This window comes from Parasteatoda tepidariorum, chromosome 6, assembly GCF_982258835.1.
Source record: "Parasteatoda tepidariorum strain Cologne lab strain chromosome 6, Ptep-v5.0, whole genome shotgun sequence".
Classification (NCBI taxonomy): Eukaryota; Metazoa; Arthropoda; class Arachnida; order Araneae; family Theridiidae; genus Parasteatoda; species Parasteatoda tepidariorum.
This window is the reverse complement of record NC_141760.1, coordinates 67555559-67699737: the sequence shown is the minus strand read 5'-3', so window position 1 is coordinate 67699737 and position 144179 is coordinate 67555559. Positions and strand designations below refer to the sequence as shown.

Sequence of the window (144179 nt, the reverse complement as noted above, 5' to 3'; positions counted from 1 at the left end):
GTAACGTAGGCTAACCAGACTAGATGCTAAGGAAATATTCTAAGCGAAACTTGCAGATGCCTCGCACATTCTTCGTAACTATGATTTTTCTGTCCTTAATGCTGTGTATAGATTTCGAGAAATATTTTGTAACTCTAATTACGCATTGCGAGTTCATTCGTGTGCTTGAAGAATTACGAATTACTTTTTGCGAATCAGATAGCTCCTAATTCATGAAATTCAGTTTCTAAAATAAAAGAAATCCGCCTTTAAAAATAGCAAAGGGTAAAAAAAAACTTCTGATAGCTATGATAGATGCAAGAAACCAATATTTGTATTTTTTTTTTAATAAGGGCAGGCACTGAACTTTCTTTCTTCGCCTTAGAAGATGCCGGAAGTGTTGCTCATTTATCGTTACCCAGTGGGCACCTGTGAACCAAAATCACGGTGGCGAGCAACATTACCCACGTAACACTGCCTTAAATACCCGTTCATAGGGTGGGCCACATTCATACATTCACACATCAGAAGAGACAACACAGAGAGAGAGAAATATCCATGCCCACAGCGTTATTCGAACCCGCAGCCATTGACTTCGCAGTCAGGCACGCTAATCACTCGGCAGGCTGTAAGAAACCAATATGTTGACGTTTTTATGCAAATTTCACATTATATGTATATACTGCAGCAACTAATGATAAGCAACTAATGCAAACTAATGATAGATCTTACACATGGATCTTACACGTTCTTTGCAATGGAATTTGTAATACAATATTACACTATAATGTTATATTGTTACTAAATTAATAACAATATAACAAAACAAATAATCTCCAAAAACCCTTATATTTTGTTTTTTTAACAATACACACCAAAAAAAAATTTACTTTGGAATATCGATTTCTTATGAGGGTCAAATTGTCTTCAAATAGTGGATTCAGGTTAAGTCCAAAATCCGGTTGTTCTAGTGTTAAAGAGCAACCGATGCTCTACCATAATCCACATACACCAAGTGCTTTTACAATAACTTTAATAACTATAACCTACGCCAGCATATTCACTTAAGATATCGAAGTAACTTATGACAATACTAATGTCACATTCATGTAGGAAGCTTCCACCTTTACACCAGTGTAGGCTACTATGAGTTCAATTTAGCTAAAATCAATAACTCCTCATTCGTTTCACTGATTGAAATTTCCTCTAACTCCAAAAGTTATTCGGAGTGTGTCAGCTTAATAATAATCACGAGACCTAGCGTGCGGAAATGAATTGTTTTCAACTCAATGATTCGCATTAACGAAAATTGATTAACTAAGCGTGAAAATATTCCGTCGAGAAGTGAATATTCTCAACAAAAAAAAAAGTATTTTGTGGCAGAAATACAGTATAAAGACCATTAAAGCACTCATTTATGGAATATTAGAATGCCTTTTTTCTAAAAGAAGCCAGACTTTTTCGATCAATTTAAATTAATTTTAAATTTCAGTTAGCTGAAATTTCAGAATCTTAGTCGCTATCAAATCTATTTGCACAAGGAAATTGTCACAATTTTATTTTCGATCTTAGTTTTATGAACTCATGTTCATTGTTAGAATTCATTGGAATATCATCTATGAAACTCAGGTTCCACTTACATGAAATCTTAATTTTAATAAACTATTTATATATTAAAAAATATCAGTTGATTAATACATTAGTTTCTTATTAAAATCTCAGTTTTAATTTTAAAAAAAAAAAAACAGAATTTTTACTAATTGTTAGAGGGATAGAAATGAATTTTTAATTCAATGTTTATAATTTCAAAATAATGATTTGTCAAGATTTGTAGAAATAAAATTCAGCAACAATTTGGTAACTCCGAGTTTATGCAAACATCTTAGATAATTTGGTACCTAATAACTAAATGCAATAATTTCGAAATTGTGTATATTTTGCTGAAAAATGTACTATTAAGAAAGAAATAATGATACAAATTTGCTTAAAGTTCAAAGTTTTGTAATTAAGCAATTTAGTAAAAAAAATCAAATTAAAAATATACATTAAACATTTGAACAGATTGAATTAAACATCAGAAAAAGATTTTAAAGACCGGAAATTTACAAACTCGTTAAAAATAAAAAGGAGATCTCACTTACAAGATAATTGTTAAATATATTCCCACGATACAAAATGTAAAAATATTTTTACTTTGGAGCAGGAGATTTCAAGAGTAGAGAAGAGAGTAGTAGTTGTAGTAGTAGTAATTTACTTACGTTGCTCTAAAGCCCCACACAGTGCACTTAGCGATGGTCTAGAAAGCAATCCCGGGAACATGTCATCACCATATGCCATCACATACCAAGATATGCCATGACATCCACACCGAGATGTGTAACCATTCTGCAAAAGATGCTGCTGCCCTTGAAACCCTCTGTAATCCCGGATATAAATCTTTGCACCCCTTCTCTAATTTTTGCTATTTTCTCTTCTACTTGACCAACCTCTTCTACTTGCATAGAAGCATGCAGCTGTACTGAATGAATACAGAAATCAAGAATCGACTCGCTAAAGCGGGAAAGTAGCCGGTTCGAATCTTTGGATGTATATTTGCGCTGTCTTTTCTTCATCTTTTTTCTTCAAATAAGTGTTCATAAGTCATTCGTTGTATTGCACGCACAAAATTGGATATAGTTCAGGTGTAGTTTACTTGCGCTGCACTAGAGCTGATCAATAGGCCTGAATATAAGTGAAAAATAATGATAGGTAGATGGGTACAAAAGATATCCAACGTGATATCGATTACGTGGCCCTAGAGCAGCACCATGAGCTATTGGCGACGGTCTTGAAAACCTCCCTGAGGATGTTTTGAAAACATGACATCGGAATTTTGATCTTCTACAGAGTGGATTTCTCCACTACTTTGGTAGCCCTACAACCTGCGCACGAAGTCAAGTACTTTACGGTAGATCAGTTAACGACCGATACCGCACACCCTCGCTCCCTACGCAGGCTGATCAAAGTGATCACCCACTCGCTTACTGACCGCAGCCAGTGATGCTTGACTTCAGTGTTCTACTGGGAACCACGCCTTTACGATCAATCCACAACGGGACAGAAAATAATGAATAAATCAAAATTTCGGGTTGGTCTGTAGATAGGTACTTTATTTACATAGCAATTGAGCTGCACAATGGGATATTAGCGACGGTCTGGTAAAAATATCTGAGGATGATCTGAAGACATGCTATCATAATTGTGATCCTCTACAGAGGAGATCTCTTTTGTAAGGCAACCTTCCTCAATTTTGATATAGATCTGAAAGGAAATGTTCTTCAGAGCTCTGTACTCCGGTGGGTACCTCAGCGTATACTCATCACCCACAAAAAAAATTGTTCACTCCAGATAATAGTAATCATAACATTCGCAAACTCATAACCCTCTTATGTATCTGCTCATCGGATTCTGCATCCAGTTACAAGAACTATCTTGTACCCCCTGTACCTCAGAGACCAGCCATATGACTTTAGATTCCACAAAATTTACAAGAAAGTATACCACATATCCTCTGTGCATTTCAGCGAAGTCGACGATCGAATCCTAGCCCCCAGACGGGAGTCCAATTCTGTAACCATTATCAAGAATTCTAAGAATCATATCTTCGTTTGTTGTAATATGCCGAATCTTTCTTATATATTAGCAAGATGATTTTTAGCTCATTAATATTATGACCACCAACATCCATTGAACCATTATTTTTCTATCAAGTAAGCTTTTCTTTATTCTAACTTCTGTAGGTACTGTGCCGCGTCACAGACTATAGATAAAGTGTCATGAGTCTGTATATGAGATGTGCAGCAACTCTTTGGAGTGAACAATTGATTTTTGAGTGTGTCGGTTTGTCTCCAAATCGAGTATCGTCGTGAAAATTTTGAAGGATTCTGTAGTCTTTATTTATTACGTAGTATAGCTACCCAATGGGCTATTGGTGAAAATCTGAAAAGTATCCCTGAGGATAATTCTAAATCATTACATCATAATTATGATCCTCAGCAAATTGTATCGCTTCTCTGATCTAGTGTCTTGACGTCCAACATCCCGTTTTACAGAAATGACCCATTCACACACCAGCCATCAATACGCAGAACGTAATACTGATCTGAACCACAGCTCAATCAATTACCAATCCTGTACCCCAGAGGTATAGATTTGTGAAGTCAACTTGGAGGAGTTTTTGGTACCTGCAGATTTAGCGTGCCACCAGTCACCATTCTGCACACAGGGAGATTTTGTCCGGCGTTGTTCGAACTCACGACACTTTGGACATATGCCCACCATCCAAACAGTCAGGTCATACCAGTAACAGCAAGAAACTATGCGACACTTTTTGTTTGATATTTTGAATTGATAAGTAAATTAGTAAATAAGTGGATAAGTATATTTGATAAGTTTATATACGACGTAATCATCAAATTAATATAACTGCATCAAGGAGGTTTTATTAAATACAAGTGTTTGTGGTGAAAGGCAAAAGACTGTAATTAAATCAACATATTTAGTTTAAAATAGTTATGCAAGAAAGAGGAGGTTATTTGTCCTTTTTAATACAAAACAGAACAAGCTTCTTCTTTTGAGTAGTCACGATTTTTTTTAAAAAAAACTGTAGAGACTTATTTTAACAGTTTGTTAATAAAAAAACATATTTTTTTCATATATTTTTTTCATTATTACACACAAATTACAATTCGTTTGTAAGATCATGTCAATTTATGTAACAAATACCACAAGTTCTGGACACGTAGACTTGGTTCAAACATAGATATAGACGCATAGATATAGACGCATAGACTAGATTCATGGACACTATTCAAACCCGCCACCTAGATGCTAGCGAATAGCGGATCGGTGAGAATACTTGGCCATTTTCATAACCAGAAATAAAATTAGAAGTATCCACTCGTCCAAAAAACGCAATTTAAAAGTATGGAGCCATGGTGACGTAGGGGAAAAAGCTCTCGCCTCCCAATGAGGTGAACCGGATTCGAATCCCAGCGGTGGCTGGTGTGTACAAATTCCGCCTCTGTTCGCATCAACCACAGTGCTGACGTAAATTATCCTCAGTGGTAGCTGGATTAAGTGTTAGAGTTCACTTGTAGTCAGACTAACCGCGGAACGTTTTCCTAACTTTCCTGTTAACGTAACAAATATGAGGGGTAGTTCAATCAAAAAGTCCTTCACAAAGACTAAGCTCTCCGAATACTTGATCCAAGAGTTCTCTTGTATTTTGGATTGGGTTAAAAGTAGCAAGGGTACGGAGTTGAGCATTGGTAGTCTCAAACCCAAAATTGGCTCGGCTGTTCAAAGACAGTTATAAAATAAAATTTTTAAAAAATTACAAGCAACAGCTGTGGTGGCTCAGAGGATAGAATGCCTCCCAAGGATGTGCTCCGGGTTCGAATCTCAACGATTTTCGAGGCGAATTCAGCACTTGACTAGTGCCGACCACAGTGCTGACATAAAATATCCTCAGTGTTTGACTGATCAGGGTTTCGAGTCCCCTAGCCGGCAAACTTACGGTGGGAGGTGTTCGTTGTTTTCCTCTTCGTGTAATGCAAATGCTGGTTAGTTACATCAAAAAAGTCAGACTTGAAGGCGAATTTCTCCTAATACTTGATCCAGGAGTTCCCCTGTTTTCTGGATCCAGTTTAAATTTAGAAAGCTAAGGAGTTGAACACTGGTAGTGGTTAACTCAAAATCGGGTTCGCTGTTCGACGGTTTTGATAAGATATGATAAATGACAAGCATGTGTAACGAAAACTTATCACCCTAAATATCGATTATTCAAATGATCTGATCTTCATGCACTAAATTCCTGTCCAAATGGTTTAACGTGTTGACTTTAAATATACTAATAATTTAGTACTGAATTAAGTTATTAAATCAAGCACAAAAACATACTTTTTTTGCATAATTTACACTTTGTAACATTTTTGATGATCAGATATAGTGGAAGTAAATCTGGTATTAGTTTTAATACATAAGTCCAGAAATAGCTAATAATCTTAAGCCCTTTTAATATCAATTTCCCATTTCGAGTTCAAATTTTGTACTTTGTGATTTGAAATTGCGTAATTCAAAAAGATGTAAAAATTTTATTCGTTACGACTCATAATTTTAACTATTTTTTAATAAAATGATAAAAAAAACATTAAACATTCATTAAAAATATGTTTTATTCAGAATAATTTTTTAATAAATCATTTTATTTAATTGTGCTCAAATTTTCGATATGAGTAATTCCCGTAGACTCGAAATACGCAATAAGTGTAATTGACATTTAGTGGCTTTCGTGACTAAACTACTGGGATTGTTAAATAATAGTTAAAGCAAAACTGGTCACACACACATCTCTTGATAATTAATTTTTAAAAAATAATACTTTTTTCTGAAATATATAATTCCATAACTGAACTGCAATTTAACCCCTTGACTTATAAGATTAGCACTTCGACTTTTAGATTTTACTATTTTAATATTAAAAATTGTCTGACAAACACTGTGTGCAAATGATCTTTTTTAACTGACGTGTTTGCATTTAAAGAGAGTAAAATCTTGATGTCTTATTTAAAATTGCACCAATAACCATAATGCCAGTGGTGCATATTTCACCAAATTTAAGCATTATTGGTGTCGATAAGAAAATTGAAACTTTTTACAGTTTCCGATAGCGAAACAGTACATTTTCTCCGCTAGTTTTGCTTTTTAACGCTTAACATTTTTTTTTTATTTACCATTGATTTCAGATTATTTTGCTCCATGGTAACACGTTTTAAAGGAATATCTAGAAACAAAATAATCACATAGTTTCAGATATCTTTAGGATTGCTAATTTGGTGTCTTCTCCCCCTAGGCTACCACGTTTATATTGATCATTCAGATAAGTTGGCAGAACGAATAAAAAATATTTAAGTATTAAATAAAGCTCAAGAAGTAACTTCATTTATTCTAAAATATATCAAATATCACTGATATTATCATTAAAATATTAGACAAAATTCAATTTATGGTTCAATTAAAAATAAATCTATATAGTAGTTCAATTTAAAACGATAGTGTCTGTTAATCCAATGAGAAAATTACATTTTTTAAAGTCTCTGAATAAAAAATATCCACAAAAGGATCGAAAATCGAGTTTTGTGATTTATTGAGATTTATACTCATTTAGTTTCCTGTTGACTTTCTTGTTTTTAGTTCCTAACGCATTGCCGAAATCGATTTTATAAATGTTTTCATTGAGCTGCTTTATAACATTTGATTCTCAGTCTTTAAATATATTTTAATAACTTTTCAAGCAAGGAATATTTTCCCGTTAATTAAATAAAAGGAAAACATTTTAGATAAAAATGTAAGAAATTTAGATAATCAGTTTTATAATACAATTATGTTTTAATCAAATAATAATTGAAAAACCCTAATCATTCTTTATTGAACAAAATTCTTTAAGATTAATTGGGGTATTTACGTTATAAAGTTATTGCTAAAATAAATATGCTTTGAGCGTGTTAAACTTTTAATTAATATTTATTACTTAACGAACGAAATTAATTTTTAAAAATATCTGAAATCCTTTCAAGATTATATACAGCTTCAATATTTACAAAGCTGTTGTAAGATGAAAGTAAACATTAATACTTTATGTACAGTTTCTTTGAATTTTTAGTAAAGTTGATGAAAATATAAAAATGTTAGTTTAAGCAACAGGATCTCAGAATAAGTTTTAAGCTAACTTCATGAAAAATAATATGCATTTGTAAAATTTAAAATAAGCATCGTTAATTTTATGAGATTAAATTTTATGGAGTTGGTTTAGTTTTAAATGATTCACGTGATTATATTTCATATGATTATAAGCAAAAAGTATAATTCACAGTCTCGTTAATAAAGTAAAGTTTTTAATTGACGAGCTTTGTTTTCGGAACACATTTAATTTCGTAATTGAAGTTATTAGAGTAGTTTAAAATAATTGTGATATTAAAATCTTCTGAAGCAGTGAATTTCGGTTAAAATAAATGATTTAATATTTATTGGAGTACAAGATGGATAAAAATGATTTATGAAATTGGAATTGACTGCTTAAAATGGTAATTTCATAATTATAAATCTAGAAGTAATTAATTATTATTTAGTGTAACTTTACTGTAAAAATATTAACTATTGTTGAATATTAACTACATTAAATAAACAATTTTAATTTTTCTGTATTATGTTAATATCAATTTTTAAGTACAAGGGCTCAATAATTGAACTTTAAATTTCATTTCAGAGCTAAATAATGTTAATAATATTTTTATTTATTAACATTAAATAAATTCAGATAATTCAGATGCAATTATTAAGAATATGCAATTATGAAGATGCAATTATTAAGATTGAAAAGAATAAATACTCTATATAAGATAACAAAAATACTGATATCATTAAAATGATTCTTTTTCCTGCGAAATTGATGTACATAGTTTTCTGTGTATTCAACATAAGAAAAAAATAAACAAAAAACATTTAAATTAACGTAACTAAAATTCAGATATTTTAATGCTAGCGGTAGGGCTTCGCGCTGTCGCGCCACAGGTCCCTGGTTCAATCCGCGGACCGGGCAAGGTTCATTTAGCCTTTCATCCATTCAGTGGGTCGATAAATGAGTACCAAGCATGCTTGGGAACTAAACACTGGGAGTTCCGCGTTTGGCTGACCATCAGACCGGAACCTCTGCTCCTGCACCCCAGAGCCCAAGGTCAAGAAAACTGTGATGGGCACAGTAGGCCTTGGCCCTCTACGGGCTGCCGCGCCACTGAGTTTTGCTAAGTAAATAAATTCTACACTCAGTTAAAGTTACGTACAAATAAGAGACATATTTTTTATCGACAAAAATTTGCAAAATAGTAATCAAAATTCGTTTCCTAATATGAGGCCGATTGGTAGAATAAATTAGAATTGATCAAGCATTTAGGCAAGTTTGTGAAGAATTTTTTTTCTTATTTAAAAAAGCTGTTTTTTTTTTGTTGAAAAATAACACTGTCTCAAGTCTATTAGTGAGAAATATCTCGTGTATTAGTGTTCTCTTTATTTTTTGATTTATGACTTACTATATTAATTTATGAAAATTGTTACCTATATGAGAATGAATTTTTATTTCAATATATTTCAATGAATTCTCATGCAAATATACTACCTTTTTTTTAAAAAAAATGATCTTATACCATGAACACATACATAGAATATGCATTAAGTATGTGACATATTATTTTGGGAAAAAACATACCTTTTTTTAAAGCATGATATGCAACTTGAACTCATATAGCATTCTCCTTTTCAAAATTATGAAAAATATCCTATGTTATGTTATGAAAAATATCCTTTTAAATGCGATATTTTTTATTTAATTTGAGAAACATATAATTTATTTTAATTCAATTATTGATCAAAGTGGAAAATTTGTTTTACTTATTTGAAAATATCATTAATTATCATTAAGTAAATGATCATCTTTTTTGAAAAAAATATAAAAAACTATATTCAACAAAGAATATACTGCATAAACATAGAAACATTAGTGTTAACAAACTAAAATTTAAAAAAAAGCACATTTAATATTTATTTTTTTTCAAAATCGGACTGATTTCCTATAAGAAAAAAAAATCTGATAAGCCTTTTGTTCTTAATTTCTTTGAAAATTTTATAAAGTTAAGAATAATTTTTTTTTTAAAAAAAGTTATTTCAAAAGCCACATTTACCAAAGAATAGACAGAGTAAATATAGCGGCACTTTTGATGTCAATCTTCTGAAAAAATAAAATGAAGAAAAAATGCATTTTTCCTTTTCCCCACTAAATATTTTCTTGTTTTATTCAGTTTGCTTCCCATTAGTAAAAAAAAATAAAAAGCGTATTTTCTTTCTTTTTAAATTTAACATTAACTTCATTTTCTATTCTACGATTCTGTTTGGATTACTTCTTAGCATTACTTTCGAGAGATACTTGAGTATGAACTAGGAAGAACAATACAAGAAACAAATGAAACAAAACAAAATTATGACCACTGAAGCCAACGTCTTCAGGGGGTACCGGCCCCGGTAGCCATTAAAAACAAAACCATTTCTCTTTGAGGGAGAAGCAATAGCTTAAAATATCTCCCTCAGTACCCCGATGGTTTTGTATAGAGGTCCAGGAAAAACATTCAAAAGAATAAACAAATTACGAAAAGAAAATCAATAAAAATCATCAGAAAATTAAAAACTCACAGTCACAGGTCAAGAATCAACTTCAAAAGCAAGTGGAGGAAAAGAAAACACTAAAAACTGAAAAACAACGCCCCCTATAATAATGCGCAGTAGAAGTTTAAAAATGAAATGAAAAGGTCAGGAGAAGGAGATACGTAGATAAATTAATAGAATGCTTAACTGGGGCTGCTCAGTTAAGACTAGAATTGCGCCCTGTTAAAAGAAAAAATATATAAAAACTTAAAAACCATCAATCATTTTTTTAATTAAAAAATTAACATGACAAAAATTAAAAGGAAAATCATTTTTACTCAAATTATTTAAAAAATTATCCACAGCTTCCCGAAAACTTTCAACATTATTACAAATTTTCTTGATCCTAACTAATTGCGAAAAAACAAGGTTTTGGATATTTTACTACACAAATTAGTTTTAAAGTTGCAGAAAAAAATAACATTAAAATTAAAGGCTTTTCTTTTATCAAACACACCAATTTTAATAAAATTGTTAACAATATCAATTTTAAAATCTAAATATTCAATATTAAAGCAATTTTCATTAGTTTTTTTCAGTACCAAATCACCAGGATAAATAGTATAAATAAAATTATAATCGTCACAATTAAACAAAATCAAATCATCAATGTATCGGAAAGCATTAAGTACTTTATGTTCAAGAAATTTAGCCTCGAAAAAGTGCAAAAAAATGTTGGCAAAAGCCCCAGAAAAGGAATTACCTTGTGGAATTCCAATAATTTGTTTATAAAAATCTAAACCATTAAAAAGAGCATTCTCAAAAAGATTAAACTTGCATAAATCTAACCAGTTAAACCTATCAATTTTTTCATCAAATAAATACTTGTCATAAATACCTTCACAAATCTCAATAATTTTTTCATGTGGTATGCTGGTATACAAATTTTCAAAATCAAAAGTGTTAATGCTGGAAATATCATTACTTTTAATAAAATCCAAAACTTCAACATTACTTTCAATAATAATATTTTTCTCTTTTTTAATTTTAAGCAAAATAATTTTTAAAAAACAAAAAAACCTTTTACTAATATCAGAATTATAACTATTAATACCACATGCTATAAACCTAAATTTAATCGGATTTTTATGAAATTTAACTATTGGAAATAAATATGGAAATGTAATCCTATTTAATTTAAATTTTAATTTTTTACTAAATGCAATAAATCTTTTTTCAATCTTTTTTCTTCTTTTCAATCTTTTTTCTTCTTTTAACTTTAAATAAGTATTATTTGCATTATATTCCCCAATAATCAATTTTTTAAAAAAATATTTACACATAATACAGAAATTATTTGAAGCTTTATCTACAACAGTAACAATGAATTTATCCTTAAGATTTTTAATTTTTCTGTATAAATCATAATCAATAAAAGTACCTTTAGGAAATGAATGTATCTTTAGGAAATGAATGTTTCTTTTGAATGTATCTTGTTTTTCCTGGACCTCTATACAAAACCATCGGGTTACTGAGGGAGATATTTTAAGCTATTGCTTCTCCCTCAAATAGAAATGGTTTTGTTTTTAATGGCTACCGGGGCCGGTACCCCCTGAAGACGTCGGCTTCGGTGGTCATATTTTTGTTTTGTTTCATTTGTTTCTTGTATTGATACTTTTTTCTGAAATTTCTGCTGCTTCTTAGCGCATTTTTTTCAAAGAAGTTTTATCCTTTTGATCTTAATTATTTGTGTTTTCTTTCAGTATTGTAATTTTCAAATTTGGTTTATGCTGCATTTGCGCTTTTCTTATTTGAAAAATTATTTTGTTTTTATTTCTTGCTTTAGGTGTTTTCTAATTAATTTAAAGCGTCAAAGGGTTTTGTTGGATGTCTAGGTTTTATATGTCTAATTTAGTATTTCCTTTTAGGTTAATTTTAAAATAATGCAAAGTACAATATATAAATATTTTATGGCGCCTGGCTCGTCGCGCGCCCAAACAAGGAGCACTGAAGTTAGTCTTGACTTAGGGATTACTTCGGACAAAAAGTTACTAAGTCAAATATTTTGTTTAAATAAATTTAAAAATATAAAAAAATTTAAAAAGTTTAAGAAATGTTGTAATAAAAAATGTAAAACTTGTCCTTTGGCTGATAGTTCTCAAATTGACAGTCATTCTAATGTATTTTTTTGTAAAAGTATTAATATTATTTATTTAATTCAGTGCAATTGTTGTAATTTGTGTTATGTTGGTCAGACAGGTCTTGAATTTCATAAGCGGATTAATTCCCACAGATCAGCTATAAAAAATTTTAATAATAGTAATTGTTCCCCGGATTATGAAATTTTACATTTTCAATTTCATGATTTTAATAATGTTACTCTTTTTATTTTGGATTTTATGGAAAATTTAGATAAAAGACTTGATTTAGAAAATATTTACATTGGTAGTCTTAAAACTCTTTTTCCTTATGGATTAAATAGTAAATTTAATGGGGAAGGTACTGTTAATACTGAAGATTTTTGTATTTGTTATAAATTAAAAGTTTTTGATTTTCCTGGTGTTTGTGATTCAAAATTTAGAAGCAAAAGAGGAGGTGGAAGAGGTAAAGGTAAATTTATTGAGTTTGATGAGTTTTCGAATTTTTGTAACTTACCTGTTAATTTGAATAATATTTTCACTATTAGGAAATATATTTTTGGTTTTAAAAATAAAGTTTTAAAAAATTTCCTTATTAAATTTGGTTCTAAAATTAAATTTGAAACTGAACTTGTTAAATTTATAGTTTTGGATTTAATTAAATCAAAAATTGGTGTCAATAAAACTGATTTGCTTTTTAATAATGTTTCTAAAGTCGAAAGGGTTTTTTGTACGATTAATTTTCATGATAAGAATTTTGAAAATGCTAAGTTACCACAGATTACTCATGGTCTTTCTGATTTCTTTTCTTTAGAACAAATTAGGGTTACTGCTGCTTTTAAATATTCTTCTACACTTAGGAAAAAGGTGTGTAATTATAATTTCTTAAGTCGAAATCTTAATTGTATTTCTAAATCTGATTGTTATTGTAATGAGGAGGGTTTTTCAAAATTTATTGATAATGATTATGGACATGTTATTACCGGAAATTTGGAAATTGTGGGTGATCAGGATCTAATTAGCATTTTAGGTAAGGGTTCAAAATTTAGAACCAGAGTTAAAATGAAAAAAGAAGATTTTATTTTATCCATTAAAAAAGATCTAGATTTTTTTATTGCAAAAATTTCCAGAAAATATCATTGGCCTGTTGAAGGTTTTTCTGAGTGGAAAGCTAAAATTATTGAAAGGGTTAAATTTAATTTATTTAATACCAGTTTTAGTTCATTTCCTAAAGGTACTTTTATTGATTATGATTTATACAGAAAAATTAAAAATCTTAAGGATAAATTCATTGTTACTGTTGTAGATAAAGCTTCAAATAATTTCTGTATTATGTGTAAATATTTTTTTAAAAAATTGATTATTGGGGAATATAATGCAAATAATACTTATTTAAAGTTAAAAGAAGATAAAAAAGTTATTGAAAAAAGAATTATTGCATTTAGTAAAAAATTAAAATTTAAATTAAATAGGATTACATTTCCATATTTATTTCCAATAGTTAAATTTCATAAAAATCCGATTAAATTTAGATTTATAGCATGTGGTACTAATAGTTATAATTCTGATATTAGTAAAAGGTTTTTTTGTTTTTTAAAAATTATTTTGCTTAAAATTAAAAAAGAGAAAAATATTATTATTGAAAGTAATGTTGAAGTTTTGGATTTTATTAAAAGTAATGATATTTCCAGCATTAACACTTTTGATTTTGAAAATTTGTATACCAGCATACCACATGAAAAAATTATTGAGATTTGTGAAGGTATTTATGACAAGTATTTATTTGATGAAAAAATTGATAGGTTTAACTGGTTAGATTTATGCAAGTTTAATCTTTTTGAGAATGCTCTTTTTAATGGTTTAGATTTTTATAAACAAATTATTGGAATTCCACAAGGTAATTCCTTTTCTGGGGCTTTTGCCAACATTTTTTTGCACTTTTTCGAGGCTAAATTTCTTGAACATAAAGTACTTAATGCTTTCCGATACATTGATGATTTGATTTTGTTTAATTGTGACGATTATAATTTTATTTATACTATTTATCCTGGTGATTTGGTACTGAAAAAAACTAATGAAAATTGCTTTAATATTGAATATTTAGATTTTAAAATTGATATTGTTAACAATTTTATTAAAATTGGTGTGTTTGATAAAAGAAAAGCCTTTAATTTTAATGTTATTTTTTTCTGCAACTTTAAAACTAATTTGTGTAGTAAAATATTCAAAAATCTTGTTTTTTCGCAATTAGTTAGGATCAAGAAAATTTGTAATAATGTTGAAAGTTTTCGGGAAGCTGTGGATAATTTTTTAAATAATTTGAGTAAAAATGATTTTCCTTTTAATTTTTGTAATGTTAATTTTTTAATTAAAAAAAATGATTGATGGTTTTTAAGTTTTTATATATTTTTTCTTTTAACATGGCGCAATTCTAGTCTAAACTGAGCAGCCCCAGTTAAGCATTCTATTAATTTATCTACGTATCTCCTTCTCCTGACCTTTTCATTTCATTTTTAAACTTCTACTGCGCATTATTATAGGGGGCGTTGTTTTTCAGTTTTTAGTGTTTTCTTTTCCTCCACTTGCTTTTGAAGTTGATTCTTGACCTGTGACTGTGAGTTTTTAATTTTCTGATGATTTTTATTGATTTTCTTTTCGTAATTTGTTTATTCTTTTGAATGTATCTTGTTTTTCCTGGACCTCTATACAAAACCATCGGGGTACTGAGGGAGATATTTTAAGCTATTGCTTCTCCCTCAAATAGAAATGGTTTTGTTTTTAATGGCTACCGGGGCCTGTACCCCCTGAAGACGTCGGCTTCGGTGGTCATAATTTTGTTTTGTTTCATTTGTTTCTTGTATTGATACTTTTTTCTGAAATTTCTGCTGCTTCTTAGCGCGTTTTTTTCAAAGAAGTTTTATCTTTTTGATCTTAATTATTTGTGTTTTCTTTCAGTATACTAGGAAGAACAACACACTTTGTGTTGAGAGCAGATAAAATAAATTGGAGAATATTTTGTATGAAAGAAAAAAGAAGAAGAAAAAAAAATACTTCATTGCGAGACATTTTTATTTAAAAACCCAGGGTTAAAATTCCTGTTCTTGAAAAACTTTTTTTCTAATTTATGGAGGACCTTTAATGAAAAACATCAATTCGCTTTTCTATCATTTCTAATATTACTTAAAATACCTTCCCGGTAGCTGATTAACAAACGCCATTTAATGACTCGCCCTTTTTTGTCGGAGATTTTCCTCTGGGCTGCAGTTGGTCGCAGTTATAATGCAAACTTTTATTTCTTTTAAAATGTGTTACCCGAACAAAAACAAAACTGAAAAATCATCGGTCAATCTCACGCCAGACAGGAAGCCAGTTCGAATCCCAGGATGCAATGTGTCATCATGTTCACAACGAAACCTTTCACAAGTACTATAGTCCCGCTGTGGACTGATCGTTAAGACACGGTTCCCAGCAGATCATCGAAGTCAAGCATCACTGGCTACGGTCAGTGTGCGGGTGGGTGACCACTTGGATCAGTCTGCGTAGTGACCGAGGGCGTGCGGTATTGGTCCTCGTTAAACTGTTCTACCGTAAAGTGCTCGACTTCGCGCGTGCAGGTCGTCGGGCTACCGAAGCGGGGGTGCCATCCGCCCTGCAGAGAATCAAAATTGTGATGGCATGTCTTCGGATCATCCTCAGGGATGCTTCCCAGACCGTTGTCAATAGCCCATTGTGCAGCTCTAGTGCGACGTAAATGAAAACAACAACAAAAACACAAGTACTATACTTCCTAATTCGATAATTAAATTCAGAATAGATTAAGATAAAAAATTTCTATCCAAAACATATTTTCAAAAGAAATTTTTCTTTTTACAAAAGCTGTAGTATTTTCTATCGCTCACGATAGATTTCACCACTAAATACATACATTTTGTATATTGACAGTAAATATTTTGAAGTTGGTACTACTACAAAATTACTGTAGTTTACACACTGTATTATTTTTGAAGCGTTTCGACTTCCAAAATTCTGCAGTGGAATCGGCCAAATCACCACAGTCTTCAAACTGCATTTTTTCTGTAGATTTCCTGCAGTTTATTTTTAGCTGGGACCTTCCCGGCAGCTGATTAACAAACGGCATTTAATGACTCGCCCTTTTCTTCGGAGATTTTCCTCCGGGCTGTAGTTGGTTGCAGTTATAATGCAAACCTTTATTTCGTTTAGAATGTGTTACCCGAACAAAAACAAAACTGAAAAATCATATTTTTCGTTATTTAAAAAAGCTATCAAACAGAAGAGAGGGTCGTTACAGGACGTTGGATTGGAAAATCGCTTCTCGGTTTCTGGTAAAGCTGCTACTTAATGATTTTATAGCAATGTAATTCTTGAAAATTTTCTCTATTTCATATTACCTTACTTAAAAACTTCACTATCACTTTATTTAAAAAATTTCAGAAATAACAAGATGGTATTTTGAATAACTTTCAAGCCGAAAACCTTTAGAAATTAAGATTGAAAATACAATCAATATCAGGAATATAAAAGTTTCTGTTCTTTGTTATTTCTCTAAAACAGTGGAGCAAAAGGGAAGAACCATTTGAAACTTTTGGATGATTTCTTTCTTAGACAATATTTTTTCCAAGACCGTTTGAAAAGAATGTAAAGAAAAAAGTTGAAAAGAAAAGGTGTTTTCAGAACATTAACTTCAAATTGGGCGGCAATTTTAGTTTTCAAACGAGAGTTCAGGAAGTTTTTATTATAAAACTTAGATATAGATAGACTCAACAAATAGTATTACAATCGATTCGATTGCAGTTTTTCAATTCGTTATATGTAAAAATGTTATACAAACAAGCAATCCAAAATAATTGTCTTTTACATTATAGGCATCATTTAATTTTTATATAAATGTTTAATGCATATACGGGTGATTCTCACGAAATATGACAATTCACTGTTCCTTGCTCCAAGATCTAATACTATAATACTAAAAGAACATTTTTTAAGAAAACTTAATAAATTGCATTGCTGTTAGAATTTTAAAATGACTTTGCACTAGCATTGACTGTTTTGTATAGTTAAAAAATTTAATTGAACTTCAAAATATCATTTTCCTGGCATGTCCTAAACAATGTTTCCGATAATAACTAGCTTCAAAACTTCCCTTAAATTTTCCAATTTCTAATTTTTTTATCTCAACCGGTGTGAGCATTTCTAGAATATACGCAGAGGGTATTATTTACTGAAACTTCGTTTAAAATAATTTTTTCTGTCAATAATTTGTTTGTCTCAAGAAAATCTGTCATTTTCCTGGCTACTTTTATTTAGTGGTTTATAACCAAAATAGATAGAGCCAGCAATCAATATCTTACGTTAATAGATTGATTAGATACCCTCCTATATAAACACGTCTTGGTGCATGAATAAAGAACCAATTTTCTGGTTCAAAATCTATTTCAAAAAATTTTTCAAAATTAGTAGGTTTTTGTGTTGTCATTTTCCTGGCTTCTTGAAATCATTAATAACATAAACCACATAGATTTATCTGAGTTATTTAAAAAATCCTGTTGTTTTCAGCAGAATGTAAACGTCTTAGGCCAAAATATTAAATTAAAGTAAAGTTGTTATATGCTATAAAATGGTGAATTTGTCATTATCCTGGCTGTCATTTTCCTGGTTTATGAATTCCAGGACATTGAAGTGCTACCAGAAAAAATTTTATAACTGCTAATACTGTAAGGAGGAGAACCAAATATTAACCTAATACCAACTTTATGTATGATTGCAATATGGTTGGATGTAATCAAAGTTATTTATTTATTTAATGATTAATTATTATACACAATTTTATTCCATGTGCCAATATTAACCTAATACCAAGTTTATGTATGATTGCAATATGGTTGGATGTAATCAAAGTTATTTATTTATTTAATGATTGATTATTATACACAATTTTATTCTGTACATATCAGCAACGAAAAAAAATGTGATTCTTTCTACAGTGGATAAAAGGAATTAATTTAAGCAATTTATGGTCCATCTAACATGAAGGCTTAAATTGAGTTACTTACCTTTGACTTAAAATGACTGTTTTTTAAACTTCTAGGCTAATATATCATTTTCTTGTCATTCAAGATTTGGTAAATTTCTATTTTTTTTTCTTGAACAAATGTCAATTTACTACACTGCTGCCTTACCCATATATATGTTTAAGACGCATGTTCTCGATAAATTTTATGAAAACTTTGACATTTATGTTGCAGAATAATTTTTAGTAAATATTTATCTTCAAGCATGTGTTATGCTACTTTAATTGTAGCAAGAAAGGTGTACTAGTTTTGAGAAATATCGGCCAAATACCATACTGTTTAAATTAGTCTGCTAATCAAATCTGTTTCCCTGAATCATCGTCATTTTAATTTTAAATTGACTTAATTCCCCACACAGCATGGAATTTTAAATCATGGCTATCAAGGGTGCCTCTCCGGCACCATAAATTACCTACCGCTCTGAAAGTTATAATTTTTATAGTAATTGTGCAAAATATTTGTTTTTCCATGCAAACTCATATCGACTGCTTCCATTTTCTTATCTAATTGTCGAAAAAGACTCGAGTACAAAAAGATTTATTCACCAAAGTCACTCTGCCAGAGTTAAAATGGCCATGAAGGGCAAGTTATTCTAATAGCCAACTTAAGCTAATTATTAAGAATAAATTTTTTCCAAGGTAGTATACCCAGCAAGCCATTTTTGGTTTCAATAGATCCGGCATCAAGTCTGTGTTGATTGCAATTCTCACGAAAAATTTTGTTTTAGACAAATCAGAGAGGATAATAAAATAACAATCGGATTCGAGAGACGATGAAATAACTGAGTTTTGGATTCGTGAATAATGTAGATAAATTTTTTATGTTATATATTTTTTTTTTTTTTGATATTTTCAATGTACAAATTATTTGTATGGCTCTTTAAATTTTGTTTTAATTTAATTTTTTTGCATTGCTTTTCTTTGTTTGTTTTGTTAACTCTTCTTGCCTTATTTGTATTGTCTTGTTCGTTGTTTGCATTTCTTTTCTTTTTGAGTTTCGTAACTTTACTTCTTTGATGGATTTTATTTCTAATAATTTTTGATAGAAATCACTGATAAAATCATCTCTATAACAAGGAGCTCTCTAATTTATTTTTTCGGTGTTTGAAAACATATTTTAAGCTAGGTAACTTGCTTGCGTGTATTCCTTCATCTGTTGTTAATATAAAAAAATAAATGGAACTAATTGCTTGTTTAAGGGGATACAAATAATAAGCCACTAAATAATGGGAGAGTGTTTCCTCTGTACTCGTACTCGTAACATTTGGATATTTGTATCTCGAGAAAACGATATTTTTTGAGAGCCCAATATCGATATTACTGCATTGCGCAACTGTAGTCTTAGTATACCTAAAATTTTATTGAATGTGCGAAAAATTTTTTATGAAAAAGGTACCATAGAGAACGAAAAACGTTTCCTAAATCCTTAAAACCGAAAAATAAATTACATTTTTACATTTGTATCAGTTTTAACTGCCACAAAATATCATGAATAAATGACAATATATATTCAGAGAAAATATTATACAATACTTTAATAATCTATTTTTAATTAACTAGAATTAGAAAGGGTAGAATTTAGCATGTTTTCTAGATCGTTATGACTTCTTTGGGTTGCAGTACTGATAAGTACTTTTTTTCTTAAAAATCTCGTAATGCTATATTCTTAGTTCCAGAGAATTATTTTATGGATTTACCATTCTCTTGAATGGAAACCTCGTTTCAGCTCACCAAATCTATCCCTGAATGGTAGTAAATGATTATCTAATGTATTTTGTGTTTTTGTACTATCAGGATACGAAATTCTCCTCCACTCATAGATGTCTGTACCGCAGAGATGCTTAACACAAAATGGTCTCGCATTTTGCATCCCTCACAATTAATGGCACCACAAGATAAACTAATTAGGCAGCATTCAATAGTCCACTCGATAACACATGACTCAACCACAACATGACCTAACGCCCATTAACTAATCAGTTAAATTTCATTTTTACAGTTTTAAAATCATGATTACAAATTATAACAAAACCGTATACTTTTGGTTTCGCGTATTTTTAACCATATCAGTTGTAAACGGCTTCTAACCCGTAAATATATTTAAAAAAATAATAAAGTATCTGGACTGTAAAGTTTACGACTGACTGGATGAACAGGCTGCTGTCGGCTATTTTAACACGATTTTAGAATGAAAATTCAAACAGCGTTGATTGATTCGGCTCATGTGTCAAGGTTGCTGATATAAAAATATATAAATGATTTATATTTATAGAGAAGAGAAATAAAAGAAATAATATCTCAGTGACGAATATATGTTATGCAAATTTTAGCATCACAGGTTTTTTTTAAACTCCCAACAATATAAACGTTTTATGAAAACCATTTGCTTTTTTCTAGTTTAAGTGAAATCAATAATTAATAAAAAATACTATAAATGTAACTGAATACTGAAAATATATCATACCTCTTATCGAAGAAAACATTCTGAATAAATTTTAAAATGCTGTGAATACTATTGTATATGCATACATTTTATATTATGGTTTTAAGTTTTTAATCTTAACTTAACTCCTTATTAAATACTTTATTTTGAATTATCAATGTCTTGACACAATCATGAATGATAGTTACGAGATATATATTGTATTTAAATTACAAAGAAAAACTTACCTTGTATACATATGATAAACATTTTAGCATTTTATTATGCGAAAAACTTCTAACTTTTACATACTTTAAACTTTTTAAAATACATATGATAAATGGTATAATTTTTACGTTTATTGTCTTAACAAAATAATAAAATGATCAATATATTTCAAAAACGTCTAACTGATCTACTTTAAGTACTAGAATTTGCTTTTTAAAAGTTCATTTTATACCAGATTTTAAATTTATTGCATAACAAGTAAATTACAATCATTAAAAATAGCATAAATAGCGTCACTTTATTTATGCACGCAAAATTAGTTAACTATTTTAATCAATCTGCTGTATATGAAAGTTCCTTTAAAAAAAAAAAGAAAAAGTCTTTATATTGATCTAAGGAAACATATGTAAATGCAGCCACTTTAAAAGCATTACTCAATGAGATGACTGAATTTTAAGTTAATAAAATGAATTTTCGAATTTAAATAAACGTTTTTAACATTACTTGATTTTCCAAATTTTTACATTCGTCTGGAAATTAAAAAACTGAGTTCAAAAAGATATTTTCCTCTCTAAGAGGCATTGCGTTTTTAAAATAGCATTTGATTTTCGTGCGAAGAGAAAAATACTTAAAGAAATCATTTACTTTGAATGAATTTAAAATATCTAATGAATATAGATTGAAAATTTTGAATATTTCAAGGAGTCTCATATTCCAAAATATAAAATGCACATATGAAATACTACTACAGTAATTCATTACTGCAAAATCGATATTTCTGTATCTCGTGTTTTCTTACTTCAAAACGAATTTTTTTAAGGATTTTTGAATAAAAAACTTTTATCCGAAAAAACAAAAGTTAGAGAGTATTTTTATTCATGTGCATATAATATTTGTCATTTAATAATTGGATATCATGAAGCAAAGTTTGAAGTCGATTCAAAACACATGCTTGTTATATAATATTCAGTAGAAAAACTTTTCATTTGATATGCAGTAAAAGATTTCTTTTTTTTTCCAATGCCTACCAGGATATTGACCTTCGTCATTCGGGTATCAAAAGGGCAAATTTGTTGATCACTCTCTTAGGGGCAACATATTAGGTGGGCTAACGCTGCTGCCAGGAAAGAACATTCATACCTTATCCAGGATTCAAATCCGAGATCTTTATGACTTGAAATCAGCTCCCTGACCACCACCCATCAATTTTCATAACATATTTCTTACATATATTACAAGGTAATTAAAATTGCATTGCTGTTAACCATAAGTTTTTCGATTTTAAAATAAAAATAGCGATAATATTTTAATGTATACGAATTTTAAAACTGATTTTTAGTGACGTTGTCATGCTATAGTGACGTAATTTTTGAATCGTTATTGTCATATAAACCACACAGATAGAATATCATTTATATTCTGATACCTGTGTTTCTCATGATTTAATGTTTTATATGTCTGTATGCGTCTTACGCTTATGTTTTAGGGTAATTGGGGGTTGTTAACTCTCTCATTCTTCTGCACGTAAGAAGTCGCTTTGATTATTTGTAGTTTTCTGATCATAGCAAAACCATTTTTTTCTACTGTTATTAGATACGAAAATTGAGTATTAGAGAATAATGCTAGCCTAATTTTGCCTATTGTTAGCAGGTAAAAGTTAGATGTCCCAAAATTCACAAAATATTGAATTTTTTGGCATTTATGTGATAAAATTTTTACAACTTAAGTAAAAAAGAAGTAGGGCGATTGATAGTTCAGAGTTATTGAAAAATTTATGCGTTTCAATTGTTAAGCCATATTGAGTAATTCTCTGACTGCACAATTTTCATAATGGCGATCAGAAAGGGCCGGGATAGCCTGGTCGGTAGGGCGCTGGGCCCATATCCAAGAGGTCGTGGGTTCGATCCTCGCCGGCCGAAGACTCCCCGTGTAGTAAATGGTGACTGATGCACGTTAAATCTGTCTAGTCTCAAAGTCCTCCATGTTCCCACAACAAATCAACACCTCTGGGGGTACTGATCCAGGAGTTTCCTTGTCTTCTGGATTGGTTCAAAATTACAAGGCTACGGAGTTGAACGTAAGTAGTCGTAAACCCATGAAATTGGATCGGCTGTTCAACGACGGTTATAAAACAAAATAAAATGACGATCAGAATTTGCACCTCATATCAGATGGTTTAACTTCTTGGGACATTTACTTTTGATTTCTATTGAGTCTATAGTTCATATCAAGGGACTTTAAGCCAACAAATATACCTTGAAAGAGGATATTGAGATCTGTAGTTTTTAGTCATCAAAAATCATACAAATCAATGCAAACCAGCCTTGGAAAATTAGAGAAATGAATAATTGTTTGCTACCAAAATTCGTAAGCTACTTAGTATATTATTCCATACAAAGCTCCATACTGTTTTGGAATGGATCAATCAGAAAATGTTAACTGAAACTTTCTATACTGTTTTAATTAAAAATCTCAGCTTTCCATCAAACTTTCACATTGCTTGAATTTCGAGACACCCTCTACTTATCTGCGTTTATACTTAGTTGTTTGCATCTTCTTTTTTGGCAATAATTTCGAGTTTTCACTTTTAGACTGTAATGTTTTTCATTGAATGTCTAATTTGGAGGTCGTATAACTCATCTTTTTAAATGCGCTTCCATATAAATTCCTTTGAATGAAACATATTAAAGATTGATATATTTCAGGAATATAAAAAGACATTTGCGTCACTAAAAAAAACTTCTTTTTAATATTTTAAATATAAAATAAAGATAACGTACCAAATATTTCAATAATCAGGCTAGTATTTTACAGAGCAGTTGAACCAAAAAAAAATTAAACGAAAAGTTTATTGCATTTTCCTCAAATGCGTGTCAAATACAACTAAAAGTTTATATTTCTAAATATCTTTTTAATGAGAAGATTAGCTTGAAATGTCTTAGGGTATTTCAGGAATTTACTGTTGTACTACTCTTGTATTTTTTTTAACAATATCGACATTTTATTTTAAGGAAAGCAAAATTCCTGAAAATAAAGTTGGCTTGAAATCTATAATATCAGATTAGAGTTTATTTTCAAACTGATTTAGTACTTTTGTTAGTTGAATGTGTAATACTTATTTAGTTTTTATTCCCATTTAGTTTTTAGTGTCTAACTTATATTAAGCTTCGAAAATTCATCTAGAAAACATTAATGAAACTGATGTTGCTACAATGAACTTTGAAATGTAGCTCGATTTTAATTTTACAAAGACAAATGTAATTATAAATTATGCGTGAATTAAGGAAAAAACCCACACATATTAAATATAATTTATTTTTTATATATATATGAGCAAAAATAAAATACAATATATTGTGCATACAAATATTTACCACACATATACACACACACACCACAGATACAGGACCTTTATCAAAAATAGGGTTTATTTTCAAACTACATGATTTTTTATTGTTTCAACTAATTTAAGAAATTAGGTAAACTTAAAATATATATTATGTAAGTTTTACGAATATATTATGAAACGAACGTTTTTATTATTTTTTTATGTATGTCAATCATTGATTTCTAGAATTCGTTGCAAAACGATAGTCACAGCCCAAATGCCTAAGCTTTATTTTATTTTTTTCTTTAAAATTATCAATATTATTATTTTAAAAATCATTCAATAAAATGTTTAACTTAAATTTACCATTTAAGAAATTATGTTTTAGATATTTACATAATTTAGTTGAATTGTATATGAAGAAGTTGAGTTGATTTATTATAAAAATCAATTTTTCTCAAGAATAACATTTTGTTTATTCCGACTGTAATGTTTAAATTATAATAAAAATTGATACTCGTAATTAATATAGTATCGCTAATTTTTATAATAATAATTATATACGATATCACTAAGCTTGGTCCCAAAACCATGAATAAATTTATTGTTTATTTTAGGTTTTCTAATATATATGAGGCTTTAATAACTGGAAAATACAGAATAATGCATACTCAATTTTAATGCAAGAATATTTAATACAATAATATTTAATTGAATTGTTTTTAAATGCAGTAAATTCTTTTTTGATTTCAAATGTAAGGAAGGCAACGAAATATATTTTGATGCTAATTGACATTTAATTGTAGTGGATTTTTAATCTAAATCTTCATAAATTTAAAAAGCGTAGTTGAAAAAAATATTTTCTATCAACTGTTAAATTTTTAAATATAAAAACATTCTTTTCTCTTTCTAATAAAGAAATTTATTTCTAAAGAGCTCCAATTTCATGTAACAGTTGATTAAATATAAACGAGTTGATTAAATATATAACGAATGCTAATAAGTATCTAGAGACGCCCTAGAAATTTAATCATATACAACCAATGTAAAATTTATGTGTAAGAATTCAAACAAGATTATACAAATAATTCTTAAAAGAATTTAAAGTTGAACATAACAAAGTAGCAAAAAATTATTTTAGAAAAGAGATTAAGTTACATACTTTCTTATTTTAGTATTCATTAATTATTATAAGTATATTCAATGATATTGATTAATATTTATTTAATAATTCAGTGGATTTGTTTTAATTTAAAATTTACGAATGAAAATAACAGCAAATATTAGAAATCATTGAGATTAGTTTTTTTTAAACTTTAATTTTAACTAAACTTTAAGTTGGTAGAAGAAATTCTTTCCTAAAAATCATGTAATGTAAAAATATAACATTAAAGTATTTTTACACCATGTTCAGGAAAAATCACAAATAGTCTTACAATAAATTGTAATTTAGTATTGATTTTCGTCAAATCACAACTTTACAACAGACAGCACAGCGTACAAAATATTCATTTCACTTATGGCAATGTCAAATTGTGCCATACCTGAGGGAAAAAAATAAAGATTTCAAATTATTGAAATAATATATTTGTTGTAAGTAGTTACATTTAAATAGTAATATGTCAGTGTAACACTAAATATAAAATATCTATGATAGAAAATATATATACTAGTAAAATATACACACCGAATAAATATGCAAGAAAAATTAGCATTTTTTCAGATTTAAGAAAGGTAAGTGGAAAAATAATCATGTTTTGCATTGTAAGCATTAATAATTAATAGGGTGTAGAACAAAATCGGTTAAACTAGGCCCAACATTTTTTGCTAAATTGCTTCTGCCATAGATCAGAAAACTCATAAAACTCATTGTTGGCAGTCGCCAGGCTGTTCGATGGTAAATGAAAAACAAAGCAGACAATTTTTTTCATTGACGCCAACGTTTTTAACTCTGTTCGATAATCTCTGTTTTTTATTCAGTCAATTTAATTCTTTAATTTTTTTTATCGTGTCCATGAACAATTAAATGGCCTCGTGTGCCTTCAAAACTGCATCCGCAAGCTCCAATACATCATTATTGTAGTGGATTTCACGAAGTTCTGAAGCCAGTGGCACCATACCCAGTTGTAAAACATATGGGGTAAGGACTGGGCACTCGAGAATGTGATCCGGGGTAAGTTGGATATCGGTGCAGTTCTTGCAGGGAATATAAGTTCTTATTTTGTCGGGAAGAATTTTCATCCCTTTAAAGTGGTTTGTTCTTAGTCTTGTAATTGTTGATGTTAAGATTCTGGAACAATCAAAGTCATGTAATGAGGGGTTTCCTGAAGGAATGGGGAAGAATTCTATGTCTTACAACTGCATTTAGTGGTGCAAGGTGGGTCGGCTGGAAAAGGAGGGTTGCCAGAGCCTCGAGAGGTTGGACTTCTACCTGTTGGTCTTCTATTGCTATTTCCCTTCTACCACCCACTGAAGAACCAGTGGAGGCATTCTCTTATCCGCCACCTGGGGACGCGCTCTCTAGGGGCTACAATTCTTTAGTTTCTCAGGCGATTGCTTTTAATTTTAAAAATAACTTTTACATTACGTTTGAAATATGTTGAACTATTTTTTTTTTGCTTTGTTAAATGGCAATGTCTTATAAAACCGGGACTTTCTCAATCGGGCACTATTTGGTAGCCATATTTAAAAATGATTAAATTTCTTGGAAAGTTGAAATCTATGTATCAAGTGTATATGATGGACACATGAAGCATATGGCATTACATAGGAATATTATCAAAGTTTTTTGTGATTATGTTCTTAAATCCCTAAACGCAAGCTCTGTCACCTTGGGAAGGACATGGACCAGTCCCATATTTCCGTCTGTCCTGCGCTCATCTCCACTACTGTGTGTGAACGCTACTGGGAGGCTAGGGCCCGTATGGGCGAAGCATGTCACTATGCATTCTATTCTATTTATCTGTTTTTGCCTTGTTTTTCTTGTTATGTTATCCTTTTCGTTCTTCTAAATTGGCCTGCCAATTGGAAGTAATAAAATTTTCTCAAAACTAAACAAGTAATGAATATTCGACATCTTATTTTTAAAGTATCACTAAAAATAAGACAGTTGTTCCAATTTTACAGCTAATGACAAATTTTATGACGAAAATATCATAATTTTATAAAGCCTAATAAAGACACAAATAATTTTGTCTTTATTTGGATTTAATTAATAACGTCGCAATAGGAATACTCAACAGAGTTGTAAGATCACAAGAGAATGTTGGCAAGTGAGATCACTATATTACTGAAATGTAAATGAGAAAGCAGGTTTAAGTAGTAAACTCCCGATCATTGTAACACACTTCTCAACTACCCAACCATACATTAATTTTTCCGGTTCTGAAAGCATCGGATGGATTGCATTAAAGAACCACTAAAGTATAGTAGATAGAAAACACTAAACAGTGATCAGATATACTGCAATCCAACTAGACTGTATATTTTTAGCTAAAGAATCAAGCAGACTTTTAGCTGACCGGGCAAGACAAGTGATAACTCTACGTACCGTAATTACCGGAGATATTGAAAATAAATTTATTCATATTTGTATGAGAAATCTATAATTTTGAATTGTCCCACTAACGAGGAATAGTTCTAGAAGTACAAGGAAATGTCTAAATGAAAAAAGAAAATGGGTTAAGTTCAAATAAAAAAAAAATATTAAAAATAACCAGTTTTGCACCAGAAATAACTACTATTCTCAATGCCAAGTGATATAGAGTGATAAACAGAAACTTCGCAGAATAGGTTGGGTTTTACCAAGAATTTAAACGGGATATTGTTGTTATGTTTCCTCCCATTGATATAGCTAATTGTTCGTAAAATTTTTGTACCTTCTGACAGCGACAAAACATATAACTATAATTTCATTCTTTTTTAAATTTTTAAACTCTACAATATATATTTTTACGAAAATAAAGAAGGTATAATTATATTTTATCTTATAATAGTATTATATAATTTACTTTCACAAATTACTTTCATAAATCATATAAAAAATATTTTGTAAATCCTATTATAAAAGTAAAATTATGTTTTTAAACTAATAACTTATAAACGGTTTTGTTAAGCGATTGATAAATCAGAGCTTAGAAAAATATATCTTAATTTTAATTCAACCATTATTTAAAAACTGCAAAACGTAAAAAAAATACCTTATGAAAAGATTTAATTGCTTCTTTCAATGCGTGCTGTTTTTTCAATTCATCAATAAAACATCAAGAATTTGTTTAAATGCTTGCAGCAACACTTCAATGTAAAAAAATGTCAAAAAAGTGTGGTTTTCTGAGATACCTGAAAAACATATAAGTCAAAATTATGAGATTCATTATATTTCTAACCAAAGCCTAAACCTAACCTAAATTGTGTGAATTCTTTTAAAATTTATACATCATATTACATTTACCACAATGTACTTTGGAAACGTAATTATTTGAAAATGGTCTTTATACATTACCATTATTTATTTATTTTTATTTAGAAGGATAACATGACTATTGTACTGATTGCAAAATTGTGTCATCAAATTAAATAGATCTTAGGCAGATTTCAACTTAGAAGCTTGAACGAGAAAACACTGATTCTCTTTTTTGGGTATAATTCCATTGTGTTTTAAGTCAAGAAAAGACTGACAACGATGTCTGCTTCGTAGATATTTTGTAATAATTACGCCAAAAGACGCTGCCTGGAAGTTTCGTCGCGCACCTTTGCATTGGTGTGGGAATTAGCATTTAGAGGAGTTCAACCTTAATTACGACTTGACAATGCAATCACTGCCAAACCAAAGTCTTGACCTAATCGACCTCTAATTGATCTAAAGAATCAAGATCCTATTCATTAAACAGCGTTTCAATATCATTGATTATCCAAGCATCAAGCACAGTAGGTCTCCTTTAAATGAACCTTATTGGAACTTTCAGTTAATTTCTAACAACCGAATCAAAAAAATTTTTCGATATAAAATATTTATTATTTTGTATATGGAATATGTATGTTATTTTCTGTTGCACATTTAAATTTCATGTAACTTTAAAATTTAGGGATAAAAAAACGGATAAAAGAATAAAATGTGAAGGATAAGAAAACACATTATGAAAATAATCATTAAAAATTATACATATTTCAATGTTAATAATTTTAAAGTGTACCTACTATGATCTACGTGATGTGCAGCCACGATAAACATTTTCAATGTATAATATTTTCCAGTTATTAATTTTAATATCGATTTTAATTATTTCGATAATATTTTCTTAATTAGTTGAAAAAATCTTCATTGCTAGGGCAGCCTTTCGGAAGATAATTACACCAATATAATTCTTTTGCTGGAGCTCTTGAAAGTCAACATTTTTAAGAATCTTTTCAGAATTCGTCAGACAACGAAGAGTGTCAACAGCAACAACAAATGTCTAGAATATTAAGAGAAATGTTTAAAAAAATCGAATGCTTATTTATCCTGTTTTTTTTTTGTTATTAACTTATTTGTTTCTACTATTTCTGGACAGGCATTTTTGAAACTATTCACCTAAAAGCTTCCCAAACTACACTATAACTTAAATTGAAATTGAAAGATGGAAACATGAAATTAAAATAAAATATTAAAGAATGATTTACAATTGTCTGATGGATTGATTCATCGTCATCCTGTTTTTCTAAAATGAGGACTCCACTTTTATTAGGTTGCTTCATATCTTCCTCGAGCCACGGAGATGGATGCGCTACTGTATCTGGAGAAAGTGTCACTGTTTTATAATCACGATATGTTAGATCATCTAAGCTCACTTCTGTCTCTGCTTTTTCATGTCCTCTTTTCTGCACATAACACAAAATCACACACAGTGTTAACAATAAAATAATGATAATTCAACGTGAATTGATTGAAAAATTAGTTGAAAAAATAAAATTAAGTGAAAAAACAAAATTAATCGAAAAAATCAAATTAATTGAAAAAATAAAATTTATCGAAAAAATAAAATTAATTAAAAAATTAAATTAATCGAAAAAATAAAACTAATTGAAAAAATAAAATCAATCGAGAAAATAAAATTTATTTAAAAAATAAAATTAATGGAAAAAGATTGTGAAATTAAAAATATATGATCAAAAAATTGAAATTAATTTTTCTAGCTTGGCTATCGAATTATAACATTGTAAAAATATATTAAAAGTATTGTGATTAATTAAATTTTCTGATTAACAATTTCTTTTTTTTTTTGTTGCATGATATTTTATAAATGGATTTTAGGCATCGCATCGCTGATTCAAAATCAGCAATCGATATATTTCCTCCCACTGCAGATTTATAAAGAGACAAGACATTCGTATTCACCATAATTTATTAATACTATGAAAATACCTATATATTTTCCTATACCCGATTATAGAAAATTAACAGAATATAAAGAAAATTTTGGAATAAATGATCTACCACTTTTTCATAAAGTGCTATTTGCAACATAAATTAAATCGCATTGTTAAATACATTTTTGCTTGAAAATTTTCAAATGGATTACTAGAGCAACCGATTAGTGAAAATTTCATTTATTAATACGTCTTCTAAAGACATTTCTTATTAAACTTCGTTAAGTAAAGCGTATAATAATACTGATAAAATAGAGTATTAAATAACTAGCAGTTAATATATAAAAATAGTAAACCTATGCAATTATGTTTATTTATTTTGATTTATAAATTCTTATATAATTATTTATCTCCCCTATCTATCCAGTCTGTAAAAGCTAAATGATTTTAGAAACATAAGATAATATCTGCCATCTTTGAACTCAATAGATATTTTAACAGTTCTCTTTCTAGTTAATATTTACGTCTCGTATGGCTGAGAATATTTGAAAAAACTTACTATAATTTCACGTTTTTTCTATTATTTTTAAGTAATTAGGAAAAATATTTTATTTCTAATGTTATTCTTTGTGTTATTTTTTATCTATAATGTAATTTAAAATTCTTGGATTGACAAAAAAAGAAATGTATATTGTGATACTTATTACAAACCATTCTATGAATTTAATTAAAGCTTAGTTGAAATGATGAATAATGTGTTTATCACTCACCTTGAGGCTCCACGATCTTTTCAAAGCAACTACACAATTTCTGTAATTTTTGCTACATTTGGCACTTTCAGGAGACTGGCCTTCTCTCAAGTTGGCACTTTCAAAGCTCTCATTTTCGCACACTAAAAATATTTTTTTAAGTATTATTTTGAAAGTGATAAGAAAAACATCAGAGAGTTGCACAATTGAAAAAAATAAGCGAATCTCAAGTATAGTAAATATTTGCTACTGATGAAAACATCAAAAAAAGTATGAATTCTGTAATTATGATAACTCAATTTTCTGAGTATCGGCAGTTTTCAATTAAAGGGAGTAGATAGGGCATAGATCAATGATGCTTAAACGGACCTTTTTCTAACTGAAATATTACTAAGAAACGTCTCTAAGAAATTAATGATATCTCTTTGACATTTTTTGGGAATATTTGAGATTATGTCAGTTATATATTGTATTAATGATTTAGTGTTAACAGGAATAGTTTCAGAGTTTCTGAGATCAGAAGTGATGAAACTTCTCAAAAACGATCTCAGTGATGAAACTTCAGGCATCAAAAGTTCTCAGTTCATAATTCTTAAAAACAAATTCTGCTAAAGATATGTATTAACAGTTATCACAGTGTAAACATGTATAAGTAAAGATTTCGTCGAAAAAAATTTAAGTGAGATAGGATTAAAACATGTATAAGTTCTTACAGAGAAAAGGTGCATCGAAAAAGATCAGTTTTAGCAATATTGTTACATGCTCTACCGACTTCCCTTAAAAGATCGTCAAAATTAATGCATATAATGGACACATCATGATAATGTGACATTTCATAAAACGGAATCAAACATGTTTACCATCCAGGTAGACTTATAATTATCGTTTAACTTATTGTATAAGCATATAATACTTATTGTATAAGCGTAACCTTCATTGTATAAGCATATAGCAGTCTCCAATTTTAATTAAGTGAATTTCTAAGCACAAGGAAATAGTTTTTAACTAACCTGATCAGTTTTTAGATATTATTTAATAAGCGTTACCCGTATCGATGAAATATGCTCTCAAGTGCTGTGTTTAAAGAAATACTGGGTCCTCAATGATAGCATACTGTTGTACCAAGGAATATATATTTTAATACTCTTTCGCAACACATCTGCTATACTGAGCATATATTTGGATTACATAAAAAAGTAGGGTGTCGGATACTTTTACCTTAAAATCTATTTTACCGGAAAATTTTATGGAACAAGAAATGTGATTCACTAAATGTTTCGCAATACTAATCACTATAAAATCACTCTAATTAAATAAATATTTCTGTAAAAATTTAAGTATAATATTTTACAGTAAAAATTAATTTTACGTTACTTTATATCTTAATTTGATCCAGAATGTTCTGCAATGTACTTTTGAATTAAATTATTTTTGAGTTGTAACTAGTTGATCTTGAGTTCCTTACTATACTGTGACGCCCGAAATATATAATGAATACTGATTTTCTAAGTATGTGGGTCAGGCCAGAAAGCGATTTTTGACACAAGCAAAATAATTTAATAGAGATATTATTCATAAAAAATATTGGGTCACTCAGGAAAGTAAAATTACTCGTCTTGGGAAGTAAAATGAAGGAAAAATCCAGAAAAAATATTACAATAAATTGAAAATATGTATGAAACTTGAACTATAACAAAAGTTATTAACAGAAATTTCAAAAAAATATTTTTCCTCTGGGCATGTCATACACCATTTGCTTGGTCAAATTAATTTTCAGTTCCGTATTTCTTTACTAAATATAGGTAATGAAAACTATATTTTTGAAAACCATAATTCCCAGTAAATCGTTAATAATTGAATGAAAAATTAAAAAAATAAAGGTTTAATATTTTTATTTTTTTGATATCTATCAGAAATTTTATTACCAAACAGTACGGTAATTACCAAAATAAATTTTCCTCATCGCATGGTTAAGTTCTAAGTTTTATCATTTTAGGTCAATTAGAGGTCTAAAGGTACAGTTAGGTTTATTATTACTCCAGACTTCATTTATAATGTGTGTGTCACTGTCACTGTGTGCGTATGATATACAAGAAATATATAAGTCTTCGAAGCTCACCATTAATAGGGGGAACAACGTCTGGACACGCCGCAGAGTTTTCTGTAAAATCTTCAGGTAATTTCTTTGAGGACATATTCAATCTAAAAAAGAGTCCATTTGAATACTTATTGAAGTAGATAATGGTTTTTAAGCAAATTAAATTGCAATTTTTCTAGTTTACTAATGTCTATGAAATTAAAGTATATAACCTTATAAATCAGCTGTTTATTTTTCAGATTCATTTAAAACGATTAAAGTATAAGTCTTGAAAATGTTTAGCAAATATTTAATTTCGGTTTGTTCGATTGAGAGAAAAAAAGCGCCAAAATAGTTCGGAATCAAATAATAGTCAAATTTGAAAACCCCATGTATTTAAAATTGAGAAAAATGCTTCCAGAGGGCTGAATGTGTACACAAAATGTTCGTTGCCTGACGACAGCATACGAACCAAGTACATATCCAGTTCGTAGTAGGATGCTCTAACCACCTTAGTTGTACTCACCGTTCCAAGGACTGTTAGGAAACTTTATATAGTAGCTGCAGCACTGAAACTTCATGACACTTGTTTCTTATTGCATAAAGAGGTACAATTTGAAAAAATATGGTTTCAATAGCTTAGTTTAGAGATCAGTAATTTTAATCTCTCTCTTCTCTCTCTCTCTCTCTCTCTCTCTCTCTCTCTCATATATATACCAAAATGATTATGAAAGCAATATATATATATATATATATTTCAAGTTGTTTTCTTATTTTAAATTTGAATCGGGATTCTATGTTCAAAGAAAATGATAACGTTTTAGAAAATCAACTGCAACGCCAATTTAGATTTTCTGACTAATGTTAATAAAGCTGTAGGTACTTTAAATTAGAGTTCAAAGGTTTTAGAATTTCTGAAATCCTCTGAAAGTACTGAATTAAAACTTTTAATATTAAGTCAATGAATGATACCTACATTTCTATTACATATTTCAAGCTAGTTTTTGACGAACATATTAATGTCATGCATCTCATACCAGAAAAAACTGTGCATTCACATTATAGCAAGTGTGATATTTTTTTCTATTTTCAAGGAAGTAAGTAGCATGAATCAACTAATTGCATATCAAAAGTTTTTGATGGCATAATTACAACTATAAAATCTTACGAATACATTTGAGGACAAAAAATATCGATGCATCAATTAATAACTTACTTTATTGTATCGTCTTCCTCTATTGATGTGTCTAAAAGAATTAAAAGAAAGTTTTAAAAAGCAATTTAAAAAATTCCAAAGTTTATTGTGCATAGTATGCATTAACACCAAACTATTTTTTAAATCAAATATTCAGCGTATAACAATGCAGTCCTAAATCTTAGTACACAATTACAATATACACACAATTTTCTTTAATTTAAACTTTACTCATAATTAAAAAAAAAGCATTATAATTTTCATTGTATCATTTCTAATGCTTGGCGGCACACAAAAGTGCCGTGGCACAGTGGTTGAGAATCACTGTCCTAGAAGATTAAAAAAAAAGGACTAACATAAGTAATAACAAAAAAGTAAATTACAGAGCTGAAAAATAAGTCCTAAAGCTTTTATTATAAAAAGCAAATCAAGAAGACAAATAATGTATAAGTCTCAAAACCGGAAGTAATGTGGTTAATACTCAAAAAATAATAACATCTTTTCCCTAAATTTATATAAACATTATTTTGTCAGGCTACTTTTGAAAAATAGGAACCCAACATAAGCCGTGACATTTAAGATAAATTTATATCTATTTGAATTTACTAACTGACAATTAGTGTACCAGAAATATATTTGAGGAATTAGATAGTATGTAGCATTAAAAATCACTTCATAAAAAATTTAATCGGGTCAGAAGCGTTTTTTTTTTCTCATCTAAAATTGATATCTGAAATTCGCAGTGGATAGTGAATTTCATTTTAAGGATGAATTGAGTTATTAATATTTAATAATGCCTATTGAATAATGAAATTATTTAATGCTATTCGCGCGTGCCAGAATCGCATATCCTATGTGGAGAGAAATGAGTGATAGGTACCTTTTTGCCTTCTTTTCTTCCGTATTTGAAAGAGTGCCAATGCGACTACGCCTATTACCAGGAGAGTACCTACTGCTGCCAGCATTACCGCTACTATTGAACTGGTGCTTATCATTGAAGAGGCTTCTGAAATATATACGTCATTTGAATTATCTTTAAAAACACTTCCTGATCTTATCATTAAAGGCTAATACTATGGAAATAAATTTCAATTGTGGTCATTCACGTATTAGTATACAATAAATGTTTAATGCAGAAGTTATCAGTTTTGTTTCTAACAATGACTCTGAATCAAATCACGAGACTCAAGTACCCATTTTGAAACCGAACACTTTATCAGATATTCATTAGTGAGTAAATGTTAATTAATTATATGGTTTTGAAGAGAGAAATGGATAAAAAAATCAATAACTGAAGGAGTTATATAGTAATAAATTTCAATTGGGGTCATAATATAAATAAATTTCAATGCAGTTAGTTTACCCATTATTATATTTTAAAAAAAATATTTAATGCAGAGTTTCTCTATTTTTTATATTAGTGACATAAAATTATCAAATACGAGACTCAAGTACCTATTTTTCAAACTATATCCTTTCATCTATAGTCATTAATGGAAAAACTGCAAATTGGCAAAAATGGCAAATTATAGGCTTTTTGGCTACATAATTGGATAAACAATTAGATAACGATTTTAAAAGAAACTGGTTTTACAAACTTATTTGAGATCCATTTAGACGAATTTATATGTCCAAATTAGAGCAGAACCCATGAGAAAAGATCCTATTTTCGATGCATATAATAATGTAAAAAACGTAGCTAAATAAATGTATCTGTTAATTTGTTTTTATTTCAATAATGTTAGTTTATGAATTCTTCTTAGCTGGTGTCTCAAAGGAGTGAGCATTTTTAAATCAAATAAAGAAGAATGGATCAATGCAAAATATACTGTTTTATAGGAGTTGCTTAGTAAATAACCAATTCATTCTCATGAAATTTCAAATTTAGGTATAAACTCATTGAATAAATAGCGCTTCTTGTCTGCCTTAAATTAGTAATACCGTTGGTGATTTATAAAATGTTCTGAAAATTTAAAAGTTACTATAATTTCTCATGACTTTTACAATGACAAAAAATTCAAATTTGAAAATCATGAGTTGGATAAAATCCTTAAAATAATAAATTCGATAATAATTTGTAACAATTCAATGACACCGTATGGATTATTTAACTTTATTTGATGAAAAATGAACTAAGGTTTCAATACGTTTGGATTTTTAGTTTAATACTACAGTAATTTGCTATATTGTAAATTTTTATCCGCACTAATTGGTTCAGGGATAATATTTTTATTCTATTTTTAAATTTACATTTTTTCTGAAAAAATAAAGCTTCAGGCCAATTCTGGAAGACATAAGTTAATAAGCGCAGGGATATTTTTTTTATCGTCTGGAAAGTTTGAGTTTTGAAAGAAAAATGGCTTCTTGTGATATGCCCTAGTGCATTGATATTAAAAATAAATTTATTTTTTCATGATTTATAGTGTTTTTTAAATTTTTATGATATGACTTGCGTTCGTGATAGATAAAAAAATATGATTCTTGTTATAAAAAATATTTTTTTCGTGCTTCTAACAATGACTCATTTTCAAAAGAATTTTTTCAAGCATAACTTAATAATTTCTCTTTTGCTTTTCAAAATTGCGCTAATTAACTCCCTGACCATAAATGTTTTTCGTTCGAGGAGTTTTCTCATTTTATCTCAGTCTAACAAATCAAAATGCGCAGTTAATTAAAACATAATTATTAACCCCAGATAAGTCATGAACGCTTAAATAGTAATTAATTACAAAGCATCATCTGTAAACATGAACTTTATTCCATTTTCGTTGTTCTCGAAGGAATTTAAAACCAATAGGAAGATTTTCAAAATATATAATTATATGCCTGACATACATGGAAAGATCAAAGCTAAGATATCTGGAATGTATTTTATAATTAATTATAATAAATTTTTGCTTTATCATTTTTATATGATAGAATTTTATACAATATTTTAAAAGAAATATTCTTTTGACATTAGAAAATGCAATTTTAGCTTACAAAAAACGCATTTTAATTTTTTGTACTCTTAAGATTCTTCATTGATTTTACAGGATTGGAAAATACGGAAACGAAACATTGATAAATAACTGAAACAAAATAAAGACACGTTCATAACAATTATGCGTATATATATATATATATATATATATATATATATATATATATATATATATATATATATATATATATATATATATATATATATATATATATATATATATATATATATATATATATATATATATATATATATATATATATATATATATATATATATATATATATATATATATATATATATATCTGTAAAAGATAAAAAAATTGAAGAAATTTTGGAATTTAGTTACAAAAGTTGTAAATAGAGGACATTGAGGAGACATTGACAGAGTTATCTGTTCTAGAGAAAAGGAGGTTGCTCTTGTACCCTATTAGGAGGTTTACACCATGTATTCAAATGAACTACGAGTATTTTTGGTGTTGGAATATCATAGGACAGATTTCAGTTTATCAGCATTATTACCTTTAAAAAATTTTGTTCGGTGAATAGCGCCATCTGCTGGCAACTATTGAGACTAAATTCCAAAATTCTGTACAAAAAGAAATTCAGATTTAACAATAAAAAAGTCGTTTTTTTCACTCATACATGATCCCTCCTATCCGAGATTTTTAATTTTGCAATCAGTCAATTTTCCACTCGATACCCTGTTCGTTATCTGTGTTAGTATACAGAGCGTAGTTATAAGACACTTCACCAAAAATAAGTAAGAAGTACATGGTTAGACTAGAAAAACAAGAATAACTGTCATGGTTCTGACTGACATTTAAAATAAAATTTAAAATTAAAAATATGTTGGTATATAGGGAATTTAATAACTGATATTTTGAAACCGGAATATCAGGGAAAGTATTTAATCTTTGACAAAGATAATAATCATTTTTAGATAGACAATCACTTTACAGAAAATCAAAGATTTCCAATGAGATGCAAATTCTGAGAAAAGTTTCCATGCATTCATTTGCTGTAAAAAAGAATTATTATTGTTGAAGAAATAGAAAGAAATATTTATCAAGAAATAAAAACTGAATTTGTCTTAAACGTTTAATGTTATATGTAAACGTTATAAATATATTTTCATCTCGCCTTCAACAATGATAAAAATTCTTGAATTATAATATGATATGCATGCGTACCTGCTTCACTATCTTTAAACGAAAGTGTGTTTGCTAAAAGTGCGACTGTATTGCTCCTTCCTTTTTCATTGGATGCAGATATTATGAGCACAAAAGGTGTCCCAGGAGGTAGTTTAGTTACTAAAAATAAAGGCAAATCCGATGTTGTGATATTTGTTTCAAGAGCATCTTCTTCAGAGTTATAAACATCCAAATGAAACTTCTGAGGTAAACCGCCATTATAGCCTGCCTCACAATCAATTAAGAGCCAAGTTCGTGATCTGTTAGCAACCACACAATTTCTAACTGGATCAGGTGGACCTATAAAAATGCAAAAAAAAATTTTTTTTTGCATATTTATTTGTGAACATTTGTTTGGAATTGCTAAGATTACAATACTATTCATCGCCTTTCTTTTTTATACGCCGATAAAAAATACATTTTCGCAGTAGAAAATTATTTATTACATACACATCTGCTCATCATCAAGCAATTCAATTATGAACGAAAAATAATATTGATACGTGCCTAGATTTGAACTTTCAAATTTCGGTCTTTAAAAATCCAATTATTATTTCAAACAATTTTACAATTTACCATTCACACTTAAATAACATAAGAATATGGTTAGCCTATCAAAATATACAAAATATGGAATCTAAGCTGATTCTACATTTTATTTTATATTTTTCTCAGATAATCACTTTTGTAATAGGTTAAAATATAGAAAGTTTTGTTTCACATGCAATAAGTCAGTGTTGACGATACCAAAATGCAGACCTAGTATCAGAAATATTATTAAAATGTTAAACTACAATAACGGTAAGTACACAAGTGGGCGACCTTTGTGCTAAAATACAAAACTAAGGCAAACAACGTTAAAGAGCACAAAAAGTGCTCGTTAACGTTGTTTGCCTTAGTTTTGTACAATAACTGTACTTAGAACCATAATACGGTTTCAAATTTGCATGATAAGAGGCAGAATTGTAATTATCTTCCGTTTAAATTGAATCCATAAATACGTGCAACCACATCCTAGAAGCCCAATAATATGGTTTAATTTAACACCATACGAAACACCATCAACTTAACACCAAAATTGAACGAAATTACTATTTATCACATTCCAAATTACCTAATAGTGTAATTTTGTTTAATACTTAAATAACTGGAGTGGTTATTGTGACCATAAATCAACTTTGAGAAGCGATAAGTCTCGAAATATTTATACCAGCTTGCTTGACTTTAAAGTCACTTTTTAAGTCCTTTGGGGGCCTTTAAAAGAATGAAAGTTTACATTTATTAGAATATATAATGAGTGTATATAATGACGATTTATCAAGAATGACCATTGCGGTCATAATGACTGTCATAGAGATTTGAGTGTATTACTTGGATATGGCATGCTGTTTCTGCTACATTGCTTACCTTTATTTTATTTGAACACGCTCCTGACTAGATCATTACTGTGCAAGTTATTTTTTACACTTTTTTTCACGTTGTTACTCTCCGATGCCCTCAGAAATGTTAACGCAATAGCCAACTGTTTATATTCAGATCGCTTCGAGATATGAGTTTGCAGTTGGACTCGAAATGACTTACTTGATCTACCATTCAAAAAGGTATAAATTCTTGTTAAAAAATTCTCTATTCGTATTTTAAAGAAGGAAAAAATAATACAATTCTATGCATAAAATTGTTTGGTTCAAAAATACGTATACATACTCAAAAATTTATTCAGCACATGTAGGAAAAAACTACGAACTTTGGATTAATTTCTGGTAGGCTTTAAAACTTAATGCTAAATATGTTTTGAACAGTTTGATGTAACTAGTAAAAGCCTAAGACAGAAGTAGCTTGGTGAACATGCTGTTATGCAACTGTTGAACAGGTTTCTTTGTGGGAAAGAAATGTCCCAACGGACATCTTTTTACTTCCTAAATACTTGTTTACTTTTTACAAGAGAAAAAAATAATGGTGGCCGCAAAATGTTTAATTTATGGATGAATCCCACCAATTAGCAAAGCTACTGCTCCCTTACACTTTTTTCAATAAAAATATTCTAATTTAGGGTCACTATAGATCAATGTAAACTAAGAAAGAAAGAAAAAAAATATCGACATTTTGAGAAAAATACATATTTATTGAAGGGTTTACATAGTTTATAATACTCTAAATTTCCCTAAAAAAGTAAGTATATTTAATATCTACATATGTTTCGTTCCCAATAAAGTTCTTTGTAAGTTTTTTCTATACCTATGTCTTGTACCCGTTTTCACTCACAGCCTAACTTTTCTAAAACTACATGCAATAAACACCATCAATGTTCTTTCCTGCAAACACTTAACAAAAATGTACGTCTATCCTAAAACCTATTTCTTGAAAATGCTAACAAACTTTCGCCAGTAACTTTTATTTCAAATGGGCAAATATCTGCAATGGTATGTAGCTGTTGTATAATGTTATTATTTTTCCGAAAATAAGGGCAATTTGTTTTAAAAAAATAGCATTAAAATACTGCAGAATGTTAACATTTTTAAAACTGACTTTTTCTAATTTTTTCTAATTTTGACATTTGAATTAAAAATCGAATGCTTATGATCATTTTCAAATTGCTACCAAAATGACAGCAATGGTCGTTCTAGCTATGTAGAAATATCGGTAGTTTTAATATTAATTTACTATATAATTATAACCTATGTCATGTCATGTCATGTCATGTCATGTTATGTTACGTTATGTTATTATTTTCTAAGAATAATAAGTTTTATTTTAAAATACGAACCATGTTCAAGTGAAACATATTAAGCGAGCATTATTACATTAGTTCATCAAATACATACATTTCTGTGTAGCAACTAATATGAATCTGCTTTACTCTATGACAAGAAATAAAATGAAGAGGTATTATCTCAACATTTTTAATCAGAACCTAAACAAATGATAAATACCGCAGAATTTTTATGAAATATATTAATATGAACTTCATATTTAAGCTTCGTTTAGTTTTGTTTCGTTTGTAACACGCGATACTAATTTATTCGACAACTTCCTATAAATAAAAACAATTTGATAGGCTAGACACAAAATAAGTCAAATCAATTTTTATGTGCTATATTTTAATGGTATACTATTCTTAAAATTTTGTAATCCTTATTTTGTAATCTAAGCTCTTAAAAAAATTCTTTTGACTCTATTTCATATTTCTTTAAGCCCTCATAAGTTTATCCAGTAGAACAATTAAGGATTTTAATTTAAAACTTTTAATTAAACATGTTGCGTCATAGTATTTTTAATTTTTTTAAAATGGAACATCTTGCGAAATTACATGTTTCTATAAATAGTTACTTCCTTTGTTTTTAGCTCATAAAAATGCTAGAGATTTATTTCAAATTTAGTCTTGAATCTGTAGAATTAGATTTTTCTTTATTTACTAGTGTTTTGATCAAGTAAACTCATACATTTTAATTAAATTTAACAGCCTGGAATTAAATGAATGGGACAGTAAGTAATTTCGGTTAATGGGACAGTTCGGTAATTTTGGTTCGAATTATAAAGATTGTTATTGTGTTTCTTAAAATTTTGAAATTATTTTATTTTTTAAAAAAAAAAGTTGTCGTAAGAAAAATAAAAAAAATAATAAACATAACAAAGACATAGCTGGAAAATTAAAATTATTTATAATTAATGATTGCTATGTTTTACAAATAGATTTTTTTAATAATTCATAAATTAATTGTGTTTAATTATTTTTTATTGAAACAATCAGTAGCAGTACCATTTTTTACATGAAATTATTTTTTAATAATCCCTTAAGGTTAAATAATAGGTTCGACATAATATGTTGTATACTAAGTAGATGTAATATGTTGTATAATATGTTGTACATATGTTGTATAATATGTTGTATAATATGTTGTACATATGTTGTATAATATGTTGTATATATGTTGATATAATATGTTGTCTTTTTCCTTTTTTGCGTTGTTTGTAAAAGTAGAATATGTAGAAATGTACGTGTAGAATATATTTACAAGAAAATTAAAATAATAATAACGCACAACAAAGCAACTATAACCACTTTGCTATAACCACTTTAATTTTAACTGAAATATTGCATGCTTCTTGCTTTGTTGCACTGTTGTTCTTCACAATTTATAGCCTAATCTTTTTTTCTCGTCACTGCGTAAGAAGGAAACCAAAAACTGGCTCACTAATATGTTGAGCCACCCTAATGCAGATTTATACTCATTTATTCATTTCATATTCTTACGTTCATCAAAGTAGTAAACTGGCTTGAAAACACATTGCTTATTTGTTGATATTTATGGTTAGCAAGTTGTTTCAATGATTTTACTCTAAAACAAACACACCTTATAGTGTTTGTAGCATGCTTTGAGTCAGTGAAATAAGGAAAATAGCTAACACGTGTGTTGCCACATAGTCTTCCTTAATCTTCCAGAATGTGATAAAAATAATTTTTATTAAACGTACCGTGTAAGTTATGATGCAGCATTCGATGGAGCAAAATGACTTGGCATGCCTGTAGCAAAAGTTTTCGATGATAAAAATTGCTTATGTTGGACCATGACTGTTTACCGAATTGCAATACGGCTACCAGTGACATTAATAATTTTTTTGATAGTCTTTAAGAGTTCTGTAAATGGCAATGGAAAGCCATCAGAACCATGGCTGACAAAAATATGAACTCAAACTATCACCTAAATATTTGTTTAGTAGAAAGCAGCTTGAAGCAAAGAATCTTAAAGCAAAGAATCTTAAAGCAAAAACATATCAAAAACATTTACTATGATGGCTTTAACTCCTAGAAATCTCAATAGAAGTAATGTATCAACTCAAGAAGATTCTGTTTCAAAACCTTTTATTTATATATTTATTCATTTACTCATAAAATTATTTTTCAGATGAACAGGATCAATTTATTTAATGTGAAGAAACTATGTTAAAAAAATTCAATAAAACTAAAATAAATTTTGTTGGAATTCATAAAAATTTTGCGGCTTGAAGCAAAGAATCTTAAAGCTAAAACATATCGAAAACATTTACTCGCATGGCTTTAATTCCTAGAAATCTCAATAGAAACAATGTATCAACTTAAAAAGATTCTGTTTTAAAACCTTTTATTTATATATTTATTCATTTACTCATAAAATTATTTTTCTGATGAACAGGATCAATTTATTTAATGTGAAGAAAACCGGATGAAAAATATTCAATGAAACTAAAATAGATTTTGTTGGAATTCATATAAATTTTACTACCTGCGGGAATGATGCGAGATACACATGGTTCCTTCTGTTCTCCAACCGAGTTTTTTCCCCAACAGAGAATAGCACCAAATTCGAGCATTGCTTTAGGAGTATAAGTTAACACACTTCTAGTTTTTTTCGAAGTGAAATTGTACAGTTCGACATTCTCTACGGAGTTGTTGAGTGCCCAGTTAAATGTTACATCATCGGGGTCGGAGTCCACTTCGCATGTAATATTTACAGTTTCTCCCCTTGTAACACCATATAAAGCTTTCAGGCTAGTGGAACAGCTGGGGGCATCTATAATGAGAAAAAATATTAATTTGCTAATTTTAATTATCATTTTTAATACTTCTTCAGCAATAAAAGAATTTTATTTACGTTCACCTTTAATTTTGATAGTACCAAAATAAATAAATCATTATCGTTATAATAACTTCCTAATAAAGCAAAACACGTTTTGTTATCTGACGTTATGTCATCAGATGCTATGCCATCAGCTTAAGCAATACATGTTTTAAGAAGTTAATCCTTTCAAAATAAAGATTAGTTATATTCACTATCAATTTCCATTATGATATTGCTCTAGGTCCTGTATATGTCCCCTTATATGTGAAACCTGTTTCAATTGAGGTATTTTGGTACCAATATTAATATAATTAGTACCTATTAAAAATATAAAATAACATAACAGCAATAATATGAATTGCCAAAATTAATTAAGCATCATTGGTACTCTTTACGAACCGTTCATGATACATACATGAATATGTACATTCTCTCAACAAATTTACTATTCTAATATATTTTTTTTTATTTCTATTCGTACTAATTGTACTTCTCGAAAATAATTAGTAGTGACACAAATATTTTAATAGTCATTTTTAGCGAATGTACTAATATCTGTTCTGATTTCAAAGGTCATAAGAATCACAGAACTATTTGTGAAGCCCGAAATGCTTAATTAAATGTGGTATTAAATACTTCTAGTCTACTTATATTGTTGTGAAGAGTACTGTAGTAATGAGAGCATTATAAAGGTACTGCGATAATGTTTTTTTTACCCCCAACCGAAACGAAAAGTACGCTAATATGACCATCGTCCACATCTATGACATATTTTATTTTATTTTATTTTATTTTATTTTATTTTATTTTATTTTATTTTATTTTATTTTATTTTATTTTATTTTATTTTATTTTATTTTATTTTATTTTATTTTATTTTATTTTATTTTATTTTATTTTATTTTATTTTATTTTATTTTATGTTTAGATTTCCAGCGGCACCAAATTTTTAGATTTAACATAATCTGAGATAGAAGTTTTGCTCACTGAAAGAAATTTAGCTCATTTAGAAGTTAGAAGAAAGAATTTAGAAGTTTAGCTCACTGACATATAGTATCATTTAAAATGTGGTATTTAAAATTTTCCAGAATTTTCCCACAGCTTAACAAATAACTTCAATTTTATTTCATTAGTTCCTGTTGAGTTTTTCCACGAATTAAATTTAAAGAAACATGCTTCAAAAATGTAAGTATAAATATATGCGACACATGGTTTCCTATACAGTTTGAAATGGCGACGCCATTTACATACGTTGCGAAATTATTAATGAGGATTTTACTTTTGTCAACCTAACATAACCTAAGAAGTTTCAGAAAGACTTAGATAAAATTAATTAAAAAAAACGTGTGAGAGAAATAATTTTTTATTGATTAGAGCTGCAAGCTAGAAAATCACTCATATTGCAAAATATTTATCAAATACAATGGAAAAATCTTTCTTTGGTATAGAGTGTGCAAACTGCATGTTGGAGAAAGTTTCAAATTAGACAGATCTGCCGTGTCTTTGAACGTATTTGCATTTAATTTGGTGCGAATCAGTTCTGTATTACGGATTTGTATAAGATACAGACATTTAAACATCCTGCTTTACTTATACGTCTTTCAGTTTATTAAGAATGTTAAATATATTTATCCAATCAATAATGATAGTTTGACGTTACAAAATATTTTTCCGTTTAGTTTTCCACAAAAAGCATTGATTACACTAAATGTTTGGATTTTCCATAGCTTACAAAACACACTATTTAAGATTTAGTTATGCTTAAGCAACATTAATGAATGTTAGTTTTTAAAGTTAAGACTTTTTCTTTGAGTCACTACAGTCTATTTTAACGGACTAAAACTATGTTTTTCAAGTGCTTATATTGTTTTCATGACGATAAACTCACGTACAAGAAAGATGAAGGATGCAGCAACCAATTTCGCAATAATTTTTTAACCAAAAAAACTCTAATATTTTATTTTTTAGTTTTTAGAATTGTTTTATATTATTTCTTATATTTTTCACGTTTCCAAAGATTCCCCTTAAACCCGAGAAATAATAAAAAAATACTGTCTAGAATAGTGCTCTCTAATGCAGTTATCTTTCTGCTTATTGCCCTTATCTGTAAGGAGTCCTTATCTATTATGGGCACCATAGCCCCCGCTCATCATTTTACATAAGCCCACCACCGTATGATGTAAATTTATTTCTGTTTTCAATAAAAACACTTTATAAAAATTTATAATTCAACTATAAACTCCTTTTAAATGAATGGTGCTCACAGTTCTACCAGTATTTTAAAATACATTCGTTGGTACAAAAGGTGACCTTTCGAACTCATTTATAGCATTATATAAAAAAGACTCTTTTTATCGTTAAATCCGAAATCTCATTAAATGTAGGATCGTTAAAAGTGAGTTCTAGCGTGTAACAAAACTCTTTTCAGTTATTACAAAGAATTTATACTTCTCGGCAGAAACAAAAATACAACTTAATAGTGTGATCTCAAATGATGCTCTTTGAGAATATTATTTTTTCTTATTGTTTAACTTGTCATATCCAAGTTCCGTTTTCGCCTCGAGTGGTTTACCATAAAAACACAAAAGGAACTTACAGCGCACTTCTAATAATAGCTCTAAGCTCCGTCCTTGGCCTTCAGTATTAGAAGCAGTACACTTGTAGCGCCCTCTATGCTCTTTTCGAACTTTTTGCAACACTAAGGATTGATTCGAAATGATTACTCCCGCCGACGTGTTGCCATAAAAAGGTACTCCTTCGAAGAACCAAATTAGTTCTGAAATGGGTGGATTGGCTTTGATCACACATTCCAAATACACATCATTCCCTTCTTTGATTGTTGAATATTTTATGTTTGCACCAAGTTGCAAAGAAACTTCTGGAGGAACTACAGAAACAAAGAGAATCTATAATGAGTTCTCTGGAGAATATATAATGACAATATTTAAAATTTACATAAAAGAGCCATGGAGATATTTTAAAAATGCGATTTGAAAAATCAGAATTAGATATCTTTAATTTAAATTAACGTTTGACTTTGTCATTTAATCGATAGGCTGCTAAGAGCTTGATGTTTTTGCATTAATTCGAGTAGAGTTAAGCAAAATGTTGTTTACTTCTGGGAATAGTAAATTGTATTAGTTGATTCAGCAAATTTTGAATTTATTTTTTAAAAAAACGATATGTTGGTCGTGTTATCGCATTGGAGACTACTTTGTTCTAAGAATGTCTGTCAGAAGTGTCACAATAGTCTGTGTCAGAATAAGTAGAAGGACAGTTTTATTGTATAACGTTTGCTTTCAGAAAATAATTGTGGATGAAATCTGGCAAGCTGGAATGTAAGAAAGAAATACACAATTAATTTATTTTCAGATACTTAAAGTACACTTTTTATTTAATGTATATAAACATAAATGTCAATGTTTCTTAAAAAATATATGCCATTATCTTTATCCTATAAATACTCTACTATGGGGATCGAAAAATATATCTCTAAATATATGTGTTAATGTAGAAAGAAAGTTTCTAAAATAGTGCAACAATTTCTTTCTCTAAATAAAGGAAAAAGTACTATTTCTTTCTTTCCGTATTTATTTTTGTCTCTCCCCAAGTTCAATACCAATTGGTTTCCAATAACAGCTCATAAAATTTAGCAAGATCATTTAGAAAGACGAGATCATTTAGAAAGAAAGAAGATTTTACATTACGACATTTAGAGTATAGCAAAACACTGAGAAAAAATTTTTAAAAATTTGAAAGTTCCCTAATATAATGTTTTGAACATTTTCTTGAACATAACTTAAGATAGTTGAAGTTTAAAATAGATAAAATTTTAAACCAAATAAAAAGTTTAAAAAGAATTTGAAATATATATATATATATATATATATATATATATAAAACAAAATTAAAAATTACTGATATGAAGTATAAATTTTAGACTGAAAAGACTTTATTTATCATTTTTATTTAATTTCGACATGATTGATTTTTGACAGCATTTTATCTACTGATAAAATTTAAGAAAATAATAGTGCAGAACACTACTAAACTTCACCGCCAAAAATTTTTGATTTAAATGACACTTATCAAATCCTGGTTAATACACATTTATGTACGTTATCAGAAAATTATTCGTTTTGATTTTACAAATATCTGAGAAATCTTTATAAAAAAAAAGTTAAAAATTGAAAGGGTTAGAAATATTTCGCATATTATTTTAAAACTATCCGTACGTCATTGAAAATTAATTTTTCTTCTCCTGGTAATACTTACAATGCTAATTTCTGGGAAATACTTACAATGTACACCAAAATCAAATTTATAAATGATTTAATTTCGTTAAATTTTCATTTATATTCAAATTAAAAAATGACCGTTGATTGCTTTAATAATAAGAAAAGCCGTATAATATTTGCTTATATCACAAATTTAATTTCTTCCGAAATTGATTAAAAATTAAATTATTTTAAGCATAAACTAAATGCGAACTGTAAAAAAATATTCCATGAATTAATGCTAGTGATGCAATCAGTTTTTATACTTTTAAATAATGATGTACATAACTCGTATTAATTAATTAGTTCAGTAATCAGAAGAATTTGTTATCTAATTCAATAAAGCGATACGTACAATGCATATTAAGAGTCCAGGTATCCTGCATTTCAGTGTGATTTAATGAGGGATTTTCTGCTCTGCAAGTCACTGTTTTTCCGTTATCTTCGTTCTTTGGACTAAGATTGATGCTGCCATATGTAATATTTCTATTGGTAAAAAAGGATTGCTTGCTGTTTTGAATAAGTTTGTTCTCCACCAACCAAAGAAGTTTCGCAGCTGGCCGGGAACCCGATGTCTCACAGTCAAGTCTTAAGTCATCTCCAGCTTTTAAAGGTTTTGGAGGAGTTGTTATTCGAACATATAAAGGTTTCACTGAAATAAAAATAATTATATTGAATGATAAAATGATCTATTAATCAAAAACATTATTTTGTCATGTAAACCTGAATGTTAAATAAATTGCAATTTCTTTTTAAGCTGAAAAGAGTTTAATTACATCACTGAAATCAATTAAACTTTCCATATCTCTCAGCAATAAAACTGATTCTTTTAAACATTATGCAACAAATAAATATATATTATTTTCTATATACATTAAAAAATTGCTAGAAACACCAACACTGTTTTGGGTGTTCAATTCATAAAATTAAATAATCGACAGATTGATTTTAAAATTTATATCGACATAAACACAATGGTAAATTTATAGAAATAGAATGCTGTTGTAGTAAATATATCAATATATTGCAACAGAATTGACAAAAAATATGCTACTGTTGTAGTATATTGATATATTTAAAAACTTAAAATCTGTTTTTCAATTCTAGAGAGATAAAAATAAATTACGAGAGATAAAAGCCTATGATAAAAATCCTGTCAACGAAAAAAATTACTTCGTATTAATTCCGCGTATTCTGTATTCCAAGGTTTAATTTTTTCTCTACTACAGTTTAATAACCATTCATCTATGTATGATTATAAACAAATTGTTGTCACATAAATTATAACAATAATTATGTATTTCTGAACAAAATTTTCGTTGTTTTTGTCAAAAATAGCTACTTTATGAAATATGATGAACGCGAACAATAAAAAATTTTGTGACCATAATAATACTATCTTAATATTCAAAGAAAATAGAAAATTACTTAATTTTAAAAATCAAAAATCTGTGGCATAAATTTATATTTGTTGAGAAAAAGTATAATCCAAATTTATTATTTGAAAAACCTGTTTTCCTCCATCCGAATATAATAATTTTATGCTTGATAACTTCATTATGTCAGTAGATTATTAATTTAATTTATTAAAAAAAATATAAACAAATTTTTTATTAAATCTGTTTTTTATTAAGGCTTTTTTAAATAAAACAGTGTGTTAAACTAGTTTTTAAATTGCATACAAAGAATTTTTTAATCTTGTTATTTATTATTAAATAGAAAAATCCTAAAATTCAGGGTTCAATATTCGTATGATCTTCGCAATTAATCCACACGAAAATTTTAGTTTGCTCCTAATATCCGGAGAAAAAAAACATCCAATATCATGAGAAAAGTATATTTATTCAGGCAAGATGTTTTGTTTATGATTACCTAATCTAATTAGTTGCTACCCCGTTTCTAAATATAAATTAAGTTCACTTTCCTAAACCTAAATATTACATCTACATTTGAGATACATCGTACAATAGTTGAAAAGGTATTTAGGTATTTTCTTAATTTTACCCAATACATAAAAATGACGTAATTACATTTGGATTATGAATTAATTAATCCATAAGTCTTTAATACAAATATTACTTGTCTTACAAGCATTTTCCAAATATATATTTTTATTCGTGACTTTTTAAAGGCAACATAATAATACAGTATTTTAATATATGAAAAAAATTTTTAGGGAAAATAATTCTAAAAACTATGTACATATGTATGAAAGCTATTTTTTACTAAGCAATCTGTTAAATCTGATCATAAATTGCGTGTAGAGAATTTCTATTCTTGTTATTTATTAAGTAAGAAACACCCAATACTCAGTGCTTCAATATTACTCTTATCTCCGTGATTTATCTATCCATTCTAGAGGGAAAAAAGAATCCAAAATCATCATAAAACATATTTATTCAGGAAAGATATTTTGTTTATGATATCTTACTTAATTAGTTGTTACCCTTGTTTCCAAATATACATTAAGTGCGCTTCCCTAAACATAAATATTAAATCTTACTGTAAGATACATCGTACAGTAGTTGAAAAGGTATTCAGATTTTCATAATTTTACTCAATACATAGAAATGACGTAATTATGTTTGGATTATGAATTAATTAATCTATAAGTCGTACCAACAAATCTTACGTGATTAACAAATGATTTCGAAATATTTTTACCCTTCAGGGATTTTTTTCAGAGGTAATAACAAAATTAATTCTTAACGCTAATCTTTTTGAATCTTTTTTTCTTTATTGATACTCGACGTTAATTTAATATTCTCGCTACTAATAAAATTAAATATTACGAAACAAAAACAAAGTTTACTCGCATTATCTCCGTCCGTGGATATTAGTGAAATAAATCTGTTATTTTGTCCTCCAAATATACTCATGCAACAAAGTTTTAATTAAATTTTGTTTAGCGTAATCTTTATCATTTCATTTTCGGAACATTAACAGAATTACTATTTATAATCTCCTCTTTGAGGAAAAAAATAATTTACTTCCACAGATTTAAATATGAGGAAGTAGGAGATTAAAAGGATAAGGGTAACTCTTACTTTCCCGAAATTAGAAAAGGCAAGAATACATTTATCACTAAATATAAAAAAAAAAAATTAAACTTTTCTGATACATTTATCTCCTTATCTTAGAGTTATTTAAATAGGAAGAAATTGCATCCCATTCTTAAAAAGGCCTGAATAAATATTATATGTCATTATTAGGGAATATGATAAGAAGTTATGTTACATTGAAATTAAGATTGCTGCATTTATTTAATTATTGTAAACAAACAACTGCAATTTGTTAATAAGTTTAGAAAAAAAATATTTTTCCAGATATTTACCGGTGAGTTTACTTACAGTCATTAATTCTATTTCAATTAAAGTAAGTGTTTGAAATCAGGATGGAAGATGGCTTTCAAATTTCTCAAATAACACCAAATGATAACCCGACCGGCTTGTGTAAGGGACAGAGAAGTGGCCTTGCATCAGAAAGGTTCTGGGTTCGAATCCAGGACAAGGCATGGATGTTCTTTCATGCTCTGTACTATCTGTTCCTACTGTGAGAGCAACATTAGCCCACCTAATATGGTGCCCCTTAAAGAGTGGCTAACAAATCTGCCTCTTAGATACCTGTATGACGAAATGTCATTCCCTATGTGGGCATTAAAAAAGCACACCAGATGACAAAAATATTGCTGATTAAAGAGCTCGTATGAGTTATTCATTGCTCCTTAGATCAATTGAAAAAATATACAGAGGATAGTTAAAAGAACTTAGTAATTTAGTAAAAACTGCTCAGTATTCTTGTCGATTGGTATAATTAGTTTAAGAAAGGAAACTCACAAACTCTTTTGAAAAATATTTCCTTCTTTAAGTAAGGAAAATTGGTCCGAGATACAACATGGAGTTACACAACGCATAGCATATTGCATAGCATAGATAGCAAAATGATTTATGCTATCTGTTGTAGCATAGATCATTTTGAATGCCATTTATTTTGAATTCGTGTCCTCTAGTTGCCTAATATTAAATACTCCTATAATTGAATGCATTTAATAAAGTTTCTTTATAGAATGCATTAGCTGAAGTAAAGTTAATGATTCAGAAACACATAAGCAAATCATATTTTATTTAAATTTATTATGATAAAATGAGAGTTTTTCTGGGTACGTGTTCCCTTTATAATTTTAGAACCATTCAAGTCGGGACTATAGACTTCTTTTGTCTGATCTAATAACGTAAAGCCACCAGGAAGGACAGCAAATAATAATGAATAAAAAAATGCATTTTCAGCTTTATCTATAGTATCAGTATATGCCCTCCACTCTTCTGCCTAATTTCACAATGTAGATAAATACCGGTTTAGTGATTACTCAATTTTTTAAACTCCTTGCGAAGAACAGGCTTTCAGTTAATAATGCATGAATGAAATTTACCGTACTGTACGGCGATTGCATTATAGGTAAAAGGAAAAAAAACATAATTTTGGTAATGAAACCAAAAGCATACGGTATTTAAACTTTTCATTTGGTAGTGTTTTTCATATGACAACGGTTTACCAAAAAATCAGGATTTCAAAATTGTTCAAAGTTGTTAGATTTCAAGGTTTTTATTCCCACACATTTAGTAAAAAATACAAAAGGGAAAAGATAATTTAACTGAAAATATGTTTTTCACACACACATTTTATTTTATTTATTATTATTATTATTATTATTATTATTATTATTATTATTATTATTATTTCTTATTATTTATTGTAATTATATAAAAAATCTTAAAATACTGAGATACGTAATAATAGCTATACTATATAATATTACTATAATATTCTTATAGTCTTTTGACGTAATTAATAATTTCTTATAATTTTTATAAGATAATGAAAACAAAAAAAATTTCTACTATTATTATTGTTTAAATAGAAAACATAAAACTTAGACATGGTCGAACATTGATCAATAACGAATATGACATTTGCTCACAGACATAGATTTTGAATACGCGAAAAACGTATTCAAAAAGAAGAAAAAATGCTTTTTCAAAGTAAAACTCAACATGCAATTCAAAATTTCCAATTCTAAAAACTTCCATTTCCATTTACCTTAGCTTGAAAATAATAATGCATGCTCTTTAGTAATAATAACTTTTATAAATAAAAAGAACATCTCTTCCCAGTTGTAAATTAGTGTTTCTTTATCTGCACTTACTGTTAAGATCGATCCGGATCGAAGCACTCAGGGGATCTGTTAGATTGGTGTTTGACGCTTGACAAGAAAGTTCAACCATGAAATCGGATCGTCTAAAGGCTTCTAACTCCAACTCATTCCTCACGAAACCTTTTGACGTTCGAAAATATGTATCATCAATCATATTTCCATTTTTCCACCATGTAACTAATGGCGCTGGATTTCCTAAAATGAAGGTTTTTTTTAAAAATTAAAATATTCAAATTATTTACCTAACGTTGCACTTTAAATCCTATTTAAGGATGCTTATTGCGTGTAATACACTACTAAATTTGAATTTTCTTTTTAAAACTGTATTTGCGCACGGAGAAACATATTCTGGCAAAATTATCATACTGTATGCTAATGACATTTCCGGGGGAAAACGGTGAAAATTCTAGTAAAAAACACAAAAATATGCGGTATTTAAACCACCTACATGGAAACTTGTTCTTTCATATGATAACGGCTTAACGGATAGTATATGCGCTATGATTGTTTTAAAAGTTGCAACGATATTTATACCTTTCTTAACAAAAAGACTCATAATAGGAAACGTGTGTTATTGTATGCTCAAAGATATAAAGCTTTTGCTGAACACACAATAAACAATAGAATGGAATGAATAATAGAAGGCCTATTAGAACGTAATATAGAAACTTGTTCCACCACATGGAAACTTGTTTTTTCATACGATAACGGGTTTACGGATAGTATATGCGCTATGATTGTTTTAAAAGTTGCAACGATATTTATACCTTTCTTAACAGAAACTCATAATAGGAAACTTGTGTTAGTGTAGGGGAGGGTGGCCTAAAGTGGGAAGGTTAACAATAAACTCTCAAAAGTTGTAGTTTTTGGGCTTTTATAGCAGCGTTTTTGACTTTATTTCTTAAGAGAGATCTTGAACTTTAAAATAAAAAAATTATTATTGCGTTATTTTAAATTTTATGATTATTTATTATCAAAAATGAAAAACACTGAAAAAACCCGCTTTGCCCTACAAGAGGCCTAAAGCGGGTAAGCCGTTCGGGCATAGCGGGTAAGCATCACGGATTTTGCAAATACAAGCGCATATTAATTTTCTTAAAGATTAATAATGAGACCTTAATCACACGTATAATAAACGTTAAAAATAACATTTAAATAACAATTTTAGACTTATTTTATCAGTCTCAAATTATGATTTGTTATTATTGACATAGTTCGCAAAAATAAGACCCTCTTCCTGAATAAGTTGCGCAAGCTTCATGAGCCCAGTCTTTACAATCTCCACATTCAATCCAATCTTCCAGCGGTGGATCCTCATAAGGCCCCCCACAAACAAGACAAAAATACTCTTTTAAAATTTTTTTCTGAAGCTCTTTGTTTTTTTTAGTTTTACCTGGTTAACTTGTCGAAGGAAGATTTTTTTTAATTTTTTTGAACAACAGCATTGCCTCTTTTCTTCCTTTTCTATTTGCATATTTTTAAATGGTGATCTTGTTAAGACTTCAGCTTCTGAGTTTTACGTTTACGACTAGTTTTGTTCGGAGTAGGTTTTGGTAGCGGTCTAATATCCAAAGGCTTCACATGAGGTGTCAATGGCTCTTCTACTGGTTGAAATGAATTGTCACTAGTTGTCGTAGAGCATGAAGGATCATCCTCAACAGCTGGATCATACGAAGTTTTCCGTTTGTTCGTCGTAGCGAAATCCTTGAAGCTTGAGAGTAATTGTGATCCACGTTTTCAAATACAGATGTGGAAGTAGAGCAATCAGAATTGTTAGAAAGACGACTAGCATCAGTAGATTGGATCTGCGATGGGCTATCGTTGGTGTTTTCAATAACTTCAGCCCTGTCTGTCAGATTAGCTGGCAAAAAGTCATCATCACTAAATATGTGTCGGTTCGTGGGCCATATTCCTGAGGATTTAAATCCTTGAACAGCAGTTTGTGCACTAGCTGCTTTTGAATATGCTTTTCCAACAAGTGAAGCTACGTCGTACTGAGTAATTATTCTACCTACATGGCTTCGTTGAAAAGTAGAAACTTCTTGTTCAAAGTAAGTTTTGAACGGTCCATAAACGCAACGGTCCAGAGGTTGCATGGGATGAGTTGTATGAGGAGGCAGCAATACAAAAATTACATTATTTTTTCTAGCATAATCAAGGGCCTCAATATATTTTTGAGATTCATATATATTTGTGAGATTCAATATATTTGTGAGATTCATATACCCGCTTTGCGGATAGGGCAAAGCGGGTATCTACCCGTTTTGCCCGACCCGCTTTGCCCAAAAGCATATCTTTTACTAAAAAAATTATAACCTTAAATAAAAAAAAAATTTAAAGTTGAACATCGCAGTTTATAGGGGAATAGTGCTCGAATAATATAATAATATTGACAATAGAAAAAATAAGCCGGTATTCGACTAGCCACAAGTTACATACCTTGAGTTTTTATAATAAACTTACTAATTTTTTTATTTTGTGCTTGGTTATACCATGTCGCTTTACTTCTGCTCCGCTGGGACTGATTGAAACTCGTGAGTATTCGGGTAATCACGGCATACTTAGATATCGGCGCATGCACGCCATGGGCCGGGATACGAATACCTACCCGCTTTAGGCGACCTACCCGCTTTAGGCTACCCTCCCCTATGCGCAAAGATATAAAGCTTTTGCGGAATACAGAATAAACAATAGAATGGAATGAATAATAGAAGGCCTATTAGAACGTAATATGTTCGAAGTTTCTTTTGAATTTGTATGAAGTCTAGTTCTCGTATTTTCAAGTTGCATTATTTTGGTTTGCTCTAGGTTGATTAAGACAAAAATAATATGCTATGTGCTTTTCTTATGACCAAAAATATCATGCACGCAGTTAATTTAATACAAAATTATTTCCGTCATTTTTAGCAAATTTAATTAGTTTTTACCTTATCTGATTGCAGAATTTACAACGTGTTTTAGTTTCATTTGACTCTGGGATGTTTTTGTTGCATAAAAATAAAGCTAAGAATGCTTACTTATATTCACAAGTGAAAGATTTGATATGATAAATCAAGGAATTGAAAGTTACGTATAAAGCGTATGTAACTTTGAAAATAATCCTCGTTGCATATTTATGAATCCGTTAACTTGTTAAAAAAATGAAATAGCCCGCGTCCTTTAACTAATCAAATACAAATTTGGTTCGTTTTCAATCACGTATACATGTTTAAATTAATTAAACATGATTAAAAAATTAAACTGAAATGAAATAAAAATAAAAATCATTTGAAAATAATGCATACAAACATATTTGTTCGAACTACGAAAGTATTGCATTTCCATGATTACAAAGAGTTTTAATTGGAGTTAAATAAAATTTCTTAAATCACACTGTGAAAGATCCCGTATCAAATTATGGTACATTCTGGGTCAATTTACAAATTTTACAGTAAAAAATACCGGAACTCAGAGTTTCGGTACTTTTACCGTATTTTGGGTGCATTATCTGTAAAATCCATTTTACCCTCAAATCTATTTTTACCGGAACATATTACGAAACAAAATCTGATTTACCGTAATTTTTTCAGCAATAATTAATGGAAAGTTCCTCTTTTTAAATAAATCCCTCTATTTAGATAAATATAACTGTAGAAATTTCGGTATAATATTTTACGATAAAGTGGATTTTACAGATGAAATACCCAAAATGCCGGACTTAATGCCGGAATTTTTAATAATGCATTAGTGAAATGTTTTCGGTAGAAAGAGGTCTTAAGAATGCATATAAAACAAAAAACATTCTTTCTCCGTGCACAATAAGTAGTAGAAAAAAAAATCAAATTTAATCATAAAAACTCTTATTTCTCCCAATAACAACAGGGATGCGCGATATCATCTAATAATATTTGTTTTCAAAAAATAAGCACACAGCGTGAATAAAGAAAAAGAAAAGGAGTAAAATACATAGATCACAATGGCACATAGCCAATACGGTAGATTACCTCCTTCGGCCTCACAGAGCAAAGATAGACGTGAACCTTCATCGTATGGTCCAGCTAATCTTTTTAGTTTCTGACCTTTGTCATCCATTATCACCACAGCTTGAGGAGGAACTATTTGATGGAATAAATGCTTAGATAAATTCAGTCGTTTTAGATTGCATTGTATGAAATATCATAATAATTACAATTTCGCTAAACACATACTAGATTTAGGCAAGTGTTCTAACAATGACTATTCAAAATCATAACAAATTCAATTCAATTATAAAGAAAAACATTATATAAAGGAAAACAATATTAAAATTTCCGAAATAAAATTTATTACAATATTTTCCGAAGTAAGTATTACATATTGCACTTAAATATAAAACTAAAATAATAGTTCTTTTTCATTTTATTTTTAATTTTAACAAGGAAACACAGATGAAACTAGTTTAGTTACAATGGTGTGCAATGAGAAAAATAAGAAAGGCATTGCAAAACAAAGACAATTAAACATATTTTGTCAAAAATAGTAAAAGTTATAATAAAAATATCACGGTTATGAACGTTGAAATAAAACTGGATCAAGTAATAGAAAAAAGTACAGGCATACAGGGTGCTAGTACTTTTTACCGTGAAATCCATTTTTCCAGTAAGGTTTTACGGAGTAAACATTTAGATATAACATAATTTTTCAAGTAATATTTACTGTGTAATCACTAAATCGTCATTAAATATTACTGTCAAAACTACTGCATAAAATTTTGAATTTTACTGTTCAATAGATTTTACGGATACAGTAGTCCGATGCTGAATATTACATGCAAAGACGATATCTTTATATTGTTTAAGCAATTAGTTGTCCCGTTAAGCTACTTGAACTATAAGAAAATATATATATGAAAACGGTTATTTACAGAATCGTCGTCATATAATACAAAATATATAAATAGTACTGTAAAAAACTTAATTACATTATTTTAATTTTAAATCTCCTTCGAAAAGAAAATTTACCTACAACAGATTTTTTTTTAAAAAGTGAAAAAATATTTATGTGGAATAATTAAAAAAAATATTATAATAAAAGGATTTTTCCTAAATTACGAAAAACAATCAAAATACTTTTTATTTTTTTCGTTATATTTTAGAAATTAAGTATACCAAAATAAACGCAAAACTCCAAAATGATATTTAAATTTTTTTTAATGCATTAATAATATTTGGGCCATCCAGTTTCACTGTAAAGAATTTCTTATTGATCCATCAGTCGCCTCATCACCATTTTACCATAAAATCTGATTTGGCCGTAAACTTGTATATTTTACCTTTCATAGAAATATTTATAATTGCTGTATATCATATAAAGTATTTCACGGCAGAATTGGATTTAACGATAAAAAACCACCGGCATCCTGAATGTCACTGCTTTGTAATTTAAATAGTCATTTCTTACAGCTTACTATGCGCAACAACCATATTTGGCTATTATCCTTCAATAAATTAAAACTTTCTATATTTAAAATAAAATCCATACTTCAAATAAAACCCGTTCTTCAAATAAAATTGCAAACATTTTTTTCCTTTTTAGGTCGTTTTCAAATATTTAAAATTTATTTTTTAATAAACTCTATTAAATTTAATTGCCTATTATTTTAGATTTTAAAAGAAAAAAACAAAATTGTTGGAGAAAAAAAAATTAGTGAGCAAAAATGCGAAGTTAAACATAACTTGAAGTATTATTTATTGTAAATATGTATTATTAGTGAATTTTACGCATGGTTGAGCAATTAGCTATACTCAAAAACCAATCATCAGTAGAAAAAAAATAGTTAACTCATTCATGGTAATATTTTAAACGAAAATCATATACATTTTATTAAAATACGCATATCCAAGGAATTCGAAGCAAGACCAAACTTAGATATACTTAAAAACCAAGTATCAACAGTAAAAATAGTTAACATATTTATTTCATCGGAAATCAAATATTGGAATGTATTCAAAGTATTTAATTTCAAACATATTTATTTGGATCAATGTCAAAAGAATCAACCTAAAAAAAAAAATCTATAAATATATAACATTAGTTGCCACATTTTGTTGCAAGGGGGCAAAAATATATAACATCCGTCAGGGAGAAGAAAGCAGCCCTTTTCCGGTGAGATTTGTATCCCCGCTACGAATACTGACATCAAAGATGGATAACATTCTTATAAGATTTGTGAGGGTGGTTTTTTGAAAGAAAAAAAGATTTATAGTGAAAGGGGTTTTGTGCATGATTTTTCAAAGATTTTCTAGAACATGTATGTGAAAAAAATTATAACTGAAGTTTATTTTTCGATAGTTCAAAGAGGGATTTTTCTTTTTTCGATGACTGGTCAATAGTAAAGAAAAAATATTGTCCATTGTAAAGGCAAAATAAACTTTGAGTATAAAGATATGCTATTCACAATTTTACTGTATTTTTTTTATGAAAAATGTGCTTACCTAATTGCCAAATTTGTTAGTTGTGGTGTTTTGAAAATTCAAAGTTTTTTTATATCGGCTTATATATTTTTCGTGAAAAATGGGGAGTTAAAAACAACAAAAGATTTGATTATTCACTTACAAAAAAATTTAGGGGATTTAACTGATCTGTTAAATAAATGATATGTACTTAAGTTTTTGGGGTTTGAGTGCAATAAGTATAAATCGGGTGTCATCAATCAAAATAAATACTAATAGCTTAATACATAACGCTTTAAAACGTAAATAATACGAAACAAAAAACCCTTTTCTCTTCCGTTTGAGCTCTTTTTTTATAACTTTTTGATTGCATAAAAATGTAAGCAAATATAAAATGAAAAAAATAAAAAAGTCATCTAATAACATGCCAGCACCTTCGAAATATACGTGTATGAGTTATAATCAAATAGTGTGATGTACTTCATCACTTTTAGTTTATTTTCTATTTTTTTGCTATTAACCATGCGTTTTCTTTTATAAATACTGTTTTAAGTCTATTTAGTGTGCTTATATGTTTCTTCTTTAAATATATTTTAATTCTGAATTGTTTGCCTCAATCACCTATATTGAATTGTGTGAACAGACGCATGCTTCCAAGCGCACAAATCATGCTGATTTTTAATACATTAATACGTTTAGAAACTAATTAAGTTTTTTCACCATCATTGAAAATAGTATGTTTTATATAAGATTTTGCAACTGCGATTCCCTGGAGTCCTCCCAAGTTCCTTTTAAGTAGTATAACGATTGAATTGAAAACTTATGAATTAGTCCCGATGTCATAGCTATCAATAGTCTTATTTGAATTTACATTAACAATACTTTTTCCATCATCTTTTAATAGTTTTCTTTCAATGCACTTTCTTAAAATTATACATAATCTAATGAGAGATTACTAATGAAAACTGTAAACAAAACAAACAATAGCAAATTGACGAACAATCAAAATAAAAAAAAATAAAAAGAAATGTATTCAGTCCATAGTATTATCCATGTAAATCTAATTTGTGACTAGCTTCCCAATATTTCTCCCAAAAAGATCCAGCCTCGAGCACATGAATCCAACTCAAAAGAAGGGCATCCATTTCCTCATCTATTCTAAACAATTTGCAAATAGGACTCAGTACCATGTTTATTAGAGACAGACATGGCAAGTAGGAAGAAAAAAAGACAGCAACTGATTTCTTTCTAGTAAGGATGTTTAAAACCCCATAAATCCCACATTTTGCAATTATTCCTTTCAATGGTATCGCCTCAAAAAGCTTTTCTAACAGAATTTTATTTCCAGTATTTCCGTAATGTTAATTGGTATACACACTTATTTGAAGTTTATTGGCTCATTTCTTTGCTAAAAAATCTGCACTACTTTTCCGATGAAGGCCAGCAGTGTAATGGTAAGCCGTGTGAGAATTACATGTCCAATATACTTTGAATACGGTTGTTTTAACCAATGTTACAAATTCTTCATGCCCTTATAGATTTGCAACTACAGTTTTTTTTTTCCTTTCGAAAATTTTAAAAAGGACAATTCGTTAAGTACATTTTGAGTTTTTTTGCTTTGCGAAATTTTATTCCCGCAAGGAAATTCTTGGAATTTTTACAACTACTTCTATTTTCACAAGTTTCACTAGTATTAAGAGGAAAGAAAACTCTAGTTTTTCAACTCCGTAAATCTAAAAATAGCTATAATTTCAATTCTTTGGATAACCCTTGGAAGTTGTGAGGAAGTTTTTATTTTTATAGAACTTATAGCATTTTTTTCGATTTGGAGCTTACTTTTATTATGAACACGTCAACTTGATTCATGCAATTTTGGACCATTTTTCTTAAAAAAATATAGTTAATGTCAATAGTTAACTCTATACTTTTCATTCACTTGAAAACTAAAGTATATTAAGAAATGGTTTTAATCTCCTTGGATTTAATTATTTGTTTTTTTTTTCATCATGGCACTTGGAAATATATTATCATCTCTGTCTAAATAATTAATATCTGTATGCGAATATTTTTGCAGGGAAACAGAGGCAGTTGCTCAATTCGCATTAATAAAATAAATTTCGACAATTTCGGTTTATATGCTGAAAAATTTTTGTATGATACATTTTACTGATGATTTATGAATATGTTTACTATGTAACTTTAAATGATCGTAACAGGCATGGGGAGAAGTGTCTGCTGTTAACAGTTAGAGTTTCAAACCCACTCTTGAGGATAATTTATTTGTTGGATAATAAAAACTCTCCAAATGTGACATATTAAAGTTTTTTAATCTGCTGAGTTAAAGAATCGAAGAGTTTTTTAATTTGCATCCTCGACTCATAAATTTTTATTCTATTCTTATCAGAAAAAAAACAGTCACTATTTCTGAAGTTTTACTTTTAAGGAACTGATTATTTTAAAATTTTTGATTTTGAGCTGAAAATATACATGAATTTTGGAATTCAACATACTGATTTAGTAATTAAACCAGAATGATTTATAATTTTAACGCGCAACAAAAAACACTTTAAGTGGTCTTAGAATATTTTTAACTTTTTTTTCTATTTCTTATATGTATTGGATTTATATTTTTCTTATATATCATATAACTGTATATAGTGAATTGTGAATTTTTCTATATATGTTGAAATTAAATACCATTATTTAAATATTATTTGAAAAGCGTATTAACCATACTAGAATTTAATTCTGGTTAAATTGTTCTAACTAAATAAGCTGCAAGAAAATAATCCATTAAACAAAATTAGAATTATAAGTATAGTAATAATTTTAAAGAAATATACGGTGTAATCTTTTATTAAAGTAAATCCATATACCCTTTTACATTTTAATTAAAAATTAGCTAAACACTACTTAAATAAGTACTTCTAATTTGTTCCAATGAATGATTCAAAAGTTTTCGTTTCTTCTGGAGTTCAGAATTCTGTCCGATATTATAAAATCAGAATTCGGTCGGATATTTAATTCTGGATACAAAATACATAATAAATTTACTTTTGTAATAAAACTTGTGATGTGTAAAATTCTATTTTTAATGCTTCATGAAATTAAAAAAAAAATACTTTTAAAACTCAAATCTGAAGAAAAACTCACAAAAACAAGTAAAATAACATTTAAAATCAAATATAACACTATAAGTATATAATTTCAAAATGAGTATGAGTTTTCTTTGTTTTGGGTTTTGAACACAGCTTTAGTGAAAACCATTTTTAGAAAAAATATGGAGCAAATTAAATCTCGAAGCTTACCTATAACGATGAGCTTTAAAAATCTTGTTACAATTCTAGATCTTTTATATTCTAGTCGGCACTTGTACACCCCTTCGTCTTCCACGTGAGTAGGTTTTATTTTGAGGGTGGGAGGGTATTCTGCAGTATCAAAGTGAGCTCTACCGGTCAGCGTTTTTCCAGGAAAATGTTTTGGGTCATCAGGGAGACCTTTCCGAAAATCCAAAGTATAAATTGGAGACTTGGACGTCTCCCGATACCACAATATGAGGGATATTATTTCTGGTTCCTTTGGGATTGCAATGTTGCAAGGAAGGCGTGCTTCTTCCCCTGCGACTGCTTGAAATTCTCGCATCGGTACTGGAAAATAAAAAAAAAGACAAACTTTATTTTCCCGTTTTTCTTCATTTAGTTTGAAGAAAATGATGATGGAACTGAAATTTATTTTCGAATCAATTTAGTGTTGGTTTTTCTTTATGACTAAGAAACTTTAATGTCTTATAAATCATAAATCGTACATTAAATTACAATAAAAAAATTTGTTTTCATAGCAGTTTTTTTTTTTCTGTTAAATTTCAGCTTTTAAACAAGCTTTAGTACTTATGGAATGAAATGTATGCTAAATTTTACTGCACCCCGCGTACCCATACCTAACTAGAAAATGCATGTGTATTTTTAAGAGTTTAAAAACTGAGCTAATATAATCACAACAGTGAGTAATAATCTTAAAGGCAGAGAGTATCTAAGGCAGAGAGTAATAATCTTAAATTTAGCGATACCAAAACGAAATGCATAACTTTTCCAAAAAATAGAAAAAGAATTGGCAGACAACCAATTATTAAAATGAGTCCAAATCATAAATATTCAGTTAAAAAAGTACAAGAACTTAAATATCTCGGTGTTGTACTCGACCCAGGTTTGACCTGGATCTCACATCTAAACCAGGTCAAAGAGAGAGTCAGCAACTTTAATAACTTAATTAAAAGGGTGGCCAGGGCAACTTGGGGCCTAAAACCCTCTATCCTTAAGTTGATCTACCTGCGGGCTACGGAGCGAATCATTTTATACGCCGCCAGTGTCTGGTACCACATTACTGTTAAAATCAACGAAAAACTTAAATCCATACAGAGAATCTCACTCATTAACATCACTAAGGCCTATTCTACAACCAGCACGGAGGCCTTCCAGATACTGGCGGGGGGGAAACCTATCCATCTTAAGATTTTGGAGGACACTTGCATTAAAAGACTTAAGTGGAATTGGAGACTTAACGATTTTGACTTAGAGATGCAGCAGATTCTCCTCACAGCACATATGGATGATCCACCAACTAGGATTCACTCATCAAAACTTATTTCCGTTCCCTACGGTGGATCACTCCCAACAAACAGCGGCCTTGAAATTTTTACTGATGGATCAAGGATGGAGGTTGCCGACTCCGCTACTGATACCACAGAATATAGAACTGGCTTCGGCATTGTTACTAAAATGCACGGTACTTTAATCGAGGCAACCTCCACCAGGATCTCAAACAATAGTAGTGTTTACATGGCAGAATTGGTGGCAATTAATAATGCTTTTCTCTGGCTCTCTAAAAAAGAATATCCAGACGCCACTATCTATACTGATTCGCTTTCCTCGTTGCAAGCCTTACAAAACCCAGTATCAAGCTCAAAAATTGTTGAAAACACTAAGCAATTATGGAGATCCAATATACTCTGCAATTGGGTTAAAGCTCATATAGGTACTCAAGGCAACGAGGAGGCGGATCGAGCAGCTAAGAAAGCCACCGATCTCTGCCGGGTTGCCCTTGAGGTCCCAAGCTCCATCGCCCAAATTAAAACTCAGATTAAATTATATAGCATGAAGCGCTGGGGGCTGGAATGGCGGAGTTCCGAGAAAGGGAGACAGACATTCAAATTCTTTAAAGACCCGAAATTAAATAGACTACAAGCAAACTTCTATCTCAATCAATTTTTAACAGGCCACGGAGTGTTTGGAGAACACCAATATAAATTATTCCACAAAACTCCAGAATGCAATTACTGTGGTGAATATCAATCTATTGATCACTTGTTAATAAATTGTTCTCAATTCCAGACAATCCGGGGCAATAACTTTAATAATATTGGCCAACATCAATGCTATGCTAACCTGACTTGTAGAAATATCATAAAAAAGATTATTAAGCAAACTTTAGAGGATGTATTGGGGGACGGTCTTCAATGTCTCGGAACTTGTTCCTTCCAGCTTGGGTGTCTCATTTTTTTACTATGTCTTTTATAAACTATTCTTCTTTTACTTACTCCAATTTTATTGTTATTTACTTTTGTACTATTTAATTGGTTTTAATAGTAATGCTTTTAATTGTTTTACAATATTGTTCTCTTGTAATTTTTGCACGTTAATCTTTTAAATTGCTCTTTTAAATTATTCTTTTAATTGACACTTTTAATATGTTGCTGTTTTAATGTTTAGCACCTTACATGATTTTAGCTGTTCTACGCCCGCCATGTTCATGGGCTGTTGCCATGTCTGATGTGTATTTTATGTAATTTATGTTTCTACTGTTCTCTGGATATTTTTTTTTTTGATTTTAATAAACATTTACCCGTATGCCCTAAATAAGGGCGGGTCGGGGTAAATTCTTCCATTAAATCACAACAGTACTATAAAAGTGCAAATATTGAAATAAAAGGATAGAAGAATAGCAAGGAAATGTTTCAAGAACATAATGAAATGAAATTAGAAAGTCTTAGCGATATTTCTTCTTTTTTGCGGTTATCTGAATTTCCCATTCATTTCACACTCAATTAAAAAAAGAACATATTTTTCTTGCGACACACTTTTTCTTTGTTTTTATCATTAAAACTGACATGTTTACTCATACCCTTCAGATATGATAATAAATTTCCTTTCGTGACCTTTCAGATTAAAGTGTTACCAAGAAGTATTACAGATAGAAGCGTTCTTAACATATAAATTTGTTCTTAACGTTTTGTACGGATAAAAAATTCTGGTGAAATTATCGTATTCTATGTTAATGATATTACTTGTAAAAAAAACAATAAATAAAAAAACAACATAAATGTGGTAATTAAAAACAATATATACGGTATTCATATAATTAGTTTGGTAATTATTTCATTCCTATGGTTACGGTTTACCGGAAATTCTGGTTTTTAAAATAACAGTTCTTATTTCTGCACGTTATTAAAACTTATAAAACTGAAAAGTAAATCCAATAGAATAAATGGTTTTTATGACCTGCTTTTGATTGTTAATTTTACCAATATCCTTACCAAGGCGCTTCGGTAAAAATTGGTGAGGTTTTTGGTATTCCCATAGAGCTAGGTACATGATAAAATTTGCCATATCTAATAGTTCTGACCATACTTTTCTCAGAGCTCACTCAATGGAAAAAAAGCAAATTTTTATTTTGTCACAATATATAATTTTTTTCATAATCAAAACTAAAATATTTATTTATACTCTTTACAATCATTAATAGCTTTAATTCATGACCATCTAGATGAAAATGTTACCAGCTAACCCTGCAGATAGAACAGAGCATTTAAAAGTGTTCCAAAAGTTTATAATAGCGAATATCTTAGGGATCCAAAAATTCATCATTGTAAGACAATAATGATCCTAAATATATATATTGCTTAATTTACAGAATATAAAAAGCAAAGACGGTATATCTCATCTTGATCTGAAGAATTTTAAGCGACACTATCTGATTGAAAGTGCGAAGAGAAATATTAAAAAAAATAATAATAATAAAGGGGGATAAATTAGTTAATTTAAAAAAAAAATTTTAGAGTTATCTAATGATTTTGATTTGAATATTACGTTCTTCTTATTTGATGTACAAAAATACAGTATTAATATACTTAAAATTATATACAAAATACTTATATCTATATACTAAAACTATATAAAAAATTACGCTATATTTAAAAAAATATGTTTAATAAACATAAAATAATTTTTTCCATGCTATTTAATTCTGCTTACAGATCCTGCAATTTTAAATGCATATATTCTTTTATTTTTTCATTTTAACTATTATTTTCAGATTTTTAAATTTTACAGGATACATTTTAAATTAAATAGATTTTATCAAATCTTTAATGATTAGTTGATTTACATTTTATGTACATCTAATAAAGGAGAGGATAATATTATTTTAACATAATCTAATGCCACTTGATTGTTTTTTAATTGTAATATCTAAAACATATCATGCATTGTTTTGAATCCTATATTATTTATAAAAGAAATATCATCAACACTTTTAGAAAATCAATTTTGTTATATAAAAGTATTGCTGACAGTGAATCCGAATGTATTCCATTTATTCAGTTGAATTACATAATTTCATCAATTTAAACATCATAAAAAAGGAAATTTTCCAATTTATTTAAGCAAGAGTATCATTGGTGAAAACGATATCTGAATTTTTTGTGGCACAATTAAAATTGTTCAATGACAAAACATAAATTATTATGGTTTTTATTGAAATTATAGAGTAATAAATGAATTGTAATTTATTTGTAACATGCAAGAAATAAAATTTTTAAAGAGTTACATGATATAAACTACTTAAATTACAAATAAAATTGCAATAAATTGAAATAGAATTTTTTCTTGTTTCTAAAATGTAATTGTTTCCATTATACGGTTAGTAAGGTATAAATTATATACTATAAATATATAATAAATAAAATAAACGGGAATAAATTCATTTTACTATAATTTTATATTGATCGTAAGAAGTTAAATCAGGTGTGTATACTGTAATACGCTTAATCACGTGTAATTTTCATAACAAGAAAAAATTGCTTAAGGATTAAAAACTAAAAAAAAATACAATTCAACAAAATTGGTAAATGAAATTATTAAATAAAATTGAGTTATAACAAGTAGTTTCCCCAACAACAACTTTGAATAAATTTTGTATGACTGCAGACATATTAATGATAATTATGTCCAGACATTTTTGTATATTTTAATTGGCAGTAGAATTTATAAATATCTCATAAGAAGTTGATGCTTTTATTGATGTTCAGTTTATCAATTTTAGTTTGCAGTTCTTCTTTCCCTTTCAAAATGACTTTCCTGAACATTTTATTCCATCGAGATTTTTTAGTATGTTTTTACCAAGGAAACGTTTTGGTAATAACGAAAAACACATAATATAACTATTTGCTAGAGACTATTTTATATTATGAAAACGTAGCATAAATTCACTAATAATCATGATTTAGTTATTTAAAATATAAATTAAGTATCATTAAAAATGAACTTAAAGAGCTTTTGATAATTATTATCTGTTTTTTGTTCTAAAACATAGGTCTTTGTATCAAATTCTAAACTTTAAAAAAAAGGAAGAAAACCTGAAGAATTCTATGTCGAATAAAACCACGTTTTGCTCATAGAAAACATTTTTCACACAATCAAAAATGCATGCATTTTAATCAATCAATTCTTTCAATGTTTGGTAAGAAAGAATAGAGTTTAACTGCAAAAACATATAGTAAATAATGTAACTCATTTTTTTAAATTTGATTGTAGTTATTTTAAAATGTTTACTACCAAGCAGTTAATGATTTATGCGTGTATAAGTGCGATTTCTTTTTATGGCATTTTTTATTTCAAATATATTTTTGAAGTAAAATTGGCTTGATTCGTATTATTTAAAAATTACATTTATGAATACTTATGAATGAACATTAAAATGTCATAAATTAAAAATGCCTATTCTCTAACATCTGTAAAAAATATTAATGTATGCAATTTAGAATATTTAAGAAATTTTCTAAAGAAATGAATGTTTGGAACATTTTTAATTATTCTTATGTTGCACATATTTTGTTTATTGTAAATTAAAAATGAAACTCATTATGATTTCATGAAATAATACTTTAATCAAAGTATTCACAACCGGAAAAAATTAAAAGTATGAAAATTATAATTTTTTTAAGGTAAATTACAAAATTTTACTTTCATTTTAGGATTTAAGTTAGACAGTTTTAACAACTAGATATCGTTCCTTTTATTTACAAATGTATTTTGGTTAATAGTAACAAGTAAATGCAATTCGTTTATGTAATATAAACCAATCCACCACTTTCTTAATTTTTCCCGGATGCGACCACCCTGTAAATGTAACACATTTATTTCCAATTTTATCGAATGAAAAACGAAAGATATACCATATGCTTTAAATAAAAGCCTTTTCTAATCAATAGCATACCGTAACGTAGTTTTTCGTCCAAAAATAAAACAGATTGCTTACGTATGACCAATTATTCATTGAGAATGTTTACAAGAAAAAGCAAACCATTCTACTGCGCAAAGTAATTTATAGTAATGGGGAAATATTTTCACTGCAGCAATTACCTGCAATTGAATTATGTTTCTTTCATTACTGCGTAAGCAAGCATATGCTTTTTTTCTGAAAACTTGGATTTCCTTAGTAATAAACCTCGTTAATACATTATTTTGAAAAGATAATTACGTATGGTAAAAGATAATTCCATTTTTCTTACTACCCAATCTCATCCGAACGCAAGGATTTTCTATATTGCTCTTTGCAATAAGGTACCTATCGCAATTACAAGAGGAATAAAAATGAATAATTGTTTTACGTCTCAGATGAAGGAGTGACTGAATGAGGCATTCACTGTCATAAATCGCTCATAATTATATAAATGATAGTTTAACGTTTATGTGGTGTTTAAAATAACTTGCTTTTAGTCGGGAGGCATTGTGTCGTAAAATCCTAAATTATTCACCACTTAACTTAAATTTAGAAATCGTATGCGTTAAATGCAATTGTAAATCGTAGAAGTTTCCATGGTTTTGCATTTAATGTTTGCGGATGTGGTGATATATTACTCTGTGGGGATAATAAATTTATTTTACTGAATATCAATAAATTACTCAATCAGGAAAATTTTATTTCCAAAAATGTGCAAATAGGAGTGGAATTGATTATGAATAGTGGGGTATTAATGTAGAAGAAGAACAACAAAGTAAATATTTTTGAAAGATAGTTGTAAAACAAATCATAAATGATTACATCTTTCTCTAGAGAAATATATAAAATAAAAATTCCATTTAAAAGGCTAGTGGGTTCCACCCCTGTTAGTTGATGCTCCCCATGCTGATGCCATGTTCGCTGTCCCTCCAATTCTACGTAATTTTATATATCTAGTTTTCTTTCAAATTTACTTGCTCCGCTCATTTCTAAATGAACCACATTTGAAAAGTATTCTAGCTTAAAGTCTTATATATTTAAATCAATTATTAAAATTTTTAAAACTACTTTTTCTTTAAAAAGTAAAATTTTTCAGTCTTTAATAAATAATTAGTTTAAATTAAAGTATATGATCTGCAATTGAAAATGCGCTAGAACAAACAATAATTATGCTATTAAAATACAACATGTATGACGCTAAGTCTAATATTCATTCATTAAATGTTACTTCTTTCATAAATGCCAACAACGCTTTCGCTTTCTTAAGAAACTTAACAACTCTACCAATAATCCTTTTTCAAAGAATTATAATGAATAAAATTAGTATTATTGAACCTGGACAATTATTATTAAAGGATATATATATATATATATATATATATATATCAGTTAAAAATATTGGGAAAGTATTAAGAAGTTGTAAGGAATTTTTAAAAAGAAAGTAAAAATTAAAAAAGAAAACATTCGAAAAATTTTAAGAAAATAAGAAAAATACATAATCTCGTCATCAGCTCGCACGATTACATGCGAAAAAAAGTGCTTTCTAATATTGTATTTATATAGCCAAAACAAAATTAGGAATTCAATATAAGAAAGCACTTTTTCGGATATAATTGTGTGAGCTGATTGCGAGATTATATCTTTTCCTTATTTTGCTTCCGTGATTGTTTGTTGTTTTTTTAACTTTTTGAATACTTTTTTAAAAAATATTTTTTTCCTCACTTTGAACATTTTTCTTACGTATTTTTCCTTTTTTTTCAACATTTTAAACTCATTTTATGAGTTTTACATACTTTAAGTTTATGCGCAATAAATACCGCGAAGTTTTTTTAATTGTCTTTGTTAATAATTTCACTTTTATCCTTTTTATCTTAACTGTGTAGATCACTATTGAAATCAAAACTAACGTTTTTAAAGATTTAATGTATTTCACAGACAAAATAGTTACTTTGATATTATTTGTTAACATAATTATTCGTGAATATAAATAGATTAGCAAAACTAAGTAGTTAAAATCTTCTTTCTTAAGAAAATCTAATCAACTAGCTGTGACTTTAAGCATTGTCATTTTTATGCAAAAAAATGACCAAATTCACTAAAAATACTACGTGAACATTGCAGCAAAAATCACATCAAAGCTAACAGGAAAACCTTTTTGGACCTAAATTGGTAAATGACTACGAACTCTCAAAATGCTACCTAACTGTCTTAGAGGGTCTATAACGATTGAGTATCCACAAACGAAAGAATAAACGGTTTAGATGTTGGTTCTGATGCATCAAAAAAGAAGATGGCTTTTAAGGTGTTTAAGAAAATAGTCGATTTATAACTATGTTTACAAACACTACTAAAATGAGCTGATTCTTCAATATTAAAAATTCTACTTTTTTCTAAGAAATATTTGGTTTTATATGTTAGAAAATACAGAACATCACCTTGAAATATCTACTTCATCCTCAGTATTAATTTTAAGCAATTTAAAAAGAGAAACACATTGCTCAAAATACATGTATTCATAATTTGTGAACTTTTTTTTAATTGATGAACCATAAAGAAAATGCATTTTCATAACTAAAAGTACATTTCTGAAGGAAGCATTTTAAAAGCAACATTTTAAAAAATTATAAGCATAAATTTATCATTTCTTGGCTTATTTTATTTAGCAAAAATTAAATATGCTAATTTTATGCAATACCTAAACATAATATATTATCTAAATGAAAACTTTATCAGATTTGGTTTTTTTTATCTATACATATTTTAAAAAGTAACAAAAAACAGGAATTCCTAAGTATTAAAAATAATTATGATTCTTAGCAATACATGATTAATCATTGTTACTCCAGTAAAAAATTCCGAAACAAATAATGAATTATTATTCTTTGTTAACATCAATTTGATATATTGCACGCAAAATATATTTTGGAATACTTGAAACTAAGAATAATCGAGTTATTCTCTGAAGTTTCTGACAAATGACCAAACGTTAGAAATTTCCATTAATCGTCAACATTAATTCGCCTAAGTGAGCATTCATAATGTATGTATGCGTAAAACTGTTTGCTTTCAATCTTTACTCATTCATGTGTTAAAAAGTAAGGTTGATTTTAATATTCTTGACAGTTTCCGGAATATGGGCAGAATGCTAATGAACAATTACTACGCTTACAATGTTAATGTTGATGCATATTGTATTTAACTGCGATATCGACTTTTTTTAAAAAATCATCGATTCAAATTTCAAATAGAAATATCTAAAATCTCAACTTACGTTTTAAGTTAAAATTATTATTTGTTTTTTAATAAAAAAGCAAGTTTATAAATAAATTTCGATCATAAGAATATTCTGATTTTGACTGAAGACTGTTTAAACATAATGATACAATATTATTATAATATGATAAACGTTATTATTAAACAATTATGTATTCATCATCATAGTTGGCCAGACAGCCCAGTGTGAGCCAATGCCTTCCTCTGAAGATTTCTCCATGACGACTTCCGATTTATCTTTGATCTCCAATTTTTTTTCATTAATTGGGAGAAAATATGACTCCACTGAGTCAGCCCATCTCAACCGTGGCCTTAACCGCTTTCTTTTTCCAGTTGGTCTAAAAAGCAGTATATTTTTTATTGTTTTGTCGTTACTCATTCGAATCACGTGGGTGATCCAATTCATTCTATTTATTTTTATGTATTTAATAATATCAGGTTTTTTATAAATCTTGTACAGTTCAAAGTTAAATCTCCTTCTCCAGTTATTGTTTTCATTTACACCACCAAGTATACCCCGCAAAATCTTTCTCTCAAATATTGCGATACAATTTTCCTCCAATTTTGTCATTGTCCAAGCTTCAGAAGCGCATGTCAAGACTGGCCGGACAAGAGTTTTGTAGATTAAGAACTTTGTTTTTCTGGAAAGAAATCTAGATTTAATAAATCTTCTCAGTCCATAAACAGCCCTATTCGTCAAATAGAGTTGTGTTATATTAAATAACGATATTCTTAGTTTGAATAGAAAAGCAAATATATAAGTACTATAATTTTCTATCATTAGAATATTGTGATTGTGACCAAAGACTGTCTAACTATAATGATAAAATATTATTATATTATGATTAACATTATTATTAAACAATTGTGTTATATGATATAATGATATTAATGAAATAATATGATAGTATGATAGCAGATGGATATTGCAATTAATTTATTAAATTACTTGACATAAAATGGGAAGAAAATTAAATTAATTTTGATGAAACATTTAAGTGTTATGCAATAATTTTTGGTCTGAATTTAAAAATGGATATAGTTCGTTTTGCATTGTATTTTATACAGTTTATGCACAATATTATACATGCAATATTATTCATTACAGTTCAAACTTAACAAAGTTTAATTCTTGAAAAAGTAAACAGATAGCTAATTTAATAATAAGAATTAAAGGGACTTTAAATTGTCTAATTTTATCAATTTCTTTAAGATTTACCGGTATAAGAATGACAGTTGTTGAATAAATAAAGGCATTACTATGAAGTCAACTGTAAGATTACTTCCTAAAATTAGTTATTGGATATCTATAAGTGACGTCATAGTAGGAAAATCGTCATTTACGGTAAAAACATTAAGCGCCGATAATTTTACATGATTTCTTTTTTTACTATGTACAGTGCGCAAAAAAAAGAAACACTCTAAGTAACTTTTTATCTATGATCGAACATTCTAGTTCGAAAGGGTGACCTCAAATTTGCTAATAAGTAGAGTAGAGGATATTTTAAGCTACGAAATAAGACAGAAAACCGCAATTTCTCTGATTACCACTTTTTGAGAGATTAGGATTTCTGACCTCCAAATATTGAGAATATCCGTAATCTGGGAAATATTTTTCTAATAGTTTTGTCTGGAGAGTTTTGTCTAAAGTTTTGAACGCATAATGTTAACTTTACTTTTTACATGTTTTAAAATGCGAGAACATTTTACGTGGTCAGAAAAATTCTTGCTCACAATTATAAAATTCGTTCATACAAAGGTAATTTCAAGGTAGAAATAATTTATAATATTTTTTAGTATTTTTTCTTACTTTATTTAATATTAATCGAAAATACTTTGAACTATTAGGTTTACAATTTCTTATATCATTTTAAGGAATGAAAAAATTAAATCTTAATAATTGCATTTTATATATATTATAACCGTCATTGAACAGCCGATCCGAATTATGATTAAACGACTATCAATATTTAACGCCATGGCCTTGTAATTTTGAACCTAATCGAGAAGACAAGAGATTTCTTGGATCAAGTATAAGGATAAATTTGCCTTTTTGTTGAACTTTTTGATGGGACTATTGTAGCTATTTCGTTACATGGAGAAGAAAACCACGCAAACCGACCATAGTAAATCTAACTAAAAGGGGGTCTCTTCCTACAATTCGTCTAGCTCTGAGGATATCTTATGTCGGTACTGTGATGTGCGCGAGATATATGAAATTTGAATAATTCAGTATAATATTATTTCCTTACGCACATCCAGATTCGGGCCAATCTAAGGTAACTCAGAAATCAAACTCGTTTCTGTACTTTAGCAAGAACGCACCATCAAATCATTCCATCATCCTCTATTTACGCTTATATTTTTAAATTTTGTAATCTAAATAATTTATAATTATTATAAATATAAATTTGTTATGGAAATAGTTTAACCCTTTGCAATCGTATGTCTACTCTCAGCCACAAACGCTTTTTTACCGTTCCAGTCGTATGCCCGCTTTTAGACACCACAGCAAAGATGTTAGACACAGCTTAATGACTAACTACGTATATTGCGGCACTGATGTAAAGAGTAAAGATTGTTCTGTATGTTCAAACTGAATAAGTAAGGGCGAAAAACGTCAAACTAACTATTTTTTGCGACACATGTTCTCGAAAACCAGAGCTTCATATTGGAGACTGCTTTGAGAGATACTCCACAATAGAGAGCAATAAAATATAATTTTTACATAAAATTAAAACACTGTATTACCTATATCTGAAATTTGAAAAAGAATTAATAAATTTTATTCTTCCTACAAAATCTTGCATATTGTATGAAAATTAATTCCGACCAACGTGACACCAGTGTGTAAACTTAATACAACAGCAAAGGTTTAAATTATTTCTGAAAGCTGCTTTCAAGTGAGAGTACATTTGAATTCGTTACTCGTTTTATATCTTGCATTTTGAGTTTCGTGGTGTATTTTTTAAAATTTTTATTTTCTATTTTTGCTCCGTATATTCCGGCGTATAACGCGCACTTTTAATACAAAAAATAACATTGGAATCTACGGGTGAGCGGTATACGCCGAATATAAAAAATTATGGATTAAAAAATTTAAATATAAAAAAATACTTTTATTTTAAAGAAATAACATACCTTTACCTATATACTTCATTGATTTTCGTTATTACATAAATAGTTCATTATATTCGTCTTCCACTATCAATTACAATTATTAAAATTTTTTTGTATTATAATTAAAAAAATTTTTTGTATTATCTGTAAGGTGGGACCTAAACATGTCCCACTCTAAAAGGCTTTGTGGTTTTCTAACGCAACCAGGACGGATTTGCCAGATGTTTTTTACCCACAATTTAACACCATTTTTGTCCATCCAGAATCACATTATTGCTCCTTCAATTCAACCCTCACATACATGTCAAATTCAGTTCTTTTATTTTTGCAAAAGATAGGGAAAAATACTTTTTATTTACGATCTTGAAAGACGAGATATTGCACATGTACAATCCAAATTTTCGTGAGCGTTATACGAAGAGTATATTTTAAAATTTAAAAAAAGTAATTCGAAATTACGAGTGCGCGTTATACGCCGGGGCGCGTTATGCGCCGGAATATACGGTAATTGTTTTATTTTTTATATTTTCGTTTCATTTAGCATTTTTTGCTTTGTTCTATTTTCTTTTCAATTTTTCTGGTGTCTTCAATGTTTTTGGTGTATTCTAACAGTCTTATCTTGATAGATTTTGCTTCTGCTATATTAACACAATACTAGAAAGCACTTTTTTCGGATATAATCGTGTGAGCTTATTACGAGATTATATCATTCCCTTATTTAGTTTTCCTGCTTTTTATTTTTTTTTAAAAAATTTAATTATTGAAATATTGTTTTGGAAAAAATTCTTTAATACATATATCTATATATATATTTTAAACAAAAAATATTTCAATTCAAAAATTAAATTGTTACTAATTTGGGTTATAGTGTAGTTAGTTCTTCAACATTTTTATATCAATTTTATTGCATTTTTATAACATTTCATCTTTTAACATTATACAGCGTAACAAAACCATATACAACAATAAACTCTTACTGTATTTTAGAATACAGAAGATTCAATTTTCTTCGTGACATTCCATATATCAAACAACCGATTTCTCTCCATTTTTGTGCAATTTTTTCTCCTTTTTTCTCGAATTTATTGCTAGACTCTAAGTCATTTCCTTAGAATCATCCGTCACCTACATATCCAAGCAGTCTATCACTATCGAAATCCAAAAAGTCTGACATGAATCTGCGAAAGTGAGAGTGACAGATTTTTTTTCAATCTATCAAAGTTTGAGTGCAATTTAGATTCCTTTTTTTTAATATAAAAACTACAAATTATTATTAGTTATTTTATTGAAGCGAGTTCTTTGAAAACAATTTAATGAAAATATATTTCGTTTTGACACTTCTTCTGACCTAAAGTAAAATTTTATAAGTAAACCACTAAAAATTGGCTAGTTTTCCATTAAAAATATTCCACAAAATATCAAAACAAAATCTAAATGATTTTGACTTAGTTATATGCCTTTTAAATATTTAGCTATCGACAGATTTTAATTTGAAGAAAATTTAGACTAAAATCGAAATGTAAAATATCGTCTGTCCAAATATATTGGAGTAAAACATATATCCTATCCAATAATTAAGATTGAATCTTAGGACGTAAGAATCGGTTCATTATATCAAAAGTTGCCATATTTTGCAATTATTAATTAATCGATGTTATTCAAAAATTATTTTTCAATGCAGTTTATTATTTAAAGTTTTCCTAATAAACTTACAGTACCGAAAATGTACTATCACTGAAAATATTAATTTTAAAATTCTGAACGAAAAAAAAAATGTATATATATATATGTATCTTGATACATTTGTTTCAATTTGATACCAAAACTATAAATATTTGGGATTTTAATTTGTTTGACATAAAAGTCACATGTCACGGTTACGATGAATATAAGATCTCGGTGTCTACTGACGATGACGACATTGACCGATTTATCTATATTAGTTAAGCCGCGATAATATAAAGTCGAAAATAAATGCTAAGATGAGTGGTCATTGTTGTGGACTGACATCATTGTCCTGAACATCTCTTCAAGTTCCTTGTTTCCTAAAGAGTCTCTTCAGCTTTTTGATGAGGAGTCTTTCTGTCGAAAATACCCTTACTGGAACTTGTTCTGTTTTGATGTTGGGTTTTATTCTCGGATGTGGAGGGCACAGTTGAAACATTTGGGTTACTTATCACTAGGCTTCTGACAGTCATCTGCAGAGCGGCCACCGGCACACTTGACACTTCAAAGCTTTGACAGTGGTAGAACTGAATTTGCAGTTTCCTTAAATGAGACCTTTCAAATCTGATATTGTAATCGTTAAGTGAGTCACTCGGAAGATCTCCTTATTTTATTTTATAACCCACATTGAACAGTCGACAGAATTTTTAGTGTGCGACAACCAATGTTCAACTTCGTATCCTTGTAATATTGATCCCAATCTAGAAGACAAGGGAAGTTCTGCATCAAGTATAGGGAGAAAAATCTGTCTTTGTGGATGGCTTTTTGATGAACCACAGTTAGTGTGGCTGCAAGGAGACTCTAACCCATAATACTTCTAATAATGACGATATTTTGCGTCACCACTGTGGTCGGTGCGAGCTGGTGCGCCGAGATTCCTATCCGGCTCACTTCATTGGGAGGTGAGCACTCCATTTTCTGAGACTACCACAGCTCAGATTTCTTTATTGGCATCTGTGTCTTATTGAAAAACAAGGAAAATTGGGAGGGACACAGTTTGATCCACGTACATTTCCCTAAACGCTTATATTGAGCTATGCACATTTTGTTAATTATGCATTTTGAGCTTTATTCAATTTTTTAAGCACACACTTTTAGATGTGTCAATTACTTGAAACACACATTTTGAGCAGCGTTCATTTTCCTAAATCTGCTTTCTTAGATAAGTCTTAAAAAACCTCCCCAATAGTACGCGAAGATTAGATCATGAATTAGAAAATTATGAGTGGTACATTTTTTTCAGCGCCAGCTAAATATAAAGTATGTATTTTCATTATAGCTATCAAATGATTACATATTGTTCTGTAAATAAATGTGTAATTTTATCAAGAAATTAAATATAATTTTATTACTAATGATATGAGAATTAACATAAAGAAATGAAAATATTAATTTTTGACCTAGTTTAGCATAAAATGTGAAAAAATATTTAATTAGCTACATACTTCCTAACTCTTAAAAAATAAGAAGTCAGAAAAATGGAATGTTTTTATTTTAGATATAGAGTTTAAGATTAAAATTATTATTATAAGAAATAACTTTTGTTTCCTGTTCTTGTATTCCAGAATGTATGACCAAAAACATGTTCATATCCGTGTTAGAGTGAATTTTTTTAAAATTATTTTTACATATTTTCAGTTTACTAGCAAAACAAATAAAAAGGAAAAGTTTCCAGTCAACTCGACAACCTAAGTTAAAGCAAGCGAAATAATTTTATTCGTGTTTATTCAAAAACGTCTTGGAGTCTTCTCATCTATTTGAGCCGCTGTTGCAAGGATTTGTAAAGTAGGGAAAAAAAGTGAGTGAGAAAATTACTGTTTTTTTTTTTTTCTTTATCAAAGAAAACGCGAACATCATTTTAATGCTTTCAAAACATTTCGAGGAGAATGTTAGTTTTTAAAAAAGGAGAACTAAGCACAAGAAGAGAAGTTTTAAGAATGGTGCATAAATAGGAGTTTATTTCTTATTCAAACTTTAAACAACATATTAGGTGTCACATTTCCTTTAATAACTTTTTTGTGACAGCATTTTAATATTTTTATTTAATTAATTTATTTATTTAATTTATTTACTTTGTTTACTTACTGCAATGTATTTGCTGCAACATTATATGTTTTGTGCTGCAACATTTGTCAATAAATAAATTCGTAAAGATTTAAATTGAGTAGCAATATTTGCAAACAATCAAACAGTATTTTAAAGATATTGTGTTGAAGTATCCCTATAAGTTTTTAAGTTACTTCAAAAAATTTTTACTTAGGAACTTCAAAAGAAATGGTCAACTCGACATAAAATGGTACTCAAAAACTCGACAAAAATGGCCTACTCGATAAATAATTGTCAACTCGACAAAAAATTATACTCTACAAAATATTGTCAACTGGACAAAAAAATGGTACTTATGAACTCGACAAAAAATTGTTCTTAGAAATTCGAGACAAATGGATTCTCAGGAACTCGACAAAACTTATCAACTCGACAAAAAATGTACTCAGGAACTTGGCAAAAGTTGGTCAACTATACAAAATACGCTCAACTCGACCAAAAAATGGTACTTAAGAACTCGAAAAAAATGCTACTTAGGAACTAGTAAAAAAAAAATCAACTCGACAAAAATGCGTGGTTATTAACTAGACAAAAAAGGGTTAACTCGACAAAAAATGGTGCTTAGGAACTAGTACTCAAGTGCATCAAACCAATTTTAAACTGTACGAATTGTATTTAAATCTTTAATAACTTTGCACACGGAAAATAAATAAAAACTCTGGTTAAATTACCTTGTTGTAAGGTAATGACATTTTTGTTTGAAAAAAAACACAATTATGGTTAATAAAACCAAAATATACGGTAATTAAGCCATTCTTTTACATTTTTTCCATTCATATAGTAACGGGTACTTTCAAAAGCAGACGATCTATTGTTTCGATTTTCACATCTTTTTAGAACTTACAATGTAATAAAATTAAATGAAGGACAGAAAAGTATCACATTTGATGTTTTTCAATTCTCCATTTTTTTGGAGTTTTAAACCCTTATCACAAAAAAGCTCATACAAAACAAATTGTTTGCTTTATCTTTAGTACTGCAAATTAAACTCATATAAGCTGTATTAGATTTATTCGGAAGGGATTCAATAATCCTATTATATCTTATCTTACATAAATGTTACAATTGTTGCATGGGAAAGAACATAAAGAGCAACATTTAATTCGATTACTTTCATTGAGAAAAGTTTTATAAGTTCCAAATCAGATTATTTATTTCATATTTAGGCTGTATCAACGAAAATAGTTTCCACTCAAAAGTTATTAATTTTCTATGAAGGGGAGTAAGGAAATATCCATTCAAATATCTCATCGATCTGAAAATTCCGGTAGCTTAATTAGCCTTGTGTTATTCACTATGTTGAAGACAGATGATTGCATTACGGAGGGATGAAACTCAAATAATTTACCGAAAGTTATCAACTCCAAAACCTATACTTAAAGCTGTATTAGAAAATCTAGGTATATCTAATTAGAGATTTAATGGCTGTATGACGCTTTAGCAAATGCCCAATTACGAAAATTGCTGTTACTTTTTATACTTTAGAAATATCTATTTACTGACTCAGGGGAAGTTAATTAGTTCATAAAATGCTCATTAAAGATGTGTTTACCATTTTTAACTCTAATTCAGTGCTTGGAGAAACATTTATTTGAAGACTCAAAAATTTTAAGTTCTAAATTTCGATTGCATACATAATTAAAAAAGCAAAGGGAAATGGACATTGATAAACTTAAATACTTTATAAATTGGTGCCAGCAATTAATTGTTTATCTAATGAAAGATAATGGTTATAATACCTCCTTGCGTATTATATAATTTATTATGATGTAATACAAAACATACTGCATCATGAAATTACGTTATTCAATGAAATTACGTATCAGATGTTTAATCCCGACAAACAGAGATGGAAAGATGTACTTAATAATGTGAGCACTTCATTTGATTTATAAAACATAAAGATGGAAAAGTCGGTGTGTTTCGAGCATTCAAAAATTGTCGCAGAGCATCACATCGCATAGATAAGTAGAGTATAATATTGCCTGGATGGAATTTTTTTCCAAAGCAAAAGCAAAACTAGAAAAACACGGTTTTTATAATTTTTTATTCTCATTCATTTACGTCTATTTCATTTACGTCTATTTCATTTACGTCTACTGAGTTCACGTTTTCCGCTTTCGTTATTTTTGAAGTGCCTATTTTATCAAGTATATATTGACTTATGTATATGATGTAACATTTCTACATCTTGTAATGGAATACAATTTTCCATAATTGTTTTAAGCATAAAGCAGAATACAATTATTAGAAATCATTGTGTGAAAGATATTTACAATTTTTTTAATTCAAGCAGTAATTTGGAAATATTTTTATATAAGTAAGGAGGCTCTTCCATATATGTAACCATCGTCACGAAAGGCTGCGGATTTCCTAAAAATGATTTCTTTCATAAGTAAAACATAATAAAATGTGAGATTTAATAACATTTTTAAAAATACCTCGAATAACAATAGAATCAAAACAAATAATTTTTCAAATGTAAATTAGTTAATAAATTTCAAATAAGTTTTGGCAGACAAGTTAAATTATATAAAAAAATAATTATATTCAATAGTATAATGAGTGTAATTTTAGCTATTTTTCTATTGAGTATTACTAATTCATATCCATTGAAAAACATGTATATTTATGGAAAGTATACATTTCCTTCAGATCTAACTTAGCAATTATATTAACAGTTAGTTAGATTCCTTATGGATCATTTCATTTCCTAAATTAATGAGGATAAATTTATAAATCTCAATTTCAAATGTCGATTTAAATAGAAATCTATACACTGAGAAAAGTGTGGTCTAGATTACCCGAATATCGTAAAATTTTCTGAGTTTCTGGTTCTATGAGAACACGAAAAAGCTCGGTAAATTTTACCGAGGCGCTTTGGTAAAGATTTTAATGAAATCAACAATACAATATTGTATTATATCTGAGGATAAAATTCGGTACTTTATCTTGAAACATTTCATTAAAACCTTTTATTTAATTTGATACGTTCAAATTTAATTTTTAGTTCTAGATTTGTTACTGTTAAATGCATGGTAATAAGAGCTATATATATATTTTTTTCATTTCCAATAGCACATTAAAACACAATTGAAAAAAAGATAACAATAAATCTATAAATGAGAGCGAGAAATCCAGTAGAGTTCCCAGATAGATTTCCGAGCGAGAGCAGGGCACCTAGACAGGTGAGGCAAGTCCATGACCTCGTGGAGGTCACACAATCTACAAAAGGGATCATGAACCACGTTGGTGCGACAAAGATGTTTTTTCAGGCAATCGTGGCCAGTTAGAAGTATAATTTTAAAAATTAGATTTCTGTTAAACCCTTACTAAATGAACTGACAAATTATCAACTGAATGGTTCAAATACCGCATATTTCGGTTTTAGTACGTAAATTATTCATTTTTTTATCACATAGACATTCACATTTTTTTATGATATCGAGATATATTTTTATAGTTGATTTGGTGCAGATATGGCTATATCATTCATTTTTCTATGAGCAAACAATATTATTCTAATGCTTATGTCAAAACACAATACTTTAATAATAAGTCAAACATTTTAGAAATATAAAAAAGCAGCTTATTTTGCATTGGTATTTGTTAGCGACATGTAAAGGTTATCAAATACCTACATTTAATGATAAGTCTAAGATAATGCCCATACTATGAATACATAGCGCAAACTAAATCTAACCTTCCTATCGAAATGATATTTGCTTTCACAAACCAATGGGCCGTTTTATTTATCCGGTAAGATTGAATGTTTAACCAAATAATCGTTGAAAATCCGCATCATTCTAGAACGTAAAGGAGAGAAAATGGTCTGAGATGTCCGTATCGATTACTCAAACTCAGCAGAGGATCGGGGGAAATCGCAGAGCAAATGATTCAGAAGCATCCAATCCCTATAACCAAAAGTAAAAGTAAAGCACCTTCGTGCGGTTTCCAGTCACGTAATCCTTTCTTAGTGGCAGAGTTTCCAAAAAGTTTGTTTTAGTTGCATTTGTTTTGATGCAAGGTTAAGGAGGTTCTTCCATATTTGTAACCATCGTCACGAGAGAGGCCACGGACTGTCTAAAAATGATTTCTTTCATAAGTCACAGACGGGCGATGAAAGATGAATATAAATTAATAACACCGCTTTTGGCTGCTGTCCTACGATATAGAACTTTAGTATTTTCTGGAACATGAATGTTGTTTTAAGATGTAAATTTCATATTTTTGGCAAAATACCTAATTATTGCGTGCTGTAACTTAAAACTGTCTTAATTGGTTAAGTTAGAGCAAGATATTATTTTTGAGACAGGAAAAATAAACTGACAAATTGACAGAAATTATCTGACAAATATCTGAAAATAAATTGATTTCCATTTATATTTCGAATGTTTCAGTTTATTGAATTTTTATTTCGGAAATTCAATTAAAATAAATGTATTTTAAATAGCGAATGCTTGGAAAGAAAGGAGACCAGAAATGAGCGTTAAGAGATTAATATAATTTAATAACAGCATTTATGACTTATGTCTTACGAATTTCAACTATTGTATTTTCTAGAAGATATTGTTTCTATTTTAGCTAAATCCCTTATTATTATGGTCGAATTAGTTGTAACACAACGTAATGCATTTATTAGTTAGAATAATGTCCAAATATATTTTAAGAAAATTGGAATTTATCTGAACAAGCAGTAGCAAATAGATAATTTTTTATAAGAATTATTAAAACATTTTTTTTCAAAAATTCAAAGCAAAGAAATAGCTTTTAAAATGTACATATTTTAAATTTTCATAAAATTTTTTTATGAATTTTGAGTTTTTTTTCTTTACATAACATTAGAGAATTAAATCATCAGATAAATTATAATCAGGTGAAACTTGGCATGTAGGAAATAATATAAATGATAACATCGTTTATGAAAGCTTGCATAACATACTACAAATTGTAGTTTTGTGAGATTCATCGATTAAACTTGAAAAAGAAGATTGATTTAAACACTAAGATTAAAAGGTTATTTTCAAATTTTACAATTAGATATGAATGCTTTCTTGTAAAGTTTAGTAATTATTAAATGTGTTGTTGATAGATTCTAAAAAATTGTGTCTTGTATTTCAAAATAAAACATAGCACATAGCAAAAATGAAGAATGAAAATAAACATTTTTTAAACAGTATTTAGTAAGTAGTTATGTTTACTGGATGAAAATCATTACAACGGAATAGTATTATGGATAACCAGTATTTAAAAAAAAAAAGATTTTTTTTCTTATTTTCTTTTCCCATTTTTGTCAGATTTACATTTGCTGCTACTATTGCCTAGTAATTCAAACTAAACCTAGGAAACATCGGAATATCGTTTGAACAAGCTTCTCTTTGCTAGGGATTGTTTGAGTAAAAATGAAGCTTTGATTGCTTTACATTAGAAGGAACACCCAAGACATATTTGCTCGTTTGCCTTAGGTCAAAGGACAAGGAATAAATTATAAGAAATAAAATGCTCCTCAAAGCATGAGACTGTTCAGGAAGTGGATAAGCTATAATACGTGCTACGTACGAAATCGAACACATCTGTAACCGAAGTAAATCATAAAATTCTGCAAACTCTTTCAAATCGACTTTTCTTAATTTCATTATTTTACCTCATTATAAGAAAAGCAGTCTCCAAATTTGCCAAGTTTAAATAAATTTGATTTAAAAGTCATTTTCTCTTTTTAAAGTAAACAAAATCTCACTAACTGTGCAGACCCTATTGCTGATCATAGTGACTGACGAGTTTATGAACTTTTTTGCTAGTTCGGTCTAGTTATGTAGTCAAGTTTAAGTTTGATAATATGCTTCAATTAAATACCATATAAATTTAAGGCTATTGTTTGCTACTGAAGCTTACATGAACAATTATCGCAACCATTTATGGTTTCTGTAGAATAGAAAAATGTCATGAAGAAACCGCAATCGAAATTTCGACCAAAGCAGTATAATACTCATTTTTGTCAGTTTTATCTTGCTGTAAAAAAACCTAAGTGTATTTTAACACCAAAAGTTGTGAAATCCATTTTGCTCCAAAGTAATGTAGTGAAACACTACAGTAACACTTTGTTCCAGGTGTGTCCCTGCACTAAGAAGCAAGGTTAGTTCCAGAAATTGTGAAAATTAAAGAATGTTGTTGTTTTTTACTCAACTTGGTGCAAAGTAGATCCCCGCAGTTGTTGTTTAGCAGCAAAAATCTAATCACAGTAAGATAAAATAAAATAAGAGTCAATAAAGTTAATTTTGCGACACAATATGAAGTAAGAATCATTACTTTAATTCGCATGAGTACACTACTTAGAATAAAATTAGTTTGTTAATCAAGCATTGACACAGCGCTGGGCATTAACACAATTCAGCACGTACGCAGTTTACTCGAGCAAGTCTTATAAAAAGAGAATCGAATGGAAATTTATAATTACATTACTTGAAACAATTGATGCGTACACATAAATTAAAATATAACCATCCCTCTTACACAATTATTGATAAGCATTCTTGGAAATTTCTCAGAAAAAGGGTTAAATAAAAGTTTATTTAGTTTTCGTATACCATATTAAAGCAGAGCAGTCAAATATCCACAAATGAGATCTTATTCAAACTGTGAGAGAAACCATTTATTAACTGCTTTCACCTAATATGGTTAAGCAACCAGAATTTTATTGCACCAACTAGGCCCACCAAATAGAGACACTTAGTTTCTTTCAGCTGGGTACATATCATAATCGAGAGGTCTAATCTGTCACTCTCTTAACTGACAGAATGATGGTTTGAATCCCATATAAAACTGGGATTCTAGGAAATGGAGGAGAATAAATGAATGGGGAAAATATCGAGTTGTTTAAGTAACATTGTGTTGTTAAAAGTACACAATATTTCCTCCATTCTATTTAACACATGAAAAGTTTCTAGTAATCTGCACTCCCCGATTTGTGACCCTAGACAATTAGAATACGATACTCTCCTTCACGCGTAGCTGCCAGCACCAGAAATTTTCTGACACAAAAAAAAATTTCTATTATTTTCATGTTAGTTGTAAATGCCTAAAAAACCATATTATTATGTATTCATTATTTTTAAATATAACAGTTGAACACGGTTTTACAAACGTAAAGGTAAAAAAAAAAAATATTTTACCGTAAACTTTATGGTTAATTCGATGAACAGATTGATCCGGGTTATTTAACCACAATTTTAGAATGAAAATTTCAGCAGCTCACGTACATTTTGTGATGGCGGACATCTGCTCTGTAGATGTATCGCAATGTGCAAACCATCGACAAACCTACGCCTCAACGTACTCAACTTTCAACAACTTATTGACGTTGCCCAAAGTATGTCGAAATCAGTGTTTTCGGAAGTGCAAATAATTCGAATGGTGTGCAAGTGCGAGAATTTGGGAAAAGTTATTTAACTTAGTTGTGTTTAGCTTGAATTTCACTCTTTAAAATGTATACGAGAATGAACGCTCATTTTAATGTTAACTTGAGGAAGTAATTTTTTCGAGTTTTTCAACACATATTACACCAAGCTATTACACCGCAGTTTTTACAATGTTCAAATCATTACTAAACATAAATTTCGTGCCATCACATAATAATTTATATGTTTGAACGTAATAAATAAAATTTTTAAAAAAATGGCTCATTTTTTAAATAATTCCCTATAAAAACATTGTTTTATTTGGTTTTCTTAAAAAAAGCAATTTTAAGTACTTAAAGAAACACATATGATTCAATTTATTTACCCAATCAATAAAGTTAAAGCTTAAAGATAAAAACAAAAACGAAATGTTACATTTTAACAATTGTGGGTGAAATACAATGTTATTCCAAAATACGTTCTAGTATTATTATATTTTAATGAGCACTCTAACATCAATTCATGCGTGAGAATAAAATTCATTATTAGCATATTTGTCACAAAAATTATTTTACAATAACTCAGTTTAAAAAGTAGTTGCATTTTTAAATAAATCCTTCGCAAAATTCATTGTTCAATAACAACTGATGTGGAAAAGGCGTGAGTTCTTCAAATTCAAGTGATAGTAGATCCGTAATACTCTCGTTATTTTTAAACTTCTTATATTTTCCTAGCTATCTCGTTATTTTAAATTACTGGTAGCAAACTATTATTTTTCTTTTCTCCGACCTATTCTACTTAGACTGGTAAAGAAAAAACTAAAAAAAGAAAAGAATGACTATGTCATTTCGGTGCTCATCTTCCTTGTTTTGCTATTTTTTTGTTCTTTTGTGGTTGGCTATATTCCAGCACATTCCGTGCAACGGTACCAAAACTTTTGTAAGTGGGTCGGGATTTTTAATTTCCCCTAGCACGCATGTTTTTCTTACGATTATGTTTTTTTATAAAGTCTTGACATATTCTTTATTTTATTACGTGTTTTAGGAATCGCAAAAAATATCTCTATGCACAAGATGAATAAACCATTGAAAGAATGTTTAAAATATTACAGAGTTTATTTTCTAGTATAACTAAAGTTTAGAAAAGTGGCTTCCCCACTAAAAAGAATCTTAAGAATTTCTTAAAAAAAATTCTTAAGAATATCTTAAGTTATTTGGCCCATTCATTCTTAAGAATTTCTTAAGAATATTTTCTGAAGAAAATCTTAAGAAAATAATCTGAAGAAAATCTTCAAAATATAATCTTAAGATTTTCTTAAGATTTAGGTTTACGTGGGCCAAATAACTTAAGATATTCTTAAGAATATTTTCTGAAGAAAATCTTAAGAAAATAATCTGAAGAAAATCCTCAAAATATAATCTTAAGATTTTCTTAAGATTTAGGTTTACGTGGGCCAAATAACTTAAGATATTCTTAAGAATAGAATCTGAAGGAAATCTTCAGAATAGAATCTGAAGAAAATCTTCAAAATAGAATCTGAAGAAAATTTTCAAAGTATAATCTGAAGATATCTTTAAAATATAGGTTTATGTGAACTAAATAACTTAAGATATTTAACATACGTTTTATTTTAGATTTTCTAGAGAATAAATCATAATCATATTTTAAATATTAAATTGTTTTAAAAAAAATGTTTTTTTCAAAATATGAGCAAAATTGCTTAAGAAATTCTAAAAAGATTTTACAGACATTTTTCTGAGTTTTAACTTATAAGTCTGATAAATTCAAAAATAATGGTCAAATTTATTATATTCTTTAAGAGCTATTTTTATTTAATGAGCCTTCATTTAATCAATATCTATTGCCCAAAATAATTTTTAAATCAACAAATAGGTCTAATATTATTCCAGATAAACATGCATTAACAATGAATAAAATACTTTAACTGATTTATTTAAATAAGTCTTAGTACAAAGGCATGTTATTCAAATTAACTCATGTACTCTTCATTGTAATTTAGTATCTATTATTTAAAAAATAAAAAAGAATTTACTTACCTTCTTCGGTACTAATAAAAATATTGTTCTATATTACATTTTGTAAAAGCAAGATTTATTTGAATCAGTCTGTGGATGATCAATAAAGTGGATGATCAGTTTGTAGAAAATTTAAATTTACTATCCAGCAGGTAAAATATACTTCTAATAATAAATATTAAAACTAAGAAAATTGTTTATCAAAATACAAATTGCAGAATAAGCATGTATATTGTATGTATTTAAAACAGAAACTCAAAAACCACAAATTTTAAGCTTCTATTGTCTGAACCCAATTTTAAGACTATTGTTTATTAAATGACCAAATCTTTCTTTCCCTTTTCACATAAAATATTTTCAAAACAATTACTTATCTTCTTTGATCAGTATAATCTTACCTGCTAATGAATTTAATATTAGATATCTAATTATAATAAGAGGAATTATTTGCATTTTAAGTCATCATGCTAAGAAAGCTAGTTAAATAAACAATTTCTCTGATTAAAAAAGAAATAAATACAAAAGCCATCTAAAAATAAAATAAATAATCATGTATTACTTACTGTAAGCAATAAATACATCAATCAATGAAGAAAATTGAAGGTTACTAATGCATTTTTGATAAACTGACTTATTACGACCCTTCAACTTGCAAAGTTCGAAAAAGGAAGAAAATTTAATTTTTTTCTTTTTCTCTTTAAATCTTATGTTACTTTGGTGTGCCCCACAGGGGTGTTATTTATGCCACCTAGTGTCTGAACGAAAGCATAGTTATATCGATAAGAACTGTTTATTTGACGGCTTAGCATGCTTATTGTCATACATAACCAACTTATTGTAATATAAAATCACTCCGAAACTTATTGTCATTTCAATGGGGGGATCCATTGCGTTTGGTATAGAATTCTGGCAACAAAAAGTTTCAATATCAAAGAAAGAAAAAAAAATGTCAGAATAATCTTAAAGTATTTAAATTATTATACACACAAATGATATACTGATTTATACGATTTTTTTTATCGATACCTAACATGTGCTAAGCATTTGTTGTCTAACCATATACGATCAAACTGTAACTTTGGCAAAAAATTGTTATTTGGGGGAAAGTATTGGGTAAAGCTGTTTTTAAATGAAAAGCAAGATGCAGATTATTTTGGCAGAAAATATATTTTTTCATGGCAATAACATATGCACTAACTTAATAACACAGAATACAGTGTCGATTCAGGTTTATCTTTATATTACTGCACTAATCTAATACATTGCCAAAAATAAACCTCAACCTATGTCTATTTCCTCGCGAACACGATAAAACATCTATATTTTACAATCTCTCCCCCATTTATTGCACATTTACTCCTCCCCAACAGCAAAATGACTCGAAATTTGTATTTTCATAAAATAATTCATAATAAATTTGTATTATGCTTAAAAGTTTCCTATGGAAAAAATTAATCATAAAAAATTTCTAAAATTTTCTTTTGGCTATGAATTTTAAAATCTGGCAAATAATTTGAAATCCTTAGCATTGGCTATATATATATAGTAATATCACAATTAAAGGTCAGTAAAGAAAAAGTGCAGGTAAACAAAGAAAACACAACACTGGAAGCAAAATTATAATGGTAATCATACTTAATACAACATCGAGTAATTAACCAGTAAGAATAGCCTAAACCAAATTTACAAAAATTATAGTTTAAAATAAAACCAAATTAAATAAAGTTAGCACTATAGTGAGAAAATTAAATAAAACATCGTAGTAAAAGGTATATATGCAGGAAAATTTGCTATACAGAGTGAAACGACTTTAAGTCCATTTTTTTTTTGACGAGATGGTTTAATGAAGGCACTTGTTAAAAAAAGTCCACGCTTCACACAGAACTTTTATTAAAACACTATCCTAATTTTGAATAAAACCAAATGACACTTTTTTCTTCTCTTCTTTTTTTTAGTTTTCACACACAATCACAATATTTCGGAGCAATAGCAACGGACATCTAAAGTTGGTATTTGGAAGAAGAAATGCTTTAGTTAAAAAACTTTCCGGGGGAGGTACATGGGCAAAGCATTTGCATAAGAGGCCTGACCAAATCCTTCCTGCAGCATCCACATTCTTTATATAGTCTTTCGCTCAAACAATGGTGGAGAAGATTTCTCTATAGGGGAGAGTAAAAGCGAGTCTAGGAAGTAAACAGCAAAATCCTAAATGATCTGCTTTGTTTCCAGGAGTGTCACAATGGCACAGGGAATAGAGGATTTGCCTTTCAATTGATGAAGTTAGTTCAAATGCATTTCCATTCCATTCACACTGACCACAGTGCTGAAGTAACATAGCCTCAGTGATCATGAGTTTGAGTCCCCGAGACACCAGACTAACTGCAGCTGGTTTGAGTGGTTTTCCTCTCCTGGTAAATCAAATGCGAGTCTACTGATACATTCAGCTCGGCTAGAAAATTTAAAACAGAACTTATCAATGCAAGAGTATTTTATTTGAATAAGTTGTTAAAAGTTTTCATTCCAATGTACACAAATACATTCATGAAGATTTTATTACATTAAAAATAGGTTTAGCAAAGTAAATATTAAATTTAATATTATTGATAATTTAATATTAATGAGCTAATTTAACACGTTGAATGCCATAGCAATCATCGATCAATGACTGGCGCAGAGTTTGTATCGCCACAGGGGTCACTGATGAATGGCGAAGTCTAGATAATTAGAAACAGATAATTCGAACAAAATTTTAATGCTCTTATTTTTTTTATATTATTATCATTAAAATGGTTTGAAGAAATTAATGCAATACATACTGAAAAAATTATTTTGGCTAGTAAAATTAGCCATCTAAAATTAGTGTGGCATTCAACGTGTTAAAGAAACAAAAAAAAAGTGTAAATCCAGTTAAGCTTAAATACATAAGAAAGTGTAAGGATTGTTTTTAACACACAACAAAGTTCTAGTAAACAAAGAAAATTCAAATGTAAATAGAAAAGTAATTATTTATAAAAATAACTACTTATAAAAATAATTATTATTTATAAAAATATTTAGTAATTGAAAAAATATGTTTACGTTTATTTGAACACAGCCAAGACAAAGTAACAAAAAAAAAAAAAAACTATAAATCATTTAGTTATACTAATAATATAAATTTAGATTACACAAACATTAAATTGCCTTTCAAAGAGAAAAAAAAAAGTCACTGTATAAAGTTTATACACACATCTTTACCATACAATCAATATATTTTCTTTCAAAATATTGTTATCAAAATTGCTTTGCTTCATATTTATTGGCTACAGTTCAGGAAAAGCATTAGTTATAGATTAATAAAAGTTTTTTGATAATGTTATGCTACGTAACACAGGTAAGGTAGCAATAACAATAAAATAAATAGAGGATTCTCAAAAATTATTATCACTGACGCTGAATACAAAAATTTCAGAAAAAATTTCAACACTACAAAAGAAATATAGCCCGTTTTAAAAACATTCTTCTTAATATTGTAATGATTAAAACATGAATGATACAACTACAACAGAAATTTAAGTACATCATAAGTAGGCTTAGCTTCCTCACTTAAAGCATTTTTAATACGATTAGTAGCAGTAATAATTCCTTAATAAATGGAAATATATTAATAAGAAAGACGCTATCGTCAATTATAAATGAATAGAAAAATAAGATAAAAGCATAAGTTTTAAACTTACCAAATTCAAGCATTTCATCAAAGCATTTAAGCGAATTCTTCACACACGCTGCATTATCATGTTATCGAAAGTAAACAACCTCCTCAGTCGGTGGCGGGGGGATGAGGGGAGAGAGAACGGAAGCGTGGCTGAGTCAGCGAACAAAAAAGTATTATTCAGATGGCTTTTTCTTCGATTAAAGACTTGTAGATTTTCAGTAAATGAATTAAACTGTACGCTTAAAACATTTGTGAATGAAAACGTTTCATACAGCTTTAATGAGTAAAGATATAGCACATGTAATTTAAAACGAAATTAATGAACACAAATTTTAAAAATTCGCAAAATTAAACTTGTTTTGTTAATGTGAATGCTAACACAACTTAGGCATCAATTAATGAAAAAATAAAACTAATAATGTAATTATGCGATCTTTTTCTTAATCAGGTATATCAAATTAATATAAACTTAAAATTCGAATCTGGGAGAGTGAAATGGTTATATACATTCAACTCGGCAAAATTTCCAATTATTCAAATTTTAATAACGTGAGAGTTTTTGATTAATAAAAATTGTTCTGATTGGTGTATTGAATTCCCTAGATAGAAGTTGATGTTTCATAAAAGCAGTAAAATAAAACATTTTCTTTTCTATCTCAAATTAATATTTTGTATGTTTCATGAAAAAACGAAAAAAAAAAAAAAAGCTGAAAACCTTTTAAATATATACTTTAATTATAGAATTATTGAACTTCTCACAGATTTAAACGGAAACTAAGATCTGATCATTTTCGAAAATATCACAAGACAAATTTTGTGTGTACTGAAAAAATTTTTAAGAAATCTTTGTTCAAACTTAATTCACCTTAAAGATATTCAAAATGTCTTAAAAAATTCTTAAGATATTCTAAAAATCTTAAGATGTTTTAAGGTAACATTAACTCAGGAAACTTTCTCAAGATTTTCTTAAGACAAACTTAATTCACCCTAAAGTTATTCAAAATGTCTATAAAATGTCTGAAAAAATTCTTAAGATATTTTAAAGAAACTTAAGATGCTTTAAGGTAATTTTTAACTCAGGAATCTGTCTTAAGATTTTCTTAAGAATTTTTGAAGACAAACTTAATCCACCTTAAAGATATTCAAAATGTCTGTAAAATGTCTGCAAAAATTCTTAAGATATTTTGGAGATAGAGTTAAATCTTAAGAAATTCTTCAGATTTCTGAAGAATTTCTTAAGAAAATGACATTTTCTTAAGAAAATCTTAAGATTATTTTTAGTGGGGTTAATTTATATAACGTGGTGCTTCTGTCTTCTCTTAAGGGAAATGTAAAACAATATAAAAATAATTTTAAACTTCAAATATAAATTGCCAAAACAGTTCTTTATAACAGTATAGTCTTTAGCATATTTATTTTATTTTGTATAACCAATGATTTTATTTTATGTAACCAACAGTCAAGTCAATCAGAGTTTACGACTACGAAAGTTCATATCCGCAGTCTGGTAATTTTGAACCTAACCCAGAAGACAAGGGATCTCCTGGCTTAACCAATGGACAAACTAGCCTCCGTTGAGAGCTATTTGATGCTAATCCGCCTTTACGTTAGTTGGAAAGGAAAATCACAAAAACTTCCCATGGTTAGCCCGATGGCAAGGGGATTATAACCAGTAATTTGTTGATGCATCTCATTGGGAGGCAAAGTCTTTATCTTCTGAGCCACAGAGGCTTAAGGTATATAAAAATATTTAAAAGTTTAAAAGAATCAATATGGCAAATTCTCAGTCTCGGCAATTGCAAAGCATTGCACATACAAACCTCGTTATTTGAAAATGTTGCATATCCATGGTATATGAATAGAAAGTCACATTCATGACAATTATGCTTAGTTCCAGAATTTATTTCCCAACAATTGTTTTAGAAAAACAGTTGTGAGCGATGGTCAGAGGCTCGGTTGCTTGCGTTCGCATATTTTTTTCTTTTTGCTCGTCATGACATATTTCGCCTTAATAGATTTCATGACAACGTTAGTATTTTGATTTTACAGTTTATAAACAAGTACAACAGTAACAGAATTAAACTTAGGTTCACAATTTTTAATTCGTTCACTTTATTTATTTATATTTTTACATTTTACACGTTTCTTTTATAATATAAGCATTCATATGTTAAAAATATCAAGTTTTAACCCTCATATATAACTAACATTTATTTAGGTTAGTTTTTGTTTTCTTAAAGTTTTCTTAGTTCAGAAAATATTTATTGAGAAAAGTTTACCTAGGACATTTGAGACCCAGCTCTCAAACTCTCATTCAACAAAATGGAGCGCAAACTCTCACGGGATAATATTTATGTTATATATACAGAAGGACTTCTTAACTACATATATATGTCAAGCTATTCAAACAATTAATCATGGATTTATTTATATGATAAAGTTATCAAATTTTACTACTTCTTACATATTTTAATACATATTGTAAAACAATATTTTATCAAAATAACTATCAAAGATCTTATATAAAAAATACCGGCTGCTTTGGTGTTCCCATAGAGCCAAAATCGTGTTAACATTTACCATATTCTAGTAGTTTTGACCATACATTTCTTGTCAGTGTACCTACTAGATACTTTTTTAGAAATTTTTGCGTTATATTTCTCTGCCTGTCTCTATTTTGTCATTTAAAATAACATAATTTTTTTTTCTGAGAGTTAACATACTAAGAAAAACAAAAAAAAAATTGGTCAAGTTCACTGATTTAAAAAAAAACAATGATGGCACCAAATGTTTTTATGCAGGCTAACTTTTAAAACTTATCAACAATTTTTCTCAAGTATCGAATGACCAGATACCTCTGAATTATTACTTTAATATAGGAGTTTCTAAAATAACATCAGAAACACAGTATCAAATTACAGATTTTGCAATGCGTTACGGTATGTAGGATACATAGCTTGCCGGTTATTCTATCGCCGTATTGTTGAGATATAGAAAAGAAAGTTAATGCTTTGGTTATGACAAATCATATGTAAAATATTCTTATTAACTGTATAACCTTTCGGGGTAATAGACTAAGCTAAATGAAATGCACCTGTGAGTGAGCAAAACTGATTAATCAGTTTATGTGAGAACATTTTAAGTAAATGTAAAGTAGTGTCAATATGCGTGCTTATAAAACAGAACAACGCATTGAGTTGCAAGTTGCAGCAAAGTTGAACATGGTGAGAGCATTTATCGTCGAATATTTACTTTTTTGTGTCGAGAATTTCATAGGGAAAAATGACAGTGAACAATCGGTGTCAATGTTAATTGAATTAGCAAACCAGGTCAAGCAAATGATATATCCATGATGAATATATTTCTAAAATGCGTCTAATAGCCTGAAGTTTAAATTTCATAATTATTGATATTGTCTTCCAACCTTAATCATTAACTGATACATGCCCTTTAATTGGCAATTAATATTAATTTTATACAAATCAATCTGTCTCATATGAAGAACTATAACTTATAAAAATATAGTTGAATAAATCATGAAAAGAAGTACCGAAAAGTCTAAAAACCTGTTCAATAAGTGTTCAGTATCATTTTCACAATTCTTTTTTCTAAATTATTTTGTGATTTGTCAAACATTCAAGATAAAGTAATATATTATGAAATGGAGACTTTATATTAAAACCTTCAAATAAGTAGACAGAAACGATTTTTCTTCTTCTAACTATTTGTTGAAGACATATTTTCTTCCTTTCATCTACCTTAAAGTTTTCTTTTTGGAGATCGATACTATAACTATAAATTCTAGGTTGATGTACATTGTAGTTGGCTTTTATCCACACGCTTCGAAAATTATTTGGCATTATATGTAATAAGAACAAATATTGCAAGAAAATTTAATTTAGTGAAGCTATAATTTTTCATTGCAATTCACAAATACGACTTATTATTTTCTTTAAATATATTATATGTTGCAGTTTTATAGTTATACTACACGTTTCTCTTTTAAAATAAATGAAAACGCATTTGTATCAAACTATAAATTGTGAAAGTTGTAATTAAATTAAATTTAACAATGTTATGTCATTGTTTGGAAAAAAGAGATTGCGTATCCAAATTCGTAATATAGATCAAACATTTTTCATGTGAAAAATATTTTTATTATTTGGTATCTAATAATATCATAAACTTATTTTATAGTATAAATAAACTTAATTTTATATACTATATTTAATTATATTATAATTTAATTCTAAAGTGTTCACATAATTTTATATGTTATAATTTGTAAAAACATTAACATTATAATCTTCTAGTATATGTAGAAACAGAGATATATTGTACGAAAATGTATACAGTTTAGAGAAGCTATAACTTTTCACCGCAATAAACAGTTAGGAATTATTCCTGTCTTTAAATATAATGCATGTTGGAGTTTTGTAGCAGTATTACGCTTCTTTTTTCCAAATAAGTATTAACACAGTTGTATCAGATAATAAATTACTGTAGAAGCATTTTGAATAATACCAAAATATTTTATACCAGAGTTTGGAAAAAAAGCAATTGTGTATCAAGTTCAATACTGTTAAAAAAACGATAAAATTAATTGTAGTATTAGTTAACTAACGGTATTTTAATCCTTAAGCATCATCGCTACGTTTCAACACAATACAATCAGCACAGATGCTGTCAGTCACAGATTTCCCAGAAGCATAATAATGCATCATCTATAATGGATTCTCTGTGGTTAACAATGGCACTTTGATGAAGACAGGAAAGGAAATGACATGTCTCCATACATTATGTAATTGCATCTGACACTGATACACTTTCTAGATCTAACATAAAACTACGTTTCTAAGATGAAACTACTTATAACTATGAGAGTTGCAGTGTTGTTGGCTAAGAGAACACTGCAAAAATTTCCTTCTCAAATTACGATGAAAAGAAACAGCTCGCTTGCTGCATCGTCCATGAAATAAATTTTACAGTAAAATTTAATATGCTGTATTTTACTGTAATAATTATTAAATTGTGGACAGGGATTCTGTGCTTTACAATTAATATTATTTTGATACACTTTATAAATCTAATATATGACTGCATTTCTAAGACGAAACAACTTATAACTTAAAAAATTGCCATGTTATTTGCCAAGAGAACGCTGTAAAAATTTCTGGATGAAATTACGATGAAAAGTAACAGCACCCTTGCTGCATCATTCAAAAAATTAGTTCTACAGTAAAATTTTAATACCCTATGTTTTGTAGTAATATTTATTTTATTGCGGGCAGTGATTCAGTGATTTAAAAATTAACAAAATCATAAAAAAATACGGTATATACGATATTTTGCTCCGTAAAATTTTAAGGTAAATATGGACTTACCGCAATTTCATATTATACATTAATATTTTTCAAATTAAAATTAATGAAAAAATACCAATGAAAGAAAAATATTTAATGAGAATTAGAAATGTTTTTGAACCAGTTGAACAATTAATAATTCAGTATACAGTAATATGCTTGTCTATAACTCTCATAATGAGTGTTAAATATATTCGTTTTCAATTTGTTCAGGTCAAAACAATTTTTATAATCATTCTCAGTGACTTTATAGAACAGCCAACTTCACTGCAAAAATACCGGTTAAAATTGAGGTAAAATCCATATTTTCCGTAAACTTTTACGGAGCAAAATATCTTATATACAGCAATTTGTTTTAATTTTATAAATTTTAATATCACTGAATCAGTGTTTGCAATTAAATAATTATTACTGTAAAATATAGGGTATTAAATTTTATGGTAGAATTAATTTTATGAATGATGCACCAGGGGTGCCGTTACTGTTCATCGTAATTTCATCTGGAAATTTTTACAGCGTTTTCTTGGCAAATAACATGACAACTTTTAAAGTTATAAGTTGTTCCGTCTTAGAAATGTAGTCATATGCTTGATTTAGAAATTGTATCACAATAATATTAATTATAAAACATAGAATACCTGTCCACATTTTAGTAATTATTACTGCAAAATATAAGGTATTAAGTTTTACGGTGAAATTAATTTTATGAATGATGCACCAAGGGTACTGTTACTTTTCATCGTAATTTGATCCGGACATTTTTACAGTCAATAACAATGAAACTCTAATAGTTCTAAGACAAAAATAAAGTTCAAGAAACGTGTAGTACATTTCAAGATTAAGAAATGGTCAAAAGACGCATAAGAAGTATACGTAACACGAAAGTTTTATGGAATTTTCCACTTCTAATTCATATCAAATCCTTTTTTAATTGGTATTTTTTCTTTATTGTTATTTCGAAAAGTAATAGCGTATAATATAATATACAATAACAATAGACACACAAATCACAATATGAATTGTCTATAGATATAAATTTCTGATTATATACAATTTTATAGTATCTAGTAGATTTCATTGTTAAGAACAATTAATTAAATCATTTAAATATTTAATAAAAAGTTATTATTTTTATTTTATTATCATTGTCACGTGTTTATGTAAAAAATTAAATGAATCTACGCATACATGTTGTTTCCAAAATTAAGGTTTACTTTTCAAAACTATTAGAATTTTTATGAAATAAATGTGTGTCACTCTGCTTAATTAAATAACTATTCATTTAATTGTTTTTATAAAGCTAAAATGTCATAGATTTATCCAAAAATAGAAATTCTTGAGAAGTTTCTCTTTAATGAATGCAATTAAATATTAATTGTAATTAATTTTCCGCTAACAATCTAATGTTAAACAAAAGCAAATAATTATTATGGTGAAATTAAACATAAATTATTACTATAATTTGATCATTATGTATTAACAATTATTTCAAATGTAATTCACTAAATATAATGGTTACACAAATAAAACAAATTAAGATTAGCAACAATTATTAATGTAATATTTATAAAATATTTTCAATTTAAATGTTCTAGTCTTTAAACGAAAGATTTGAAACTTTTTTGAAATGTTTCCGTTTAGTTGCAAGACTTTTTATTCATTAAAGTTAAATTATTACATATTTTTCAAAATATGTAATAATCATGATATCATGAAAACTAGCTTCTTCTGTGTACTTTTTTTCATTTATTTATGCGACTGATAAAATATGTCTAAAACAAATTATAAAAAGGGCCCTAGCATCATATTAAGATCATACTATTGTCAACTTCTGGTAGTATTGTCATTAAATCATCTATAAAAAATGACTTTTAAGATCAAGCACTTAATTTCATTTTTGAATGATCAATCATTTTGACTGCATATTAAATCATATGCAGCATGATTCAAATTATTGCAGTTGATAGTTGTCTTGCTGTTGTGGTGTCAAAGTTAAGAGACACTGATGTCAGCTAAAATGTCTAACAAGGCCTAAGGTCAACATGAAGCAGCAATCCTAGACTACTTAACGAATTAAGTAGTCCTGCATCAAGTGGTAGTCAATTAGACAAGTAGATATCTCTGCATCAATTTGTGTAACACTTAATGAGAAATTTAAATGTGTAGATATGTAACCTATGGAAAAAAATTATGTGGTTAATTAATTAGAATCTTGTCATATAAAAAAAAATCTAATATTAGTTGGCAATAGATTACCGATCAAAATGTAAGGAGTATTTCTTAACGAGAACAAATGCAATTTTGGCGGGAAGAAGTTGAACTTGTTTATCAATTCGGCTGAAGTTGTTTTCCTTGGCGAAAAAGTTGAAGTAAAACCTTATTAATTATTTAATTTAGTGCTCAAACAATTTTTATTTGTTTTGTAAATCATTTTTTCGATACATTGTTTTTTTCAAACATTAACAAACCGAAAGCAATGGTAATGAAACATAACTTTGCCTATTATTATTAACTATCAGTATTTACTATTTCCCATCGACCAAAAAACCAACGAAGAAAATTTCAAGGTATTTTTAGAGCAAAGTAAGTAGATTGGATTAGACATCCATCAAATTTTAATCAATAATTGAAATAAAAAACCAGTATAAGTACAGGGATGTAAAATTCTAGCTTAATTACAGTACTGAACGGTAAAAACATTTCTGGTAAAAGAAACAACTCGCTAACAAGTCTTAAATATATTGTATTGAAAGCATTAATTTGGTAGTTTTTTCGTTTATAAGTGAGTATTTTACCAAACATTCTAGTTCTTAAAATTATATTTCTTATTACCATGCATTTCGTAAAAAAATACAAAACTGAAAACTAAATTTTATCGAATTAATGGTTTTTATGTCATGCTGTAAGGTTTTATGATAAAACTACCAAATTTTAACACATTTACAACACTTTATTAATTATTATAAAACCTCATTTTACTGTTAGTTTTACAGAAATCTTTACCAAATCACTTGGATAAAAATTAAAGAGCTTTTCTGTATTTCCATAGTTTAGACATAGTTGCTTCAGTGTGCATTTTAATACTGCGTATTCGTACCTGAAACATGATAAAAATTTATTTGCAAGATTCATTTACAATTTTTCTATTTATTGTAAAATTTATTTACAAAAATATGAAGGTATTGCACGGTGTTCATTTATAACAGCATCTATATAAAAATCCATAACAATAATTTTAGTATCTTTCTCATTATATTCACGCTGTAATGTTTTTTAATACCATATCCCTTACTTTTTATTGTCATAGAAACGAAGTTCTTCCTTTAATTAAAAATCTAAACTATTTTTTTTAAATCGCTGTATTTTAAATATGAAAAAAATTGAAGCCAATAAAATGATTGAAAATGATGGAGAAGCTTAGTTACAAAGTATAAAACAATTTTCTCTCATTAAAGTAAAAGCTAAAAATTAAAAATAAAACAAGAAAAAAAGTTTGCAAAATATTGAATGTAAAGTATTATGATTGATTATTCTCGGGAAAGAAAAATATGATTAAGAGCTTCAATGCATTAAATTGATGTTGAACGTGCAAGAAATCCATTAAATTCTTGAAACTTTCACTTGATGGATCATTTTCACTTTCGAATTAAATACATTACCTTACGAAGAAATTAGTCTGTTCTTGATCAATTAAAACGTTATGAATTTATTGTTTGGTGAAAATAATAGTTCAAAATCCATGAATGACTACATATAATTTATGATAAATTTAAATTTAAGAATTAATTTTATGAGAAATTTGTGTCAGGTTATAAACTTTTATTAAATAGAATTAAAATGAAACGAGCGTTATTTTAAAATATTTTAAAACAAACTTGAAATTATTTTCTATTGTAATTTTGATTCTAAAATATTCACTTCAGAATTAAATTTCAATGTTTGTATTTATAAATTTGATTTCAGCGAAATTCAAATGAAAATTTTTAGCCTCTAGAGAAATTGCTAGCTTTTTCATCGAATAAAATGATTAAAAAGTATCGTTATATATATTATAGATTTTAGAAATTATATTTACATAAAATTGATTGTTATCTCAGATTAATACAAAATTCAGAAGCTTGTTTCGTTTAAAAAAGGAATGTTGTGTAGATTGTGTTAAAATGATAACACTTGATCAATAGATTTAAACAAATGAATTACACTAAAATGCATAAATTTAATACTAAGTGGCAGTGTTTTCAAAAGCGGTATTTTTACATCAAACTATGTGATAATTTTTTTTCCAAAACGTATAAAACCTTTGAGATCTTCAACTAAATCCCAACGTCAGACGCATCTAAAGGTGTATTCCTGATCGACTTGCAAAATGTAACTCATTTTTAAGTTGCTCCAACACTTTCATGCATACCGTCATTTGTCTGATTTATATCTAATTTTTATTATCAATTTCATTGCTAGGCATGATCACGGCTTTTTGAATTCAATAGTAATTCATTTCAAATTATAGTAGAAATGTACCCAAGTTAGACACTCATTTTTAAAATAGTTTCATAAATGGTATATTTCATATAGGAAAAACTACATCAGGATGGAAAATTTGCTCTTAAAGCCAAAAAAAATTATTTTTTAAGAAAAACATAATTCACCATTATAATTTTCATTGTAAACTTATGGCTAAATAACTCACAGCAGTCAGTCCATCCAATTAACAATAATATTTACGGTAAAGATTTTTTTCACATTTATGTTTATTAACCACATACAACTAGCATAATTTTGGAACCGGAGAAAAGAAATTTAACTGAACACTGGAGATAATTTAGTAACTTCATGGTGTCTTCATCTAATGGCAAACGGTACAAATTGGGAAGTGTGGAACACTGGAAACTCTTGTTGAAAGGAATGGAAGACTATGTTGTGTCAACACTGGGTCTCGAACCCCCTATATATCGTTAATGAAATTTGAATAGCTTACTCGAGAATAATATGTAAACCAATCTGCAAAAAACTGACCGCTTCATTGCAGAGCAAAAAAACTCTAGTTGCTTAGTCGGGTTAGAAGAAGGCGATTAACGGTTTTTCGAAAGCAGCAAATGGCTTTTCTCCGAGTTAACAGTTTATATACCATCTTATTTAAGAATATTTGACTGTTTTGTTTGAATATTGTAAAACCAGAGTTAAATAAATTCTTATTTAATTATTTTTTTCCAAAAAAAATATCTAACATTGTATTAAAGATGTCGTAAGGCTGTAATAAGAATTATTAAGAATTCACTTAAGCGCAGATATCTAGATGATATTCCAACTAGATGAACAATGTTAATATTGACTTAAAATTTAAAAGCTAACAATTCTGATAAATTTTTGCCCGAAAAAAAGCATTACGATTCGAATAACTTAATTTATTAGCTTGAAATACAAAATTATTTAATTTTGCAGCCTGCATAGTAAAATATATATATATATATATATATATATATATATATAAATTAATAAGTTTTATTAACTGCGCATAAGCTGCAAGTATGTAGAACTCATAAAAAATTGAGAAAATATGGAAAAAAATAAAAAATAATGACAAGAGAAGAAAATTATTAAAAATAATTTTTCAAAAGTATTTAAAAAATATAATTTTTGATATCTAAAGAAAAAATAGATATTAAAAATCCGGAAAACAAAACAAAGAAAAGATATAATCTCCTCATCAGCCCACACGATTATATCTGCAGAACGGAGTGCTTTCTAATATTGTATTAATATAGCCAAAGGAAAATATATCAATACAATAGTGTGAGGAGCACTCTGGAACACATTAAGTAAAAAATATATATGAAAAAACAAACAAATATATTAAGCAAAAAACAGAAAATAAAATGTAAAGAGATTAGAGAACAGTACACGAGAACGGTTTTCTTAGAATTTTTTTAAATACTTTTGAAAAATTATTTTTGAAAATTTTCTACTCTTGTCATTATTTTTTATTTTTTCCTTATTTTCTCAATATTTTAGCATATATATATAGATATAGTAAATAATGAAAATAACGCTACTAAAAATGTAAAAACCAATATAAATAGAAAATTATAAAATAATTACTAAAGATTAGGTAAGGTTAAGAAATATTTTTCAAGTTTAAAGAAATATCTTTAAATATAAATCACCCAGAATGAAGCAAAAAAATTACATTCACTTCACAATATGCGTCATTCAGCATACAATTCAATCTTATGAAATCGAATACAGTCTTTCATATACAATTGTATCTTAATTATTAAGTTATTATAATTTAAGATAACAACTTAATAATTTATAATTATTAAGTTATTATCTTAAATATAATTTAAGATAATAACTTAAGATAGTAATTTAAGCCAATTAGTATAAGAAAAAAATTTAAACATTCTTGTGCTAAATAAACAAAAAATTAATACTTTAAATACAAAGTAAAATATATTCTTTATAAAGGAATATGAAGCTGCTAGAAAGTTTCTTAACCGTTTATAAGTAAAGAAAAAAAACTAGAAAGTTTTACTGGTAGTTTCCTTAAAATTACTCTTCATTTTTTTTCTTTGTTATTTTAGTATACAAAGCTTGGTGATTCTAAAATGATCTGACCCTCTCTATAGCTTGATAAATGCTCCTAGAAAAGGTTGCGACCACTTTTTGAAGAGAAAAAAGTTACTTTTAAATTATACATATATCTAAATATATATTTTATCAATAATAATTTTCTGTAAAAGAGTAATCGATGAACATAAATTATAAAATATGAAAAAAAACGTCGTAAATTCATCCAAAGTTTCCTCTCAAGAGCAAATATCTGGACGTTGTCCTTTCTCCTTTAAGTAAACAATGTTAATATTAACTGAAACTAATGTAAAATGGAAATGAATGTACGTAATTCATATTAAGAATTTTTTTTAAATAGTTTTATCAATAATATAATACAAAAAGTAATAGACAAAAAGAGTAAGGGAAAAAATATTAAAGTTTTGCAATAGCTTATTTTCCTTAGCTTCCCAAGAGAAAGTCATTATTTCTTAGCTCAATATGATGAAAAAAAAGTCGTAAATCCATCTGAGGAATTCTTTTAAGTGCAGTTTGAAGAAATCAGTCGTCTCTGCCTTCTTCCTTGGTGCTAAAGTCGAATTTTTCATCCTTGAAAATTTTGCTTAAGAAAAGTATGAGTTCATGAAGATAAGTTTTACAATATCAAGACTTTGATTTTAATGAAAAAAAATAACTATATTTTATCGAAATATAACAAAGAAACATCGTAAATCCACCCAAAGATTTCTCCTAAGGAAACATAGTTCTGTTTTCACTAATCTAGATGATATTTCATAAAAACAATGCCAATATTAACTCAAACTAAAGTAAAATTATAACAAATGCTAGTTTTTGATGTTTTAAGATAATTATTTTTTAAATGGTTTTATCAACTATGTGATTAAAATGTAGTAGATGTAGAGAAAAAGTAAAAATGAAATGTTAAAGTTTTACAATATTTTGTATTCCTTATCTTTTCATAAGAAACTTATTATTATTTCTTAGCGTAATATAATAAAAAAGAGATTCGTAAATCTATCTGAGGAATTCTCCTAAGTGCAGTTTGAAGAAATCAGTCTTAGGCAATCAGTCTCTGTCTTCCTCCTTGGCGCTAAAGTCGAATTTTTCATTCTTGAAAGTTTCTAAAAGTCTCTTCCTTAAGACACTTGAGACTCACTTAATAATTCAGTCCGTATCGTAGACTTGGCGTAAGTAGTCCCGAGTGATTTTGACAGTGTTTTGATTGTTGAATAATCGATTTCTTGTTCAGACTTGAAAATGTCTCAACTCTCTTCATTTTCAGAAACAATTTAAAATTTTGATTTCATTCACCAGATTGCTTAGGGAAGAAACAGTTCTTGATGAAATTGGCTTAAATACTTGATTTAACGTAATTTGCATAATTGTTCCTTAGTTTATATTAATTTTCTATTTTCAGGATATTACTATTTCAATCAAATATTTATGGAATAAAGTTACTTATAAAAATGCAGCAGCAGATAAAAAAAAACGCAAAAATTAATTAATAATTGAAATTAAGTTATACATATTATACACTATATCCTTATCCCAAATTTTTACTAACTATTATTTGTTTTGAAATAGTATGATATTGAATTATTTATATATAAAATTAAATTTAACAGAGAATAAAATTAAAATTAGCAGCTAATTTTTATACTAAAAGTTTCAGAGAAAAAAAAGTTATATTTTTATATTATATATTATTTGCTCTTTTCATGTAATATAATACAATAATAATTAAAGTTTAATGTCAGTAATCATTTTTCGAAAAGAAATAGAAAAACTTAGTAAAATATTTAAAAATAAAGATACGATAAATTGTTAGCTGTTTCCTCTTTTAGTTTACGTACAGTTTGTATGTTACATCCGTTTTTTTTATTACATATGATTTATGCCATACATGCGATATTTTAAAAACTTAAATATATTTGTTTTATAGCTGAAAATTAATGCTTTGAATTGTGCATAGAGATTTCATAAAAGTTTTATTATGATATAATTATGTATGCTGACAGCCAAAGCGCAGAGATTCTCATAACTATCAGTCAAGGATGATTAACTCAATATTACGTTTTACTTGAAAAGTGAGAAGCTTTCCGGCACTTCTCTTAAGAACTAAGAAAATATACGTTTTGATTTTGATACAGGTTGACGTCTGGTTATAATATGATGTCATTTCTTTCTTTGGGTTATTTAAATAAATGTCGTTTTGCTAACTATGATCTCCCATCTTCATTACAAATTACACTGCATTACATAGTTTGGTCCTGAAACCCGAATTCTTGAGTATTAAAGCTATTATTTGATTTTGATTCTTGAAGTATTTAATCAATTTTCTAAAATTCATTCTGATGAGCTGAAAGCGAAAGCATTGAAATGCTGAACTAATGCTTGTGTTTTGAAACGAAAAGGAAAAACTTTAAGGTCATCAGTAACACCATTTATTACGCATATAATAGTGAATGGTGGAGGATTAAATGAAATAGAGGCAAATAACGGAGGATTAAATGAAAATCAAGAGTTATTAGTTTGTCAACTATCTGTGACTTCAAAATATATAAAATTATTAGATGATAAAATTTATCTTTCGCTATCAAATTCAGAACATAAAACTGATCTACGAAGAACATACGGATAATACTAGAGCTGTTGTATTCAATTTTCAAAAGCTCCTTGAAAGTAGCCGGTAAGCTTTGTAAAAAAAGGCTATTCCTCCCACACAAAATATGCCTTTTTTACGCCAACACCTCTGGTAGTGACCTTAAATATGTCGACGGCGAAACTAGCATCTTTTCTAGTTGACATCAATGCAAGGCAATGTTTCTGGTGACACTGTAAATCTTCCATTGACAACAATTCACATTTATCGGAAACAGATAAACATGCATTTTTGAAAAATTATAAGGAAGATGAGCCAAAATGATTGATAGATGGAATTCGTTGTATTGCTAGAACGTAAAATAATGAAAGAAAAAATCTAATTGAAAAATATGGAAATAAAGGTAGGATAATTCAAACACATTTAGACTACCCTGATAATTTGACACTCGCAAATAATCTTTCTCCTTTTTCTTTGTATGGTTTATTCATAGAATTTAATAGACGGTTACAGACATTGCCTGCATTAAGAGAGGATGTTGATTCTTACGGACGGGTCGCTAATTTACAATCCAGCGGCTTTTAACGACTTGCTCTCTCTCTTATTTGGAACTCTTTCTCTTATTTGTAGTTGATCGCAATTATAATGCAAGCATTTATTTGTTTTAAAACTTGATAGCTGAACTAAAAAATGTCAAAACTCAAGTTTATTTCTTATTTAAGAAAATTCAGATAAGAGAGGGTCGTTAAACACCCCAGGATAGGAAAACCAAGTACGGGTCATAGTTTCGAAGATTTCAAGAGACTCTCCGAACAAAACTTGACGCCTTGGGTTCTTTGCTATAATCTGGAAAACATATCTTAAGGTAATATTACGAAATTTATTAAATTCTTGACAGGTGAAGTGGTAGGTGATTATAATAAATTTAAACCTTATACTGCTGAATTTAAGTTCATTTCAGTTAATTGTCAACATAACAAATATAACTTATCTAGCCATTTTGTCCTCTCAGTGAAAGAACTGGTCATTGACACCAGAACTGTAAATTTATATAAAAATTCGATTATATAAATGATACTGATGAAACTGATATAAAGATTCGTTGACATAAATGATAATGATGAAACTGATATAAAGATTCGCACTTTAAAAAAAAAGACAAATGGGTGTTTCATTTGCACAAATCGTGGTCACAACTCCTGAAATTGTCCTCGTGAAGAGAAAGCTTTTCATAAATAGTGTAGAGTAAAAGAAAACGTACCTATATGCAAAAATCCGAAGCTGCAATAGATAAATCCATCAGTTTAAACAGTCATCTTAATGAATATCATGTTGTGTTCTCTACAAACTATGCTCTCTCATTTTCGCTATACATCACACAACATACTGATATATGAGAATATATTTTTGACATAAAATTTATAACAATTTTCAATGACTCTATTTGCATTAAAGATACATTCCTGCAATCATACGTTTTTTGTTACAATGTCCATACCAAAAACATTTATTATTAATACATCTTTAAGAAACTTGAAATACAAAGATAAAAATTGCTAGCGTAAAAATTATTGTGCTTATTATTTTTTCAGATACTGTGTTAGAAATGGTTATAACTTTAACTATTTTTCATAATATTTTATAACTATTATTCGTAATATTTTTCATAATATTCTATCATATGTTTCATAATATGTTTTTCATAATCTATAACTATTTTTCAATTTGCAGCTATATTCAAGAGAAACACGAGAAAAAGAATTATTATATATAAAACTAAAAAAGCTTGTTATAAAATAATTTTTCGATTGTTATTATATAAATATGTTGAATCAAAAAGAAAATTTAAGTCATCATTTAAGAAACTTGAAATACAAAGATAAAAATTGCTAGTGGAAAAATTATTGTGCTTATTATTTTTTCAGATACTGTGTTAGAAATGGTTATAACTTTAACTATTTTTCATAATATTTTATAACTATTATTCATAATACTTTTCATAATATCCTATCATATGTTTCATAATATGTTTTTCATAATCTATAACTATTTTTCAATTTGAAGCTATATTCAAGAGAAACACGAGAAAAAGAATTATTGTACATAAAACTAAAAAAGCTTGTTATAAAATAATTTTTCGATTGTTAGATAAATATGTTGAATCAAAAAGAAAATTTAAGTCATCATATCAAGTATAGAACTTGTATGGAAAATCTTTCGTAATAGTGCACGAATGCAAGAATTGTTCAAACGACATATTACTTAAATGTTTGTTTTAAAATATCAAAACACGTTTTCCACAAGCATTGGCTAATAAGAAAAATGTTTATGCACTTTAAACTTTGAAGTAATGAAAACATAGTTCAAACTAAGATTTTTTGACATTTACTATCATAATCCCTTCAAATGCTCTTTGATGTGTAATACCTTTTAAACAGAAAAAATCCTATCAAAGCTTAACGGAAATTTTCAGTGGTTATATGTACATCAAAGAGACATTCCTGTAAAATTATGAGATAACTTTTACAGTATTTTTATTATTTAAGTATTTTTATAATATATCCTTTAGTTATTTCCGAGTATTGTTGTTTGATAAATAGTTCTCAGAAAATTTTAATGCCTCAAAAATTTCCTAAATTTCAAACTTTATAAACATTTTCAGTTTTTTTTTTTATTTTGCAAGCTCCAAGTTAATAGTTTAAGGTAAAATGAGATTTTTGGTGTGAATTTATTTCCAGGCAAAAATCTATGGTTTTTACCGCCTTCCTTAAAACCCTCTCTTGAATTGCTTAAGGATTGAAACTAAATTTTATGAATTCATGTCTAATATCTAGATTTTATACTTCATAACTAGATTACGAAAGATTATTTGAAAAAGAATAACTATAAATTACGTTATCAAATTGTGTAAACTTTTATTAAACGTTGTATGTTACGATATTTATGAATGTTAAGAGCAAGGTGCGATTTTCAGCACGTGGTAAAATTTTCAACATAGCGTAAGCGAAAAGTTGCCAACTGTTTCGGTTTTTTTTTTAAAAAAAAACACACATAAGAGTGAAATAAAATAAGAAATTTTTTTTTTCAAAAACTGCAAACCGAACATTACAAATTATTCTTCTATGCGAAAATTTTATTTCGAGAAATAGCTGTTTTACATATTTTCAAAAATAGGGGATTTGGAAGATGCAATATATTTTGAGCATATTGGGAATCTTAGTGTATGCGATAGTTCATAGTTTTCTGTTGTAAATCCAAAGAGTCCTGTCAAACTCATTTGGAGACGTTTCAAATCACAGTTATATTTTCAATATTTATAAGAATTACGGCTTCAATTATTAATTAGTTAAAATTAAAACTAGATTTTTAAAACAATATTTAAAATTACAATAACTTTTTAAATATGAAGCCACACAACAGTTTAAAGTACCTGAAAATTGCACTTTTTTAACAATAGAATAAAAAAAAAATTCAAAAAGAAACTGAAAAAACAGAATTTTGCAATTACCAAACATTATAAATATTACTAATCACTTAGCCTGTTGCGATGTTATTTAAATTCTTCCTTCCGGTTTAAATTTAATTAATGTTTTAATGATATTCTAAGAATTTTTAGGGTGTAAACAATTTTTTTGGTGAATATTTAACGTAAAATAATATTAATTAACTTCGTTATTTGTTATTTAAACGTTCGTTATTTAAACAATTTTATGGTTTGAATTATGCAAGAATATTCTCTGTATTATAAAGGAATCACCATATGTCTAGTTATTCTATATTAAATTACTCATCATATTTAATATAAACTCACATTTTAATTTTTAAAAAATTATTCATTTATTTGCAGATTATATGTTTTTACTAGTTTAATTTGCACCAGAAAAATAATTGTGAAACTGTAAATAAGTGTAGACCCTGATTCAAATAATTTCATCTTAAAATGTAGTGTGATAAGGAAGTATAAAATAATTACGTCATAATAATTCTTTTAATTTTAAACTCTTAATTTAAAAAACAATTTAGATCAAAAACAAAATAATAGCATAGTAGAATAGAAAAAACAAATATTATGTGTAAATACCATTAAATTAGGGATTTAGAAATATTTTGTTGGAAAATAATATCTTTAAAATAGTGCCATGTGATTTTCCGTCCAATATAAATGCGTCGACAATAGAAAACTTTACAAGACCATTGTGGTTTTATGACAAATAGAAATATATAAAAAAAAATTTGTTGCAAATTATATTTTCCATTGTTTAAAATTAGATATGGTCCATAATTTTTTTAAATAAAATATTTCTTCTCTTATTATCACGTGTACCTTGCAAAGTGTAACTAAATCTCTATATAATTAATAACTCGACCGAAAGTCTCTTAAAAATTTAAAGTGTTTTGACGTTTATTTGAAGTTGTTTTTAGGTGTTAAGGTTGGTTTGAGGTTTATTTCAAAAACCATCTTACAAAATTAACCACCTCAGGTGTATAATTAAGATGTTTGAAGTTGTTTTACTCATATTTGAGGTTGTTTGGAGGCTGGCACCTACTGCAGAGCAACTAGCAGAGAGAGGTTGTTTTTCAGGTGTAAATGGAATTTTTTTCAAGCAAGTAAGTATGTTTGAGGTGTGAATAATTTCACTCAATCTGAACTAAAAGTATCGCTGAGCTATATATGAGGCTGATTTTATGAGGTGTAAATGAGGTTGAAATTGGGGTTTAGTAATGAGATTTTTTGGGTGCGAAACATAACCTCCTTTTCTACCTCAGGTGTATTTCTTACATTTTTCAACCTCAAAAACACTTTATTTTTAAGTAAGGGGCAGACTGCTCTATATGGTGATCGATAATTTCGTGCAAATTTACGTATAATTTATAACCTTTGCATTAATTAACACTTTTAAATCAATAAACCACCTGTCTTTTCCCACGACAAGAAATAATTTTTATCATTGTTTAGAGTTGACATTTTTAATATTTTCTCTCACTAAATCATATCTACTGAATTGCTGTTGATACACTTGGGATGTAAGTAAGATATTTTTCTAGACCTAATATTCTTTACTGCTTCACATAATTTGTTCTGTTAGGAAAACTATTAATTTTGATTAAAATTCTTTCCGAGCAATTCGTTCCGAAAATAAAACCTTGGTATGGGGAAGTGAAATGTTCAATACATCTGGGATCGCAATCATTGATTTTCAATATTACTAGGATGTACATTTTTTTTCTAAACGTTTGTTTCTTTGATATCATCTTTTATAGGAAAATATTTTTTATCCTATTCTTTTCAATATTTGTTTTTCATTTTCCTTATATCTTCATTAGGAAAATTTTTTTTCTAGTTTTCTGTACCTTTTGTTCATGCATTTGGCATGTCTGTAATTTCACTTTCATTATTTTAAAGAAATTTATAATAAATGTGGGAAGTGTGTTAATTCGCTAACACCAAATACAATTTTAAACATTTCTTTCTTTTCTTATAAGTATTTATATTTAGATCAAAGATCTAAATTAGAATTTAATCAGAATTTGTAATTATATAACTACTTGTATGCGGTAGAAATCTGAAATAATATGAAATAGTATTAACTTATATGGATCATAAATCATAATAATTTGATAAATCATACAGTGTACTAATTTGAAATAATCATGCTACATTTAAATTGAAATATTTGACAAATCCTAGAAATATAAACCAATCATTAATTACTTTAAGCTGAATAAATCATAAGTCATAGTAATCTAAATAAATCATAAATCTTAGTAATCTGAATTAATCAAAAATTGTAGCACTATAAATGACCATAAATTTAAAAATTATACATATCATAAATCACGAATCATACATTACGTATAATACATGAATAACAAATCTCAGTGAAATAAATTAATTATAAATAGTAATTTCCGTTATAAATCGTAATCATAATAGTTATCTAAATTAATTGAAAACTGTATTAATCTAAAATAATCATATTCTTTTTTATCTGAACTAATAAATATTTATATACATGAAGTGTAATACTCCATTCGTTTTATGTACAAATTTAATTTTACTTCTGCATTTTTTATGTAACCTAAATCAAAAGAAACGATGCATCGAATAATTTTACAAAACTGTTTATATAGATCAATAAGATATAATGTTTCTAAAATAAACTAAATATTTATTGAACAGGAAATGTTATTTTAAATTTAATCATTGAAAAATATAGAAACAGTTAAAAAATAGATTTATGTTTTAAAAAAATAATGAGTTAAAATTAAATAAATATAAAAATTTATCTAATCTAACATTACTGAGTAAAATTTCAAGAGCAAACAGTTGCAAATTCATAATTGTATAACATTGCAATAATTTAAAAGCATAATAATAATTGAAATTGCATTTCCCAACATTATAAATCATTTAAACAGCATATAGCAAGTAAAACTTTTAAAAGTTGAACACGGAAAAGGAAATTAATAGTAATTCATTAATAATAAAATACCTATGTATGGGTGAAGAATTGAAATTGATAAAGGATGAAAGAATTAAAGAATTTGGAATAATCAAATAATTTACGAAGATTCCACTTATTCTTTGAGTAGCGAATTATAATTTTTAGTTTAAACGCAAATATGACTGGAAGCAGAAAACATTAATCATCCCCTTTTTTAATTTTTATTTTTTCTTTCATTTACAATAAACTTACCAACTAAAAAATTACAGAGTTTTATACGTCATTAAAAAAAAATTTCTACATAAATAATGCCTTTGACGTTCGAAACTAAGATATGACGTTTTTGATACTGAAATTCCATATTTTTTAATAAAAATGAACTACAATGACAATATTCAAGCGAGGGGTAAATTTTATTTGAGGAAATATTTGAAAAAATATATTTAATCGGGACTATTAAATAACTGACATGCCAACTGCAAAAAATCATATTGCCTGAGACTTCTTGAGAAAATGCATAACGTAATCAATTCCCACGTTCGTTAAATTAAATTAAGTAACTTTCTTGCCTCTAAAAATTGCAAAATAATAAATTAATTATTTTTTTAAAAACTTTAGTAAATCAGATAAACAATGACGGAAATTCTTTCTGGTTTTCCTTCCCGGTCAACCAATTCAACAATGTTTGTTTTGATAAAGAGCAGAACTCAATCATGATTTTTGTTATGCGGCTAAATATTCTCTCACGGGTCAAGAATAGTAATTACAACCAGTTTTAAAATAGCTAGCATACTGTAGACATTATTTTCTATATTACTACTTTGCACTTTTTTAATATCGATTCCATCAACCCCCCCCCCGCCATTCCATCTCCTCCTGAAATGTCTTTTCGTTACATTGCACAAAACCGAATTTCTAAAATATCAGCAATTGAGTTTTTCCATCGTTTTCCAAAATTTCTAAAAGCACAGAAGAGCTATCAACAAGTCTTGAAAAAGTAACAAGTGAAATACTACCCAAATTATTTTAGTATGAATTAAGATATTATGATGATGTTTTTTAATGCAGTGCTTTGTATATAGTTTGGAGAGAAAAAATTTAATACGTTTCATTTATTTAACTAGCATTTCCAACTATTAAACAAAAAATGTTCCTAAAACTAATTAAGGATAAACTGAAAGCAATTTAACAATCTTTTCAGCAACACCTCCTAGAAGAGATAAAGCCTCAGCACTGATCAATTTAGTAGTCAGACGAAGCAAACATAAACTGAGCAGTGATGGAAAAAAAATGTCGTTACGTTCAGGCTACTAAGGTGCACAGTATGTGAAAACAAAAGATGTCATTACTTTTGGATACAAAAGGATGACATTTCTTGTTCATGATCTTCTCTTTTCCAGGAGGTATTGCTTTTAGGCTTTTTGCAAACTTTGCATATATCCTCTAAGGGTCAGACACTATTTCCCCAAAGAGTCAAACCCTCTTTGAGAAAGAAACTTTGGATAACTTAAGGAGTTAGGACACAAAAGTTTGAGAAATAGCAATTCTGCAACACACAGTTTTTCTTGTTGGGTAGTTTGATAGTTTTTCCTTGATATAGATTTATCTAGTTAAGTAATAAAGAAAAAAACTGTTTTTTGGCAGTAAAATCAGCAAGTGAAAATAATTCTTTAGGTCAATAACTCATTTCATTAAAATTATTTAAGCAAAATATTTTTAAACTAATGAAAATATACAATATCAAAAGCAGAAAATTCATGCATTGCTTATTATTTTTTATTATTAAATGTAAAAATTTGTTTTTACTTTCAAACAAAGTTTATATTAAATACTATTTAAAACAGTTTCCTAATAAATTATGCAAAAACAATAGTAAAAAGGAAATAAACATTTGATGAACAATGGGAGAGCACGGTTTATGTCCATGAAATTTGATTCTTATAAAAAAAAAAAGATGGAAGCGGGAAGACAAGAGCCATTTTGAACAAGCATGACCCATTTTCACTATGTAATAACTCTCAGAAGAAAGCGATTTCAACATTAATGATTTTTCAAAACTTGGAAATCCTCATAATGCTACAGCTCTAGATCCAATGGTCATTTTTGTGAAAGTGAACTTAAATGGTTGTTACTACTAGGTTTTCATTAGCTATTAAATTGGAAAATGGTGAAAAAATCAATTAATAAATAACAATAATAAATGTTTGTTCAAAAGTGTTTCTTTTATTCGTTAAAATAAAATATCACTCAACGAAAAACGGATAAATTAAGAACTATTGTCCGTAAATTTTGACTCTAATAAATTCTTATGTATATTACATGTGTGAAAAATATGCTTGGGTCAAGGGACGTTTTCTAACTCTTAATGATTCGGAATCAACACTAATGTAATGTCACCTATGGTCACCTATGGAGGTTCGAAAGTGTGGTGCTGTTGTATGGAGCTTATTACCATAGTCAATCATGCAATATGAATTGTGGATCGCATTCACCTTTTATCGCTTTCAAATCTCCATTAATGATATATCTCACACTATCACCTGTAGTCCATAAGTGTAGCTCTAATATAACCAAACAACCAAACCAAAACAATCCTCAAAAGCTAACAATATCCAATATCTCAGCTTCGTTGGCAAGTAAATCTGTGTCTTAAGTTAAGATAGCTATTTTCTGATATATAAAAAAATTCATATCATATTACGATTTCATGAATATTTACAAAACAATTGCAGCTCTTTAATTCCTTATAAATATTTTCTTAATCTAAATCTTGCATTTGTTGCAACCTATTTCTTTTTATAAAGCTATCATTATCCAATATTTCAGCTTGGTTGGCAAGTAAATCTGCGTCTTAAGTTTAGATAGCTATTTTCTAAGATATAAAAAAATACATATCATATTACGATTTCATGAATATTTACAAAACAAATTCAGCTCTTTAATTCTTTATAAATGCTTTTTTAAGCTCAATCTTGCATTTGTTACGACCCATTTCTTTTTATTCATGATTATTTTGTTACACCCTATATACAAAAAAAGAAAGGTTAAATTTAAAGCAGCTAATTAAATTTAAAAGAAAGAGCACTTTTTATCCTATTACGCCCTGAAAAATACTCTTTTCTTTCACTCTCTCACACTACTCTTCACTTGATTAGAATGTCAATTTATCACGTAAATTGATTCTAGACGTTTGGAAATTGCCGTTGGAAGAAATCCAATTATATCGATTCTGAAGGGTGGAGCACTACCATTTAGGTTGCAATTCAAGAAGAAATAAAAGAGAAATTGGAAAAGCAAGAGCAATATCTTCTTGAATATATATAACATAATGAGTCCAAAATCTGAAATTTATTGATTTACCTAGTGTGGCTATGAATATCTTACAGATTCTGGAACAGATGGAATTCAGTAAAAGGTAATATTTAGAAACTATGAGTTATTGAATTTGACTAATTGATGTAGGGAAATAGATCGACGAAGAATTCATAAATTTATAATTGAATTGAGTGTGTTCGTGTTCTTGTTCTGAGTCCTACTCTCACGCGAATCAGATGGTAAAGGTGACAAAGAAAAGAGCAAATGGATGCTGATAGCTGGATTTGATTTCAATATCTGCTTTTCAAATATTTTGTTACAATAGTAACGTAACATATGTCTAAGAGTTTTAAAATAACACATGTACATATTTTTTTGAAAATATTAATTTATATAAACAATCTGCTTTTTATGTGGAAGAAATAAATACTTGGAGAAAAAGAAACATGAAAAAAAATCAATTTTTCTTGCGTAATATTAATTTTAATTATTTACATTTTATTCTTTGATGGGCATGAAAATATACATAGATTTTAATTTTTATAATAATAGCAATTAAATGCCCTCAACTACTTTTCTTACAAAAGTTAGTATTTCAATACAATTAATAACAGGAACGTTAGCAGAATTTTATGAGTCAATCATCAGTAATGTTTAGAAACAGCGAGTTATTGAATTTTACTGATTGATATTGAGAAATAGATCAAAGATAGTTTAAAACTTTATTATTAAAGTGATGGTGTTGGTGTTCTTGTTCTGATTTCAACTCTCACGCGAATCAAATGTGAATATAGAGGTGACAAAGAAAGGAGCAAATGAATGCTGATAGCTGGATTTGATTTCAATATCTGTTTTTTAAATATTTTGTTACAATAGTAACGTAACATATGTCTAAGAGTTTTAAAATAGCACATATACATATTTTTTTAAAAATATTAATTTACATAAGCAATCTGGTCTTTATGTGGAAGAAATAAATATTTGGAGAAAAATAAACATAAAAAAAAATATTTTTCCTGTGTAATATTAATTTTAACTATTTACATTATTTTATTCTTTGATGGGTATGAAAAAATGCATAGATTTTAATTTTTATGATAATCGTAATTAAATGCCCCCAGCTACTTTTCCTACAATAATTAGTATTTCAATACAAGCAATAACAGGAGCGTTAGCAGAATTTTATGAGTCAATCATTAGTAATATTTAGTAACAGTGAGTTATTGAACTTTACTGATTTGATGTTGAGAAATAGATCAAAGATAGTTTAAAACTTTATTATTAAAGTGAAGGTGCTGGTGTTCTTGTTCTGATTTCAACTCTCGCGCGAATCAAATGTGAATGTAGAGGTGACAAATAAAAGAGCAAATTAATGCTGGTAGCTGCATTTGGTTTCAATATCTGTTTTTAAAATGTTTTGCAACAATTGTAACGTAATATGAACGAGTTTTAAAAATACACCATTTATAATTTTTTTTTAAATTTATAAAAACAAACTGTTCTTAATATAGGAGAAATGCATATTGGGAAAAATTAAAGAAAACATAACTTAAATTTTACTGTGGAATATTAATTTTAATTATTTACATTAATTCAAGCACAAAAATTTTTTAACATTTGTACATAGGTGTGTTTTTAAATTAACGCAATTCACAGCCTTTAGCCAAACTTTTTACAACAATAATACTACATTACTACTTTTAACAGCATTGTTGTGAATTTACTAAGTCAATCAGAAGCAATATTTTCTAGAATTCAAATTTTTCTGCGTCATTTACAAAGTCAGTCTGAGATTATTGTTTTAAAATAGGCTTTACGATTGATGTAAAAAACAAAATTGCCTTACATAAAAATAATAATAATTAAATATTTCATCAACAAAATTATATTTTCATGAAGAAAAGGAAAAAGAAGATAAATGAGATAACAAGTAAAACCACACACCTCTTTTAAATAAAAAGATTACGATTTTATAACGCTAAAATAATTAAATATTCTTATAAAAATTTATAAAAAGATTAAAATAAAAAATTATGATACATTTTCGTTTTTAAGAGTTCCTAGGTAATGACAATATTTTGTTATAATAAGTAATTAAATTTTAATTTAGGAGAAAACGTGCTAATCGGTGTTGACATTTACTTTAATTTTTGCACTATTTTTTTTCTGTTGTACAGTGGAAGTCTGTTCCAATTAAAATGGTTCTGCAATTTTAGAAAGAAAAGATTTTATGCCGTTATATATTTATTAAAATGTCGTAACTACTTCTTTTGTCACCAACTATCTCCTTTTAAGTCTGAAATATTAGTGTTCTCTAATTTCTCATTATATAATAAGTGCTAATTTAAAAATAGAAACTCGTTGAAATATTATTAGTGTAGGTGGTCTCTAATTCCTCATTATATAATAAGTGCTAATTTAAAAGTAAATAAAAACTAGTTGAAATATTCTAAGATAGAACTCAAAATTTGGTAATCGGTGTTCCAAATATAGAATAAATAAATATTTGTGTGAGTCAATAAGGATACAAGTACGCAAATTATGAAAGTCTTTTAGATTTACCCCAAATTTAATATATTTTGCGGCCATTTTTTAAATTTTACTTATCTTGTTAGGCAGGTTCCATCTCCTGGAAATTATATTACTGTTCTTTACTATTTGGTGAATTTATAAGCGCTATTCAAAGTCTATTTTAGTTTATAGTCTGTTATAGTTTACAATATGTGAATAGCATGATTGTTTAATTTTATTCAAGAAATGAGTACAGATAATGCGTGGATAAATTCAAAAGAATTCTATTGCTCTAAAAAAACAACATTTAAAAAAAAAATAACAATATCTTCATTTGAAATTATTATCTCCCATATCACAATCAGAATAATGAGTTTTATGTTACCCTTATACTGAATTTAGTATTATATTGAATTATAACGAGTAATTTTCATGAATACTACCCATAAAATGTAAATAAAAAATCAAAATCATATTTGACTTATTTCGAATTTCAAATCAGAATTACATTAATTATGAAAAATAAATAAGAATATATTTTAGTCATTAAACATTTAAGTTACAAACGGAATTGAAATAACTTGAAAAAAAATACCTGATTATTTGCAATGCAATTAAATTCATTATTAAAGGCAATTTTACTTGCCTTTCTTAATATCGATAAATTTCGTCCCAACGAGAAAAATTGCAAATATACATATAATTGAACCGAATTAATAGAATAACAAAGTATTACTCGAAAGGAAAATACTCATTTGCGCAAACACATTATTGCCGCTGTATGTAAATTACCATAAGAAAACAATTATTTAAATTTACTTTCTCTTGTAGAATTGCAAATTATAGTAAATGAAACTAATTAGGGACTATTAACAGTTTCGCCGTTTGATTACGCGATACATTGAATGAAATTTAATGATCTTTTTAGAATAATCATCAGCTACGGGTAATTGCTGTTAAGCAAATAGTTTTAGGCAAAGTAATACTTTTAAGAGAAATTAAATTTTTTTTTTCAAAATTAAGTTAAACTCAAATTAAAATGTTTTAATGCATGGATTTTAATTTTGAATTGCCTTTTTGCGAATTTTTTCCTATAATACTTTTGCCTTACGTTACATTTTGCCTCACTGCACGAAATATTTGAGACTTAGAAATTAAAAATTAGAAAGATATGCAGAAGGAGGTACTAAGAGTTTGATAGAATAAGAAATAGGATTCGGGAATTTAAAAAAAAGAATCAGATTCAAATTGTTAAAATTGTAGCAAAAGAAGAAAATCGGTGATCTACTTGTTCACTGAAAAACAACTACAGAGTTGTAACCTAACGGCTTGATGGACCCATTTTGAATTTTTTCTTTATTTCTTTTTTTTTTTTTTTTTTTTTTGTCGTCGTATGCCTGTTTAGACAGGACAATGGGGGTGCGGCTGTCCCTGTTTTTCAGTGGCGCCATCTATGCCCAGGTATTCGACTTCTGCCACGCCATTCACACAACCACAACCCATTTATAGGACAGGTCATATTCACACACAAAGGAGAAAGGACATAGAGTTCAGAGAGACAGAAAAAAACATCCACGCCTTGCCCGGAATTCGAACCCAGGACTTTTCTGAGTCCTGCCCCCTACACAGGCCGGTCGGCACCATTTTGAATTAAAACTTTCAAGTGAAATTTTTCGAAATTCATAGATGTTCAAAAGAAATTGTAATTTTAAGTGGGTTTTTTTTTGCAATATCATTCTTCAAATAACTATTATTTATTCATCGTCACATGGTACTTACTGTACCATGTAACCTTTACATAGTATTACGGCATGATGTTAGTACTTTGTTTACGTCAAACTAGAAAAGAGATGCATCCTCAGCTTCAGTAGCCCGATGACTGCGCGCAAAGTCGTGCACTTTATGGTAGAACAGTTTAACGAGGACCAATATCACGCACCCTATTGAAATTTTAATAAAAATGTATTAAAAATGAATAAATGGATAAAAACTTGAATGGATAAAAGCTACAAAACTTAGTAAGCAAACTGAACAGTTTCTGGAGTCTTTTAAGAAATAATGCTTTCCAAAAAAATGAAAAAATATTGTTTTTTTCGCCATATTTTCTTGTTAAAGAACTATGGATAATTTTACACCTGAAGTCACTTGATTAATTTAAAACTGCGTTTTTTTTTCTACATCGTTGCAGTGCCATGGTGAAATATTAAAAATGGCATGGCTATCGGCCTCTCTCTCTCTCTCTATATATATATATATATTTATATATATATATATATATATATATATATATATATATATATTTATATATATATATATATATATATATATATATATATATATACATATACAGAAAGAGAGAGAGGCAGTGGCAGTGGAAAGTGGCAGTGTATATATATATATAAATGCAAATGAAAACCTAATTTTCAGAATATTACGAAAAATAGTTCCAGTATGCAAAGAAATTAACTTATATTAAAATTTTTAAAGATAATGTATTAAAATTAAATTTGAATTGTAATAAAACTTTATCTATTTTGTTATAATCTAAGCAAATACTACTCCATTTAATTTTGGAAGTGAATCTTTAGAATAATTTTAAATTAGCATATTATTTATTTGCTTATTTGTGTTTTAGCTTACAGATTCAGTTGATATTAACTGACATTAGATGATATGTTTTAGAATTGCTAAGGATTCATTAAAATTCTGCTCGAATTTTCAACATTACTGTTTTTTACAACTTTTGGCAGCTGACCAGGAAACCACCCAGGATGAATCTAATCATTGTTTCACGTGACATCATTTGGGTAATTTCCGTTTTCTTCTAAGCTGGCGAGATAGTGGTCACTACCTGCTACACGAAACCTAGATGATTTTCTCTCTGATTAGATAAAAAAATAAAAAATAAAAACATTTAACTAGATCTGATTGAGAAGGAAAAATGAAACAACTATTCTCTAGAGTGATATTCATGTTACACAGGCAAGAGAAATTATTTCGTAGAAATACTGTAAAAACAGTACTTCCTTCCGCAAATGTTAGCTTTTATCCATGTCAGTGTCATGATATTATATCCTTTCTGAATTAGAATTAATTAATAGCAAGAAGAAAATTATTAGAGAGAAATAAAACATCTAAATTTTAATTCTCGTTCACGAAAAATAAAACTGTTTATGATTAATTCCACATCAAGTAAACAATAAAAATATATAAATTTGAGTAGGTTATTTTATTAATATTTTTAAAATTATTTTTATTTAGTCCTATTAGGTACATAGATAATTTAGGTGTTTTTAAAAAAATGTTTTTTGGCAAAGATAATGCGTCATGGTGGAGAAAAAACGTGGAATTACCACTATGACGAATACGTTTTCCCACTCTCCATTTTTCTTAGTATTATTATTACTATTATTATTGTAATTATTATTATTATCATTATTATTATTATAGAAAAGTTAAAAAAAAATATTTTTGCAAATTAAAAAAAAAGTTAGCTACTGATACTATTCTTTTAGTTTATATTTAAGAAAGATATTTATTAATATGATTCTTTTGGCTCTGTATAAATATTGTATTAAACGAAATAGTTATTTTTAAATAAACACACTAAAATTTCGAAGCTTTTTTATTCACAGGATAATATTAAGTTGCTAAGATTTTAAAAAAAAAGTAATTATATATTTCTAATGATAATGAACATTTACCGAAATAATCATATGGAGACAGTTTTATTTGTTTGAAAATACTAATTTGACTCCCTTTCAACTGAAAGCACACAAGTGTACAAGAAATATGCACACATTAATGTCATTTTAGAAAGGTAATTATTTTTATTTCAATTTTATAGAGCGAAATTCAGCATGTTTCAGTGCTTATTACTATAAAAATACGTAGTACTAAATCTGCATATTAAAAATAAATGTTTTAAAATCAAATAAGACTTACTTAATTATGAAAAATGTAGTTTAATTTAAAAAATAAAGCTTCCTGGCCATATGAAAATAAGATCAATTTTCAAGAAATCGCTTTGTTTTATTAAATACTGTAAAAGATATATCATATGTAAAAGATATATCATATGTAAAAGATATATCATATGTAAAAGATATATCATATGTAAAAGATATATCACAAAACACCAATGGAAGGAGTGAAATGCCGAGCACAAAAAAAAGCATTCTAAGTCAAATTTAACAAACATATAAGAAAGCCATACAAGAATAAAAATGTACGTTACGTTGGTGAAACATCAATCAAGTAGATAGAAAATATTCAAGCGTCATGCTGATCCATCTAGAGTTTAACGCGATCTTGCTGAGTTTTTGGTCATAATTAGAGTTTATACCTCATTATTTTTAATTATAGTATGCCAGGAAAACATTGTATAATTTTGAGTTTTTTTAATTTTTATTAATTAAATCTTTCAAAAAACTAGTTGGTATAAGTTTTTTTTTTCATTTCCAATGAGCTGCACAATCAGTCTTCCCGATGAGTAGACTTAGTGTGTTCTCCAGAAGTGGTATCCACTCTTTCAGGACCACCACAATGGGTAAGATACCGTTAGCCATGTTAATTTGGACGTCTAGTTTCTGCCACACTAGATGGCAGCACCGAGACTCTATTTGGATGCTAAAGTGCACTAGGAATTTTAATTTTTTATGTTGGTATAAGGTGGAAACGTTGAAATGCATCTTCTTTCTTAATCAAACTTAATCGTTAAAGGCGTGCAGGAGGAGAATAAAAATTTTGCTACCACAAATATAATTTGTTTTTACGCATAATTATCACGAATCAATGCCTCGGCAAATAAATGGATTAGTTTATCCGAGTCGTGGTGGCTCAGAGGATAGAGCATGCGCCTTCCAATGAGGTGAACCGGGTTCAAACAGAAGCGATGGCAGGTCGATTCGCACCCGGATCGCTCCGACCACTATGCTGACGTAAAAATATCCAGGGTTGTAGACAGATCAAGGTTTACAGTCATTTTGCCGCCAGGCTAATCGTGGGAGGTGTTCGTGGTTTTCCTCTTCATATAACGCAGATGCGGGTTAGTTCCACCAAAAAGTAAATTTCTTCCTACACTTGATCCAGAAGCTCCCTTGTCTTCTGGAATGGGTCCACTATTACAAGGCTATGGAGTCGAACATTGATAGTCGCAAACTCTGAATCGGGCCAGTATTCGGAGCCGGTTATAAAATATAAAATAATGTGAGAACCTTTGTGGCTCAGGGAATAGAGCACTCGCTTCCCATTGAGCTGACTCGAGTTTCTGGTCGTTGCGATTCTATGATGTTGATTATTAGTAGTCATAAACCAAAAATTGGATCAGCTGCTCAATGATGGTTATAACATAAAACATAAAACCAATTATATGCAAACCCCTAAATAAGCAAATCAGTAAGACTGCTGTAAAGAATAATCAGAGTGGTGAGGAAATCAGTGTACAAAAATATTTAAATGTGAGAATACGTGAATAACTGAATTTATGAATTTGTTAATTAAAGAGAAAATAGATCAGTAAATAGATAATAATCGACTCAATAAAAAGCAAATGAGTAGGAAAATAAAGAAATGAATTTGTGAATCAATAAATAAGAGCACCCTTTTCTGAATGAACCAGAACCATAGTGTAAGAGAATCAGAAATCAAACAAAATGGGAATCAATGAATCTTGGTAGCAGTGGTTCAGTGAATTAATAAATCAGCATAAGGAAACGAAAGAACCACTGCCAATAAGCAAATCAAAAAACCACTGATCCATTGATTTGCTATTTCAGTGTCTTACTTATTCAATTCATTCTTGAATTCAGACTTTATTCATATAAATTATTCATTTGTTTATTTTATCTTTATAACTTATGGTTTTTATCATTCTATGACTTACTGCCAACCATTTTAGTTTTACTCTTTTATTAACTGTTGCACGTTGTCTAAAAACAGGGTTTATGTATTTTTGGTTTCATGTATTTTGATAAGACGGTTAAGCATCTAGATAAACTTTAATAACTAATTTATATTGATTCGAGAGTTTACTATGCGAAAGGATATCACTTAAAATAGTCTTTTCTGTAACACCTAGATATTATGAGCTTGCGTGAGGCAGACTAGTTAATATACAAATATTTAAATTGTGTTAAATTAAGTTTTGAACCACATCTCATTATATATTTAACTCTTTATTTCTTTCCTGTTTAAAGATACAATGTTAGTGACAGCAATAACTTATTACTATATTGAAATGTTCTAAATTCACAGGAAATATCACAACAATGAAATAATTCTAACCGAAATAATTACTTCGCACATTCAAAGAATCATAGTTATTTTTCAATTTCCTATTCTCTTATTAAACAATAAACCTCGCTTTTTATCATATTGTAAGTGGTTCATACAAACATAAGCTTTTAAAAAAATTAAAATTTTATGCGTAATTTTTTCAATTATAAAAAGTTTTAAAAATGGTAGAAAACCATTTTGCTTCCACAATCTTTTCCAAAGAAATAATTCATAAATAAAATCACTCGCATTGAATAACCACAAACAAAAAATTATTCAGATGATGTGTATTATGTACTTAAATTACTTGAGAAAAAAAATACTGGAATTTTAACTTACTGGAAGCTGGAATTTTTACTACATAAAAAACTTGCGTTACCTTATATAAAATACTGCATGCCATTAGTCTAAAACAGATAGATAATATGTTTTAAATAAAAAAATGTCATATGTTTCCCCCATGTAGTGTGTTAAAAAATGAACACAGTCATGCATTGAACTTAAAACCTGTACAATAATATGGTAATAAAGAGAAAAATCCTGTATACGGAGTACTGTTTTAGCTAATTCACATGAAGCTTGCTTATAATCAATAGGGGACAACGGTAAAGTAGAAATTGTAGAACACACACACACACACACACACATATATATATATATATATATATATATATATATATATATATATATATATATATATATATATATATATATATATATATATATATATATATATTGTATATAATATCAAAAATAATAATGCAGCCCAGCATTAACACTTTTAATTTTTCCTACCACAGTGCATTGCTTACATCTGTTTTATTTTTCCAAATGAATATTTTTTTCTAAAAACATAAATTCTAGTACTATCGCAATTTATCAGAATATAAAACTCACTCAATAATCATAGTACAAATAATACATACTAGAATTATTATAATACAGACTATAATTTATGGCCGTAATACTTTTCTTTAAACCCTTGCACGAAAAAAATATGTGGTAAAATTTTCGTAGTGTAAAGTAATGCCTTTTTTTTTTTTTAATTATAACTCGACATTTGAACCATTAATTTAGTAATTTTTTCTGTTCATATGATAACGGTTAACCGGAAATTCTTGTTATATGTGGATATTATATTTCTTATTTTCTCATATTTAGTAAGAAATGCACAACTGAAACGTAAATGTAACAGAATATATGGTTTGTATGCCCTGCTCTACTGTATCTAGATAAAATTACCACATTTAAAAATGTTATCTCATATTATAAAGTTTTATATTATTGTTAATTTCACAAAAGTCATTATCAAAGAGCTTCAGTAAAAATTGCCTATCTTCTCAGCGCTCCCATAGAGTTAGAAACACGTTAACTTTGAGAATATTCTGGTAATTTGCAATCCCGTTCATAAATATTGTGAAAAGTCCAATTTTTCATGTTAAAACAACTTTTTATTAATTTCAGAATAAAATATACTATTATCTATGCATTAAGATTCATGATGCTATATACTCTTATTTAACGTGATGTTATTTTTTTCTATAAACCATCATGGCACATTTTAAAATGTTAATTTAGTAAGTATAATTGAAGTTTTTTTTTTCATGTTTATTGTTTCTTTTTTGTCTTATCTTTACAAGTACCATTGCAAATAAAGTATTTAAGCAAATATTTATTTCAGCATGTGCGTTATACACCCATATTTATTTAATTCCATGAAAAGATTTTTTAAATGAGAATTTAATATACACAAAGAAATTTAATAACCCTTTACTTCATAATAATTAAGTTCTTTATCAAATTATTTAAATTTTCGTTCCATTGATGAGTATTTTCATTTAGTTTCAAAATACAGATTATCATGCAAAATGCTCATTCGATCTATGATCCCAAACTCTCTTCAATAAATATGTACATTTTTTTTAAATTAGTGAAATAATACACAATTGGTAGATATAACAAAACATCTGTATTTCCATCAAAATTTTCGATTGATGAAGTAACATACTATGAGTTTCTACTTACCCTTTCCAGAAGAAAAGTCAAAACAAAATACTGTCACAACTACTAAATAAATTAGTCCTTCTCTCATATCTGCAAGTTTTAGTCCATTAAACTTGAGATCAATTTCCTCAACAGCAATATACAATATCCATTTTAAAAATAAGCAAAAATAATCTGTAATCGTATTTGCAATTTTCCTGATACACTGCCAAACTACTCATCGCATAGACAAATCAATAAAAAATTAATTCAAAATGAATTTTTGAAACAAAAAAATTAATATTTATTATTCAAGATTACTCCGTCAAAAATATTAAAAGATTCCATAAAAGTAAAAACCACTTTTCTCACAAAGTCTCAGAAAAAAACTAGGTTTTAAAAAAAGAAAGCGATTAAAAGTTTTTGCGGGGTTCAGTTTTCTGAATAGTTCATAATTCATTGCATTGATTTCTTTCCAAGTAGTGGCAACCGTTCTTTTCTTCGAAAAGTAACTGAATAGATCCTGCTAAAGCAAAGAGATGCTAATGCCACGAGTTAGGTTGAAAGACTGAATTCAGAGGATAAAAGGATTTTAGCGTATGCAGCGCCTCCATCGGTGGACAGGTGCTGTATACTTGTATAAAATGGACGTGAAAATCATTGTTCTTCTGCTTAAGAGTTATTTTCTCTCAAACATGAGAATGAGAGCAATTCATTTAGATTATGGTGAAGTCGCATTTCTATTTACTTTGTGAGAGTTTTATGTTCTTATAAATTATGATTGAAAACATAAATAAATTGGTTTTAGTTTATGGTGTGTGTATATAATAATTTATTACATTTCTTAAAAATTCCTTACACCCCTAAAATGTAATAAATAATTAGTTTTAGGGGATGGAACATTTTAGTTAAATAGTTTATCAACGCCCAGATTTGTTTGGAATATTTACAATCTATTATAAACACATAGGAAGCAAACAATAATAAATATATAATTTTTAAATAAGTAAATAATCAGTATAATTACAGAATAATAAATAATTATTACATTTGGTATAGTAAAATTAAGTTAAATTAGCACAATTTGTATGATAACAAGTATATAATTAGTATAATAAATAATTATTAGAGTTAGTGTTGTAAAATTTAATGAAATAGTAAGCAATACTTGTATAATAATAGGAATATAAATATAAAAATAAATAATTAATACATATAGCATATAAAATTTATTTAAATAGTGGGTATAATTTGTATATAATTAGAAAATTATATACCTTTAGTATTGTAAAAAGTCAAATAATTAGTAAAATTTGAATAAAAATAAGTATAGAATAATCTATGGTTAGTACAGTTAGCCTTATAAAATTAAATTGAACACTTAGTATGTATAGAATTAAATAAGAGTGTACCAATCAAATTGTTTAACAAATAATACTTGTTTAACTGAAATAGATATTTTTATATTAGATTTCAAACTTGTTTTTAAACTGTTTAAATTTGGTTTTAGATAATATGTATTTAATTAAAATCAAGACGTTAAGGTATATTTTTTTTCTTAATTTGTGATATGTATGGTTTATTTATGAAACATCATGTACGAAAACAATATATACGATTAAAAAAACGATGTAATCACATAAGATTTACAAGACATAACTCAATATTTGCACACTTACTATGCTACATAAAGCAGTTACTAAACATTACTAAATAAAGTTAATTATTAAGAACTTAGGGTTCAAAATTTAAAAATTTAGAGTTGCTAGTTGTCGGTAGAATTATATTCTGGACAATACTCAAATTTGAAGAAAAATTTCGTAAAAAAAATTGACTTTTTTTCTCTATTGGATCCAAATAAATTCGTAAAATTATGTCTCCCATTTACATAAATCATTTTTAAAATATTTTTTTATTAGATTTCATTCGTTTTTTAATTAGCTTTTCTTAACTGTTAAATTAGCTAAAAGCGGAAAGGGAACAATAAAGAATACAACAAAAGATATGAAAATATTTCGCTGATTTATGCAATGTGCTTTTTTTTTCTTTTTACAAATGCTTATTTATAAAGAATATTGGTAGAAAAAATTGACAAATTACTATTTCAATGTGCAATCATGTACTATTTCAATGTTTGGGAATCAATAAATTGAATATATATTCATAAATACAAACAGAACTATAAGAATATAGTGAAAAAGAAGAGGGCCTTAACAGCAATGTATCAGATTTAGACGAAACTTGGAGTTGCAGCAGTTACCTTGATGCTTCATAAAATAGTATCTGTTTTAAAAAGAAGTGCAAAAATATTTTCCAGCATAACGGACTAGATACAATCAACAGAAATGTTTTTAGCGCATTCGAAATCAAAATCAAACAATGATTAAGGACTTTTACTTTTAAATTAATATTATACTTTACAAAGCAAATAAAAATGTCTTTCGCATTGTATACACTTTAATGAAGGATTTAATCTAGTAATAAGAAATATATATAATTATATCCTTTATTGTCCTTTGTAAATTTCATATTGTTTAATTTCTTAAATGTTATAAAACTGCAATCATCTTCTTTTATGAAACTCTGTAAAAGCTTTCGTAAGGCTGTACATTACATAAAACAAATATTTTTTGACACCAATTAATTTAGTTTTAGGAACAATTTAAGTATTACACTCGAAAAACTTTACATAAGAGTCCGAGACATCAACTAAAAAAATTAATATCTCCTCAAAAATACTGAGCCTTAAGGACAAGTTGATGATTGTATAGCTTACTTATGTTTAAAGCATTTCCTTAAAAATAGAGAATTTCCTGATAGTACAATGTAACTCACGATTGATTTCCAATTTCCAAGTACTTCAACAGTTTTCTCAAACTAATTACTATCGCAACTTCAGTTTTACTTTACAGAAAATCATGGTACTTACATGAATACTAAGTTTAAGCCTTCACGCCGGTCCAAAATTTAAAGGAAAATGACTATCATAAATAAGCGTTCTGGTTCGGTTTTGTAGAACTCTATTAGCAGGTTGTACTTTCAGCTAAGCTTCGTGGATAACACGCTTCATGAGTTATTCAACATATGGTAAAGTAATTTTCGCTATCACTACTTACAAACTGGTGATATTTCTCTCAACTTATCTTCCTTTGATTTTTAATGAATAAATCTTAGACGTTTAGTGTTGTATTTTTAAAGCATGTTTCAAGTAAAAACACAAACATAGCGATTATTCTTTGACAAACCGCTCAAAGCATCATAAATATTCCGTTATTGTAAATTTTTATTCAAGAACTCTGTCTTCAGTTATGTATTTCTATAACCTTCAGCTTACTTTAATTTCAAATTTCTCTACTTCTTAAGTTTTTAATTAAATTCTTTTGTAACTCTACTTAAAATTTAAAAAAAACAATCAATTTTAATTATTTTTTTTTTAACTTCAAATTTATGTTAACGTTTTAGGTTAAGCGTTAAGTATTTATTTAAAACAGTTATACGTAAAGTATTTGCTTAGATAAATTTGGTTGGGTTCTCTTGAGTAATAATTTAAGTATGGTTAAATAATTAGTTATACGTGAGGTATTTAGAATAATTTTGTATTTTTATAGAAACAAAAAGGTTAGTGGCGAGGCTTAGCCAATTATTTAGCTTTAATTTTGATCATTTCCAAAATGGCTGTAGAAGTTTTAAACAATAACGGCGCTATGGTTCCGCGCACTTTCATGCTATTTAGTGGTGACCGAGCTTACCTTTTTTGAGCTATGGTATAAATAGCACACGATACGCAGTTATGACTCAAGAGATGCGTGATGGATACAGCACTAAATAAAGCAAGATACAGAAAGAGATACAGCACAAAGGCACAGCAGTAGTGGAGTATTAGGTTTAGTTCTCTGTATATTATCTCATGACAAAGATGCTAATAATAATAATCGTTTACTAGTAGGATACAGAAGCATGTCTAATGTGGTTTTTGTGAACTAATAGCTTTCGGTCAAATTTATTCTTTTGTATTTAAGATTTGTCAAAACGGAGTGCTATATAAGAAATTTAGTGAAGGGGAAAGTCTCGTATCTGGATTACGTTTTACTAATTTGCCTGAGTTTTTAATAAATATTTTGACGTTTACCAACGCTTCGAAAACGAGTTTATTCCAGTGCTTGCGTCACTAATTGATATCACTCCTTTTTCCGTATAAACTGTTGAAAGACGAAAATACTGTCTATCTGGAACTGACGCAATAAAGAAAAAACAGCTGAAAGATTCCATCATCAAATTTAAGCAACGTAAGTCAGCAGCTCATTATATTGCTGTCATAACTGATCAGCGAAAAATAAAAGAACCTCATAATAATGCAGTCATGAATTTCATTAAAATAATCCAGCTGTTCAACGCATTACAGCTGGCTTAGACATGACTTACAACGGTCATGACGCTGCAGTGGCTAAATACCACGAAAATAATAGAAAGTTTCATGGAGAAGTTGTTTCTACGTATGAAAATAAATGCACTGTTAACTTATTTTGGCAGCCCGATGCAAACTTGCAAATTTTTTTACTAAGTACTGTCTTAAAAAATGTCTTTAAACATCATTCTTCTATAACTTTCTAAAATTACCATATTTTAAATATAAAAACATTAAAAAAATCAGCAAATGATTAAAGATACATTTGACGAAAGGTAACTATTGTTTTATTTTTTATAAAATTTACAAAACAATTTTGAATCTTCTAGAAATTAATCAGAAAGAAGCGGTTGAGTATTATTATCTAGTTAATAAATATCTATCTCTATTGCAGAGCTTTTGCTTTTCTCTTTGAAAAGCGTAGCAATATTAAAGCTAATTTTAAGAAAATTAAATTTTGTTCCACTGACAGAAACTTCAAAAATAAACTCTAATTCGAATTTATAATCATACCTTGTTTGCTTAATATTGTACAATATGTAACAGTAGAATCAATACCTACGTATACATACAAACGAATCAATACATAAAGACTTTGAGTTTTATCATTTCTTTGAATAAAGAACTGGATATATCGTTTTTATTCATAAAAAATAAAGCTGAATATCTTTCTCATATGCATAAAAAATGTCAAAGAAAGATGAATGGCTCGTATACATTTTTATAAGTAAAATATCTTCTTGCGGGACATGGATGTAAAGATATTTTAGCCGTCTCTCCCTTTGTAAATGAAACGAAAAAAGGGAAGTCAGTTCTGTATCTACTGTATATCAAACTGACAGTTGGCATGGATTACACCATATTTGCAAAACAAATGAAGCGATACGTGCTTTCACATAGGTAAAATAAATGGTGAAATAGATATGGGAAAAAGACGATTGGAAAAGCAAAGGAAACGAACGCCATCTATTCAAATGACTGATATGCAAAATGACATTGTTGTAAAATCTCGACTTTGAAGAAAAACCATGATATTACGATGAAGTAGAATACTGATATAAATTTCCAAAATTTTCATATCTTTCATTTTGACACTTTTTACATTGCCTTTTTTCCACGAGGAATGATGAAAAGAATGTTCATTAATAAAATTTGGAATAGCATATCGATGTTTGCTTTTAATACGTGAGTTATATGTTACTTTTTAATATCAATTTCAGTTTTTATTAAATGTTCCTTTCAGTTTTTGCTGTCTCTTTTTTACCTAAAAAATTACTTAAAACTTCTTTAATTTCGAAATATTAGTAAAAATGTTTTATCTATAAAGCGTCCAAATGTTGGTCGTTTCCTTGCTCTAATACGAGGCATGTCAAGAAAGTAAATACGGTTCCGTTCTATCCCACCTCAAAGAAAGTGATAAAGTTCTCCCAGTGCTCGCACATGTCTATGCTTTTTCGTCTTGCCATTGACACCATTATAAGTGAATTATGTTGTGTTTGCATGCATTAGAGTGTGTTCAAATTCTTTAAGACTATTTCTAGTTTCTCCGACTGAGAAATGCTTTCTGTACTACGATTTATGAGCGCTAAGAATATAGACAAGTAGTCAAATTTTCGTGTTCTAACGTAGCTACATTAATTGTTTACCAATCATAAGACCAAAATGTAAATAGTTTCCTCATAATGCTGCTTCATCTATGCTCTGAATATAAACAGGAACAGAAGCGTGCGGAGAGGTTTTTCCTTTGCCAAATATACCAAAAGCACAGCTCGGTACGTAACAGAACCTGCTGAACTCCCATCCTAGTTTCGGAGATCATTTTAACGATGAAGCACACATAAACCTTCAAACCCTAACAGTTAAAATGCTCAGCCTCATCCGCGTTGCGATTTAAACTAGCTGAAATTCATTGTTAACCTGTTGAGAGATATGGTGATGATGGAATATAGAGAGAGTGGGTTCAGCAGTTCTGTGATGGATGCACCAATATTCATGACGAAGGATAGGGTTGAGGGTCGACTGATGACAACGATGGTTTGGTTGCAAAAGTAAAGGAGAAAATTCAAGAACACAGGTGTTAAGAACACTTTGTTTTACATTAAAAATGCTTTGGGATGACTTTCCATCAATTCAGAAAAACAGTTTTTCATGAGAAAGTTATAAATCGCTTAAATAATTGTTCTCTTACTGGGTTTTGCGAGATCCTGCATTTTAGAGGGTTTTAAAAATTTGGTTTCTCTTATTGAAAAATGCCTAAACAATGGTGGTAACAATTTTGAAAAATACTGTTTCGTGCAAAAATAATTTTTCTGGCGAAAAAATATTTCAGTTTTTCCAAAACAGTACTTACAGCCCGGACAAGTTTTGAACTTATTATAAGCTAAATATATTAAACAATTAACATTTCGACAAAAAAAATTGATTTCACTTGATACTCGATTCTAGTGATACTTCTGAGCAGCATAACTGGTATGAAATTCACTCCAAAAAATTTTTTGTTCCTAAAAACGGTAAGATCTGTTTTGAGAAATTATGACTGATGCTGCGAAAGATGATTAGCTACAATGATAACTAATCTGGTTTTCTCAGGATTTCATTAAAATATTTATGAATTTAAAATGCTTTCTCGGAGTAAAATTTGAAAAAAATAACATTTTCTTTATACACTAATATAATGCATCATGAATCATTTAAAAAGTTAATTTTTAATGATTCAAAAATTCGAGCTAAAAATGTACTCGAATTTTTAGATAGTGGTGTTATATTTTCAAATTAAATGCACTTACTCAAAAAATCTAAACGAAATATTGATAAACTGTTTGGTATATTTTAACACCTACGCCAGTGTTTTCCAAAATGTGGTACGCGTACCCGCAGGGGTATGGGAACAGTTTAACTGGGGCGCGCGTTCTCATGAGAAATATCTTGCAACAAACGAAAATTTCAAAAAATTTTATTTGAAAACAAAGCTAGCCATGAAATTTATGATTACGTATTTTTCTATTGGGTAATTTTTTGCTGAGTTAACAGTTAATAATTAGTGGTGTCAACAGCTAGTTGTGATTTTTAACTTCTTTGCAATTTTTTTATATTAGAAAATATATTCATTTTTTTATTAGTGGTACACAGCGTTACGAAAAATTTAGAAAGGGTGCACCAAAGTCATAAGTTTGGGAAACACTGCCCTACTCTGTCAATAAAGTAGTAAGCCAATAACCCATAGAAACCCATGCTGACCGGCAGCATGCATATTAAAATATGGATCTAGATATAATTGCTACTTTTTGCACTCGCACACCTACGAGAAGCACTAAAAAAAATTTAATATCTTATTTGTATTGTATTGTTTTTTGAATCTTGCTTAGACATTTTACAATATGTGCAATGGCTACAATTTCCTGTATAATGCACCAAACAAAAACGGACCCCCTAAATAACTTTTGATCTAATGATCGGATTTTCATCTTCAAGGAATCAATCTTAATGGCTCGAGGGGGTTACTTCAAATATGCTAATCAATAAGTGCAGTCATAATTTGAGTTACGGAATTAGGCACAAAAAATGCTCTCTGATTAAACATACCATTTTTTCAATGGATTTGGGTTTTTGACCCAAAAATGTAGGCAGTAGCCACAATCTGGGAAATATGGTCCGGATAGTTTGGTCAGGAAATCGTTTCAAAGTCTGGACCCCTTAATCTTAATTTTACTTCTTGCGTATTTCGACATATTTCGAGAACTTTCCAAGCAAAATGAAAGATTTTTGCACACAGTTATAAAATTCGTCCAGTCAAAGATCGTTCCTTGCAAAAACTACATTTTAGTAAATATTTATTATATTTAATAGACGGAGAAACCTTTTCAGTTGCATAATTTAGTACACCATTTTAACGTATTTAATTTTACGTGGCAAAATCCAAAATTTGATTGAAATAGGCTGAATAGTTCCTAAGTAGTTGAATTTTATAATTACATTTCTTTTTTAAATTATATTTCCCAGAAACTATTCGACCGATTTCGCTCAAATTTTGTATTTTGCCGTATTAATTTATAAACTTTAAAATCGTGTAAGAAATTGTAACAATTAAAAACTAATTAAGTAGCACATTTGAGGTCACTCTTTCAAACCATGCCAAATGAGTCCCAGTACAGGAAGGTCCGATTATTAGATCAAAAGATATTCAGGGTGGTCAGTTTCTTTTTTTTTCTTTTTCTTGGCTACTGCATATCTATTCTTATATCCAAGATGTAAACTTTATAGCTTAAATAGCACACCTTAAACATGTAAAAATTTATTGCTAGCAATAATTTACTTTTCCAATTTAGACATGAAGCCTATTCTTCGAGAAAAAAACTCTTTTCATGGATTTCCTACCTTCTAAATATTGACAATAAGTAAAGCCCACGCGACAGTCATAAAGTTTTCTGCAGAAAAAGTTTAATCGATGACGTTACAATTTTTATTTAAATGGGTGTAAATATTTGCATACTTTTCAATTTACGCATCAATCGACGGTTATTAAATTATCTGTTAAAAACTATTTTTTTCCCCAATTTTCGTTTTTAAAAGGTAAATATTCTGGTTAATTGAGTTACGTAAAAGGATTGTAAAGGCTTGAAATAAAATGTACCAGAAAAATATTACAGAGTTACGTATGATGGAAAATGAAATGATATTCAATTTCGTTCATGGTTTCAACCAGATGAAATGGAGATTTAAAATTATAAACAGAAATGACGTTTTATTGTATTTTTTACTAACAGGATTTGTGTATAGGATACAGATGTTTTATCAGTATGGATTATTTTTCTTATTTCAGTATGAAATACAGAATATTTGTTTGAAATTTGCTGGAGTCTAAGATAATAAAAAGTAAACTTTGAGACCCAGAATTTATTTCAGGAAGAGATGTTACAAAAAAAGATTTTTATGAAAATTAGAAAATTAGATTTAAGGACAAATATAAAAACAGAAAGAAATGAAAATATTAAATAAACCTGACTTTTGATCGTTTCGGTAACTTAACCATTTAGACATTATTTTCCATATTGTGCCTACCATATTATGTATGCGAGATCAAAAAAGGAAGTATAAAAAAAACTCTAAATATGCAAGCTTTTTGAAGGGCTATATTAGTTGGTTTAAAGTAATGTATTAAATGGCTTAAATTTAAGAAATTTTTTTCAGATACGAGCTATAGTAATATGTATAAAAAGAGAAGGTGCCTAATATGGGACTCTCGGTATATCAGCATATTATGGGACTCTCGGTATATCAACATATTATGAGACTCTCGGTATATCAACATATCATAGCACATTGTGCAGCTCTAGTGCGACGTAAGTGAAGAAATCAATCAATCAAAACAAATCAATATCAACATATTAAGACAAAATCTGTCTAAAATGCACGAGAATCCAATGTAAAGACCATGGAAAAACACAAGACCTTCAATTGGCTGTGGTGCTTGAATGGAATGTGTTTGTAAAAATTATTTTGCTTTTGCTTTATTTCATATATCCTTAAAGTATTGCTTTTTTATCAAAATTTGTATGGATCAGCCGTGGTGGCTCAGGGGATAGAGCGTTCGCAACCCGAAAAGGTGATCCAGGTTCAAATCCTAGAGGTGGCTAGTGGATACAAATTCTGTTCCCGGTTGCCACCGACTACAGAACTGACATAAAATATCCTCAGAGGTAGAGGAATCATGGGTGGAATCCCCTTGGCATCGGGCTAACTGTGAGAGGTTTTTGTTCTTTTCGTCTTCATGTAACGCAAATGTGGGTAAATTCCATCGAAAAGTACTCCACGAAGGCTAGTTCTCCTCATTGTTTGATCAAGGAGATCCCTTGTCTTCTGAGTTGAGTTCGAAATAACAGTACTGCGGAGTTCAACGTTGGCAGTCGTAACCTTAAAATTGGATCGGCTGTTCAACAAAGGTAATGAAATAAAATAAAACGCGAATGTATAATTTGTTAAACGTCATAGATTCATTTTGTTATACCATGAAAAGAAACTTGGATCAATTATTATAATAACTAATGTATGTATATTATAATAAATGGAATATACAATAGTGCAATTTGATACTATCTTGGTACTACCCTATATAAAGACAAACTTTTTAGATTTGGCAGATTTTTGTTGCATTTTTATCTCTTGACATAGTACTGTGGTGCTCTTGATTTTTCTAAATTTAACCAATCACTTAAGACTAACACCATTCACATGTTTCTTTGATATAAAAGTAATGGAATTAATATTGTAACGTTTAAATCTTATTTTTAAAAAAAAGTTTTTATCATATTTTGACATTTTCATCTAACCGTAAGTGATAATATTTTTTAAGTAGCTTTATTATTCACGAAGCTTAACATTCACAGTTCACATTACATTACTTTTCTTACATTTAGATTCCTATTCAATATCATGAAAGCAATTCTTTAGTCTAGAACTAAATGTGGAGGAGCGATCTTTAATTGCATTTCACCGAGAAGAAAAATAAACGTCGACAATCTGCTCAATCCATAATCAGTAAAAGTGTGTCTAGAATAATAGAGGTATTGAAGTGAAACTCTTCCGGTTCTTTGTCTTAGAGAAAAATCTTTTTAAAGCATCCTTTACGCGTCGGAAAAGCTCAGAGTACTTCCTTTGCTTCGCCGTGTAGGGTTCATACAGTTAAAAGTGAAAAAAAAAACTTAACTGAACGATATGGGGTTTCTTAAAAAAATACATTCTATTGTCTTAGTCACGTCTTCTATTGTTATGCTTGGCCAAATACTTTTCAAGGTAATAAATGAATAAAGGATTTTATTTTTCTTGAGTGAATAGAGAATTTTATGTAAAGCATAGATTGAGTTTTTTTTTTATAAATAATCTTTCTTTCTTATTGTATAAGGATTTCAATAAATATATTTTAGAAGTATTCAGAATTTCTTGAAAAATATTAAATCAAATTAGTTGCAACATGATTTTATTTTCTTAGTAATAAAATTAAATTAATTAGATATATGAGAACAAATAACGTCTATCAAAAGTGCAAAAAAAGTATTTTATCGAATTATTTTTGCTTAGATGTTATTGTTTCGTTATTTATCAATTTAAATTCTGCTTTTAAATGTTATAAATGAATGTATTGATATTGGCATAAGTACAATTTTTAGCATACTGCATTCATTAACATAAATATACTTTGCATATTCTGCCTTACTCATTAGTTCCTATATTTTTTTTAGTTTTATTATTCTATGCGCGTTATTAGAAAAAACATTAGTCATGATAAACGAAAATATTTTTTTAATAATAAATATATAATTTATGAGCTGTTTTACTGGGATCATATTTTATCGAAACTATATAAAAGTTCTTCTTTAATTGGTTTTGCTTCTCTAACTTAATTTCCTTTTTCTTCGCATATATATATATATATATATATATATATATATAACAAAATAAATAAATACAAGAAAACACGATGAAAGTTAAGAAAAACAATAAGTTTCACTTATTGCGCATAAGCTGAAAGTAAACAGAACTCATTAGATAAGTTCAAAATGAAGATAAAACAAAGGAAAATTACAGACATATGATGAAGGGGGAGGGGAAATAATAATGAAAAAAAATAGCAAGCAACTGATTAAAAAAAAAAAACTCTATTGTATTAATATATTTTGCTTTGGCTATATTGATGCAATATCAGAAAGCATTTTCTTTTTGCGGATATAATCGTGTGGGCTGATGAGAAGATTATATCTTTTATTTTCCGTTTAAAAAAAAGAAAAAAAATGTTTGTTTTTTTTTAAAATCAGTTGTTTGTTATTTTTTTTCACTATTATTTCCACCCTTTTTTTCATAAGTCTATAAGTTTCCTTTGTTTTACCTTCATTTTGAACTTATATATATATATATATATATATATATATATATATATATATATATATATATATATATATATATATATATATATATATATGTATATATATATATAACAAAGGAATTTTTTAAGTACTAAAGAGGTTTCTTAATGTTATATATTGATAAGCTAAAAACTAAAAATCTTATTTTAAAACCTAAATAAAAGGTTTCAAAAATAGTAGAATAGCGACTTTTGTTGAATGCAAATTTAGTTCTGTTACATACATGTATAAAACAGAGTAAAATATAAATATTTATAAAACAAACATAGGGACTTTTTAGTAATAATTGATTAAACAAAAATGCGTACAAAACATGTACGAATTATATGTATATAGGTCCAAGGTAGTGTTTTGTTGGATTATGTGAAACACTTGGGAAACTCAAGTTTCAAATAAATATCGAAATATTAACCAAAATTACTAAGATTATTAAAAAATTTGAATGGTTTCAAACAGTTAGATGTTAAAGATGTCCAATGCACTAATGTAATGATGAAATATTCTTTGTTAATACTGAGTACACATTTTGTCTCATGTCTTAAGTTGCCATCATATGTCTAACTTTGTACAACAAAATGGTTCGGAGTCTGACTTATCCTTTGAATAATGTCTAATCTCTATTTCTGAATTCATTCATGCACAATCTGAGAAAATTGAAAATAATTCTGATGCATTAAATCACTTTAAAAGGATTAAATATTAAGCTGGTATTTGCGTCTTGAAGACCATTAATTTCTAGAAAATAGACTACTCTATGCATTTTTCAAACAGCATTAATTACTAAATGCTTTTGATTCAGTGAAAATCTGTTCAACGAGAGATTGAATGATTTATGAAATTAATGCCATGCAGATTAGCGTAATTTCAAATGGGAAAGGTGATTGCAAGTATTTAGAGCATTATAAATTTTGGCATTAATTTAAAAGCGTTGTACGTGATTATATCATTACAGCAATAGAAATTATTTGTAATTAACCTACAAATTTTATTTGATATGATAATATCTTAATGCACGAAATATAATAATATAATTATTAGAAATAAGTATTGGGAGAATAAAATTAAATAAATGATGGATTACATGCCTAGGATTTACTATAATAATATTTATTATGTAATTATTATTATAAATATTTTAAATATTTTAGTCAGAAATGTTATAAGCACTTTCTATTATAAACTAAAGGTAAGTTACAACTTAGATGACGATCAGTTGATACAGAGATGCCAAATGCTCCGGGAGCGCCATAGTAACTTAAAAAAACGGTGAACAACTACAAGCTGAAATTTCCACATATTTACCAAATTTTGTTTACTTTTTAAACGGTGTAGCGTGAACTAACTGTTATAAAATAGCGAGTTATATAAGCCTTTGAAATATTTAGAAATAGTGGAGGATAAAACCCTAATAAATTGAATTTATTAAACCAAGAATCACACATTAATAAACTATCACTCGAAAATATTTATTTACTGTCCGGAGCAAGTAGGCATTTCTGTTAATATCGTGTAAGAGGAAGTCATGTAGAAGTTAATAAACTCATGTAAGCAAATCTATATTTTATCTGATAAGTTTTATTATATTTTTTTAAAAAAATGCATAGTTGTTATTCCATAATTTCCGTGTTTTATTCTTTCATGGCTGCCAATAATTTTCTTGACCATGATTGCTTTAAAACATCATATTAAATCTAAATTCTATACCACCAATCGTAGATTCTTCAGTAGGCATACTCGTTCACTCTTATACGTGCAAGGACAAAAGGAGTTTCCTGTGTGCCCAAGTGTAATGCACACCAATCTACTCCAGACCATTTGCTCTCCTGTCCAGAACATTTGTTCTCCTGTTTGCTCTCCTGTTAGTATTAGAGAGAGAAGAGTTATATCTTTTAAAATCCTGTGCTGGTTCATGATTTTCTGTGTATGGATGATCTTCTGGACTTGATCTAGCTAAGGACAGAATCAAGTGGAACAAGAAACAACAACACATATTAAATCCTTAAAGTCTGAAGTGCCGCGACTTTTGCCATGGAACTGACGGGAGATTAGAATCCTAATATTTATGCAGCAGTAGCATTGATCAAAGAAAGTATAAGTAATCAGGGTGTTATTGTTAATTAAGCCCTAATTAGTTCATCTATAACGTTAGTTAAAGTAATTTTGTCTGCTCCCATGGAATATCAAAAATTTTAATGCATTCGGTGTAAGACGAATAGGATATATTATCTCGGACGTTTTAATAGGATATTAAAGTTATTTGATCCACAGTATCTAAAGTCAAATAAGAAATTTACTTTCAAGCATAAAAAGTATGCGCAACGCATTGGCAAACTTTATCTTTTTACTGACCAATGCCAACTACTTTTTAGAGAGTAGTGAGTGTTGCCTGATTATTGTCACTGTGTGAAGTAACATAAAAACCATTATGGGATCCACAGAAAATAATTTTTAAAGATCGTACAACCATCCTTGATTGGTTTAGCCAGCAGAAGACCAACTACGGTGCTTTAATATAAACAGAATCATTGTCTACAGCATTTATCCTAAGAACAAGAATCTATCGGTGAATCGTAAATTGCAAGAAACAAGTTGCTTGAGCAGGTGACAAAAGATTCTAATTGGTAAGGGCTGATGGTAAGGTTCTACTGTTGTTCAAATCCTACGATGCCATTGAGTATAATTGTTAGCAAATGGCTATTTAAGCTAGTGGTGAATTGATAAATATGTTAGCAATATTTCACAACACCAATATTTTCCTCTGTTGAAAATCGAACAATTATTGCATCGATCTGCAATTTTCTTGCAACTTGAAAATCACCTAACATGTACTTCACATAACTTAGTAAGAATAGAATTTTGATACATAATAGAGGCTATTAACATTTTTGCTATTACGGGACTGCTACCAAGTCTGCATGGTTCAATACATCTTTCCATAGCTTTAAAAATGTCTGATTTCTTCTTTTCATTTTTGAACAAGGCTTCCTTAACCACTATTAACGGATAAAATCTTTTTAAACAGTTGTCATTTATTTTTAAAAAAAATATACGATAGAATTATTTAAATTTAATTTTTACTTATAAATTAAGGACTAAAATGGACTTAAGTTCATAAAAGAAATTATTTCAGGAAAGGCGAAATACGAAAATCACTCGCATCTGGTACTTAGAGAGTCTCACTCCTTCGAGTTCGGAGTCAGCAACAATTTACATATTAACCAAACTTCTTTACGTTCAGTTTTTAATTTCCTTCTTAATATTATTTATTTTATAGACAGTGGGAAACAGTCGACTCAATTCTAAGTTTACGACTCCAATGTATACCTCCGAAGCCTTGTAATTTTGAAATCAATTTGCTTTCATGGAGGACTTTTTGAGGGAACTAACCCACATTTGCGTTACATGTTGAGAAAAACCACAAAAACCTCCAATGGCTAG

The 144179-nt window shown here is 28.2% G+C and overlaps 1 protein-coding gene and 1 long non-coding RNA gene across 2 annotated transcripts; both read right to left on the bottom strand.

Moving 5' to 3' along the window:
- Positions 1 to 25312: 25312 nt before the first annotated feature.
- On the bottom strand, positions 25313 to 128972 carry LOC107442246 (kin of IRRE-like protein 3). Its single transcript, XM_016055761.4, has 15 exons — positions 128463 to 128972; positions 63760 to 64098; positions 58025 to 58135; positions 54033 to 54236; positions 49185 to 49481; positions 47149 to 47439; positions 44217 to 44504; positions 38956 to 39255; positions 35660 to 35785; positions 34801 to 34831; positions 33627 to 33709; positions 31529 to 31650; positions 30072 to 30269; positions 28613 to 28751; positions 25313 to 25957 (listed from the first exon to the last, which is right to left on the bottom strand). Exons 1-14 carry the CDS (start codon positions 128527 to 128529, stop codon positions 28725 to 28727), a joined length of 2484 nt encoding a protein of 827 aa, XP_015911247.2. The 5' UTR covers positions 128530 to 128972; the 3' UTR covers positions 25313 to 25957; positions 28613 to 28724.
- On the bottom strand, positions 90432 to 93506 carry LOC147808091 (uncharacterized). Its single transcript, XR_015434713.1, has 2 exons — positions 93377 to 93506; positions 90432 to 92109 (listed from the first exon to the last, which is right to left on the bottom strand). It is a non-coding gene; the product is annotated as an uncharacterized LOC147808091 (long non-coding RNA).
- Positions 128973 to 144179: the final 15207 nt, after the last annotated feature.

Excerpts from the sequence above, each read along its gene's own strand:
- LOC107442246 (XM_016055761.4), bottom strand. The coding sequence starts at position 128,529 with ATGAGAGAAGGACTAATTTATTTAGTAGTTGTGACAGTATTTTGTTTT. Across the intron at positions 44,505-47,148 it reads GCTATTATTAGAAGTGCGCT|ATGCCCCCAGCTGTTCCACT; the intron begins GTAAGTTCCTTT and ends TTCTCATTATAG. Across the intron at positions 39,256-44,216 it reads ATCTCGCATCATTCCCGCAG|GTCCACCTGATCCAGTTAGA; the intron begins GTAGTAAAATTT and ends GCATTTTTATAG.